Source organism: Diceros bicornis, chromosome 9 (genome assembly GCF_020826845.1).
Source record: "Diceros bicornis minor isolate mBicDic1 chromosome 9, mDicBic1.mat.cur, whole genome shotgun sequence".
Lineage (NCBI taxonomy): Eukaryota > Metazoa > Chordata > Mammalia > Perissodactyla > Rhinocerotidae > Diceros > Diceros bicornis.
This window is the reverse complement of record NC_080748.1, coordinates 32,647,986-32,792,164: the sequence shown is the minus strand read 5'-3', so window position 1 is coordinate 32,792,164 and position 144,179 is coordinate 32,647,986. Positions and strand designations below refer to the sequence as shown.

Below are 144,179 nucleotides of genomic sequence, written 5' to 3'. Positions count from 1 at the left end.
TGTTTCAGGCGTCACGATAAAATACACCAGTCACTTCCTGTAGGGCATATATTATTATGCTCATTTTTTATAGATGACAAAGCTCTGCTTCAGAAAGGTTAAATAAGTTCCCAAGGTAAGAAAACTAATAAATGCTAGTATCTATCTAGGAATCCAGATCTGTCTTTCTCCAGGGCCTATGCTCTTTTCAGTATATCATGTGGCCTCTCAAATTTGCAAACCATCAAGGTTTATATAGATATATGTACTTTCACACATACATATACACAAACAGAATAGGATTCTTTCCTCTTTAAAAATAGTCTTGGCATCCAAAAAACAATTGCATTGGAAAGACATGAGTACCAGTAGTGAACTTCTCACATTTTGGTATATACCTGCTTTGGCTTTAACCTTTACAAAATCTTAATTAGCATTGGGCCAACCTTGATGAATCATCCTTGCACTTAGCAAAGTAAATATGATTTGTGAAGAAGACAGTTTCCTATTTTCTGCACCTCTAAACAGTTGTGTCATTGGGTATAAAAGCTAACAGTAGATTTCATAAGCTATTTATTTCTATAATGAGAGAAGCCCTTATTATTCACTAGGAATAGACTGCATTTGGGGATACTATAATAGATGGCAGAAATAAGAATGGAAATTCTGAATACATTAGAACCACAGTATGTTGCCGACCAATTAAAATTGACAACCAAGTGAAGCAAATACACATGGATAAATACAGAAAATTCAAGTTGTTAGGGTGATTTTTTTCCCCCTTTTCTCTTTCCTAGTTGGTATTTTTCTTCCTTCTGAATATTCCAGTTCATTTTGTTAATCTTTTTCTGCTTGGCTTCTGAATTTTAATCAAGAGATATCTGAATGCCAACATCAGATATCAAATTTTAATTTGTAGTAGAATACTTTGGCATTTTGATGTATTTAGTGCCCTGATGTTGGGAAACTATCACTAACTAGAAATACTAGCTTTTGTAGACAATATATAATTTTCATAATCTTGAACCAAGATGAGAAAAATAGATACCGTGCTAAACGTTTCAGCCGTGTGTTCACCTCTCTGTATTAAATTAGTATTGGCAGCTGAGTAGGAGATTACAGGGTACAGCTGCTTTCACCTTCAGCAGTAAATGATGCTTGCTGAATTGCCTCCATGTGCCTGTGAAGCCCAAGAAGCTTAAAAATATAGGTTTGATGCTAATGATGAGAAAACACAGTCAATTAGCATCACTTAGGTTGGGGAAGAGTTAGGACTAAATACATTGCTAATGGAGCTTGTGAAATTTTTTTTCTGAAGTTCTTGATGAACATTTTGTGTCAGGCATGCCTGACTCTAGGAGATTAAGTTTAACAACATAAACAACAGATAACCACCACTTGCATGCTTACCGTGTATCATGCATTGTACTGGATGCTTACGTTATCTAGTTTCATTTTCATAATATCCCTAAGGAGTAGGCATTGTTATCATAATTATACACATGATAAAAAATGATACTCAGAAAAGTTAATTACTATACCCAGGGTCATATAATTAGAGCTGGTTCTGGAATCCCAAAACCCATACCAGTGCCCCTTCTGATTTCAGTGACCTACCTACGTCAGTTACACATTGTTCTTTCTCTTGTCAAAAGACACAATAACGTATTTGTTCATAAATGTATTATAATGTTTGAAAAAAGTGATGTTAGAGAACAGCTAGGTGTAATCCCAATACAAACAAAATTTCATGTAACACAAGTGCAGTTCTGGCCTGAAATTGATTTTTAACCCAGAGCTTTTTTGGGGAGATTGCATCTGTAGTGTGTAGGGGGGTTGGTGGGGGTGGAGAAATACATCTGTCTTAGCAACACTGAAAGAAAAGGAGGAAGTTAAATGCTTTGTGCTCTCAGACAAGATGAATAATCCTTAAGTACTTTTCTATTTAATAAATTGTGACAGAGTTACTCAATGTGGGCCTGGAAAAGGACATAATGATTGGGTTCCTTGTAAGTAATGCTTTTTAAAAATGGAGGTTGGATTTATATTATTGTAAAAACAAATAGGTTTGGGGGTGAGGGGAATGTTTCCGCATGGAATTAACTTGTAAAAAGTAGCAAACAGTGCCATCTACTGGGATTTAGTTTTTTCTTTGTTATAGTTTTTGCAGGTGATTGTAACTGGGCGTATGTTGAATTCATAAACACAACGTAAATAAGAAAAGATATAAACAAGAAAAAAATCTTTATTATCCGTCATGAAGATTTCAAGATATTTTAAAAAGGAGCTGTTTCTCTATGAATACATTCTAAGTCATTTTACTATTGATATTAAAAAATATTTAATATAACCAAAACAATTGCCTTCAAAGAAACCTATGTTGATATTTAAAAAAAGTCTTTCTAGAAAGTTAAATTACTCTACAGGGAAGTATCACCAAGTAAAAATTGAGAGAAACCCCCATAGCTTTGTGAAATAATCTATCTCCTCTACTCAGCTGACAATTCTCCTTTCCAACCTCAATCTGATCCACCTCAGAGGCTAACATATTTCCTTTTTTACGAAGAAGAGGAGGAAAAGAGAAACCCTTTTCCTAGGAAGGAGGCCATGGCCTACATATTGTGCACAACGCTCATTCTATGCTACTCACTTGATGGAAAAGAAGGGGCTGGACGTGTGGTCCCCAGCTCTTCCCTGGGAGGACTCAGCGTGCTGGGTCATCTGGCTTTTCTACCAGTTGGTGTACACTCAACCGTACACCAGATGGTTTGTGATCCACGCCGTGGCAACACCCGGCACAGTGTTGCTCAAACTGTGGACCTCAAACCACCTGCATCAGGATCATCTACGGAGCTTGTGAAAGACACAGGTTCCTGGCCTGAACCAAAGACATGCTGAGTCATAAACCTCTGGTCTGGCTCCCAGACATCTTCATTTAACAGACTATTCTTATGCACATTGGAGTTTATGAAACTTGGGATTCTTTACTCTCTAGCTTCTGTGGTGCCTAAGATCAAACTGCAGGTGGGTGGGCCTCCAATGATCCATTCCAGGCCTTTCCTGGGAGGACTGTTCTAGAGCAGTGTGTACCTGCACGTCAGCACCACCACCACCAGCACTTTTAAAAGTTGTGCGTTCTGGGGTCCCATCTCAGTGATTCCGATTTGCTGGGTAGCTCCCCAGGCCACACTGGTGTACAGCCAGTCTTGGTAAGCTGCAGTTCTAGGAAATTCCAGGACCACCCCTACAAAGTCAGTCCTCAGGAAAGTTATGAAGCAGACAGTATTTGTTGGCTGTCTCCCCACTGCCTTATGACTGCCCCCTCCTCCTTCTTGGCACCCTGTCTCTCCCTGGGGCCCCCTCCTCTCTTTTTTACTCCTTCAGATTCCTTTTATTTACCCCATTCTTGATGAGGCTTGTTGATGGCAATTAACCTCTCCCAGAACATTAGCTTTTAATGAACTTAGCTGCCCAAAGAGTGGCCTATAAATTCTGGAAACATAAAATATTATTTTGTCTTGTATTTTGTAATATAATATCAATAAATCATTTATTCTATATCCAACTATGTTTTCAGACATGGTGCTCCTCCTTTAGATAAAATGTCAGTTGCTTTGGCCTGGTAAAAGCATCCAAATTGTTATGGTGATGGGCGTGTGTGGTTCACAGAGCGCACTGTGAACAGTGTAGCAGTGTGGACAGAGGTTTGGTTATCCGGCCTTTTGTGGAAGTTGAGTCATTTGAGGTGTCACCTATCCTGGCAATGCTGGTACACACCATGAAGGCAGTGAGGCCTCCTAAGCGTCAGCAAACCAGACCTGTCTCTGACTTCCTCAGGGGACAACAGTGACACCACAGAAAGGGCCAAGAATACCCTCCTTTCTCTTATCTACAGCCAATTGAGCCATCAAACCCAGCTCAGGTCTAAGCCCTCTGTGAAGCCTTCTCCTAGGTCAGCCCTGTCTATAGTGATCTCTTCTTTCTCTAAAACCACAGCGCTTACAGTCTGACCCACTACATGACAATTAATTATAGACTTTAAATAGTTCTTAAGTTGTGTTGAAGAACCGTGTAAAGAAAGATGATTTGAAAGTGAAAATTTCCAATGATATGTAACATGAGTATTGTTATTATGATTATCTTTCCAACTCACTGGAAATATGTTAATTGCAGGCAGGGACCATATATTTATATCTTATATTTATTTGTATCTCACACAGAGAAAGTGCTCAATAAATAGTGGCTCATTTGATGCGACTTTTTCTCTCATACCTCTCCCCAAGAATGACATGAACAGCAATCTTTTAAAGTGCTCAAGGGCTCTTTTAATGCAGGCTTTGTTGACTGTTCTGCAGAGTGGTGATTACAAAGTCACAGAGTAGGATATGTCTTAGATGAAGAGACCCTCTGGACATCATTGTCTGGTTATAATCTGGTTCTTCAGGTTCAGCCCCTCCCAGACCAAGTCCTTCTTATTTGGTGATCTTAGAAGCCTACCTCCCCCCATTCTATGGGTTCTCTTAGTTCTATCAAGCTTTCATTGGTTCTCCACGCTTTTCCTTTTATACAGAACTACTCCTGAGGCAATTCCATTATTCTCTAAGCACAATTTTTGTCCTCTTGCCCAGAATCTTCCACAGCAACAAAACACATCCTCTTTTCACTCATTGTTGGTTTACCTTTTCCGGTGGGTCTCAACTGTAGCTACACATCAGAAACATCTGGATAACTTTGTAAAATGCTGATGCCCAAGCCTCTCAAGCAAGTCTGATTTAATTGGTTTGGAGTGGGGACAAGGATTCAGTGTTTTAAAAAAAATCTCTCAGGTACTTCTACTATGCAGCCAGAATGGAGAACATTCCACTTTTCTTGTGCTCAGTTAAGAGGTTCCTATTTTGCTTTTCTCCTCAAATTTAGGTCAAAATTCCTGGCTTATTGCTTAACTATTAAAAATTAATATATACAAGTATAGACATTTACAAAAAATAAGCAGACAGTAATATAGACTATCTAAATCCAAATATAATTTTATAAATACAAGGTAGAGGAGTGTTATATTCTGCCCTACTTCCATCACCTTATGGAGGTTACTAGAGTCTTAAGATATTTTAAGGGTTTCAAGGCTAGGGATTCTTCAAATGGGTTTAAGAACTACCTAGTTAATGTATAAATTATAAATTGGTATGAAATGAAAAGTTCTGATAAAACAAGACCTTGAGAATCTTCACCAATGTTCTCTCCTCCCAAACATTTCTCCCTATCTTCAATGCTGGAGAAATTAAGGAGTCAGGAGATGTAATTTGCTTTGAGAAGAGGATTGCCTTGAATGGAATTCAGAAACATGACTCCCACTCAAATGTGCTGCCCAGAAGATGATGTTGCCAGCTATTATATCTAACGCGATGTACTGCCCACTCAGTGCACCATTTCCAGGATTTTAGATGTTAATTACCATTGAGAACAATAGTGTGGGATATTTCTCAGCCCATCACTATGTTTCACATAGCACATAAGTATCTAGGGGATATGCGAATGGCTAATAAATGTGTGTGTAATAGGTTTCATGAAAATAAAATGATTCATAGTAGGACAAAATGCCCTCCTCCACCCATTTGAAATTGTTTTATTTAATTACATTTCACACTATTGGATCCCTAATATTTCTGTCAGTAACCAATGGAAATGATAATGGCATAAAGTCTACATGTCTAACATCTATTTTATCAGGAAAAATTATATGATCTGAAATACATAATTAGTTTATAAAATGTGTTTTTGAACACATTTAAAGAATCAGAGGTATTAGCTGCCAATTTCACTGAATAGGCATTTACGATTGTATAGGGAACTTTGAGGGTGATTGTAGAAGAATTTGTAACCAATTGAGGGGATGAGCCTTAGAAAAGTTGTATGAACTATTGACCTGAATTTTTTTATGACACCATGTTATCCTCCTCAAAACATATTCTGTGCTGTGAGCTGAGAACAGCCATTTCTGTTTCTGTTCTACCTTCCTTGCTTTTTTGTTTCTTTTTTGAGAATTTTAACAGATTTGCAAGGTTTAGGTTTTGTTACCTTTCTAAGTATTCAGAGATGTGTAATTGAAAAATCAAAAAGATTTGGCAAGTCAGAAAGCCAGAGTGACAGGCAGAATACATAGATGTGTGATTCTTGAGAGACCCCCAACCATGCTGCCTTCTTTTTAATTTGCAGACTCATTATGAAGGTTTATTTTCTTTGTTCTCTTTTTACCATTAACTAAGCCTGTCAGAGTTGACCCAGCAGCATTTAATAGCTCTTTAGAGATAAAGTGGAATCCAGTGACACAGTAGTATCGTATACTTTTAAGTATGAAATTTTGTTCCTTTAGAACTGTTATTAATATTGGGTAAATGTCCAGGTACCAGATTTTTTTCCCAACACAGAGTAAAGGACTTTCTTGTTAACTATCTTAAAAATTAACAGAGAACATCAATAGGATAGAAAATTGTCAAAACATGATGGTCCCCTGCTGCCATAACAAGCACAAGATAAAATCTAGAAAGTAGGTGGTGAAAAGAAGCCAACTTTGTGACAGTTATTGATAGAGTGACTTGAGGATTTTGAGCTACTACTGATCAATTGACAAAAGAAGAAAGAGAGGGTGAGGGGAAGAAATCTCTTTCTCCATTTTGCTCTACTAAAGAAGACTGTTTTTAAACCTTTGAATGAGAAACCAGAAGGTACTCCTCATTGGATGCCATAGTTTCCGTGGTTACAAAGTGGTTACAAAGTAAATTGTTTCTTCAGCCTACTATAAGATAATGGTAATTGACTTCTCCTCCTCTACAACTATTCAGAGGAAGTCCAAGGAAATGTATTGCAATGGGCAAAAACTTCTTGGCCTACATTAACAGATGATTAGGGGCCATGTGTTACACAGTTCCCGGGGCAGCATTCATATAGGAGGCCTACAAAAAAAAAACCTGTTTTTGTTCCTTAAGCTACAAACATAACTGTGCAAGAAATATCCATTTATTTTCTATAGCAACTTAACTTCTGACTCTGGACTTCCCGTCATTCCTGCTTGGAAGAAAATCTAACCTCTGCCTTTCTTGGAACCCTCCCCTGGCCCCAAAATGTGTCCTTGCTCTGGGATTTTGCACATCACCAAGTGAACACCAGAGGGGAGCCAGGTTTGAGCCAGCTCAAGAGGCTGCCTGTTGGAGTGAAAGGACCCCAGCAGAAAGAGACTGTGGGTCACCCCTAGAGAGCAGGAGCTGCTAGGGATGGTAAGAGGTCATTTGGAACATTTCCCACTAGAGAATGGTGCAGACTAGAGTTCCCTGACGGAAGGTATTTAAATAATCTGCAAGTACAGCCTAAAGGAGAGAGTCTAATTTGACAAAACTACAAACAACAAAAGCTAAGTAAATAGGCCTTTGGCCTTTGCTCTCAGTCATGGGAAAGGCTCCACCTTGGGGTGGAAGCCTCTAGGGTGGGAAGGGGTGGGAAGGGGAGGGAAGGAGAGGTCATGATGTTGGGAACTGGAGTTTAGAAGAAGACATCAGTTGAAGAGCCTGCACTTCCTACTCTTGTTACCCAAACAAAGCCAGGAGCCAGACCTCAGTTGAGAGAAGAGGAGAAGCTTTAGTGAAACAGGAAATTAAAGTTAGATCTATGCTTACCTAAAGACGAGACTGTAGCTAAGCTTGAAAATGGTAAGAAATGCTATAGGATCTTTCTGAGAGATGTTGCCAAGTGGTGGGGGGACACACCCACCAGAACATGGATGAAGACTGTTTTCCTGACTGTATCCTACTGAATTCACACCCGTTGTCTCTTTTCACATGCTTTGTCCCTTCCAGTATGGCAGCCCTCTGATGCTCCATGTCCTCCTCCCTCACCAGTCACAGCCACTACTTGAAGCTGTTCTGCACTAGGCTCTTCTGCCTCCCTGGATATTTCCTGAAGGCTGCATCTGACTCCTGCTCCATGACTGCCCTCCCTGGGGAAAATCCTTCTCTTCCTCCCACTGTTTTCAAACTCTGTAAACATTTTCTCTCTCATGCATTCTCTATAAACAGTGTAAATTCTTCTATGGGCTTAGTTTTATTTTTAGAAAGAAAAGCCAAAAATGATAGGGGCTACTCTACTTTTTACAGCTAAGGTAGTAGAGCACTGAGCTGTCTGTTGGCTTGAATATGGAAAAGAGGAAGGGAAAAAAATAGGTGAGGAAAAATATAAATTATATATCAAAATATTATCCAGCTCCACTTTGATTTTTGGTGGAATTTAGTAATCCTTGATCTGATTGAATTTTGCTATGGGATGCAAAAGACAAATGTACTTAATTAAGCTAATCATAGCATATTTCACACCTTGATGTGCTTGCTTCTTCCCCTATGCTTTATGTGGCCTATGTAAGAGAAGGAACAGAGCATGGTGGTTGAGAGCACCTGGGTCAGAATCCTGGCTAAGCCGTTATGTCACTATGTGACCATGCACAAGTTACTTTACCTCTCCGTGCCTCAGTTTGCCCATATGTGAAAGGGAATGATGATAATAACAGCATCTACCTCATAAGGAAGTTATGAGGATAGAGTTAATGTTTATAAAATGCTTATGAGAGTGTATGATACACAGTAAGTACAAGAGAAGTGTTTGCTGATGATAATTTGTTTGTTCTCTTACATTCTAGAGTCTTCATGAGGCAATAAATTTGCTACATATGTAGCATTCCTTAGCCAGACACAGCCTGTCTTGAGCTCCCAAACTAGGTCATTCTCTTAGGAGTTCCCTATACTATTTCTTCAGGGCACTTAGCATCTTTACAGTTTAACAATTAACCTCATAGTTATTTACCATCTGTTTTCCCTGCTCAGTTATAAGCTCCATGACTTCAGGACCCATGTCTATCTTTTTACACTGGGCTCCAGTACCTTCCACAGAGGGGCTGCTCCATAGGTATTTTTGTTAAATAAATGACTGAATCTGTTGAAGTGTTAGGTGTGGTGCGAGGTGTGGGCCAGAAGGTGTGGCAGAACAGGCCAGACCCCATCTAGCTGCTTTGTGTGAAGAGCTTGGATTTGGGGAGGGGTGAGGAGACCTAAACTAAGAGAACTCCTGAGATCCCTTACAACTCATGCCACTGCCCAGGGCTTTCTGATTCAGAGTCAGCCTGGTGTCATATCTGACTTGCTGGAGTCTTGGGGGTTATAGGACATATGATGGCAGGTTTTGTTCAGGCGTATGTTAAAGTAAAATTTACCAGGCTATTTCTTTTTACTGTCAAGAGGCGTGATAAAATGGCATCAACCCATTAGCTGCTTTTAGAGCTATAAGCAACAAAAACATCTGAACTCAGTTTTTGGCTTTAAGAAATTAAAAAAATTTAAATTGCTACTTCTTCAAATTTATTTGGTATATTTTAAGACTTAAAAAAGAAGTATAGGTTGTTTAGAGGCCTTGTGGCTTGCTCCAAAGTTAGCAGTTTCCAGTTTAAGTTGGACTAATGGATTGGTCAGCTGAGGGTTACTTGGGGGAGAGGAACTTAATGATTACAGAGAACTCTGTTACTTGGAGACTTCATGTTTTGAAAATCATTATGGTGGAATTACTATAAATAATAATGTTCACAGGATACTATGTGAAGAAGCATGTCGTAGTTATGATTTCATGTCCAAAACAAGCTAGGGGAGTTAGAACTAGCAGATAAACTAATGATGTAGGCTGTCAGAGATGTGTTTCCCTCCTCTCCCTCCGCTAAGCAGCCCTCTCAGCCCCACCCAGCCTCTGAATCTCAGTGTATCCTTTCCTGCATGCTGTAGTTCCAGTCCGCAACAGCTATGGTTTGAAATATCCACTCCTTTCTTTTCCTTTTCATCCAAATCCTGCCCATCATCCCAAAGATAGCTCATGTTGTTCATTCCTCTGAAAATTTGGGGAACATATTGGTACTTCATTATACTTAACCTTTCAACATGGCTGATGGTGCGTCTGCTTCATGTCTTATTGGCATAATTGGGTGTAAGATAAAGGAGAGGAAGGACTGTTGCACATTATGTTATGGTGCAGAGAGATGCAGTTAGTGGAGGTACAATTGTTGAATAAATGATCCAGAACCTTAGAACACTTAATTAAATCAAGTTACAGATTTGTGTCTGTGACAATTTGTGTCTAGCAAATATCTGGCATTTCTTGATTGTTCAATAAATATTAGCACTCCACTTGTATCTGAGATGTTAGATTTAGTTTTAAAATAAACCAACAAACCAAACAAACTACTTCCCAGGTATGTTTTGAGTTCAGCCTTATCTTTTACAATTTCTATATTTACTCATCTCATATGCTACCATATTGAGAGAATTATTATTTAGAATGATGACCCTGAGGTAAAAATATGAAATTATTAAGAAAGAAAAGTAAAAATGTGTTTGATGTACTGAATTTATTTAATCCAATTTCCATCCCACCTTTTGTTGTGCCTCCTGATCCTGGACAATAGAACGTTGCTGAACAAACATGGCAAAGCTGAACTTTGTAGGCTCACCATGGGTTTACTCTAATCGGCCGATCCCTTTTTTCGTAGCTTTATGGCTGTTCACACCATTTCATTCTCCTCAAACCTGCTAATTCTACACTGTCACCCTCAGCTGTTATCCTTACCCCCATCTAAACAAGAACTCCTTCGATTTCTCTCCTTCTCACTTTAAAGTTTTTTTTACCTTTAGTCATCCTCTTTATTTCCACCCTGTCTTAAGAGTGCTCTTTCTTCTCAAGACTACTCCCTTCCTCTCTGCCCTGGAGCCTGCCCCTACTGGCCTTCCAGGATCCACTCCATGAACTAGCTTCCACTCTCTCGTATCCTCAATGTCACCCTTTTCAAGAGCTCTACAAGCATGGTCGGATTTCCTGGGCCCTAGAAAATCCTTCTCTTAACTCTTCTTGCTACCCTTACATTATTGTTGTGTTTCTAGCCTTTCGTTTACTAGCCTGTTTCTCAAAAGTGCTATCAACCTCTGTTATCTCCATTTATCCACTTGTTTGGTTTGATGCATGGCATCCCTCCCCTCCTTACACCTGAGGCCTCAAATTCCAGCCCTAAGGAGTGAGCTTGTGCTTGGATTCTAGGATAAATCTAATCACAAGGAAGCAAGTATCACACCCTAGATTCAGTTTTGAATCTCTGTGTCAAGTGCTCCAACCTGGGACTAGATTCGGCCTATATCACTGCCACTGGAACTTACTATTGCTGGCCCCATCACACTGCTTTCCTCTCCTTTCATGTTTGGACAAATAGATATCAAACTGTTAATTTCATCATTGATAAAGCTGATTCAGAAATGTGTCTTTAGATGTTTGGCCAAACAGCCTTATTAAATTGAATTTTTTCCTGTAACAACAGCCCAGAATGCCCCCTCTCTGCACTTGGTTTGCAGGCTGGCTTATAGGAAAGAGAGTTAGAGGCTAAGGCTTCTTCCAAATTAACAAAAGGTAAATCACTCATCTATTGAGAAAATAGGAAGATCAGAGATACCCTGAAAATGTTCCTCCCATAATTTTCCTTTCCTGTGGAGTAGATTGGACATTCTCTTCCCTTTCTGGAAATGTGAGTCATGGGGAATAAATGTCCCCCACTGTCCATCCTCTGCCTCCCTGCTGGGGCTTCCCCTAACTCCTGCTCTGCCCTAGAAATCCTGTCTAATCTTGGCCACTGTGCTAGCCCTGTTGCTGCCAGAATACGCTCACTCCTTAACCCTACGTGCTGTGGTCTCTGCCTCAAAAATCAACCAATCTGGATTACTCAATCCAGTGACACCTTCTCAGTCCTCTTCTTCTCTGACTTCTCAGCTCTAAAATTTTGATTATTTCCCCTTTAGGGAAAAAGAGGCAAAGATCATGGAATCATGCACTATACTTTTGTACACTACGTTTCTTATGTAATTACCATTGGTTTTAATCAGAAGAGAGTTCCCTTAATAACCAAATCCCTCTACTCTAGGCTTTTCTAAAAGTCAACACTCGTATAGAAATGACTTTCTTCTGATATGTTGGAGGGATAGGAGCTTTGGAGTAAAAATAGATCAGAGGTTAGGTTTGAATCCCAATTCTGATGCTTATTAGTTATGTAACTTTAATTTCTCGCTGCTTCAGTAATTTCATTAATGAATTGAGAATTTTATGAGATAATTAATACTAATTTATTAACAGTGGTTAATATGTATTGAAGGCTTAATTCTAATCACTAAAGACTTTATATACATTATCTTATTTAACTCTACAACAACTCCACGAAGTAAATCATATGATTATTCCCATTCTGCAGGAAAAAAAATGAGACTTTTCTCATCACATTAGTTTATCAACACAGTTAATCCCAAATAAAATCACAATACAATTTTTCACACCAGTTGAAAATTTAATTCTAAAATTCATATATAAGAGTAAATGCAAAATGGTAGCCAAGACAATATTTAAAAATAAAAGAAGACGGATTTTCCCTGTGTGATATTAAAACATATTATAAATTATAGTAATTAAAACTGTGTGGAATTGGCAAAAAATAGACAAATACATCAATACAATTAAATAGATAATGCAGAGACTGTCCCAAGCATAGTTGGGAAATTAGTCCATGATACATGCAGCGTTTTGAAAAAAAAAAATTGAAACTTAATGAATGTAAGAAATTTGCCCAAAGTCACACCATCACTAAGTTATAGTTTGGAACTAATCTAGTAAAACATGTATTAGAACTTGGGTTTATATAACTCCAAAGTTAAAGCTCTTAACAACTATGTTTTTCTTCTTCCCCTGTACTTAGTGTATGCAGAGACCTACTACAGTGCCTTGTACAGAATATGAAGCCATTAGATAGTTAGCTATCATCATCGTCATCATTATGGTTGTCATCACTACTGGTAAACAAAAGATTACATTATAACTTGGCCAGCAGTCTTTGTGCAGTCTTTTTTCAAGTTGGTTTATTATCATGTATTTGCTTACAGGGATCAATCTCTCTTTTTCTCTGAACATTTTATTGTGTTATTCATCTGCTAGAAGAAAATATGGGCATGTTTCTTTATAAGCTAGGTACAGGGAAACTTTCCTATGACACAAAATACAGAAGCATTAAAGAAAAACATTGATAAATTTAACAACATAAAAAAACAACTTTTACATGGTAAAAATAAGTACTATAAACAAAGTAAAATGACAAATACAAACTGGGGAAAATATCTGCTACTCATATTACAAACAAAAAATTATTTGGCATCAAGACAGACACATTGACCAATGAAATAGAATACAGAGCCCAGAAATAAACACTCACATGGATGGTCAAATGATTTTTGATAAGGGTGCTAAGACCATTAAATGGGGAGAAGACAGTGTTTTCAACAAATTGTGTTGGAAAACTAGATATCCACGTGCTAAAGAATACAATTGGGCCCTTACCTTACATCACATACAAAAATTAACTCAAAATGGATCAAAGACCTAAATGTAAGAGCCAAAACAACAAATCTATTAGAAGAAAACATAAAGGAAAAGCTTTATGGTCTTGGATTTGGCTAGGATTTCTTGGATGTGACACCAAAAGCATAGGCAACAAAAGAAAAAATAGATAAATTGGATTTCATCAAAATTAAAAATTTCTGTGCATCAAAGAACACAATCAACAGAGTGAAAAAACAATTCATGGAGCAGGAGAAAATATTTGTAAATAATATAACTGATAGGGGATTAATATCTAGAATATGTAAAGAACTCCTACAACTCAACAACAAAAACAACCCAATTAAAAAATGAACAGTGGACTTGAATAATCATTTCTCCAAAGAAGATATACAAATGGCCAATAAGCACAAGAAAAGATATTTTACATCACTAACCATTAGGGAAATGCAGATCAAAACCAAAATGAGATACTACTTCATATCCATAAGAATGGCTATTATAAAAATAAAATGAAATAAAAACTGTTGGCAAAGATGTGGAGAAATTGGAACCCCTATGTATTGCTGGTGGGAATGTAAAACGGTGCGGCCGGTGTGGAAAAAGTAGGGCGGTTCTCAGAAAATTAAACATAGAATTACGATATGCTCCAGCAGTTCCGCTTCTAGATATATACTCAAAAGAATTGAAATTAGAGACTGAGATATTTGTACACCTATGTTCACAGCAGCATTACTCATAAGAGCCAGAAGGTGGCAACCCAAATGTCCATGGATGGATGAATGGATAAATAAAATGTGGTATATACATACAGTGGAATATTTTTCAGCTTAAAAAGGAAGGAAATTCTGACACATGCTACAACATGGATAAACATGAAATTTTACTAAGGGAAATAAGCCCAACATAAAAAGACAAATGTTATATGATTCTACTTATATGAGGTACCTAGGGTAGTCAAATTCATAGAGACAGAAAGTGGAGTGGTGGTTGCTAGAGACTGGGAGGAGGAGGAGTGGTCAGCTACTGTTTAATGGGTGTAGAGTTTCAGTTTGAGAAGATGAAAAAGTTCTGCAGATGGATGGGGTGAGAGTTGGACGTGATAGCACACTAATGTGGACGTACTTAATGCTACTGAACTGTACACTTAGAAATGGTTAAACTGGTAAATTTTGTGTTATATATATATATTTTACCACAATAAAGAACAATAAAAAGGATTATTATTGCTTGTGTAAAGGGTCGCTAAAAATTGATAAGAAAAGAACATCAACCCAATTTTTTAAATGGGCAAAACATATAAAAAGAATTCACAGAAAAAGAAATGCTTGTGGCCTTTAAACATACGAAAGACACTCAACTTCACTTATTGGAGAAATGCATATTAAGATACATTTATATAAATGTTCTCTTATGTATCATGTGGGCAAAAATCCAAAAGCTTGACAATGTACTCTGATGGCAAGGCTTTGCAGAACACTTGTTGGTGGGAATACAAGATGGTACAACACCATGGAGAGAATTTGGTAATATCTAGCAAAATTATTCACGCATGTATATATAATTCAGCCTGACAAGTCCACTTCTAAAAAACTATTCCAAAGATGCATTAGCTAAAATAGAAAATGACATTTGCACAAGGAGGTATTCATTATAGTAGTTTTTATAATAGCAAAAGATTAGAAGCAACTCAAATGTTCATTAGGAGTTGAATAAGCTATGGACATCTATTAGAATGGGAAGCTATGAGGCAGCTATATAAAAGGAATTAGGAAGACTATATGGAAATAAATCTGAAGTTATCTTATTGTTAACAATAATATTGTTGTTATTTTAAAACAATAAATATTCATGTTAATGTGAGTTAGGAACTAAGATTTTCAGCATAAGAAAAAAATACACCAATAAAATTGAAGGTGTTAAGTAAAATTCTATATAATCTTTGGGTTGAGAATACAGTATACTCATGATTTGTTTTTTTGTCCAAAAATATTGATGTCTCCTACTGCCATCCACTGAAAAGCCCTAGGAACAATGTCAACCCAGTTTCAATGAACACCCTTAGTGCTCAGCTTGTTATCTCTAAATGCCATTTCCTAGTAAAGAAATGAGCTCCATGGTAAAGTAGCAGGTCTCAGATCTGAGGCAGGGAATGTGGAAAATAAGTCTGAGACAACTTGTCGCTCCTGAAAGCAAATAAACTGTGAAAAACTTGGGGTTGTGCCAAAGGATATAGAAGCTAACCTAAAGAAGCCCACACTTGTCAAAGATGGGGCTATTTGAATGTTAATACTACTACTGCTACTAATACTGTCATTGATTAAAATATCAAATATATAAAAATCTATGACTACATTATAATGCTTTAAAAAGATAACTTGGATTATTACCTTTAGACGTTGCTAAGACATCACCTCATTATTCTGAAAATTGAAAATTAAAGTGAGAGAATCTAGCATCTCTCCTGCCTCTCTTGTATAAACCGTATTTCTGGTTAACCAACGAGTTGGTGCAGCAAATTTTTCTTTATGTAAGAATCACAGCAAATAAATAAGTTTCTCATCTCTAAAATGGGAACATTTATAATCTACTTCATAGTGTTACCGTGACTCACAGTAAAGGCTCAGTAAATGTTAGATTTTTTTTTTAATGTTTTGTTTATTACAGTAACATTGGTTTATAACATTGTATAAATTTCAGATGTACATCATTATACTTCTATTTCTGCATAGATTACATGATGTTCACCACCCAAATACTAATTACAACCCATCACCACACACATGTGCCGAATTATCCCTTTCGCCCTCCTCCCTCCCCCCTTCCCCTCTGGTAACCACCAGTCCAATCTCTGTCCCTATGTATTTGTGTATTGTTGTTATTATCTACTACTTAATGAAGGAAATCATACGGTATTTGAGCTTCTCCCTCTGGCTTATTTCACTTTGCATAATACCCTCAATGTCCATCCATGTTGTCACAAATGGCTGGATTTCATCGTTTCTTATGGCTGAGTAGTATTCCATTGTGTATATATACCACATCTTCTTTATCCATTCGTCCCTTGATGGGCACTTAGGTTGCTTCCAAGTCTTGGCTATTGTGAATAACGCCGCAGTGAACACAGGGGTGCATGTATCTTTACACATTGGTGTTTTCAAGTTCTTTGGATAAATACCCAAGAGTGGAATAGCTAGATCATATGGTAGTTCTATCCTTGATTTTTTGAGGCATCTCCATACTGTTTTCCATAGTGGCTGTACCAGTTTGCACTCCCACCAGCAGTATATGCGAGTTCCCTTCTCTCCACATCCTCTCCAACACTTGTTGTTTCCTGTCTTGTTAATTATAGCCATTCTGACGGGCGTGAGGTGATATCTCATTGTAGTTTTGATTTGCATTTCCCTGATAGTTAGTGATGTTGAACATCTTTTCATGTGCCTGTTGGCCATCTGTATATCTTCTTTGGAGAAATGTCTGTTCAGGTCTTTTGCCCATTTTTTAATTGGGTTGGTAGTTTTTTTGTTGTTGAGATGCATGAGTTCTTTATATATTTTGGAGATTAAGCCCTTATCAGAAGTATGGTTTGCAAATATCTTCTCCCAATTGTTAGGTTCTCTTTTCGTTTTGTTGATGGTTTTCTTTGCTGTACAGAAGGTTTTTAGTTTGATGTAGTCCCATTTGTTTATTTTTTCTGTTGTTTCTCTTGCCTGGTCAGACATGCTGCTTGAAAAGATGTTGCTAAGACCGATGTCGAAGAGCGTACTGCCTAGGTTTTCTTCTAGAAGTTTCATAGTTTCAGGTCTTACATTCAAGTCTTTAATCCACTTGGAGTTAATTTTTGCGTATGGTGTAAGGTAAGGGTCTACTTTCATTTTTTTGCATGTGGCTATCCAGTTTTCCCAACAACATTTGTTGAAGAGACTTTCTTTTCTCCATTGTATGTTCTTGGCTCCTTTGTCAAAGATTAGCTGTCCATAGATGTGTGGGTTTATTTCTGGGCTTTCCATTCTATTCCATTGATCTGTGTGTCTGTTTTTGTGCCGGTACCATGCTGTTTTGGTTACTATAGCTTTGTAGTATATTTTGAAATCAGGCAGTATGATACCTCCAGCTTTGTTCTTTTTTCTCAGGATTCCTTTAGCTATTCGGGGTCTTTTGTTGTTCCATATAAATTTTAGGATTCTTTGTTCTATTTCTGTGAAAAATGTTGTTGGAACTTTGATAGGGATTGCATTGAATCTATAGATTGCTTTAGGAAGTATGGACATCTTAACTGTGTTAATTCTTCCAATCCAAGAGCACAGAATATCTTTCCATTTCTTTGTGTCTTCTTCAATTTCTTTCAGCAATGTTTTATGGTTTTCTGTGTAGAGCTCTTTCACCTCTTTGGTTAAGTTTATTCCTAGGTATTTTATTCTTTTTGTTGCAATTGTAAGTGGGATGGTTTTCTTAATTTCTCTTTCTGCTACTTCGTTGTTAGTGTATAGAAATGCAACTGATTTTTGTAAGTTGATTTTGTATCCTGCAACTTTACCATATTCGTTTATTACTTCTAAAAGTTTTCTGGTGGATTCTTTAGGGTTTTCTATATATAAAATCATGTCATCTGCAAATAGTGAGAGTTTCACTTCTTCCTTTCCAATTTGGATCCCTTTTATTTCTTTCTCTTGCCTGATTGCTCTGGCTAGGACTTCCAGTACTATGTTCAATAGGAGTGGTGACAGTGGGCATCCTTGCCTGGTTCCTGTTCTTAGAGGGGTAGCTTTCAATTTTTCACCATTGAGGATGATATTAGCTGTGGGTTTCTCATATATGGCCTTTATTATGTTGAGGTACTTTCCTTCTATACCCATTTTATTCAGAGTTTTTATCATAAATGGATGCTGTATCTTGTCAAATGCTTTCTCTGCATCTATTGAGATGATCATGTGATTTTTATTCTTCATTTTATTAATGTGGTGTGTCACGTTGATTGATTGATTTGTGAATGTTAAACCATCCCTGCATACCTGGAATAAATCCCACTTGATGATGGTGTATAATCTTTTTAACGCTTTGTTGTATGTGATTTGCTAGTATTTTGTTGAGGACTTTTGCATCGATGTTCATCAGTGATATTGGCCTGTAATTTTCTTTTTTTTGTGTTGTCCTTGTCTGGTTTTGGTATCAGGGTAATGTCAGCTTCGTAGAATGAGTTAGGGAGCTTCCCACCCTCCTCAATTTTTTGGAAGGGTTTGAGAAGGATAGGTATTAAGTCTTCTTTGAATGTTTGGTAGAATTCACCAGGGAAGCCGTCTGGTCCTGGACTTTTATTTTTGGGGAGGTTTTTGATTACTGTTTCGATCTCCTTACTGGTGATTGGTCTATTGAAATTCTCTACTTCCTCTTGATCCAGTTTTGGAAGGTTGTATGATTCTAAGAATTTTTCCATTTCTTCCAGATTGTCGAATTCGTTGGCATATAGCTTTTCATAGTATTCCCTTATAATCTTTTGTATTTCTGAGGTGTCTGTTGTAATTTCTCCTCTTTCATTTCTGATTTTACTTATTTGTGCCTTCTCTCTTTTTTTCTTGGTGAGTCTAGCTAAAGGTTTGTCAATTTTGTTTATCTTTTTAAAGAACCAGCTCTTGGTTTTATTAATTTTTTCTATTGTTTTTTTGGTCTCTATTTCATTTATTTCTGCTCTGATTTTTATTATTTCCCTTCTTCTACTGATTTTAGGCTTTGTTTGTTCTTCATTTTCCAGTTCCTTTAGGTGCATTGTTAGATTGTTTATTTGAGATTTTTCTTGTTTGTTGAGATAGGCCTGTATTGCTATAAACTTCCCTCTTAGAACCGCTTTTGCTGTATCCCATAAATTCTGACATGTCATATTTTCATTTTCATTTGTCTCCAGGTATTTTTTGATTTCTTCTTTGATTTCTTCATTGACCCAGTTGTTGTTCAGTAGCATTTTGTTTAATCTCCACGTATTTGTGGCTTTTCTGATTTTCTTCCTATAGTTGTTCTCTAGTTTCATAGCATTGTGTTCAGAAAAGATGCTTGGTATTATTTCAATCTTCTTAAATTTATGGAGACTTGTTTTGTGGCCTAATATGTGATCAGTCCTGGAGAACGTTCCATGTGCATTTGAAAAGAACGTGTATTCTTCGGTTTTGGGATGGAATGCTCTGTATATATCTACTAGGTCCATCTGTTCCAGTGTGTCATTTAAAGCCAATGTTTCCTTATTGATTTTCTGTTTGGATGATCTATCTGTTGGTGTAAGTGGAGTGTTCAAGTCCCCTACTATTATTGTGTTACTGTCTATTTCTGTTTTTATGTCTGTTAATAATTGCTTTATATATTTAGGTGCACCTACATTGGGTGCGTAGATATTTACAAGTGTTATATCCTCTTGTTGGATTGTTCCCTTGATCATTAGGTAATGCCCTTCTTTGTCTCTTTTTACAGTTTTTGTTTTAAAGTCTATTTTGTCTGATATGAGTACTGCTACCCCAGCTTTCTTTTCATTGCGATTTGCGTGGAGTATCTTTTTCTGTCCCTTCACTTTCAGTTTGTGAGTGTCTTTAGGTCTGAAGTGTGTCTCTTGTATGCAGCATATATATGGATCTTGTTTTTTTATCCAATCATCCACCCTATGCCTTTTAATTGGAGCATTTAGTCCATTGACGTTTAAAGTAGCTATTGATAAGTATGTACTTACTGCCATTTTTTAACTTTTTTTCCTCAGTGTTTTAGTAGTCCTTCTCTGTTCCTTTCTCCTTTTGTACAGAATTGATGATCTCTTTAGTTTGACCTCTGTCTGAAAGCTCTACTCTTCAACTCCCCTCCTCCCTCATTTTATGTTTTTGATATCATATCTGACCTCTTTTTTGTGCATTTGTATCCATTACCCTCTTATCATGGAAATAGATAATTTTTCCTATTTGTGGTCTTCTCTTTTCCCCTTAAATCAGTCCCTTTAACATTTCTTGTAGCACTGGATTCTTGGTGACAAACTCCTTTAATTTTTGCGTGTCTGGGAAATTTTTGATCTCTCCTTCCACTTTGAATGATAACCTTGCTGGGTAGAGTATTCTTGGCTGTAAGTTTTTTCCTTTTAGCACTTTAAATATATCGTGCCATTCTCTTCTAGCCTGTAAGGTTTCTGCTGAGAAGTCAGCTGTTAGCCTTATGGGGTTTCCTTTGTATGTAACTTGACATTCTCTTGCGGCTTTTAGGATTCTCTCTTTATCTTTAATTCTGGACATTTTGATTATGATGTGTCTTGGTGTGGGCCTCTTTGGGTTTATCTTGTTTGGGGCTCTCTGTGCTTCCTGTACCTGGATGTCTGTTTCCTTCCTTAGGTTAGGGAAGTTTTCATCTATTATTTCTTGAAATAGATTCTCTGCCCCTTTGTCTCGCGCTTCTCCTTCCAGGACACCTATAACACGGATGTTAGTGTGCTTGATGTTGTCCCAGAAGTCCCTTAGATTGTCCTCACTCTTTGTAATTCTTTTCTCTTTTACCTGTTCAGCTTGGGTTATTTCTTCTAGTCTTTCGTCCAGCTCACAGATCCATTTTTCTGTATCCTCTACTCTGCTTTTGAGTCCCTCTAGTGAATTTTTCATTTCCAGTATTGTATTCTTCATTTCTGATTGGTTCTTTTTTATATCTTCCATTTCTTTGTTGACATTCTCACTGAGTTCATCTATTCTTCTCCCCAGATCAGTGAGCATCCTTAACACTCTTTGTTTGAACTCTCTGTCAGGTAGGTTGCTCATTTCTGTTTCACTTAGTTCCTTTTCTGGGGTTTTGTCTTGTTCCCTTACTTGGAATGTATTCCTTTGCCTCCTCATTTTGCCTCTGTCCCCGTGCTTGTGTCTACGTATCAGGTAGGTCAGCTACGTCGCCTGCTCTTGGATAGGTGATCTTATATAAGTGATGCCTTAGTAGGCCTGCAGTGTGCTTCCCTCAGTTCTCAATGTTCCAGGGGTGACCTCTATGTGGGCTACGTATGTCCTTCTGTTGTGGCCTCTTTGCTCTCCCTGTAGGCGCCCAGGGAGGCCGAGTTATGCACCTGGCCAGCTCTTGTAGTGCTCAGCTGCTTGTAGTTGTTGTGGGCCCTTCAGTCTCTTTATCAGGTCTGGGGAGCCCCAGCACAGTTGGCTGCAAGTTCTAATACCACATTTGTGTTGCAGTATTTCTTTTAAGTGAGTAGGCCCCCAGCATGGCAGGTTGTTAGGCTCAGGGCCTTACAATTGCTATAAACCTCCAGCCTTTAGGTCTCTTGTCAGCTCTCTGAGGATTGCAGCTGGGTGGGGCTGGCCTCAGGCATGGGAGCACCCAATTGTTTCAAGCTTTGGAAGGTGGGGCAAACCCCCTTTGTGGGTCTTTGAGAAGCACAAGTCTTCTGCAGCTGACAAGCCCTGCCGCCCACAGGTGCACACACACAGTCAACACAGTCCTGCTTCGTGTGCACGCCCCGACCTCCTGAAGTGGACCCAGTCTCTCCCTGGCGGGAGCCCCACACACTCCACCACCACCCTACACTCTCCACCCGCTCCTTGTGCACGCCCTGCCCCACTGAGGTCGGCTCAGTTGCCAGGCTGCAGAGAATCCAGTCACCAATCTATGCAGTCCCACAAGTTGCCTGAGGGCTTGTTTATGGGTGGGGCCAGTCTCTAGGGCGGGCTGCCTGCCCTGGCTGAGCCGGATTAAATTGATGCTCTAGCGGGTGGGCCAGACCCTGGGCTAGCAGGCCTCAGGGAGAACTCCAATGGCGTCTGTGTCAGCACAGCCACACCAGGACACAACAATGGCTGCCACCAATGTCCCAGTCTCTGGAGAGGTCCCACCTCCCACCAAGATGCACCCAGGGCCCACCAGGTGAGTCTCTTTTCACCAAAGCACTGTGCACCTTTCTTTCTGGTGACTTTAGGTTGCTTTCTGAAATGGGTGTGTTTGCATGTGGGCCCTTTAAGAACCGGTTTTAATTTCTTTGTAAACCAGCTTTTCTGGGGGTACTCCCCAATGTTTTAGTAGCAGGCAAAGTCAGATATTATGCCACTCGTCTCGATTGTGCTGGGTCCACAAAATGTCCACAGCGTGGGCGCTCCCTGGCTCAGGGTCCCGCTCCTCCAGGGAGGGCTGCGTACCTGTGGGCTGCTCCCCTGCGGCCGTGAGGCACTGCAGCTTGTGAAGGCAGCATTTTTCCTCTCCAGAAGGGAGTTTTTGCCTCTTCTATCTCAATTAGGATTGTCCGTTGTTGCAGGAGTTCCTCTTATCCAGTTTTCAGTTCTGTCTCAGGGGTAATTTTTCCATGAGTAGTTGTAAATTGGCTGTGTCCACAGGAGGAAGTGAGTTCAGAGTCTGCCTACTCTGCCATCTTGACTTCTCTTGTTTTTATAATTACTCTTTTTGAAGAGTATAATTTCTCTCTATCTTTTTTTTTTTTTGCTGAGGAAGATTGGCCCTGAGCTAACATCTGTGCCAATCTGCCTCTATTTTGGCTGCTGATGAGTGGTATAGATCCACGCCTGGGAACTAAACCCAGGCCACCGAAGCGGAGCCATCAGAACTTAAACCACTAGGCCATGGGGCCAGCCCCTAATTTCCCTTTTTGAAGATGTTATAGAGAGAATACACATGCTATTGAGAATATTCTTGAAATTTATTTTCCTACTTAGAACAATGTTTGATTTCAACTTACAATATTCACTACCCTAAATCAAATATCACATCCCATATGTCATTTCATAAGTCCAGGATGAGCCAGTAGGAAAAATTTATTAAATGACAGTAAATAATGGTTCCATGCTTGGGCAAGAAATTTAACCCTTTGTGTCCCAACATCATCTTTCAGGTTTGGGGAGCGAGTTCAATATGAGTGAGGGTATAATATGACTACCACAAAAGCCCTTGTAAACTTTCGTTGTATTAGTAGAAAACTGAGTCCCAAATATGGGATGAAATAGACCTCTTCTATAAGCAGCTGGTCAGACTCTACCTTAAGTATCATCTTCTGTTCTGCATCTTTCATAGGACAAAATTAAGGCAGAGTATATCCAGAGGGATGTGACTAGGATGGTGAAAGGACTTGAGCTTATGTCACATGAGTTGTTATGGAAGACCTGGGAATAGTTAGCCCAGAGGAAACAGTACTTGGACTGGATGTGGGCTAAATCTTCCCAGCTCTTTGAAACACAGCTCATAGTCACTTTTAAATTACATTTAATTACATTCATTTAGAAATGACTTTCTACTAATATAGCGAGGGATAGGAGCTTTGGAGTAAAAATAGATCAGAGGTTAGGTTTGAACCCTAATTCCAACACTTACATTGTTCATAATGTTTTGTAATCTACTTTTTCTCTTAACTCATGCAATGAATTCATGCTATTGGTAATATGCATATTTAATATTACCAATGTTAAATTAAAAGGTATATTTGGCCTTTCATTTTTTTATTCACTTGACTCCAGTGCCCACCATATTAAGTAGTGCTGCATTCTAAATTCAGATTCAAAGAATGCTTATAATTTCAAGGACTTTGGTATTCTTTGCACTTATTTCCCTAAATTGTGATGTATTAGCAATTACAGTAGCTAATATCACAGAATACACATTTTCCCTTTGGTATATGGAATATTAAACCACGTTACTATGGTTGGTTGTTTATTGGCTGCTCGGTGCTTTTCCATTTCGCTATGTAGATTATTTCTCAAATATCCCTGGTTAAAACAGCCATAATTGTACTAAACTGTATTTGAAATGAAAGCATCTGGGAAACATCCTAATGAAAGCTCAAAACTCCCTTTGTACAAGAAAATTAGTGCTCTCTAAGGCCTAATAAGCATGGTTAAGGATACCTCTGATGCCAAAACTCTGAAAAGTACTCAAAACCCCTCTGCCATCAGCTAATGGAATATCATAATTCTAGGGGAAAAAGGTAAAGAATATTTCAAAGTGATGAAAAGAGAGGCTATTTTCGGTGGTGTAAAGAATAAATATAATAGACATAGAAAGCTGGTTTCCTGAAAATGATTTTGCTACAGATGTAATTAGGAAAGATATAAAGTGTGTCATTGTGAAAAATTATAATAGAATTACAGTTAAACTCCATAATTATGCATAACCTACATAGAAACAATAAAAACAAAGTGAAATTGCCCCCAAATTATCCTAAATAGGCGTTAAATTTATGATTAATGTGCAATATTCTATTCAGAGAAATGTTATGATTTTCATTTTTAAGAAAGATTTTCCTTTCTATTTCCATATAGTCCCATTTATTTAGTTGTATTTTCATGAAGCTTATTACAGCTTCCTTTTTGAAAGGATGGAACATTTTACGTAATTTTTCAATATATAAAAATCTTTAAAAGCATGGTTCAAAGTATTTATAATTGAAGAACACAAAAGCATATTTCTTATGGCTTGTTAAGCATGTTTACTTTCATTAGAGCTCCCTAAAAGTATCATTTCATTTTCTAGAAAAGTATTTTTTTAAAAAAAAGTTCTACTCTTTATAAATATTTACACATTTTGGTTTAAAATCATAAAAGTAGATTTTGGAAGTAGTCATGGAACAACTAATTTTCATGTTCTTTTATAAATGAGAGATGAATTATTTGTTATTTGCTATCATCCTATGTCAGTCAAATAATCTCATACCAGACTGTCCATGATAAAGCCCAATATTTAAAAGCTTAAAATTATTTTAAACAAGGAGCTCTACATATAAGTTCTCTAAATTGTAAGCCAATATTTATTTTGATTCAGAAATCATGATACAGATTTCTTAGTACTTCTAAGCTGTGGCTTTGCAGAGAAACAGAGATATTTTAAATGTAGTTCAGCTTTATAGGGGCCATAACTATTGCACTTGGTTCTGAAGGCTGAGTTGGAGTGACTTCTGAACGTAGGAGAGAGACCTTTCAGGCAGAGGGAATAATATGTGAAAATATACGCATACAGAAGAGTTAGAATTTTATTTTGGGTGGAGGATAGGGTTTATTGTTGAACACAACAGGAAAAATTGAGGGTGGACAAGCAGATTGAGACAGATTTTTAAGTGTTTACTGTTTAGTCGTGAAATGGATTTTGTGTCCATGGAAAGTTTTTCTTTTCTTTCTTTTCAGAAGGGGCAGCACGTGCTCAGTTTTTACTCAAAGAAGATAACTCAAGCGATAGTATTAACAGAAAGATTAGAGCTAGGAGAGACTGAAGACAGAAATGTTGGGAGATATTAATAACAAGAATAATGGTTGATTATTTTATTCAGTAATTCATTCAACATACATCAGGGCACCTATTATGTATGCCAGGTATCTGCTAGCTGCCAGAGATGCAAAGGGGAATAAAATAGAAACTTTCAGAGTTTGATGAGTGGAAACAATCATGAGAACGTAATAATTGCTTCGCAGCCCACCTCAAATGTCACCTCTTCTTTTAGGCTCCCCCACCCCTGTTTGTAATTAATGGCTCCTTTTTTTGTTTCTGCAAGGCTTGGTTTATGCTTCTATCACAGGATTTTTTTTGTTGTATTTAAACCTATTATATATATGTTATCTCTCTTGCCAACTAACTTGATCTCATGGATGGAAAGAATCATGTCTTATTTATTTTTGCAGTTACCTAACAGAGAAGGTAGAACATGAAAATTGTTTCTTTGTCATCAGCTCACTGTTTTTGGCTCTAACTCATACTAGTCAGCATCTTTTTTAGACTATGTCACAAAATGAAAGGCAATATTCAAGTTTTGCTCCTATGCTGGGCCCCATTTCCATAAGTGTATGACATTTTGCAGCAGTTTTAAATTATTCATATATCAGCTTGAAGTTTTGAAGACTAGCAAAATTAATGTTTACAGGCATTTTGAGGTCAAGAGAAAAAAGGGTTATATTTTCTTTAGCCTAGGATAAAATCATTTTTACAACACCAACAATTGTTTTTGATAATTATTACTAATTTTATATTTTTAAATGTTGCTTAGTAAAATATCACAAAGATATTATAATATATTATTAGCAATAAATACTCTTACTGTAAATTTTTTGAAACCATGATGAGAGACGCTATGACTTTGATATTTTACAATATTCTGTCTTGTAGATCCATATTTCTTTGTAATTTCCTGAGTTAATTACTCCTGATCTGCAACAGACTGTGATTCTAATGTTCTTCAGCTGTAGGTGGGATAATGAATGATTAGAAGGGAGAATTGCTAATTTTAAACAATGGAAAAGCTGGGAAAGAATGGTTTGAAAGAACCAGGATGATTATATGAGGCTATAGGATGTGAGAATGTGCACACATGATTTATTCCTGTCTCAGTCTTTGTCATCTAGTGGGAATGAAAGCAACCAAAATGTTTTCCCCGAATATCACCCTTTTGTCTGGTTGTGTGAATCTTCTAATAAATCTGTCTAAAATCATGTGACCTCAATGCACTTGAAAAAATATCCTAAACTTTTAAATTGGGGTTTCAGAATCAAGATTTATTTAATAAATTTATTGTATGTAGCAACATGATAGTTACTAAGAACACTAATATTGAAAAAGATTAATTCAAAATAGTGATTGATTTATTATATTTGAAGGCTAACAGTGTACTTTTATTGTTGTACTAAATACATGGGATAAAGTTTGTGCCTTTTGGCTTGCTTTTTAAATTTAAAGCAAATGAATAATATCAAAATTACACTAAATGGGACAGTAGATTTCAAAGGGGCTAAGTTTCTTCCTTTTTTTCTGCTGCTGCTGCTGCTGCTGCTGGGAGTGGAATTGATCTGGAATGAGGAATAGGAGTAGAGTAATAATCATCTCTTGAAAACAGAGATTTCCCTGTGTGATTATTTTTGCAAGGTGCCTTAGTTTGGGATTCCCAGAATCAGACTCTGAGCAAGTGAGTTATTATTGAAGAGATTGGTAAGGAAAGCAAGACAGATAAGCAGAAAGAACCCAAACAAGGCTGCAATATCAGGCAAAGTCCTTTTGAGGGTAGCAAACGTCCCACAGAAAGTCTTAGATGAGAGCTGTCTGAGGCAAAAGCATGCCTCAGTCGGGAGAGAGGTGCTCAAAAGGATGAAAAAACATGTGAGAGGCTCTGACCGTGTCCACTACACAATGTTTCTGAGAGAGTTTATCTTTGTGAGGCATTTCAAAGTAAAGAAAAGATAGATTCTCTTGCATAAGGCAGTTATAAATGAAGAGATTGTTTTCAATGTTCAGGATCTACCTTTAGGCCAGTGGATTAAACCTTGGAGTTACAACAAAAATGAGAATTGGAGCCTGAAGATGGTACAACTGTGGATGTGCAGGGATAGAAAAAAGGTAAGCTCTGAATGAGGAAGCGGCATCTTTCTTTGATGGAAAGAAATGAAATAAAAATGAGAGAATTATTATTAGGAAACTGTGCATGGGTAAATTACATTGACAGATTAATTGAGACTGAAAGGCTTAGAAGGTGAGTAATCTAAATTAGTGAAAGATTAGAAAAAGAATGGACCCTTCTGAAAAATTGAGTGCTTTATGCAAATATGTATGAATCACAAATTAAAATAATATCAACATTATTTAACTGCCTAGCAAAGTCAGTGTTACATCTGAAGGATGGAAGTGTCCTCAAAGACGTCTCATTCTAAGGAATGACAGACACTTGAGAATGGCTGTACACAGGCTCTGTGGAACAGGTGGATGAAGAGAAAAGCATGTGATATTTTCAGCCAAGTAGATGTGCTGACATCTGGCTGGATCACTGTGCAGGAGTTAGTTAACACTAGTCATTGAAGACAAAACAACTCATGCATATTGCAGGGGTGCTATTTTTTTTTTTTTTTCCGTATCACATACACAAAGAAGCACATACACAGGAGAAGCAGTGCTGAAAGCACCTTAGGAAGCTGCTCCAATACAAGCACGGGGTTACCCATGTCTATTCTATCTAAAATAGCGTGATGGGGAGTAATAAGTAATAGTAGATGAGTTAGATGATATGTCTTGACTTAAACACTTTGGACAAAAAGTATCTGAAAATGTATCTTAGACTGGCAGTGTATTATCATTGCCTCTAAATTACCTTGTGCCATGTGACTGAGCAATACTGGCAAATCTCTCTAATATAACAATTTTATTTCAATTTTGACATGATTGTTATGCCAAGGAGCTTTTTGAGTAAGAAGACTTAAAACTATCTATCACATGAATGCTGATTTTGCTTTTGGAATACATCATCTCATTAATTAAGAGATTGAAGTTTCATTACTTCATGTCTGTCTTCACTGGATTATGTAAACAGCAACTCTGTTATCGCTGAATCATATGCTATTTTTATTTTTCTGAAGATCTAGATCCCACAGCCATCATTTAAATGGAACATTACAGAAGAGAAAAAGCAATTTGGAGCATCCCGTTCTTAGCTATGTATTGAATAAATCTATTCTGTTATTAGTATCTGTTTCAATTTATCTTTCCTGGTTTTGGTCATAGTTCGGTAACATTCAGGAGAAAGTGTTATATGGTAGCAAATGTGATATAGAAAACTCATTCCTTATACTGCCAAATTTATCAGAAAAGTAAAATAAAAAACTTTCCCTTATAAATATATTATAAATTAAAATAAGCAAATATAGCAGAGGTTATTTTTGACAGGCACATAATTTTTAGCTTCTGATCATTAGCTTTAGTAATCGTTGCTTAATGAAAAATAAAATATTTATAATATTGAAAATATGAACAACTAACAAATCAAATAGTTTTTAGTTGCAAATCCACAAGTTCTTCTGAATCTACTGACTCCGCCCACCAAAAAACAGTCCCAGATCTCCATAGTATTAATATAGGCCTCAATGATTTTTATGGATGAAGGATGGATTCCATGTACAATGCAGGATGATATAGGAACTTAGAGTTTTAATTGCAATTACCTATGTGAACTTTAAAGCGTTTTAAAGCAGTTTTTATAAGCAGGATCTCACTTTCCTTAGCCAAAATGTTTTACTGACACTACCCTCATGTAGTGTTATCTATGCATTTGAGTACTTCTTTTTATTTTTTTTTAATTTTTAATTTTATTTTTTTAAAATTTTTTGTTTATTGCAGTAACATTGGTTTATAACATTGTAAAAATTTCAGGTGTACATCATTGTACTTCTGTTTCTGCATAGATTACATCATGTTCACCTCCAAAATACTAATTACAACCCATCACCACACACATGTACCAAATTACCCCTTTCACCCTCCTCCCTCCCCCTTTCCCCTCTGGTAACCACCAATCCAGTCTCGGTCCCTATGTGTTTGTTTATTGTTGTTATTATCTACTACTTAATGAAGGAAATCATACGGTATTTGACCTTCTCCCTCTGACTTATTTCACTTTGCATTATACCCTCAATGTCCATCCACGTTGTCACAAATGGCTGGATTTCATCGTTTCTAATGGCTGAGTAGTATTCCATTGTGTATATATACCACATCTTCTTTATCCATTCGTCCCTTGATGGGCACTTAGGTTGCTTCCAAGTCTTGGCTATTGTGAATAACGCTGCAATGAACACAGGGGTGCATGTACCTTTACAAATTGGTGTTTTCAAGTTCTTTGGATAAATACCCAAGAGTGGAATAGCTGGATCATATGGTAGTTCTATCCTTGATATTTTGAGGCATCTCCATACTGTTTTCCATAGTGGCTGCACCAGTTTGCACTCCCACCAGCAGTGTATGAGAGTTCCCTTCTCTCCACATCCTCTCCAACACTTGTTGTTTCCTGTCTTGTTAATTATAGCCATTCTGACGAGCGTGAGGTGATATCTCATTGTAGTTTTGATTTGCATTTCCCTGATAGTGATGTTGAACATCTTTTCATGTGTCTGTTGGCCATCTGTATATCTTCTTTGGAGAAATGTCTGTTCAGGTCTTTTGCCCATTTTTTAATTGGGTTGGTAGTTTTTTTGTTGTTGAGATGCATGAGTTCTTTATATATTTTGGAGATTAAGCCCTTATCAGAAGTACAGTTTGCAAATATCTTCTCCCAATTGTTAAGTTGTCTTTTCGTTTTGTTGATGGTTTCCTTTGCTGTGCAGAAGCTTTTTAGTTTGATGTAGTCCCATTTGTTTATTTTTTCTATTGTTTCTCTTGCCCGGTCAGACGTGGTGTTTGAAAAGATGTTGCTAAGACCGATGTCGAAGAGCGTACTGCCTATGTTTTCTTCTAGAAGTTTCATAGTTTCAGGTCTTACATTCAAGTCTTTAATCCATTTGGAGTTAATTTTTGTGTATGGTGTAAGGTAAGGGTCTACTTTCATTTTTTTGCATGTGGCTATCCAGTTTTCCCAACACCATTTGTTGAAGAGACTTTCTTTTCCCCATTGTATGTTCTTGGCTCCTTTGTCAAAGATTAGCTGTCCATAGATGTATGGGTTTATTTCTGGGCTTTCGATTCTATTCCATTGGTCTGTGTGTCTGTTTTTGTGCCAGTACCATGCTGTTTTGGTTACCATAGCTTTGTAGGACATTTTGAAATCAGGGAGTGTGATACCTCCAGCTTTGTTCTTTTTTCTCAGGATTCCTTTAGCTATTCGGAGTCTTTTTTAAAAAGACAATTTTTTTAGAGCAGTTGTAGGTTTAAAACAAAATTGAGAATAAGGTACAGAGATTTCTCATATATCCCCTGTTTCCCCGCATGCATAGCCTCCCCCATTATTAATATCACTCACCAGAATGGTACATTTTTTTTTTTTTTACCAAGGATGAACTTACATTGACACATCATAATCACCCAGAGTCCATAGTTGACTTTAGGATTCACTTTTGGTGTTGTATATTCTGTGGATTTTGACAAATTTATAATGACATATATCCATCATTATAATATCATACAGAGTATTTTCACTGCCCTAAAAATCTTTTGTGCTCTGCCTATTTATCTCCCCTTTACCACCCCGAACCCTGGCAACCACTTATCTTTTTACTGTCTCTATAGTTTTACCTTTTCCAGAATGTCATATAGTTGGAATTATACAATATGTGGCCTTTTCAAATTGGCTTCCTTCACTTAGTAATATACATTTAAGTTTCCTCATGTCTTTTCATGGCTTGATAGCTCATTTCTTTTTAGTACTAAATAATATTCCATTGTCTGGATGTACCACAATTTATTTATCCATTCACCTACTGAAAGACTTCTTGGTAGCTTCCAAGTTTTGACAATTATGAATAAAGCTGCTATAAACATCTGTGTTTATGTGTGGACATCAGTTTTCAACTTCTTTGGATAAATACCAAAGAGTATGATTGCTGGATCATATGGTAAGAGTATGTTTAGTTTTGTAAGAAACGGCCCACATGTCTTCCTAAGTGGCTGCACCATTTTGCATCCCCACTAGCAATGAATGAAAGAATTCCTGTTGCTTCACATCCTCATCAGCATTTAGTGTTGTCAGTGTTCCAGATTTTGGCCACTGTAATTGGTGCATAGTGGTGTCTCATTGTTTTAATTCTCATTTCCCTGATGGCATATGATGTGAAGCATTTTTTCATATGCTTATTTGCCATTTGTTTATCTTCTCTGGTGAGGTGTCTATGAAGGTGAGGTGTCTATTAAAGTGTTTGCCCCATTTTTTAATTTGGTTGTTTTCTTATTGTTGAGTTTAAGAGTTCTTTGTAAGAGTTCTTCATATTCAAAATATGAATAACAGTCTTTTATCAGATGTGTCTTTTGTAAGTATTTTCTCCCAATCTGTGGCTTATCATTCTCTTGACAGTGTGTCTTACAGAGCAAAAGTTGTTAATTTTAATGAAGTCCAGTTTATCAATTATTTCTTTCATGGATTGTGCCTTGAATGTTGTATCAAAAAAGACATCAACAATACCTAAGGTCATCTGGGTTTTCTCCTATGTTATCTTCTAGGAGTTTTATGGTTTTGTGTTTTATATTTAGGTCTGGCATCAACTTTGAGTTAATTTTTGTAAAGGGTGTATGGTCTGTATCTAGATTCATTTTTTTGGCATATGGATGTCCAGTTGTTCCAGCACCATTTTTTGTAAGAACTATCTTTGCTCCATTGTATTGCTTTTGCTCCTCTGTCAAAAATCAGTTGACTATTTATGTGGGACTATTTCTGGGCTCTCTATTTTGTTCCATTGATCTATTATTTCACCAATACTACACTGTCTTGATTATTGTACCTTTATAGTAAGTTGAAGTCGTGTAGCATCAATTCTTCAACTTCGTTTTTCCTCTTCAATATTGTGTTGGATATTGTGGGTCTTTCGCCTCCCTGTATAAACTTTAGAATCAGTTCTCAATATCCATAAAATAACTTCCTGGGATTTTGATTGAGATTGCATTGAATTTATAGTTCAAGTTGGGAAGAACTGATATCTTTGCAATATTGAGTTTTCCTATCCATGAACATTGAATATCTCTCCATTTATTTAGTTCTTCTTTGATTTCTTTTGTCAGAGTTTTGTATTTTTCCTTATAAAAATCTTGCTTATATTTTATTATATTTATACCTAAGTATTTAATTTTTTGAGGTGCTAATGTAAATGGTATTGAGTTTTTAATTTCAAATTCCACTTGTGCATTGTTGGTATATAGAAAAGCAATTGACTTTTTTATATTAACCTTGTATCTTGTAACTGTGCTATAAATGCTTATTGGTTCCAAGAGGTTTTTTTGTTGATTCTTTTGGATTTTTTACCTAGATGATCATGCCATCTGCAACAGTTTTATGTCTTCTTTTTTTTTTAATTTTATTTTTTTTTAAATTTTTTGTTTATTGCAGTTATTTCTTCTTTCCTAATCTGTGTATATTTTATTTCCTTTTCTTGCCTTATTGCATCAGCAATGACTTCCAGTATGATGTTGAAAAGGAATGGTGAGAGGGGACATCCTTGCCTTGTACCTGATCCTAATGGGAAAGCTTTGAGTTTCTCACTATTAAGTATGATATTGTCTGTAGGTTTTATGCAGATATTAAGTTGAGAAAGTTCTCTTCTATTCCTAGATTACTGAGAGTTTTTATCATGAATGTGTGTTGGATTTTGTCAAATGATTTTTATGAATCTATTGACATGATCATGTGACTTTTTTTGTTGTTGTTGTTGATGTGATGGATTACATTAATTGATTTTCAGATGTTGAACCAGCATTGCATACCTGGGATAAATCTCCCTTGGTCATGGTATATAATTCTTTTTATACTTTTTTGGATTTGATTTACTAATATTTTCTTGAAGATTTTTGATCTCTGTTCATGAGAGATATTGGTCCATAGTTTTCTTTTCTTGTAATATCTTTGTCTGATTTTGGTATTAGGATAATGCTGGTCTCATAGAATGACCAAGTGATATTCCTTCTTTCATTTCTGATATTAGTAATTAGTGTCCTTTTTCTTTTTTTCTTAGTAAGCCTGGCTAGTGGTTTATCAATTTTATTGATCCTTCGAAGAATCAGCTTTTAATTTCATTAATTTTCTCTATTGATTTCATTTTTTCAATTTTATTGATTTCTGCTCTAATTCTTATTATTTCTTTTCTTCTTCTTACTTTGCATTTAATTTGCTCTTCTTTTTCCATACTCCTAACATGGAAACTGAGATGATTGATTTTAGATCTTTCTTCTTTTCTAACATATGCATTCAACGCTATACGTTTTCTTCTAGCAGTGCTTTCACTACATCCTACAAATTTTGATAACATGTGTTTTCATTTTCTTTTAGTTCAAAATGTTTTTTTAATTTCTCTTGAGATTTCTTCTTTGATCCACATGTTATTTGGAAGTGTGTTGTTTAATCTCTACCTATTTTGGGATTTTCCAGTTATTTTTTGTAATTGATTTCTAGTTTAATTCAATTGTGGTCTAAGAGCAGACATTTTATGATTTCTATTCTTTTAAATTTGTTACAGTGTGTTTTATGGCCCAGAATGTCATCTATTTTGGTGAATATTCCATGTGAGCTTGAGAAAAATGTGTATTTTTCTGTCGTTGGATGATGTTGTCTATAGATGTCAATTATATCCAGTTGATTGATGGTGTTGGTGAGTTCAACTATGTTCTTCCTGATTTTCTGCCTGCGGGATCTGTCCATTTCTGATAAAGAGATGTTAAAGTCTGCAACTATAAAAGTGGACTCCCCTATTTCTCCTTGGAAGTTCTATCAGTTTTTGCCTCACATAGTTTGATGCTTTGTTTTTGGGTGTGTACGTGTTAAGAATTGTTATGTCTTCTTGGAGAATTGACCCCTTTATCACTATGTAATGTCCTTCTTTATCTCTGATAACTTTTCTTACTTTGAAGTCTGCTCTATCTGAAATTAATATAGCTACTCCTGCTTTCTTTTGATTAGTGTTAGCATGGTATATTTTTCTCTGTCCCTTTACTTTTAATCTATATGTGTATTTATATTTAAAGTGGGTTTCTTGTAGACAACATATAATTGTCTTTTTTTTTTTTTTTGATCCACTCTGACAATCTCTATCTTTGGATTGGTACATTCAAATCATTGACATTCAAAGTGATTATTGATATAGTTGGATTAATATCTACCATATTTGTCATTATTTTTGATCTGTTTCCCTTGTTCTTTGTTCCTATTTTTGTCTTCCACTCTTTTTCTGCCTTTTCAGTGTTTTTTTCTTTTTCTGGGAAAGACTCGCCCTAAGCTAACATCTGTTGCCAAACTTCCACTCTTTTTGGGTTTTTTTCCTCCTTCTCAAAGCCCCAGTACATAGTTGTATATTCTAGTTGTAAGTGTCTTTTCTGATTTTAATCAAGTATTTTATATGATTCAATTTCCTCTCCTTGGAGAATATCAGTTATACTCCTTTTTACATTTTTTTTAGTGGTTGCCCTAGAGTTTGTACTATACATTTACAACTAATCCAGGTCCACTTTCGAGTAACACTATATCACTTCATAGGTAGTGTGTGTGTCTTATAATAACAAAATAATCTTAACTCCTTCCTCTCATCCCTGTATCACTGCTGTCATTCATTTCATACATAAGCATATACATATATACATAAGATACATACACAGCATACATAATCAAATACATTGTTGCTATTATTATTATTTTGAACAAACTATTATCTGTTAGATCAATTAAGAATAAGAAAAATAAAAGCTTTTATTTTACCTTTACTTATTCCTTCTTCCATGCTCTTCTTTCCTTACATTATGTAGAATGAAGTTTCTGACCGATATTATTTTCTTTCTCTCTAAGGAACTTCTTTTAATATTTCTTGCAAGGCAGGTCTACTGGCAACAAATTCTCTCAATTTGTCTGAGAAAGTCTTTATTTGTTCTTCATTTTTGAAGGATAATTTCATGGAGTATAGAATTCTAGGTTGGTGGGTTTTTTCTCTCAACACTTTAAATATTTCACTCCACTCTCTTCGTGGTTCCATGGTTTCTGAGAAGTCAGATGTAATTCTTCTCTGGAGGTAAATCTCACAATATTGTGGGGGCCCCCCATTACTGGGTTCCCCTGGAGTTTTTAACTCTCGGAGTTATTCACACTGAGCCTCCAGCAATTCATCAATTACAGTTCAGGTTTTTCTATCCTGGCACTGGTTCCCATGGTGATTTCTACTCTGGTCAGCAGTGACTCCCTGTATTCACCTGGCTGTCTCTCTAATCTTGGGGGCAGCAGTTTGCCCTGTGTTCTCACCCCTCTTAGGGATCCAAGGAAAGTTGTTGATTTTTCAGCCTATTCAGCTTTTTACTTGTTGTTAGGACTTCCAAGCTCCTTACATGCAGAACCCCCCTTTTTTTAACCATAAAATTTCTCTTTTTGGTTAAATTCATTTTATGCCTTGCAATCTATTAAAAGGATGGGTTAAATATAGAAATAAATTATTACTTATTTACAGTAAAATTGAGGTTTACCCTTGGAATAATTTCTTGCAGTGCCATGTAGCTAAAAGAATAGGGCTCTGGATTTCAATTCTGCCCCTGATAAGCTGTGTGATGAGATCTTAGGCAAGTTACCTAACCTGTCTAAGCCTCAGTTTCTCCATATGTAAATCAGGGATAATAACATATAACTTAAACCATTATTCTGAGAATTAAATGAAATAATATATAAAAATTGCCAAATAGGGCACAGCATAGTTGCTTGGTATATTACTGTTATTAGTGTTATTTCATATCTATAGTGTTTTGGAAAACAGTATGATTAATCAATTGACTGGAAGAACATGGCCTAACAGATAACATATAGATAATTTATATTGGCCATGGCCATGTCCATGGTGGCTGATTTGACTGGCTTTAATGTGTACTATCTGGTGTTTTCCATGGTTAAGATACGGCTTAAAAGTAGATATCAATTTCTTTCTGTTGGTCAACTATAATTTGCCCATAGATTGCACATGTTGTAAGTAATATTTTGATATATTAACTGTAGGTTTTTTTCTCCCTCTGCTTCCTTGCACTAGTTACCTTTTCCTGATCATTTAGGCAATAGAACCTAGCACGTCAGGACAGATACTGCCAAAATGTAAGAAGTCATTCATCAGCTTTGAGCTTCATATTAGGCTTATTAAAAACTCCAAACTAAAAACAATATTCTTGAAATCATAACTTTCTTTTGCAGAAGACTGGGCATTTTGAGAGATAAAAAAATTTTCTGAGGGGCCAGCCTAGTGGCATAGTGGTTAAGTTTGAGTGCTCTGCTTCAGTGGCCCTGGGTTCGTGGGTTCAGATCCCGGGTGCAGACCTACACACCATTTGGCAAGCCTTGCTGTGGCAGTGTCCCACATGCAAAATGGAGGAGGATTGGCATAGACGTTAGCTTAGGGCCAATCTTCCTCAAGCAAAAAGAGGAAGATTGACAACAGATGTTAGCTCAGGGCCAATCTTCCTCAAAAAAAAAATTTGCTGAGCTCCAAAGCACTGAGAGCCTTGAAAGACTCATTTTATACCAGAAATCAAAGAGTGAGGAAAAGTGCATGAATAGAATAATGGGCCCCAAGAGGTAAAATCTGGCCAGCATACAGAGAGAATTTAATAGGACCAGAAGAGACCTTGTGATTGGACAAGGAAGCTGACCCCATTGACCAGAGAAAACGACTGCAGACACATCATGGACAAAATATGATGCTCAAGACCAAGAAGAATGGAGTATACCTCTGTAAAGGCCAGTGAGGTCAGAGTATATCACTTGGACCAGAATCCTTCCTCTAATGACAAAACAATATAATCTCCTGGGAACTTAGACCATTTCTAAGAAGAAAATGTGGAGAAAGAGGAAGAAGATTCTGAACTGAGTGGTTGCACAAAAAAAAAAGACTGAGTTTTAAATCAAAAGTGTATGTGAGGGGCCAGCCCCGTGGCTTAGCAGTTGGGTGTGCGCACTCCACTACTGGCTACCCAGGTTCGGATCCCAGGCGCGCACTGACACACCGCTTCTCCAGCCATGCTGAGGCCGTGTCCCACATATAGCAACTAGAAGGATGTGCAGGGCCGGCCCCGTGGCTTAGCGGTTAAGTGCGCGCACTCCGCTGCTGGCGGCCCGGGTTCGGATCCCAGGCGTGCACTGAGGCACCGCTTCTCCGGCCATGCTGAGGACGTGTCCCACATACAGCAACTAGAAGGATGTGCAGCTATGACATACAACTATCTCCTGGAGCTTTGGGGGAAAAAATAAATAAATAAAAATTGAAAAAAAAAAAAAGAAGGATGTGCAACTGTGACATACAACTATCTACTGGGGCTTTGGGGTGGGGGGGAAAGGAAAAAAAAAAAAAGGAAAAACGTGTATGTGAGAAAGGCCATTAAGCACAAGAGTTCATATTCTAAGCTAGGCTCAGTTATAGAGACTTTTTAAAATTACTTTAATTTTCTAACTTTAGAGTTTGTGACCATGTTGAAATATCATATCCACTAACTATATGATCAGGCTTAAGGATATCTCGAGTTTTAGTTCTTGGTGAATCTGAAAGCTTCCATCATCTGAAATGTTTTTCAAGATTAGAAAGGGCTAGGAAGGAAAACAGTTTTCTCTTTCAAATAATTCTTTCAGCTGTTACAAAATTTAAAATAAGTACATGTATTATTATCTTAGATATTTTTAAAAACTACATTGAAAATTACTTTCTCAAATAGGGAACAAACCTATTTTCTCCATACCTTAATTTAAAAATGAACTTTCAAAAACATAACTCAAGGCGTTATAAACTTAAGGGTTTAGAAAACTAGAATTTTTGTTTTATGAGCTGTAAATGAAATTATGAAGTATAACTATAAGAAGAGCCTTTGAAATATGCAAATTACATTTAAAAATTTTTATATAATCAGCCTTTGGTTCAGCCTTGTCTTCAGCAGAGCATAGTGGGTTCACTCCATAATCTGCAGGTTTTAACATTTTCATTCACAGCTGTGTTTCTGAGTCATGGACCAAAGCTGATTGTGTTACAGCATAAGCCATTTAAGGTGTTAGCCATAATAAGCCATGCTAATTCATAATAAGACTATTAATGTAAGACATAACAAGATTATTAGTATCAGGTTTTATATCAGCTATAATCTTACTGAATCTCAGGCACATAGAAAGGTGAAGAGAAAATGGACTTCAGATATCATTTTGATGTTGTTGATTTGAAATCATGAAGTCCTAAAAGTGAATATTTGAAAACCATATCTTCAGTAATTAATATTTTGTTTCTGTTCCTAAAAATTTGACTCAGTGGAGCCATGAGAAGGAGTACTTTTATCTTAAAAAGGGGCAAGTTAAATTTTGATTTGTTGCCATGGACACAGCATTTGCCTTTCAATGAAAAAAAATACGTGTCAGTCTATTCTGGTTAAACACTCTTCTTTTAAGAGCTTGTATGTTTGCTTTACACGATGTTATAACTTTAATTTAGTCATAGAATAGTAATAAAGAATTTACAGACAGAAAAGTGAACAAAAAATGTATGCATGGCAACATTCCAAAAACATGTTATCTAATAACAAAGGAAAATGATTGCTACCTTCTGGATGAAAGAGAAAACTGAGAAAAATATCTGAAGCATATAACAACATTATTGTAAATGTCAATATTTATGGACTACTGTGAAGACGGTGGTAGAAAAACAAGTTCTAGTAGAAAGTTTGAGAGAGACAACCATTTAAATATCTTCATTTAAATCATTGTAAATTCAAGTGTTTTTTTCTTCTAGGTTTTTACTTCATATGATAGTGAAGGCAACATGTTTATAAAGAGGCATTCATGAGAACAATACATCTTATACATTCAAAATATTCATACAGAGTCTCCCACTATTCTTCTGTAAGCATTCCTATTGTCTATATTGCTATCAATTGTAGGGTTGGAAGGCACTTTAACAAAGAGATAACTGATTCAAAAAAAGAGAAAATGTATCTGTTATTAAGACCTCTGATAGTGAACACTGGTTGCTAAGAATCCAAAGGACTTTCTCAACATTCTGCCCCATAATTTTAGTTGGCATATTCTGTGCTCTGTTGCCCTATGGCCTTGTTAATCTTGCATTCCAATTTGTTTTCTTAGTTCAGCTGCAGTTTTTTCCAGTTGTTGAATGTTCCACTGCCATTGTCTTCTATTTGACTGAAGCTTGTTCACCTGACAATGCAAACGCTTAAGAATTGCACCAAATCTCTTATGTTGTACCTGTTAAAAGAAAAGTGCACGTCAACAGGGCTTGAGAAGGATAAATAGTAAATAGCCATAAAGGATATTTTGACTACTCTAAAGAGGAAAGCACTTGATTAGAAATTATTCACTGTAAATAATAATGATAACAAAAACAAACAGTAATTATAACTATTCAACAGTTATTACATGTTAGATACGTAAAAAGCTCTCAGCTTTTTACGTATAATTAAATTCTCATAACACCTTATGATGTGGATATTATTATCCCCATTTGTGTATAAAGAAACCAAAGATCAAAGAGTTTGAGTAATTCAACCAAGTTTCACAGCTAGCAAGTGATGGTGTTTGGGATTTGAACTCAAGTGAAACATCTGTGATGGAGCGCCTTCTATTTATCAAGCAGTTACCAATTAAGAGAAATGGTTTCATTTCTGGTATCCAGTCGTTCACTGAAATGTAGACCCATTGATCTAAAAGGTCTTGGAGGTCATATAGTCCATTTCTCTGCCAGTAAGTACATCAGTATTTATACTGAGCCAGACAATGCTACACTGGAAGGCAATGAAGTGCAAACATTTTGGTGTCTGGCCAAAAGAAAGTAAAAAAGTCAAAATTCTTGATATTACTGTTGGCTATACAAAGAACATCCAATCTTTTTTTTAACAGCTTTATTGAAATATAATTTACATACCATACAATCCATCCTTTAAAGTAGACAATTCAATGGTTTTTAATATATTCACAGAGTTGTGCAATCATCACCACAATCTAATTTAGAACATTTTCATTACCCCAAAAAAGAAACCTAGTACCCATTAGCAGTGACTCCCCATTCCCCCTTCCCCACCCTTAGAACTAGGCAACCACTAATCTACTTTCTCTTTTTATAGATTTGCCTATTCTGGGCATTTTATAAAATGGAGTCATACAATATGTGGGTCTTTTGTGACTGGCTTCTTTCACTTAGCATAATATTTTTAAGGGTCATCCATGTTTTAGCATGTATCAGTACTTCATTCCTTTTTATTGCTAAATAATATTCCATTGTATTATATACTACATTTTATTTATCCAATTCATCAGTGATGGATGTTTGAGTTGTTTCCACTTTTTGGTTATTATTAATAATGCCGCTATGAACATTCATGTACAAGTTTTTGTGTGGACATATATTTTCACTTCTCTCATATATATACCTAGGAGTGGAATTACTGGGTCATATAGTAACTCTATGTTTAACCATTTAAGGAACTGTCAGACTGTTTTCCAAAGTGACTGCACCATTTTTACATTCCCATGATCAATGTGTGAGGGTTCCAATTTCTTCACATCCTCGAAAATACTTACTATCTGTCTTTTTGATTATAGCCGTCCTAGTGGGTGTGAAGTGGTATCTCATTGTGATTAAACACCTGTTTTAAATGAACTGATAGGGCAGGCCCCGTGGCTTAGTGGTTAAGTGCACGAGCTCCGCCGCTGGCGGCCCGGGGTTCAGATCCCAGGCTCGCACTGACGCACTGCTTCTCCGGCCATGCTGAGGCCACGTCCCACATACATCAACTAGAAGGATGTGCAGCTATGACGTACAACTATCTACTGGGGCTTTGGGGGAAAATAAATAAATAAATAAATAAAAATCTTTAAATGAACTGATAAAATAACAGAAAAATAGGGTTGGGAAAGTTACCTATTCATTTTTTGTCTTCTTTATAAATTTTTAATTTTTTACTTATACATATAACATAAAATATACATATAACATAAAATTTACCATCTTCACCATTTTTAAGTCTACAGTTCAGTAGTATTAAGTACATTCACATTGTTATGCAACCATTGCCACCATCCATCTCCAGAACTCTCTTCATCTTGTAAAACTGAAACTCTGTAACCATTAAACAATAACTCCCTATTCCTCACTCCCCTCAGCCCCTGGCAACCACCATTCTACTTTCTGTCTCTATGAATTTGACTATCTTAGGTACCTCATATAAGTAGAACCATACAGTATTTATCTTTTTGTGACTGGCTTATTTCACTTAGCATAATTTCCTCAAAGTTCCACCATGTTATAGAATGTGTTAGGATTTCTTTCCTTTTTAAGACTGAATAATATTCCATTGTATGTATATACGACATTTTCTTGATCCATTCACCCACGGATGTACACTTGAATTGCTTCCACTTTTTGGCTATTGTGACTAATGCTGCTACAAACCTGGGTGTATCGCTTGGGACTCTGTTTTTAATTCTTTTGGGTATATACCCAGAAGCAGAATTGCCAGATCATATGGTAATTCTATTTTTAATTTTTTGAGGAATTGTCATACCGTTTTCCACTATGGTTGCACTAGTTTACATTGCCGCCAGCAATGTGTGAATATATCAGCAGAAGGGGTTTTGTGAAGAATGTAGCATAGAAATAGGCAAATGAAGGAGGCATGTGTTGGTAGTAGGTACTATCTATCTGACAAGCATAATCCTGTTATGGAGATTGGCTCCTTGAGTGCTCAGAGCCAGAGGTCAAGAACAGTCAAACTCAGATGAATGACTTGATTTCCATGCTCACTAACCAACCTTGTGATAATTTGGCTTCCAATGTAGTTTCCTTACAGGGAGAAGCAGCACTGATGACTGTTTATTTTTATAAATTAATAAATGGGCCTTTAAGTTTTAAACATCAGTTTCTTGTGAACTGCATTTCTCCACGTATACCTAACTCTGGGATACTATCAAGATTAAGTTTCTAGGCCCACAAGGCTAAAAGGCAGTTTTGGCCAAGAAGGGACTTTATAAAGGCAAAGTGTGAGCCTTCTTGAAGGCCAGCCATTTGTTCAGCCTCTACGGGTAACATTCTGACTTTGATATGTGTCTTAATATTCAAAGTTGAGTACCATTAAGCAGCTAAGAATGTAGTGGTTCTATAGAGAACATAGCTTTTTTGCCTCTAGGAAATGGATGGGTTACTATTCTTATTTAATTATTGTTGCTAGCTAGGCAGAAGTAAGAATAATAATAAAGTAGGGGCAGTGCCCACAAAGTGCAGTGACAAAAAGAGAGCAAGGCCATATATAATCTGAATTCGACCTCATCTCCTACTACTTTTATCTTCATTCTCTCCGCACTTTAGATACACTGTACTTGTATTCTGTGGGCCCAGGAATGTTCTCATCTTAAGACCTTTGCACTTGCTTTTTCTTTTGCCTGGAAAGCTCTTTCTCAGATATCTGCATGCCTACTTCCTTCACTTCTTTTAGGATTTTGCCAAAAGAGACCTTCTTAGTAAAGCTTTTTTTTTGGCCACAAGATCTAATATTTCACCTTCTCTCTCCCCACACCAAATACATTAAATATTTCTCTTCTCTGCTCCATTTTTTTTTGTCCTTAACCCTATCCTTATCTAACATGCTCTATATCTTACTTATATACCTTGTTTATGTCTCTCTCTCCAACTAGAATGCAAATTCCATGAGGACAGGGATTTTTATCCATTTATTTTGTTGACTACTCTATTCTCAGAGCCTAAAAGAGTAATTGGCACATAGTATGAGCTCAATAAAAGTGTTGAATGAATTAATGAATAAATACATGAAGAAAATGAGACAGCTTTTGTAAATCAAATGGCTGCTACCCTATTTTGAGAAGAACATTATGTAAAATATATTGCTAAATTCTGTATTGTTTAGAATTTCTCTATTTATGTAACTAACACTGACACAATGTTGTTGTTTTAACATGGAGAAAATGCTGCATTTAAAAGACTTGGAGCCCACTTCCTGCCATTTGAACATGTTATGTAACTTCTCTTTGTTTCAGATGTTTAATCTAAAAAGTATGGTTAAATATTTTTATGGAAGTATAAATACACAGATTTTTAAGTGTGCAGTTCAATGACTTTTGATAAATTTATACACCCATGTTGTGTGCATCAGTAATTCATTCTTTTTATTGCCAAATAGTATGCCATTATACGAATATATCACAATTTGTTTATCCATTCTGCTTTTGAGGAACATTTGTAATGTTTCTATTTTGAGGCTATTATGAATAAAGCTTCTATAAGCATTCATATTCAAGTTTTTTTAAGACATGTTTTTCATTTTTCTTGGGTAAACACGTAGGAAGGGAGTTGCTGAGACATAGGGTAGGTGTATGCTAACTTTTTAAGAAGCTGCCAAACCATTTTCCAAAGCAGTTGCACCATTTTATTATCTCAACAAAAATGCAAGAGATTTCCAGTTGCTCCACACCCTTGGTAACATTTGGTATTATCATTCATTGTAATTTTAACCATTCTATTGGGTCTGAAATGGTATCTTATTGTGGTTTTAATTTTCATTTCCTTGGTGGTTAAAGATGTTGAATGTCTTTTCATGTACTTAGTCGCCATCCTATGTCTTCTTTTGTGAAATTTCTGCTTACATCTTGTACTCATTTTAAAAAATATTTGTAGGAGTTCTTTCTATACAAGTCCTGGATATAAGTTATTTCTAAGCTAGATGTATTGCAAATATTTTTATTCCTTCTGTGATTTTGTCTTTTCATTTTCTTGATTCTATCTTTTTTGTGTGTGTGTAAGGAAGACCAGCCTTGAGCTAACATCCAATGCCAATCCTCCTCTCTTTGCTGAGGAGGACTGGCCCTGGGCTAACATCCATGCCCATCTTCCTCTACTTTATATGGGACGCTGCCACAGCATGGCTTAACAAGCGGTGCATCGGTGTGCACCCGGGATCTGAACCGGCAAACCCCGGGCTGCCGCAGCGGAGCACGCGCACTTAACTGCTTGTGTCACTGGGCCAGCCCCATGGTGTCTTTTGAAGAACAGAATTTCTGAGTTTGAAATCCAATGTGTCAATTTTTTTCCTTTATGGTTAGTATATTTTGTGTCCTAAGAAAGCTTTGTTTAGCTCAACATAATGAAGATTTCTCCTTTGGTTTCTTCTAGATGCTTTATAGTTTTAGCTTTTACATTTAGATATCTGATACATTTCAAATGAAGATTTGTATATGTTGTAAAATAGGCATAGAGGTTCATTGTTTCCATACAGATATCCAGTTGTTCCAGCACCATGTATTATAAGGCTTTTCTTTCTTCATTGAATTATCTTGAAACCTTTGTCAAATTGACAAAATGTGATTGATTTCTGAACTCTGTTCTGTTTCACTGATCCATTTATTAATTTTTTCACCAATGATACACTTTCTTGATGATTGCAGCTTCATAAATGTTAATATCAGGTAGGATAAGTACTACAACTTTTTTCAGTTTTTTTTTTTTTTGTGAGGAAGATCGGCCCTGAGCTAACATCTGCCAATCCTCCTCTTTTTGCTGAGGAAGACTGGCCCTGGGCTAACATCCATGCCCATCTTCCTCCACTTTATATGGGACACCGCCACAGCATGGCTTGCCAAGAAGTGCCGCGGTGCGCACCTGGGATCCGAACTGGCGAATCCCGGGCCACCGCAGCAGAGCGCACACACTTTACCACTTGCGCCAGCGGGCCGGCCCCTGTACTACAACTTTTTATTCTTCTTTCTCAGTATTGTTTTAGCTAACTAAATCCTTTGTATTGCATATAAATTTTAAAATCAGCTTGTCAATTTCCACAAAAGTTACCTACAGGAATTTAATGGAATGATGTTGAAACTATAGACTATATAGTTTCAACTATATTTTCTGGGAAAGTTAACACTTTAAAAATATGGAGTTTTACAGAGAATGAATATAACATATCACTCCATTTATTTAGTATTCTTTAATTTCTTAGTAATATTTTTATTGCATTAGTAAAAGTTTACACATTTTTTTCATCAAATTTATTAGCAAGTATTTTATGTTCTTTAGTGTTAACAAAAGAGTTTTGTTTTATTCATTTCACTTTCCAGTTGTTTATTGCTACTACCTAGAAACTACATAGATATACAATTGATTTCTGTATTTTGACCTTGTATCCAGTGACTTTACTGATTTATTAGTCTTTTTGTACATTCCTTAGGAGTTTTTACATAAGCAATTATGCTCTCTGTGAATAAAGACAGTTTTAGTTCTTTACAATCCTTATGTCTTACATTATTTTTTATTGCCTTATTGCACTGATTATGACCTCCAATATAATGTTACATAGAGGAGGTGGAAACAGACATCTTTGCCTTGTTCCCAATCTTAGGGGGAAAGCATTCAACATTTCACCAATAAATAAGATGTTGTTAGCTCTAAGTTTTTTATAGATGCCCTTTATCAGGTTGAGAAAGTTTCCTTCTATTCTTAATTTGCTGAGAGCTGTTATTAAGAATAGGTGTTGAATTTTTCTAATGCTGTTTCTGCAACTATTAAGTTGATTATATATTTTTTATCTCCTTCCTTTTGTTAATGTGGAATTACCTTGTTTGCTTTTTTTTCCTGAGGAAGAGTACCCCTGAGCTAACATCTGTTGCCAATCTTCCTCGTTTGTTATTGCTTGAGGAAGATTAGCCCTGAGCTAACATCTGTGCCAATCCCCCTCTACTTTATATGTGGGTCCCCACCACAGCATGGCTGACAAGTGGTGTAGGTTCCCTGCCCGGGACCCAAACCTGTGAACCTGGGCTGCCGAAGTGGAACAGGCCGAACTCAACCATTAGAGCATGGGGCCAGCCTCCCATCGTTTACAACCTTGCATTCCTGGGATAAACTCTGCTTGCTCATGAGGTATTAGCCTTTTTATATATAGCTGAATTCAATTTTAAAATATTTTGTTAGGGAATTTTGCATCTGTGTTCATGAGGGACATTGGTCTGTAATTTCTGGTAATGTTCCTGTTCATTTTTTTGTGTCAGGGCTATGCTGGCCTTCTAAAATGAGTTGGAAAGAGTTCTCTCTTCCATTTTCTGAAAGAGTTTTTATAGGCTGGGTATTATTTCTTCCTTAAATGTGTGATAGAATTCACCAGTGAAGCCATGTCAGTCTGAAGCTTTCCTTGTGGGGAGGGCTTTAATTATGAATTCAATTTCATTGATTCCTACCTCATATCATTTATAAAACTTAATTTGAAATGGATCATAGACCGAAACATAAAAGTAATTTCTTCTTGGAGTGACGTCAGCATCATGGCAGAGTGAGCTCTTCCCTTAGTCTCCTCCTAAAGATATGACAGAAGGGACATTCATAAACCAAAAGAGGACATTCACACAACACAATAGATATCTGAGAGATCCACGTAGCCGTACGTCTGAAGGTGGGGTGCTGGGCACCCCCAGGAAGCAATGGAAGGAGGTAAGTGGATCTCATCTCCCTCCTGAGTGGCAGTGAACTAGGGTGCTGGACCTCATGCTGCGGCCAGCGAGCAACATTGAGAGGAGAAGAGGGGAAAGACAGCCCTCTGCGGGAATGCTCTCACTCTTGGAGTTGCCTCCCAGCCCATGGGAATGCTCCACATGGAGGCAGCTAAGCAATCATAGGGGCATCCCCACCAAGCCTAGCAGCCCAGGTGGGCAGATGGCGAGTGCAGAGCAGGAACGTGTGGGAGCGTGCATGCGAAAGTGCTCCTCCCCCTCCAACTGGCGCACCAGCTCAGCTGGTGGGCCAGAGCAGGGGATCCCCGCCAGAGCACCTGTGACTACATGTGTAAAGCAGCGGCAGCCAGTGGGCAAACGCAGACAGGCCCTGTCAGCACAGTTTCCAATGGATAGGCACAACTGCCAGGGTTGTGACAGGCTCAGAAAACACAGCTCCTGCCCTGCCCTGTGCTGGCAGGTGGAATCTGCAAACAGATACTACCACTATGTGACAGCAAAAGTCCACCACATCAAATAGCTTTAAGAAGTATATTAACACTCCAGACCAGAAGGAAAATGGCAAGTACCCAGAAATCAATCCTGAAGTCACAGAAATTTACAATCTAAATGACAGAGAATTCAAAATAGTTATCATAAAGAAACTCAGTGAGTTGCACAAAAACTCAGAAAGACAGTTCAGTGAACTCAGGAATAAAATTAATGAACAGGGGGACTTGTTCACAAAAGAGACTGATACTTTAAAAAAAAGCAATCAGAAATGTTGGAGATGAAGAACGCAATGAATGAGATAAAGAAAAATCTGGAGTCCTTAAAAAACAGAGCTGTTATTATGGAGGACAGAATTAGTAATTTAGTGGACAGAAATATAGAAATGCTTCAGATGGAGGTGGAGAGAGAACTACGACTAAAAAGAAAAGAAATTCTCTGAGAAATATCTAACTCAATTAGGAAATGCAACATAAGGATTATAAGTATTCCAGAGGGAGAAGAAAGGGAGAAAGGAGCAGAGAGCTTGTTCAAAGAAATAATAGCTGAGAACTTCCCAACCTAGAAAAGAGCTGGAATTACAAGTAAATGAAGTTAATAGAACTCCTAATTACATCAATGTAAAAAAAACATTCTCCAAGGCATTTACTAGTAAAACTGGCAAAAGTCAATGACAAAGAAAAAATACTAAGGGAAGCATGGCAGAAGAAAATAACCCAAAAGGAACCCCTATCAGGCTTTCAGCGGATTTCTCAGTGAAAATCTTACAGGCTAGGAGAGTGGAAGGATATATTCAAAATTCTGAAAGACAAAAACTTTCAGCCAAGAATACTCTATCCAGTGAAACTATCCTTCAGATATGATGGAGAAGTAAAAACTTTCCCAGATAAACAAAAGCTGAGGGAGTTCATGACTATAAGACCCTCCCCTACAAGAAATCATCAAGAAGGCCCTCATACGTGAAAGAAAAAAAAAACAAAGGGTTTACAAAGTCTTGAGCAAGGAGATAAATAGACAAAATCAGAAAATTGCAGCTCTCTATCAGAACAGGTTAACAAATACTTAATCATAACATTTTAAAGGGAAGGAAAGCATCAAAAATAACTATAATCACTTAATTTTAACCACAAACTCACAACACAAAATGGAATAAGGTGTGACAACAATAACTTAGATGGGGACGAGGAAAGGGATGGAACCTGCTTAGACTAAGGAGGTGATCAGAAAATGGACTAGCTCATCTATGAGATCTTTTATACAAACCTCACAGTAACCACTAAACAAAAATCAGAACAGAGACACAAATGATAAATAAAGAGAAAACTGAGAAAACCATCATAGAGAATCACCAAAATGAATTGGCAGTCAGAAATGCACAGGATGAGAAACAAGGGAAATACAGAACAACTGGGAAACAAGTGATAAAATAGCAGTATTAAGCCCTCATATATCAATATCGCTCTAAATGTAAATGGAATTAACTCTCCAATCAAAAGATGCAGAGTGGCTGGATAGATTAAAAAACAAGCCACAAGAATATGCTGCCTCCAGGAAACACAGCTCAGCTCTGAAGACAAACATAGGCTCAGATTGAAGGGACGGAAGACAATACTCCAAGCTGATGGCAAACAAAAGAAAGCAAGTGTTGCCATACTTATATCAGACAAAGTAGACTTCAAGATAAAAATGGTAATGAGAGACAAAGAGGGGCAATATATAATGATAAAAGGGACACTCCACCAAGAAGACATATCACTTATAAATATATGTATACTGATGGCAGGAGCACAAAAGTACATAAAGCAACTATTAACAGACCTAACAGGAGCAATTAACAGCAACACAATAATGGTAGGGGACTTCAACACCCCACTTACATCAATGGATAAATCATCCAGACAGAAAGTCAACAAGGAAATAGTGGAATTAAATGAAAAACTAGACCAGATGGACTTAATAGATATATATAGAGCACTCCATCCAAAAACAGCAGAATACACATTCTTCTCAAGTGCACATGGAACATTCTCAAAGATAGACCATATGTTGGGAAACAAGGCAAGCCTCAATAAATTTAAGAAGATTGAAATAATATCAAGCTTCTTTTCAACTTCTTTTCTTATCAACTACAATAAAAAAGCTGGGAAACTGACAAATATGTGGAGACTAAACAACATGCTACAGAACAATCAATGGATCAATGAAGAAATTAAAGGAGAAATCAAAAAATATATGGAGACAAATGAAAATGAAAATACACCATTCCAGCTCATATGGGATGTAGCAAAAGCCGTCCTAGAAGGAAATTCATAGCAATACAGGCCCACCATAACAAACAAGAAAAATCTCAAATAAGTAACCTTAAACTATACCTAACAGAACTAGAAAAAGAAGAATAAACAAAGCCCAAAGTCAACAGAAGAGGGAAAATAATAAAAATTAGAGCAGAAATAAGTGAAATACAAACCAAAAACAAACAAAAAAATCAAAAACCCAGTAGAAAGGATAAATGAAACTAAGAGCTAGTTCTTTGAGAAGAGAAACAAAATTGACAAATTCTTAGTCAGACTCACCAAGAAAAAAAGAGAGAAGCCTCAAATAAATAAAATTAGAAATGAAAGAGGAGAAATTACAATGGATACCACAGAAATACAGAGGATTATAAGAGAATACTATGAAAAACTATATGCCAACAAATTGGACAGACTAGAAGAAATGGATAAATTCTTAGACTCATACAACCTCCCAAAATTGAATCAAGAAGAAATAGAGAATCTGCATAGACCAATCACAGGTAAAGAGATTGAAACAATAGTCAAAAACTTCCCAAAAAACGAAAGTCCAGGGCCAGATGGCTTCTCTGGAGAATTCTACTAAACATTCAAAGAAGATTTAATACCTGTCATTCTCAAACTATTCCAAAAAATTGAATAAGATGGAATGCTTCCTAACTCATTCTATGAGGCCAACATTACCCTGATCCCAAAACCAGACAAGGACAACACAAAGAAGGAAAATTACAGGCCAATATCACTGATGAACATAGATGCAAAAATCTTCAACAAAATATTGCCAACCCAAATATAGCAATATATTAAAAGGATCATACACTATGACCAAGTGGGTTTTATACCAGGGATATAGGTATGGTTCAACCTCCTCAAATCAATCAATGTGATATACCACATTAACAAAATGAGGAATAAAAACCACACAATCATCTCAATAGATGCAGAGAAAGCATTTGACAAGATCCGACATCCATTTATGATAAAAACTCTCAGTAAAGTGGGTATAGAGGGAAAGTACCTTAACATAATAAAGGCCATATATGATAAACCCACAGCAAACATCATACTCAACAGGAAAAAACCATAAGCCATCCCTCTGAGAACAGGAACAAGACAAGGGTGCCCACTCTCACCACTCTTATTCAACATAGTACTGGAGGTTTTGGCCAGAGCAATTAGGCAAGAAAAAGAAATAAAACATACCCAAATTGGCAAGGCAGAAGTGAAACTCTTGCTGTTTGCAGACAACATGATTTTACAAATAGAAAACCCTAAGGAATCTATCAGAAAACTATTAGAAATAATCAACAACTACAGCAAAGTTGCAGGGGACAAAATCAACTTACAGAAATCAGTTGCATTCCTATACCCTACTAAGGAACTAACAGAAAGAGAACTCAAGAATACAATCCCATTGACAATCGCAACAAAAAGAATAAATATCTAGGAACAAATTTAACCAAGGAGGTGAAAGACCTATACAATGAAAACTATAAGACATCATTGAAAGAAATCAATGATGACATAAAGAAATGGAATGATATTCCACGCACATGGATTGGAAGAATAAACAGTTAAAATGTCCATATTACCTAAAGCAATCTATAGATTCAATGCAATACCTAAAGCAATCTATAGATTCAATGCAATCCCAATCAGAATCCCAAGGACATTCTTCACAGAAATAGAACAAAGAATCCTAAAATTCATATGGGGCAACAGAAGACCCAGAATAGCTAAAGCAATCCTGAGAAAGAAGAACAAAGCTGGAGGCATCACAATCCCTGACTTCAAAATATACTACAAAAAATAGTAATCAAAACAGCATGGTACTGGTACAAAAACAGACACACAGATCAATGGAACTGAATTGAAAGTTCAGAAATAAAACTACACATCTACGGCAGCTAATCTTCGACAAAGGAGCCAAGAACATACAATGGAGAAAGGAAAGTCTCTTCAATAAATGGTGTTGGGAAAACTGGACAGCCATATGCAAAAGAAGGAAAGTAGACCATTATCTTACACGATACACAAAAATTAACTCAAAATGGATTAAAGACTTGAAGGTAAGACATGAAACCATAAAACTCCTAGAAGAAAATATAGGCAGTACACTCTTTGACATTGGGCTTAAAAGCATCTTTTCAAATACCATGCCTACTCAGGCAAGGGAAACAAAAGAAAAAATTAAAAAACGGGACTACATCAAACTAAAGAGCTGCTACAAGGCAAAGGAAACTAGGAACAAAACGAAAAGACAACCCATCAACTGAGAGAAAATATTTGCCAAATCATATATCCTGCAAAGGTTAATCTCCAAAATATACAAAGAACTCATACAACTCAACAACAAAAAAACAACCTGATCAAAATATGAGCAGAGGTGGGGCCAGCCTGGTGGCACAAGCGGTTAAATGCGCACGCTCTGCTTCGGCAGCCCGGGGTTCGCCGGTTCGGATCCCAGGCGCGCACTGACGCACTGCTTGTCAAGCCATGCCGTGGCAGCATCCCATATAAAGTAGAGGAAGATGGGCACGATGTTAGCTTAGGGCCAATTTTCCTTGGCAAAAAAAGAGGAGGATTGGCATCAGATGTTAGCTCAGGGCTGATCTTCCTCACAAAAAAAAAAAAAAAAAGGGCAGAGGAATTGAACAGACATTTTTCCAAAGAAGATATACAGATGATCAACAGGCACATGAAAAGATGTTCAACATGACTAATCATTAGGGAAATACAAATCAAAACTACACTAAGATATCACCTTACACCTGTTAGAATGGCTATAATTACCAAGACAAAATAACAAACGTTAGAGAGGATGTGGAGAAAAGGGGACCCTCGTACACTGCTGGTGGGAATGCAAAATGGTGCAGCCACTATGGAAACCAGTATGGAGATTTTTCAAAAAAATTAAAAATAGAAATACCACACAACCCAGCTATCCCACTACTGGGTATTTCTCCAAAGAAATTGAAATCAACAATTCAAAGAGATTTATGCATCCCTATGTTCACTGCAGCATTATTCACAAAAGCCAAGATGTGGAAGCAACCCAATCCCAATTGACTGATGAATGGATAAAGATGTGGTATACATATACAATGGAATACTATTCAGCCATAAAAAAAGACAATATCATCCCATTTGCAACAACATGGATGGACCTTGAGGGTATTATGTTACGTGAAATAAGCCAGACAGAGAAAGACAAACACCACATGATTTCATTCACATGTGGAAGACAAACACATGGACAAACAGAACAGATTAGTGGTTACCAGAGGGGAAGCAAGTTGGGAGGTGGGCATAAGGGGTAAAGGGGCACATATATATGATGACTGATAAATAATAATGAACATCTGAAATTGCACAATGTTATAAACTATTATGACCTCAATAAAAAACAGTAATTTCTTCTTGTGTTAGTTATAGTATGTGTGTTTTCAAGGAATTTGTCCATTTCATCTAAGTTGTCAAATTTATTGACATAAAATTGTTCATAATATGCCTGTATCAGCCTTTTAAGTCTATAGGACCTGAAGTAATATCCTCACTGTCCTCTCTTTTCTTGATCAGTATTGCTATGGTTTATCAATTTTATTAGTCTTTTCAACTTTTGGCTTTGTTGATTTTCTCTCCTCTTTTTCTGTTTTCTGCTATTTATTATTTCATTTCTTCCATTGCTTTTGGCTGAATTTGTTCTTGTTTTTCTAGTCTCTTATGGTGGAAGCTTAGATAATTGCTTTTAAATCTTTTTTCTTTTCTGATATAGGCCTTTAAAGGTACAAATTTTCCTCTAAATATGGCTTTAGCTACACCCACAATTTTTCTTATGTTGTGCTTTTATTATCATTCATTTTCAAATATTTTCTATTAATTCTTGTGATTTCTTCTTTCATTGGTTATTCAGAATTGTAATGCCCAATTTTGAAATGTTTATGTAGTTTCTAAATATCTTGCTGTTATTGATTTCTAATTGAATTCTGCTGTGATCAAAGAATATCAAATTCTTTGAAATTTATTATCCAGTATACTGTCTATCTTGGTTCTGTGTGTACTTGAAAATAAAGTTTAATCAATAGATGTTAGGTGGAGTATTTTATAAATATTAATTATATTAAGTTGCTAAATAAGTTGTTCAAATTATCTATATGCTTACTTATTTTCTGTATGTTCTATCAATTAGTCAAAAAAATTCTTAAGATCTCCAGTATGATTGTAGATTTCTTTTTTGTTCTGTCAGTTTTTGCTTGTGTATTTTGAAGCTCTGTGATTAGGTGAACACACATTTAGTATCATTATTCCTTATTGAGGAATTGAATGACCCTCTTTGTTAGTAGTCCATATCTTTAAATCTACTTGATGTTAATATAGGCACAACCAGCTTTCTTAAGATTGATATCTTCATACTTTATCTTTTTCCATCTTTTTACTTTCAACCTTTTTTACTTTTTACTTTGTGTCTTTATATTCAAAGTGCATCTCTTGTGAACAGGTATGTTAATAACTTGTTTTTTTACCCAATCTGATAATTTATCCCTTTTATTTGTAGTGTTTCATCCATTGACATTTAATGTAAGTATTCGTATGTTTTGGTTTAAGTCTACCATTGTAATATTTGTCTTCTATTAGTCGCTTTTGCCTTTTTCATTTCTCCCTCCTTTTCTGTCTTCTTTTGGGTTAACTGAATATTTTATTATTCCATTTGATTTCCTCATATATCTTTCTAGCTATACTTGTGTGTATTTTTTTAAAAAAAGTTGTTCTAGGAACTTCAATATGTGCCCTTAATTTATTACAATCTATCTTCAATTAAATATAAGAACCTTACAACAAAAGCCAGTTATTGAGATATGTTTTAATTCTATATATGTTATAAAACCAAAAATACATTATTGTTTTAATTTTATAGTATCAATTGACCTTTAAATAATTCAAGAAATGAAAAAGGCTCATTTATTTATCCATATATTTTCCATTTCCAGTGCTTTAAATTACTTCCTGTAATCATTTCAGCTTTAAGAACTTTCTTTAGTATTTCTTATAGTATGGGTCTACTAGAAACAAAATACATCAGCTTTTGTTTATTTGAAAATTTATTTCACCTTCATTTTTGAAAAATATTTTCATTAGATATAGAATTCATGTAGAGTCCTTGCTCAACATTTTTTTCTTCTTTCAGCATTTTAATGATGGCCTCCATTTTTACTGGCCTCCATTGTTTCTAATTTTTAAAAAAATCAATAATCAATTATAGCAAGGTTGCAGGAGACAAGGTAATGTACAAAAGTCAATCGTTTTCCTGTATACCAGGAATGAACAAGTAGAATTTGAAATGAAAAACACAATATCATTTATATTAGCACCCCCCCAAAATGAAATAGTTATAAATCTAACAAAATGTGTGTAAGATCTATATAAGGAAAACTACAACACTCTGATGAAAGATATCAAAGAATAACTATATAAATGGAGAGATATTCCATATTCATGGATAGAAAGCCTCAAAAATAACTCAATAGAAAGTTCTTCCCAACTTGATCTGTAGATTCAATACAATCCCAATCAAAATCCCAGCCAGTTATTTTGTAGATATTGACAAACTGATTCTAAAGTTTATATGAAGAGGCAAAAGACCCAGTGTAGCCAACACAATATTGAAGGAGAAGAACAAAATTGGAGGTCTGACACTATCTGACTTCAAGACTTACTATAAGGTTACAGTAATTAAGATAGTGTGGTACTGGCAAAAGAACAGACAGATCAATGGAACAGAATAGAGAGCCCAGAAATAGACCCACATAAATATAGTCAAGTGATCTTTGACAAAGGAGCAAAGGCAATACAGTGGAGCAAGGAGAGTCTCTTCAATAAGTGGGGCTGAAACAACTGTACATTCACATGCAAAAAAAAAATGAATCTAGACACAGCCCTTACACAGTTCACAAAAATTAACTCAAAATGGATCATAAGCCTAAATGTAAAACACAAAACTATAAAATTCTTAGAAGATAACATAGGAGAAAATCTAGATGACCTTAGGTATGATAGGACTTTTTAGATACAACACTGAAGGCACAATCCATGAAAAAAATAATTGATAAGCTGGACTTCATTAAAATTAAAAACTTCTGCTCTGTAAATAACACCATCAAGAGAATGATAAGATAAGCCACAGACCGGGAGAAAATTTTGCAAAAGACACATCTGATAAAGGACTGTTATTCAAAATATACAAAGAACTCTTAAAACTCAACAATAAAAAAACAAGCAATATGATTAAAAAATGGGTCAAAGACCTGAACACTTCACTAAAGAAGATACACAGATGGCAAATAAGTATATGAAAAGATGCTCCACATCATATGACATCAAGGAAGTGCAAATTAAAACAATGAGATACCACCACACACCTATTAGAATGGTCAGATCTGGAACACTGACAATATCAAATGCTGGTGAGGATGTGGAGCAATGGGATGTGCCTGTGTGTGTGTGTGTGTGTGTGTGTGTGTGTGTGTGTACACACACATGCATGCTTATTTCAGTGCACACATATATATGTAAGACTTGAAGGATATACACCAAACAGTGGTTGCTATTAGTGAGAGGTGAGCGTGATAAGAGAGAGAGCAATGCAATGGAAAGTGGTGGTCAAAGGAACTATAGCCTTCCTTCTAATATTTTAATCTTTTTCCAGGAGAATGTATTCCTATAGACATGAAAAACATTTTTAAAAAAGACTGGGAGAAGTAGAGTCCAACAGACCTGGATTCATATCCTACTCAGTCACTTATCATTAGCTATATAAGCTTATACAAGTTATTTAAAATTTCTGAAATTCTGCAAAATATGTTATTATGAGAATTTAAATGGGATACCTATGTAAAGTGTTTGAAAAATACTAGGCACTCTATAAACAAGAGATTTAATAATATTGAACATTTCTTGTACTTTTTATAAAATAGAATAGTTTGTTACCATGTTATCTAGCTATATGAATAATTCTTATCCTACCTTTAGGTCACTTTTTTTTTTAACCTTTGCTTTTCTGGATTTTTCTCACAGGACCAGCTTTCTAGTTGTATAATCATTTCTGTGGCTGACTTCAATAAATGAATGCATTAGTTAATTGTGTAAGCTGCATGTTGTACCAGGTTAAACATATTTTGTTCCTGACCCCTAGTAGTTCTGAAAGTGCTCTAAATTTTTCCCTAGCCTTTTAAATTTGGAGCTCAATTTGTACAAAATTTAGGCAAGAGTAACCATCAGTGAATCTCAAAATGCTTTACACAATGTCTGTTATCAAAAAATATTGCTTGCAGCACTCATCATTTGCTAAAAACTTAACTGCACTAGTCTCCCTTCCCTGAAAACTCTTACATTTGGCAAATAACACTTTTTTAACCTTGAACTGAAAAATCACTGATTGTTGCTTAACACTGTATTTGAAGCTCTGTGTTTGTATACTTTGTATTTTGCTTCCCCAATTTTTACATGACCTCATAGCTCATATTTTTTCTCTTTTTTCTTATCTTTAGTTTCCTTCTCCCAAAATATATATAAAGACAGACAATAAACAGAGAAAAAAGGCATTTTGGGATAAATATTTGGAAATACTTCATTCAGATATGGCCTAAAAATACCAAAAACATTTATTTGACAAAAATACATGTGAAATTCAAAAACTATTTTCATTTTTTTCTTAACCAAAAAAATGTTAAAAGCAACATTAATATCAAAACTAAAACATGCAAGACACAAAATGTTTGAAAGCATTAAAGATTAGAAGAAAAGAATGCTATAATCTAGGCAAAAGGCAACCATGAACTGTACCAAGGCCGTGGTTAAAGACATTCAGAAGGGGTAGAAAAAAAAGACTCAAAGAAGAAATAAATAATAAAAATCTTCTGGTATTTGAATTTATCCTCTTTATAAAATTAGTTGTTTTGGGATAGAGGTTACTCACATCAATGATCAATTCTCATCAAGCAACAAGAGAAGTTATAATTTATTATAGATAATGTCTAATTTCTTAGATTTTCACTTTTTTCAATCATAATATTGTGATAGAAGTGAGGACTAATTTTAAATGTATTAGAGGTAATAGAACCAAAATTTAAAAGCCCCAAAGAATCTTAACAGAGGTATCCATATTATGAAAGCTTAAAAACAATTTATTAAATTCAGGGCAAGAAGTTAAAGGATGAAGACTTTTTTTTTTAGTTTTTAATTTTATTTTTTTATTTAGGTAACATTGGTTTATAACATTATATAAATTTCAGGTGTACATCATTGTATTTTGATTTCTATGTAGACTACATCATGTTCACCACTCAAAGACTAATAACCAACCATCACTATACACATGTGCCCAGTCACCCCTTTCACCCTCTTCTCTCCCCTCTTCCCCTCTGGTAACCACCAATCTAATCTCTGTATATATTTGTTTGCTTGTTGTTGTTGTTTTCATTTTCTATTTATGAAGGAGATCATACGGTATTTTACCTTCTCCACCTGACTTATTTCACTTAGTATAATAACCTCAAGGTCCATCCACGTTGTCACAAATGGCAAGATTTCATCTTTTATTTTTATAGCTGAGTAGTATTCCATTGTGTATATATACCACATCTTTATCCATTCGTCCCTTGATGGGCACCTAGGGTGTTTCCAAGTCTTGGCTATTGTAAATGCTGCAATGAACATAGAGGTACATATATCTTTATGCATTCGTGTTTTCATGTTCTTTGGATAAATACCAGCTGTGGGATAGCTGGATCATAAGGTATTTCTATTCTTAATTTTTTGAGGAATCTCAATACTGTTTTTCCAGAGTGGCTGCACCAGTTTGCATTCCCACCAGCAGCGTATGGGAGTTCCCTTTTCTCCACATCCTCTCCAACACTTGTTATTTCTTGTCATGTTAATTATAGCCATTCTGACAGGCATGAGATGATATCTCATTGTCATTTTGATTTGCATTTCCCTAATAATTAGTGATGTTGAACATCTTTTCATGTGCCTGTTGGCCATCTGTATATCTTCTTTGGAAAAACATCTGTTCAGATCTTTTGCCCATTTTTAATTGAGTTGTTTGTTTCTTTTCTTGTTGAGATGTATGAGTTCTTTATATATTTTGGATATTAACCCCTTATCAGATGTATGATTTGCAAATATCTTCTCTCAATTGTTAGGTTGTCTTTTCATTTTGTTCATAGTTTCCTTTGCAATTAGAAGCTTTTTAGTTTGATGTAGTCCCATTTGTTTATTTTTTCTATTCTTTCCCTTGCCTGGTCAGACACGGTATTTGAAAATGTGCTGCTAAGACTGATGTTGAAGAGCATACTGCCTGTTTTCTTCTAGAAGTTTTATGGTTTCAGGTCTTACATTCAAGTCTTTAATCCATTTTGAGTTAATTTTTGTGTATAGTGTAAGATAATGGCCTACTTTCATTCTTTTGTCCAGTTTTCCCAAAACCATTTATTGAAGAGACTTTCCTTTCTCCACTGTATGTTCTTGGCTCCCTTGTTGAAAATTAGCTGTCCATAGATGTCTGGGTTTATTTCTGGGCTTTCAATTCAGTTCCATTGATCTGTGTGTCTGTTTTTGTGCCAGTATCATGCTGTTTTGATTACTATAGCTTGTAGTATATTTTGAAATCAGGCACTATGATACCTCCAGCTTTGTTCTTTTTTCTCAGGATTCCTTTTGGTATTTGGGGTCTTTTGTTGTTCCATATAAATTTTAGGATTCTTTGTTCTATTTCTGTGAAAAATGTTGTTGGAACTTTGATAGGAATTGCATTGAATCTGTAGATTGCCTTAGCAAGTCTGGAAATTTTAACTATGTTAATTCTTCCAATCCAAGAGCATGGAATATCTTTCCATTTCTTTGTGTCTTCTTCAATTTCTTTCAACAATGTTTTATAGTTTTCAGTGTACAGGTCTTTCACCTCTTTGGTTAAATTTATTCCTAGACATTTTATTCTTTTTGTTGCAATTGTAAATGGGATTGTGTTCTTGATTTCTCTTTCTGCTACTTCATTGTTAGTGTACAGAAACACAACTGATTTTTGTATGTTGATTTTGTATCCTGCAACTTTACTGTATTCATTTATTATTTCTAATAATATTTTGGTGGATTCTTTAGGATTTTCTATATATAAAATCATGTCATCTGCAAAAAAGGGACAGTTTCACTTCTTCCTTTCCAATTTGGATCCCTTTTATTTCTTTTTCTTGGCTGATTGCTCTGGCTAGTTTCCAATACTATGTTATATAAGAGTGATGAAAGTGGGCATCCTTGTCTGGTTCCTGTTATTAAAGGGATGCCTTTCAGTTTTTCTCTGTTGAGTGATTTTAGCTGTAGGTTTGTCATATATGGCCTTTATTATGTTGAGGTACTTTCCTTCTATACTCATTTTATTCAGAGTTTTTATCATAAATGGATGCTGTATCTTGTCAAATGCTTTCTCTGCATCTCTTGAGATGATCATGTGATTTTTATTCTTCATTTTGTTGATGTGGTGTATCACATTGAATTGAAGATGTTGAACCAGAATGATGAAAACATTAAAAAATGATGTCACAAGCTCAGTGACATTCCATCTAAATCTCACATTAGTGGCCACTTCCATCACCCTCTACTATTAAAAGTACCCATTTACTCTTCTGCTTCTGTCAACATGAAGTAGATATACTTCATATACTTATTCCTCCTGCTAAGTAGAACTAGAAACCCTGGACATTATATATAAAACAAAAATAAGAAGCTTCTGAAAGGTGGAGAGAAGAGGCAAACTGACTAGGGACCTCAGGACCCAAGGAACAATGTGGTTATGAGTTCCCTTGGGTTTTCATCTTGCCTCATATACCCAGAGTAGATACTAGAGAAGACAGCAACCTGGAAACGCCAATAAGAGTAGACAAAAAATAGTTCCAAAGAAAGCCTGATCTCTAGCCAAAGAACCAAGAAAAGGGGAGCCTAGCAAGATAGAAAACTTTTAGATAGTAACTACTCTACTAAAGTCAAACACCACAAAAAAACTATGATCCCCCCGCCCACCACGCAAAGGCTCAGTGGAAAGTCTAAACTTCTACCATTGCTAGGCTACAACAAGGGGCCCTAATCCTCCTGCTGGGGTTGTGTCAGAGAAGGCTAATTGGGGAGACAGGACTTTTCATCCCCATTGGGCAGTAAAAAGCACACCCTGTGTTGTCAGTGGAGCCCATTTTAGGAGCCTGGACATCTACCTTCATCTAGTGGTAACAAGGCATCCTTCCCCTTCTCACTGAGAGAATATTAGAGGAAGCTTACTGGAGGGTCAGGACTTGCACCATGATTCAGTACTAACAAGGCCACATCTACCTGGTATCAGTGTAGGCCACATGGGTAGCAGTAAGGAGGCACCCCTGCCCCTCCCAGTCAGGGGGTTATCAGCAGAGGCCCAGTGGGCAGCTAGAACTCCCACTCCTGGATAGCAGTAACAGGAAGCTCTGCCTCCCTCCATGAGTGTCAATGGAGACTGGGTGGAAAATCTGAATTTCCACCACCACCTGGAAGTAAAAATGATCCAGAGTCTTAAAACATAATACCCAACATATCCAGATTTCAGTAGAAAGTCACTTATCAAACTAAGAACCAGGAAGATCTCAAACTTAATAAGAAATAACAATCAATATGTGCCAACACACACACACACAAAAACACCACAGAAGTCAGAATTATCTGACAAGCATTTTAAAGCAGTTATCATAAAAATGCTTAAATGAGCAATTATGAACATGACTGAAATAAATGAAAAAATAGAATGTATCAGCAAAGAAATAAAAGATACAAAGAACCAAATGGAAAAGATATAAAAATAAAAATGAAAAATTTAATGAGTGGGCTCAATAGCAGAATGGAGGAGTCAGAGGAAAGAATCAGTAATGGCAGATAGAACACTAGACACTACTCAATCTGAAAACAGAGAGAAAATAGACTGAAAAAAAGAAATAAACAGAGCTTCAGGGAACTATGGGCCTATAACAAAAAAGATCTATCATTTGTGTCATCAGAGTCCTGGAAGGAGAGAAGAAAGAGGGCAGAGCTGAAAAAGTATTCAAAAAAATAAGAGTTGAAAATTTCCCAAATTGGCAAAAGACATAAACCTACAGAATCAAGAAACTGAGACTATTCCAAACAGGATAAATCCAAAGAAAGTCATGCCAAAACACAGTAAAACTTCTGAAAACTAAAGACATAGGAAATCCTGAAAGCAGCAAGAAATAAACACCTTACCTATATGCAGAAAAACAATTTCAGTGACTGGTTTGTCATCGGAAATCATGGATGCCAGAAAGAAACATTTTTCAACTTTAGAAAGAACTGTCAATTCAGAATTCTATATCCAGCAAAGATATCCTTCAGGAATGGAGAGGAAATCAAAGCATTCTCAGATGAAAAAAACTAAAAAGCTTTGTCATCAGTAGACCTATCCTAAAATAATTTAGAAGTTTTCAAAAGAGAAAGGAAATGATAAAAGGAGGAATCGTAGAATATCAGGAAGGAAGAAAGAATACAGTAGAGCAAAAATATGGGTAAATACAATAGACAAATGGCGAGGTCATAGCTGAAGGGTATGGGTTTTCTTTTCAAGGTGATGAAAATTTCTAAAATTGACTGTGGTGACAGTTACATATTGTCTATGAATGTAATAAAAACCATTGAATTATATACTTTAAATGGGTGAATTGTACAGTATGTGAATTATATCTCAATAAAGCTGTCTTAAAAAATCAGTGGTAGCCTGAGGAAAGGGGCACAAGAGAACTTTCTGGGCATGATGGGGAAGTTTTATATCATGGTCTAGGTGATGGTAACATGGGTGTATACACACATTAGTCAAAATTAATCAAGCTACACCTTTACAATTTGTGTACTTACTCTTATGACAATTATACCTCAGTAAAGTATATTAGCATAAAAAATTACTAGGTAATCTCAAATTCCATTCCAAAATGCTTTTTACCAATTTATACTCATACCAATAGTATATTAGAATTCTGGTGTTCCACATCTTACCAATTGTAATACTGATAAGCTGATTGCCTAAATATGGGACCTCATTATGGTTTTAATTATCAATCTGTTAATAGGGTTAGTTGTGTTTTTGGATATTCATATTTCAAAAAATAAGACTTTTCATACCATTTACTCAATGTTCTACTGGCTGGTTTGACTTTTTTTTTTTTTTTTTTTTTGGTGAGGAAGATTGGCCCTGAGCTAACATATGTTGTCAATCTTCCTCTTTTTGCTTGAGGAAGATTGTCACCGAGCTAACATCTGTGCCAGTTTTCCTCTATTTTTCATATGTGGGAGGCCACCACAGTGTGGCTTGATGAGCCACGTGTAGGTCTGCACCCAGGATCTGAACCCACAAACCCTGGGCTGCTGAAGCAGAGTGCATGAACTTAACCACTATACCACTGGGCCGGCCCCAACATTTTCTGATCTCTTAGTCATTTATGTATGTTACAAATATCTTCTCTCAAAATGAATCCTGTCTTCTCTATTGTTATGGTGCATTTCAATAATCTAGAAATTTATGATACAGTCAAAAGTAATATTTAATCATGCAGTAAGTGTGTGTGTGTGTCTTTTAAAAGAAATATTTCTCTGACAAATGGTTGTTTGTCCTCTATATTGTCTTCAATCCTCCTGGAAGTGTATGTATGTGTGTGTTATGAGGTACGAATCCAGTTTTATTTTAAAATTTTCTTTATTTTTCCATATGGCTAACCGGATTTTGTTTGTATCACATATAATGGGTTATTTATGGATTCTTTTTTCTGTTTCTTTAATGAATTTTTTTCTATTTCTATGCCACTTATAAAGTGTCTATTTATAGTTTTATAATAAATCTTGATATCTAGAAAGGCAGAAACCCCATATTTATTTCGATTACTAGTAAAATATAAAAGTAAATCGTGGTGTTAGAGAGAATGTTTTGTAAAGGTGAGGGTTTTTATCTTCAGCTTCCTCAGTTGCTTTTTTACTGTGTCAAATTAGTCACAAGCAAGTTAAAAACATGCATCTTTTTATTTTACAAATTAATTTCTTAAGTGTGAAAATTATTTATTTGCCCTTAACAACATATTCTTTTCCATTTTTGTTCTCCATTCATCTACACAATAATGACTATAGAAGTCTACCAGTGGTACTACAAATTTAGTCTCACCTTCAATTTTTGCATATTATTTTTTTTTTAATTTGACTCGATAATTGCAAATAGGAAGTCAGAGAGGGTTAGAATACTAATGAGTTCCATTGTTTTTTACTCTATTTTGAGGAGTCTTTGATGTCTATCTAGGAAGAGTCATCCTTTTTGACTTGATAGCCTCTGCTTTCTAGCCATTAAATGGGTGCCAAGCTGTTGGTGTAAGGCGACCTGGAAAAATTCTAGGCCAGATTTAAATAGGAGTGACTGCTGGCTTTGTGTTTATAAATTCACATATTTGAATATCTTTGAAGGAGGGAGTTATCTCTAATTATCTATTAATGATTTAGACTTATCTACTGCTTTTTTTAGTTCTTTGTTCTCTAGCTGCTTTGGGAATTGAGTAAACTATGGAAATTATGAATATAGTATAAGTTTAAGAAATGATCCCATAAACATTGAAATCCAGATAATTAAGACTTACCTCTATTTCTTTCCTTAATTTTTCGTGTGTCTTTTTTTCTTCCTCAAGAAAACAGGTTTTTTCAATGATAGACTCTTTTATAGTTATGATTTTATCCTTTAGCTTTGTAATGTCCTCCTGTATATTTATAAAATTTAAAATATACAAGTCAAACAATGAATGGTCAATATAAATCCAAGATTTTCAGTGTTTCTATAATTTAAGAAAACTAGCCATCACATTTAATTTTGAAAAATAGGATTAGACTATCACTTCCATATGTACAAAGAATAAAGAACTGTTATTCAAACAAACTTTAGATTTGAAAACTTAGAACTAAAACCAAATGAAAATAAGACATAAAGGAAAGTGGTAGTTATAGTGGTAACTGCCCAGCAACAGTGTAAAGGGTACTTTTAATTCTCTGGCAAGAAATGATAGATTTTTAAGTTTGTATCTCCCACTGTCTTCAAAGAATAGTAAAAGAAATAGAAGATGCTTAAGGTACAATTATTAATTCATATTGTTTGCATAGCAGCATTAAGTATACTAAATTGATTTGGTCTAGATACATTAGTCTAGAAGCCAGGGCATCAACATTTTTGTGAGTTAAACGTTCTGCAACAAATGGATTAACTGTTCACTGTGATTTTGTTTGTCTACATATTTTTATTACTCCACAGAGAATTTGGGGACATTTCCTTTATGCTTTTGCACATTTGGCATAGTTGTTACATATCTCATGTACTTATCCAAGTTTTTAAAAATAGTGAAAATAGTTTCTGAATCTAGTTAAAGCAGCTATGAGTATTTTATTACATTAATGATAAATTTATCACTTAATAAGTGTACTTGCAAAAAAGGAGTAACAGAAAACGTTTTGATAAGTGACATTTCAAACCTGTACTTGTTTCATCCGGTTTCCTTCTGGGTTTTGGAGATCTTGCATAAGTTCCTCTTTCATTGCCTTTAGTTTTTTAACAAGATCTCGTTTTTCCCGGAGTTCAGTCATAAATGACCATTTGCTTTCTATCTCCCCCAAACTATCTTTATGCACTTTTATTTTTGCATGATATTCATTATATCTTATCATGTGTTCCTCAAAGTCTTCTTGGGCTGCTTCTATGTCAAATTTAAGCTTTACATTTTCTGAGTGTAAGGATTTGATTTGAGTTTCCAGGTTTCCACAGTGAAGTTTGGTATTCTCTATGACAGCATCTTGCTGATAAATTTGCCTTTCTGTTTCTTTAGTTTCTGCAGAGACAGATGCTATTTGTTTTTCAAGTTCATGAAGTTCATTCTGTAATATATTTCAACATTATTATTAATTCATGATATTCAACATGAGAGAAAAGTCATTGTTTTGATCCATAGTGCATGTAGGAAAATCACTTAACATAAAAAATATATATTTATCAGATATAGAAAAATTGATGCATAATAGAAGGAAACAAGCAATAAAGCAACAGAATTATTTTATAATCTCAGAAGGAGCCCAAAGTTATATATTTCTTATTTTTTAAAGTTCATCTAATTCTAAATATTAAAATTTATCATTTGTCTTAACATTTTATATATAAAAGATACTTTACAATCATTTTAATAACATATTTATGAGCATTGGAAGTACACACTGAAGAAAGGCAATATGATAAAAATGATAAAGCCTTGGGTTAAAAAACCAAAAGATCTAGGTTCTAGGGCCCTTACTGCTATTTACTAGTTGGTATGATCATACACAGCAAACTTAATTACCCCATCCAAACCTCAATTTCTTCATTTGTAAAATGAGTATAAAGATGTCTGTCTTATCTCTCTGGGGCATTTGGCATTTCTAACCAGCACCTCCTTTTTAAAACCCAGTTTTCACACCACCACTCTTCTCTGGTTCTCCTCAGATATCTATGAGCATTCCTTCTCAATGTCTATGGTTCCTTCAAAGATAGGTCTTCCTCAGGGTGCAGTCGTCATTATTTCCTCCTTTCATTCTACATATACTCCTCGAGTAATCTTATCCATACTTACATCTTGAGCTATGTATATGCTGATGATGCACAGAACATAAGTGGCTGTTGAGTCCTACACCCAGCTGCCACTGGCCATCTGAAATTCATCATGTCCAAAAATCAGACTAATCCTCCCTGTCATCCCATCCTGTTCTTCCTTGTATCAGTTATCCATTGCCAGAACCACAAAACCTCAGTGACGTACAACAGTAAGTGTTTATTGCTCACATGACTGGGAGCAGCTGAGTTGGCTAGATGTTAACCTTGGTTGGATTTGCTCAAATGTCTGGGGGTTGGCTGGCTGGAAGATGACTGGCTGACTGGGCTGGCTGGGTGTCTTGGCTTTGCTTCACACGTATCTTAACCTCCAGTGGGCCAGGTCAGGGATGTCCCTCTCATGATGACAGTGGATGCAGAAGAATGGAAGCTCAATTACGTTAGAGCTTTTTCAAGCTTCTGTTTCAACAACATCTGCTAAAATCCTAGCTGGTCATATGATGAAAAGCACAGTCAAAGGGTAGAAGTATGCTTACTCACTAAGAAGGATATTGTAATGATACATGGCAAAGGGTGTAGATATACACAAGGATAAAGAATTGGGACAAAAAATGCAAATTACCACACCTCTATTTTCCCAAAGTAATTAACAGTACTACTTTGGGAGCCACCCTTAATTCCTCCCTTCTCTTTATTATCCATGTCTAACTATTCATCAAATTCTATAGATCCTCCCACCAAAAAAACTCTGCAGGCCAGCCTCCATCCCTTTTTTTTTTCTATCTAGTAGGTCATCCTCTTTAAATAAATTTATAATTTTGAGAGGGAGGCACTGCACTAAAAAGGCAGACCCCACCTATCCTTTTCCTGGCAGAGACAAGACAGGGAAGTACTGTGAAAAATACAACATGCTGATGAGTCTCAATTTTTGTCTCCAGGTCTGATATTTCAAATGCCCACTTGACATTTGTATTTACATATTTTAACAGACATCTCAACTACCCATGTTTAGAAAAGAAAATTTAATTTACATACCCAGCATATTCCTCCCCAGTCTTCCTGATTTCAACAAACTGTACCACTTTCCACCTGGATACTCAAAAACCTAGAAGCTATTCTTGATTCTTTCCTTTACTTTAGCCCCCACAACCTACTGACTAGCAAATCTTGATGGTTGGGGCTACGAAATAAAATCATAAATTCACTTCTGACCAATCTTTGTAGTGTGGCCTAGCTTCTACCTGGTCTCCCTGTTTCCATTCTTCCCCCTCTCCCCCAACTAGGCTCCATATATTAGGCAGAAGAATCTTCAAAAAGCACAAATCATATGATGTTACTTCCCTGCTCAAGATCCTCCAATGGTTTCCTACTGCACTAACAATAAAATTCAGATTCCTTACTGTGGCTTACAAGGCCTTATATGCCTTAGTTCCTATCTGCTGTGCCGTCCTTCTCATGTACTACTCTCCCCTCTTCCAGCCTCCTTTCTGTTTATTAAATATGCCTAGTTCCTTCCCACCTAAGGGCATTTGAAATTGTTCTCTCTACCTTAGAATTCTCCACCCATAGTTATTATCTGTTGGGGTCAAATTCAAATAATTAAAAATTCAGCTTTGTTATTACCTCAGAACAGTCTTCCCTGAATCAACATATAAATTAACCACCCCTCCTCCTCCTCAAGTTACTCTCTACACATTATCCTATTGTATTTCCTTTGTAACACATCAATCAATGGAATTACCTTCTTTTTGTTTATTTCTTTATTGCCTGCCTCCCTGACTAGAAAGTAAGCCTCATGGGTGCAGTAACCCTGTCTCTCCTCTTTACCACTATCTTGCTTAAAATAGTACCTGGTGCAAAGTAGGTGCTCAGTAAATATTTATTAAATGAGTGAATGAGTGATGCACAGGGACACATGCCCTGCCAGCTAGATCAGGCTATTGACCGTATTGATCAATATGGGGAGAAATGACATTTCCACTGATTTGGCCATCATCTCTTCTCTTTCCTGGACTAATGTAATACATTATTAACTTTTCTCCCAGACTTGAGTCAATTCCTCCTTCAATCAATTTCTACTCTTTCACTAGAATTATATTTCTTGTTGTTGTTACTGCTTTCCTCCCCTCCCCCCATCCCATTCCCCTCTTCTTTCTTCTTCCTGCTTCTTCCTTCTCCTCTTCCGCATCCCCCCTCCCTCTTCTTTTTTGTGAAAAATAGATTTATTGAGGTATAATTGATGTAAATAAACTGAACATATTTAAACTTTACAATTTGATGAGTTTTGACTTACTTTTATGCTCATGAGACCATCACAATTAAGATAAACATATCCATTACCCACAAAAGTTTCCTCCTGGTGCTTTGCACTCCATCCTTCCCTCCCCATCTCTCCATTCCCAGGCAACTATTCATCTGCTGTATGTCACTAAAGATTATTTGGTACTTTCAAGAATTTTATATAAATAGAATCTCACAATATACACTTGTTGTTGTTGTTGTTGTTGAGGAAGATTTGCCCTGACCTAACATCTGTGCCAATCTTCCTCTATTTTGTGTGTGGTGGCCACCACAGCATAGCTGATGAGTGGCATAGGTCTGTGCCTGGGATCCAAACCTGCGAACCCAGGCTGCTGAAGCAGAGCGTGCTGAACTCAACCACTACGCCATGGGGCCAGGCCCCCTCATATACTTTTTTAGTCTCACTTCTTTCAGTGTAATTATTTTGAGATTCATCCATGTTCTTGTACACATCAGTAGCTCTTCCTTTTCACTGCTTAGTAGTATTCCATTGTATAGATATACCACACTTTATTTATCCATTCATCTGATGGGTATTTATGTTGTTTCCAGTTTTCCAGTGAGCATACACTTTAATTTCTCTTGGATAAATAAATATCTAGAAGTTGAAAGACTGGGTTATATGGTAAATATATTTTAACCTTTTAAGAAACTGTAAACTGTTTTCCTAAGTGACTGTACCATTTTATATTCCAAATAATGGGGTCTGAGTGTTCCAGTTCTCCCATATCTACACCAAACTCGGTATAGTCAGTCTTTTTCAATTTAGTCATTCTAGTGAGTATAGAGTGATATCTCATTGTGATTTCAATTTGCATTTCCTTAATGATTAATGATATTGAATATCTTTTCATGTGCTTGTCTTTTGTAATATCTTCTTTCATGAAATGACTATTCAAATCGTTCACCCATTTTTTCATTGGGTTGTTTGCCTTTCTTGAGTTGTAAATATGAGTACATTGTCAGATGTGTTTTCAAATATTTTCTCTCTGTCTGTGACAACTCAAATGTCCATAGGGCCCCAGCAAGTATATCTTCCATTAATTTTCATAACTGTCTTTTGAACAGAAATTAAAAAACATTTTTTTAAATTTTTGCATCCTATTTAAGAAATCTTTGTGAAAACCAGTATCACTAAGCTTTTCTCCTAGATACTTTGTAGTTTTAATTCTTACATTTAGGCCTATGATCCATTTTGACTTAATTTTTCCGTGTGGTATGAGCTAAAATGTGAGGTTCACTTTTTTGGTATGTGGCTGTCCTCTACTATTTGTTGAAAGATTATCCTTTCTCTAATGAATTGTCTTGGCATCTGTTTTAGTCAGCTTGGGCTGCTATGAAAAAATACCATAGACTTAGTGGCTTAAACAACAGAAATTTATGTCTCACAGCTCTGAAGGCTGAAAGGGTATCAGCATGGTTGGTTTCTGGTGAGATCTCCTTCCTGGCTTGTGGACAGCTCTCTTCTCACTGTGTCCTCACATGGCAGAGAGAGCGAGCAAGCGTAGTGTCTCTTCTCTTTTTATATCATGAAGGCCTCACTCTCATGACCTCATCTAGGCCTAATTACTTCCCAAAGTCCCCATCTCCAAATACAAATTAAATTTTAATTTATGATTGTTTTTTTCAATATATAGAAATACAATTAATTTTCATATATTAATCTTATCTCCTTCAATCTTTCTAAACTCACTTATTAGTCCTAATAGTTTTTTTAAAATAGAATCCTTAAGATTTTCTAAAGATAATCATGCCATATGTAAATAAAAACAGTTTTACTTCCTCCTTTCCAATATGGATGCCTTTTATTTATTTTTCTTGCATGATTGCACTGGCTTAAACCACCAGTACCATAGAATGACCAGAAGTGGTAAGAGCACATATCCTCACCTTGTTCCTGATCTTAGGAGAGAAATATTCAGTCTTTTACCATTTGATATGAAGTTGGCTGTAGGATTAATGTAGGGATGTAGATGCCCTTTTGTAGATTGAGGAAGTTCTCTTCTATTCCTAATTTGCTGAGAATTTTTATCATGAATGGATGTTGGATTATGACAAGTGTTTTTATGCATCTAGAATTCTCTTTCTAACACATAAATTTAATCATTTTCTCCCTTGCTTAAAGCCTCTCAAAACCTTCCCATCACCTTTAGAATAAAGTTTAGATTTCTTAGCATGGTATATATCTCCCACCACTTCTCAAAACACACTCTATACTGTACTACCACCAAACTACATATAGTTCAATGAATGTATCAATGCTATTTCAGGCCTTTGTGAATTTTTCCAGTTTCTTTTTGTCTGGAGTATCATCCTTCTCATCCCCTAACCCTTAAGCCTGTCCCAGACACCATTCAAGTGAACTCTAGCTGTCCTTTAAAACTCAACTGAAACGTCACTTTTTTTGTGATCACTTCTTCACTGTTAAATCTGTGTTCATGCCTCTATTGTTGACACTACTACCCTGCATATAATTATTTGTTTACTTCTTTGTCTCCCTCTTCAATAGATGGGGAGCTACTTAAGAGTGATGACAATGTTTAGCAAGATGCTTATTAGAAAGTAGGCCCTCAATATAAGTGAAATAACATCACTTTGAAACTCTTTGAAGACTGAGAAGTTTTACAGAAAATTTCTTTTATTTTTTTATTTGATTTTATTTTTGTGAGGAAGATCAGCCCTGAGCTAACATCTATGCCAATTCTCCTCTTTTTGCTGAGGAAGACCGGCCCTGAGCTAACATCGATTGCCAATCCTCCTCCTTTTTTTTCCCTTTTTCTCCCCAAAGCCCCAGTAGATAGTTGTATGTCATAGCTGCACATCCTTCTTAGTTGCTTTATGTGGGACGCCGCATCAGCATGGCCGGACAAGAGGTGTGTCGGTGCACGCCCAGGATCTGAACCCCGGGCCACCAGTAGTGGAGCGCGCGCACTTAACTGCTAAGCCATGGGGCTGGCCCCCAGAAAATTTCTTTATTGAAATCTAAGACATTATTATTTTTGTATTATATTCTATTGTAAAAATGTATTCTTTCCTAAAAGTGACTAATGCAATGCAAATATTTATAAGAAATCCATATTACCATGATAACATAATTATCATATCTCTGATGATGTATTAATATCTAAACCCAATGTCAAAATCCAGGCCTATATTGTCCACCAGAGTCCCAGCAAGAATACCTTACATATATTTACAAGTATTAATTCATTTAATCCTCATGAAAACCTTATAAGTAGGTCCTATTATTATCTCCATTTTACAAATATGAAAACAGAAGCACAGAGAAATTAAACCATGGAGCTAGAAGTAGCAAATCTTGTCTTTCAAACTAGGCAGTTGGGCTCTAGAGCCTATTCTTTTCATTTCTATGATATATTTAATAAAAAAACCTTTACAAAGCACATAGTAAAGATACTATTTCCATTTTTGCTTCTTTAGCTATATTAACAGAGTATAGTTATATCTAATTATGCTGCGTGCAAAAACCAAGTATGGCTTCCAGATTCCCTGTAGTGGAATTATGAATATATTATGAAATATAAGGAACACAGAAATGTTCTTTATCTACTTGAAATGTTCACTGACAATAGTAATTCACAAGCCATAGCTTTAAAACACTGGCTTAAAAACTTAATCTTCCTTCAATTCAGCATTTTAGGAAAAACTACCAAATAGAAGTGAATTTAAAATAGTTCTGTGTGACATGTTGGGTTTTATATGCTCATACTACAGTTGCAATGACATTGTTGAATCTTTGTATACTGAGTGTGTAAAATGTTCCATGAAACTGGAGCGCTCATATAGACTTCACTTAGGGATAACAGAATAATTAAGAAGGAGTAAATATGAAAAATAAGAGTTGAAAATTGTATCCCCAAATTAAGTATCCTTAATAACTTCTCTGTTATTTAATATAGTTTTGAAGGAAGTAAAGACTCACTTAAAAGACTGTATGAAATAGGTTACCTGCAAATGGAACAGAACTTTTTTGTTTTTTTCTATTTCTGAGGTTTGTGACTGTTGTTGCTTTGCCACTTGCTCTACAGCATCGGTTAATGAAGATGTGTCTTGTTTAGCCACAGCTAGACAAAAGAATAAAGTACATAATAAAAATTTAAATGCAGACATTCTAAGAAAGTTATGCTTCTTTACTCAAAATCATGAAAAATTTGATATTTTCTCATAAGTAAACTACATTTAGGATTGGTAATCTTCCCTTTCTGACTATAAACAAAACCAAAATCAAAGGCAATAATAATAGACAATTCAAAATTGCCTATTGCAATGTTATACTTATTCCTTTATGAAACAATATTTTGATTGTCCTAATTTTTTTTATCCAGGCCAGTTGCACATATACTATAATTACAGTGCTTCCATAACAACTATATAGCAATTACAGTTGATGAATTTTCATTATAGGCCTTCATTTTCAGGTTGTTATGCCTTTTCTAAACACTGTATATGCTTCTTCCTGGCAAAATTTAACAGCTTCCCTCTATTCTAATTTGCTATCAATTTTAACACAATTATCCTATCATACTACTGTGTTCTTGCTTATCTTTTAATTATTTATTTCCTAAGAATCCTTCATTACCTTCTTCAGGAACCCCTTGACTCTTCCTTTCTTTGTTGCCTGACATTCTTGTGTGCCTGTTTTCCCCTTTTTGGTTCACCTTCTTTACTCCTACAAAATTACCAATGTTGACAATCTTTCACTTTTATTTTTTCCTTTCAAGTACTGGTGATCCTGAAAGTAAATTGTCAAATACCTCCTAGGGATGACAATGACATTTCATCATTAGTTCCAAGAATTAAGTACAATGGGTAAGTGAGAGATTTTTGGAGGAAAGTAGAACTGTATCTGAATCTTGGTTCTCCTGCTTTTCAACTGTTATGACCTTGAGCAAATTTCTTAACTTCTTTGATCATCAGTGTCCTCACCTGTAAAACCTCACAGGGCTGTTGTAATAATTAAAGTAATATATGTAACATGCTTAGCACAATACCTGACATATATAGTGAGTAGTTAATTATTATGGATTGGTAGCCAGTACTTCCCGTACTGTGATGAAATGGATTCTGAAACTATAACCAGAATCAGTGAGAAACAGTGCCAAGATGGATTAGCAATTCCTGCCATGGGTCTAGGATGTAAGGAATATAGCACTTCTGTCCAGCACTATTCTGGCCAGGGTAAGCGCTGCACAGGTTTAAAATCATATTTCAATCTTTTTTTGTTTGTTTGTTTTTGTGAAGAGATTAGCCCTGTGCTAACATCTGCCAATCCTCCTCTCTTTTTGCTGAGGAAGACTGGCCCTGGGCTAACATCGTGCCCATCTTCCTCTACTTTATATGGGATGCTGCCACAGCATGGCTTGCCAAGCAGTGCGTCCATGCGCGCCCAGGATCCAAACCGGCAAACCCTGGACCGCTGCAGCGGAGCGCTCGCACTTAACGGCTGCGCCACCAGGCCAACCCTCAATCTTTTCTATATCTAGGAGTAACTGACAAGATGAAGGGGTAGATATTTTTCTTCCTTGAAAGAAGGAGAGAAAGAGTTCCTTCCTCTACCAACACAGCAAATGAATGCTGAGTCGGCAGAGTTTAAGGCATTAACAGCTTTAGGGAAAAGGGTATCTGAATTTGCCTGTCCATTCCTACATAAAGGAAATCCTACAATTTTGCGTGATTAATAAAAAATTTACTGTTGTTAAATACTTCGGAAATTGTCATCTCCTATTTAACATTCGAACATACGGATTTTTTCTATTTAGATGACATCCTTTTTAAAAAAAATCTTAGTTGATTTTTATAGAACCTGTGAATCTTTCCAAGCATACTAAAGTCATGATAAACTTTGCAAGCCAAAAGAAGTGAAATATTATCATAACAGCAAGGCACGTGTAAAGAAGCTTCCACAAGGAAATCTGAAAAATCACTAAATATCTTTCCTAAAGGTTGGTTAAATTCAAAGTGTTGTATACTAGTTACATGTGTTTTCCAAAAACAATATTTTAAAGGATCGAAACTTTGATATATAAGCAAAAAGGAAAGAACAACAAAGTTGAATTGCTTCCTAAGTCAGAAGACTCAAATCTGTCCAGAAATGTTATCAAGCTAAAGAAATCAGGAGAGCTTAACTCAGCAGGGCCTCATAATCACCCCTGAGAATTGACGATTCTTTCCTGTTTCTTCACATCACTTCTTTCCTTCAATCTCACTTCAAACTTGCCTCTTTTATGATGTCTTCCCGGATACTGAGCCTATTCACACTGTTCATGCCATTAATCTATGTCCTTTCTGCTTAATATGCAGACTGCCCCAGATTAATGCTAATAAATTCAAATCTGATTTTCTCTCTAGCTCTTTTGTATGGGTTCCATGGTCACAGACTTCATCCTTAATTCTACCTACCTATTTTGAAAATGCATGCCCTCTACATTTATACTTCCAGTTAGTTCTCTCAATTGATTACAATGGTCAACATACAGTGCTTACTTTGTGCCAGACACTGTTCTAAGTGCTTTAGATAAAAAATAACAAAAACAAACATTATATAGTGATTATTCTGTGCCATGTGTAAGAACTTTATAAATATTAACTCATTTAATCCTATGGAGTAGATATTATTATAATTTTCATTTTACAGAGAAATGGAGTGAGCAGAGATAAAAAAATTTACCCAAAGTCAGATAGCTATTAGTGTCAAAGATTTGATTTGAATTCACGTCGTTTGGCTTCAAGGTTCATGTTCTTAACCAGTATGCTAGACTACCAAGATTATAATTTTTTAAAGGGGAGAGCCATGTCTTTACATACCACTCCAGAATTCCAGCTACTTTTGTATTCCTGTATTGCTAAAACACCACTTTAATCAACCCTCTCCTTTCCATTCCCACGACTACCCACATTTCTTCATAGGGGAACTGTTTCAGTAAAGTCCTCTGATGGAACTGCTGCAGTTCCTATAGACCTCCAGTTGGCACTATTGAAGAGGAGACTCAGTGAGTTCTTCATGCTCCTGGGAAGTTCCTTCCAGGTAAGTTACCTTTCCGGTGAGTCCTCCTGTTTCTCTTTCCCCCAAATCATAGTGTCATCTCCACAATCTGCCTAAGACACCGTAGGCACTATTCCCATTATACCCTACATCTCTGTTAACTTCAGCCTCCAGGAGAAGCCTAAGACTCCCAGGTCATTCCTCATCATGAAGACCCATCCTTATCAGGCTCGGTAAGTCCCCTAATTTAATATGTTACCAACTCCCCAGTTCTTTTATATCCTTCCATTGTGACCCCTGGAAGTCTTGATCCATCTTCAGCAAACTCCTCTCTATTTTCAACCTCTTCAGTGAACTTTCCCTTTACCTTTTTGTTCTAATTGAAATCCTCCAAAGATACCGCTTCCTCATTCTCAAGCTACTAAGTCTGGAGGTGAGCCACTTTTCCTGTTTTCCATTACTAGTGCCAAACTATTATCCTCTCTTCTCTGTAAAACCACTTAGTTTCTTGGAAGTTCATGCTATCAGACTATATAAGCTTTGCCCTTCTTTGTTGTTATTAATTGACTTCCAGATCTCCACTCCTCACTCCTAGATTATAGCATCTGACTCACTGTCTCTATTACTACTTTTCCTATATTTCTTTGGGATTTCAGCATCCACACAGATGGTACTCCTAATACCCTGACCTCTCAGTTCTTTGAGGTCTTCTCTCATCCTTCCTCCCCAGCCACCCACAGATCATAACTACACCTCATCCATAATCTCAGATTCAAACTCTTGTTTTTCATTTTCAGCTCATTCCTCCTAGTATTTTGACTATAAGAGCTGTTTGACCACATTGAGTCTTCTAGGTTTTCATGATCCCCCAGCCCCTCATGTATTCACTTCACTCCTTTCCCGGCTTAGATTCCTCTGCATTCATCCTTACTTTCATCTCTCCCTGTCTTACTTCTCTGGAAAAATCCCAACCAGTTGCTTTGTTTACACTCTAGTAGCTGAATATTCCTAAAGAAAAATGCACACCTGTGCTGTGGTCTCACTTTAAATTCAAGACTATTTATATCAAGAAGGCCCTTGATGCGACGCCCTTAGGATTCACCAAGTTTCATAGATGAGTATTTCACTCCTCCTTGTCTTCAAACCTCCCACATCTCTTTCTCCCTCCTCTTTCATTTGATAACCGAGCTTCTTATTTAACTGAGATAGGAGAAAAAAATCAGAAAGGATGGTAAATCACCCCATCTACCAGTCTTCCTGCACCTATACCTATATACTAGTCTATCTTTTCCTTGCAATGAATAAAATGTCCTTGCTTCTATCTAAAGCCAATCCTCTATTTTTGTACTCCTTTCTCCCCTACTCAAAGACATTACTCCTTTAAATGTTCCATCAACAGAATTTCCTTCTTTACTTGGTCAAACATTATCCCCCAACAGCCCATCATAAAATCAACAACAACAATAACCACCCTTGCTTGACACAATAATCCCCTGCAGCTATTGACTCATTTCTTTGCTCTCCTTTATAGCTAATATCCTTGCTATTTCCTCTTCTCTCATTCTTCTTGAACACATTAGAATTAATCGTTCCCACTCTACCTTTAAAGTTCTTATCAAAGTATCTATGACCTCCACATTGCCACACTCAATGGGCAAGTTCAGTCCTCATGTTCCTTGACCTATCCACATCATTCAACACATTTGATCATGCCCTCATTCTTGAAACACTTACTTCTTGGTTTCCTTTGCTAGTTCCTTCTCATCTTTCCCATTTATGTGAGAGTGTTCTAGTGCTCAGTCCTCAGGCCTCTTCTTTTCTCTATACTTATTCAGGTGATGTCATCCAGTTGTATGGCTTTCAAATCCACCTATAGGCTTTATCCTATATCTCTAACTTGAACATCCATCTGGAGCTCCAGAATCCAAATTGCCTACCTGATATCTTCACTTGGATTTTTATAGGCATTTCAACTTAATATGTTCCAAACTGAACTCTTGATTTTTCTATCCACTCTATCACCAACACTAAATCTGCTCCTGGATTATCTTCTCCATCTCAGTAAATTACAAGTTTTTCTTGTTCAGTCCAAAACCCTGGAGACATTAGCAGGGAAGTCTCTAGAAAGGTGTAGAGCCTAGGGCAATTCAACCAGACTTACCCAAGATAATCATAAATGAGAGCTCATTATTGATGTTTCACAGGCCCTTTGGAAAATCCTTTAAGACACTCTCCAAGTATGTAGCCCAGGACTGCTGCCTCAATTGTTTTACCCAAAGGGCAAGCCATTCATAATTTTGACTTTTCTTTCTCTTACATGCTCATGCAATTCTTTTAGTGAAACTTATCTGTTCCACCTTTAAATTATATTGGAATCCACTCACTCCTTACCACTTCCAAATACTACATTAGTAAAGAAGCCTTCCCTGACAACTCTCTCTAAAATGTGACCTCTCCTCCTTCATCCTCCATTTCCTTTCCTTGCTTCATTTTTCTTAATAGCATTTGTCACCACTGACACCTTATATACATTTGTTTCTTTTCTATCTCCTTTTACTAATGTAAGCACATGAGGGCAGAGACCTAAAACAGTGCCTGGCACATAACAGGTGCCTAATTGTAGTCTGTCTCCACTCCAATTCACCCTGTTCTGCTGACAGAATGGTGCTCCTAAAATACTGTTCCATTCATGTAAACATCATAGCCAATCTTTCAACTCCATCTTAGATGGCATCTTCTTTATGAAGTCTTTCTTGATCTTTCTGGGTAGATATGATCTCTCTCTCTCTTTAGGACAATTGTTTCTATATCTCTGATGGATATCATTATAGGTCCTAGAGTAAGACAGAGCTAATTTTGAATTCAGTTTGTATCACTTACTAGTTTATTAGGTAAATTCTTTCAAACTCAGTCCTCACATTCTTTATCTGTAAAATGAGAACAAGAGTAGTACCTGCCTCATTAGGATTTTTGTGAAGACTAAATGAAATAATGCATTTAAAGCATTTAGCAAATTTCTGCCACTCAACAAATTTTTATTCTTATTATTTCTATTCTTTTATATAATATTTCCCCATTAGACTATAAGCTCCAGGAAGGCAAATACAGTGTCTTACTTATTTTTGTATTCCCTACAGAATTTGCTGAAGAAAGCTAAACAATGAAGAAAGTTAAATTCATATAATAAAAAATAAAGTAACTGGTACTTCTTGATGTCTATTTCTGAAGCAACATAAATTGAAGAACTCTTAGGTGATATTTATTTAAACCAATTATTCATGAAAGGATATCCGCTTTAAAATTGGGAGAGTTTTAGTTTCTTCTGGATCTCTGTTGTAGAATGGACAAAAAATAAAAATGAAAACAAACTACTGCCATCTACTGATAACTCATTACAATTGCACAAATCAATGAAGAGTTTAGAGACTAGACAATATCAATTACTTTCATTCAAACCACATATGTGGGCACATATTTCAGACCTTTCTCAACTTATGATGGGGTTATGTCTGATAAACCCATTGTAAATTAAAAATGCAAGTTGAAAATGCATTTAATACACTAAGCTACTGAACATCATAGCTTAGCCTAACCTAACTTAAACATGATCAGAATGCTTACATTAGCCTGCAATTGGGCAAAATCATCTAACACAAAGCCTATTTTATACTAAAGTGTTGAATATCTCATGTAATTTACTGAATACTGTACTGAAAGTGAAAACCAGAATGTTTGTATGGGTACAGAATGGTTGTAAGTGTATTGGTTGTTTACCCTCGTGATTGCAGGGTTGACTGGCAGCTGCGGTTCGCTGCCTCTGCCGGGCATCACGAGAGAGTATAGTACAGCATATTGCTAGCCCAGAAAAGATCAAAGTTCAAAATCTGAAGTATGGTTTCTACTGAATGTGTATTGCTTTCACACCATTGTAAAGTAAAAAAATGCTAAGTTAAACCATGGTTAACTCGGGGACCATCTGTATATGCAAGGCATGGTGGGGAATATAAAGATGAATTAAGTGACTCCGATTCCAAAAAAAAAACCTTACAACACCTACAGTATTTGATAGTAAATGTCCAAACTTATATATAAAACACAATCATTTAGAAAAAATACTTTCAACTGAAAAAAAGCAACTTTATAGAAAACGATGCAATGGAAATACTATAATAAAATATCATTCTTCTATATTAACTATAGTCAACATTTGTTGAATATTTACAAGTGACTAGCACTGTTCTAAGCACTTTTACATGGTTTATCTTTATTATCTCAGAGCAATCCTACAAGCTAGATATTATTTTTACCTATATTTGGTAAATAAGTAAGACAAAGAAATTAGAAAATTCACCAAAGTTCACATATCCAACAAGTAGGAAGGATGGAATTTGAAGCAAGTGAATCCAAATTAACATTAGGCACTTAATATTACTAAAGCACTGTGATAAGCCTGATTTGTGCATTATCTCATTTGAATTCAAGAGGCAAGCCTCTGTATTCCACCCTTGGGAGGAGATTTTAAAGGGGACATGGTTCAAGCTTTTGGAAACTGATCATCTGGTATCTCCCTCACAGCTAATGAGCAAAATAAAGCAAGGCTGTCGAATTCCACTGAGGCTTTTGAGAGCTTTCGACTTAGAAGAATTAAGAGGCAGCAATCATATATGTGCACCCATGTCACATAAGCACCGTTTTTCATTCTGAATGGAAAAAGCTGCTGTGTGGATCTGCCAGGTAGTTAAAGTAGTTAAGGTTATAATTTCATCTTACCCTCTTTAAAACAGATATTTTATCAGAAAACAGGGAAAGAAAAATTATGTAGATACTTTTCATATAAAGGTGAAATTTTTGTTTTTGTTTTCTACGTGGGAGGGGGAGTTGAAAGCTGATGTTTCACTGAGGAAGCTAAAAAATTAACCTGGAGAAAGATGAGATAAAAGAGTTTCCTGGAATCAAGCAAATTTTAAATTATGGTTTATATCTGTCATAAACATGATGGAATCAGATCTGGGTGGTTCAATTCCAACAAATAAAATAAAGATAACAATGGGAAAAATGTGACATACTGCACAAATGAGAAAGAATCAATAATACATACTTCAGATGAAAAAAGACTGTACATCTTTTCAACCACATGTTTTCAATAGAAGTTATAACATGATCAGAGTCGTCTGAAAGGAATTAATTAGTTGAATCATTAAAAATTTATTGCAACAACATGGATGGACCTGGAGGGTATTATGTTAAGCGAAATAAGCCAGAAAGAGAAAGACAAACACTGCGTGACTTCACTCATAAGTGGAAGATAAACCAACACAGACAGAAAGAACTTTTTGGTGGTTACCAGGGGCAAGGGGGGGGTGGGGGGTGGGCACAAGGAATGAAGGGATGCATTTATATGGTGACTGACAAACAATAATGTACAATCAAAATTTCACAATAAAAAAAAGTTCACACACAAAATTTATTGCATACCTATTATATATCAGTGTCTTAGGATCTGCTAAGACTAAGGATTACTGTCTTCTCTGACTAAGCAGCGATATTAAAGTTTCAGGATGCTGAAAACAGAAAGAAACCAGAGGATTTGTACTGTTCCTTAACTTCCTATCAAAGACAATATAGGCAACATTCATATACTACCCACATTGCTTCTAGCTTTCTACCAAAGGTGGGATTTCTCTGAATGTAACAATAGTACTGGACTACCAAAATATCTCATTTTGGGGTGCAGACATACAAAGATTGGTTTGCAGCTCGAATCCAAGCTTTAAGGGATAGGCCTTAAATGATAGGCCTTTGGTGAAATCCATTCATAATCTGCCCACTTGTCTCATTCAGGACAGCAAAAGGCAAGGTCTTTTTTTACTCTATATACAAGTAAATATGATTTCTAAACCAAGAGGAGCTTGTTGTGGGTTGAATGGTAGTCCCCGCAAAAATACGTCCATGTACTAATCCCCAGAACCTATGAATGTGATCTTATTTGGAAAAATGGTCTTTGCTGATATAATTAAGAATCTCCAGATGAGATCATCCTGGATTGAGGGTGGGCCCTAAATCCAATGTCAGGTGAGAGACTGAATATGCAAAAAACAGTGCCCAGACCATATATAAATATAGAACTCGGACCCACAACCTGCAGCAACCAACCCAGGAAATCAACCCGTTATCTACAGTAGCCAACCCAGGAAGCGATCCTGCTATCTGTAAGTAAGACTTGTAGGACATCAGACGACTATCTCTAATAACAATTCAGGAAGCCAAAAAATAACTCCTGTAACAGTTGGCCCCAAATGGCCAGTGCTTGATTAATAACTGAAAGCATCCCTAATTTTTGTCCCCACTTCCAACTTGGGACCAACCAGAGAAAGCCAAACATGCATCCTTAACCAATCACATAGGATGCCCTGCTTGTAGTTAGCCCACCTACAGCTTCCCTATGCCAACAGCCTCTACTCAGGGCACACCTGAAGATTTCCCTTTTTTCCACTATAAAGCTTTCCCACTCCTCTGCCTGCCTTCGAGTCTCTGTCAAAACACAAGTGATGGTGGCTGACTCCCTTGCTATAGCAAGCTCTGAATAAATCGCCTTTGCTTGTTCTCATATAGTTGGCCTTTCCTTTTTTCCACACAGGTGTCTTTATATCAGAAAGGTAGAGGGAGACTTGAGATTCAGACATACATTAAGAGACCATAGGAGGATGGAGGCATGGAGCCCCAAGGCATGCAGCCTCAAGTGAAGGAACACATGGGGCCACCAGAAGCTGGGAGAGGCAAGGAAAATGAGACACTTTGAAGGGAGCATGGTCCTGACAACACCTTGATTTGAGACTTCTGCTTCCATAACTATGAGAGAATACATTCTTGTTGTTTTAAGCCATCGTTTGTGGTAATTTGTTATGGCAGCCTTAGGAAACTAACACAAACTTTTATCAAGGGAATTTGCATGTTATATGCCTTTTTCTGGAAGGACCAATAAACCTTAGCGTAAATGGCTTAAAAACTGTTCACAGTTTTTAAAAATTCCACTAGTTCTCATGAGAAGAAGAAAGATTTACATGGAGATGTAAAAATGGGCATTTCCCCAATGGTTCCCCTTAAAAGCCAGGCAATATCTTTCCCCTCAAAATGCTCTCAGTCTCTGTGAGGGAGATAGACACACAATCAAATAACTAAAATGTAGAGGTACAGTAGACGTTCTCTTAGTATATCTACACTTAACCTCTAAACTAACTCATTCTGTTTCCTTTGTAAATCGTAAGCTGCTCATTCCCCTATCATGCTGAATGCTCATGCTGAATGCTCATGGTTAGGAAGCTACTCTCTCATGAGTCTGCCCACTTCTCCTATCAGTTGAATTGTACAATCTGACAATGAGTTACTTGTGTTTGTTCTCAAACCTGTTTATGCCAGTTGTACTTGTTATTGTGCTTTCATAATTTAATTAAATATTATGTAAACCAATGAAATAGTGTGGAAATAAATTTTGTTGTTTCTTTAAAATCTGCTTAATATTTTGGAAAGACTCAATAAAGGTGAGTTGTTTGAATGTGTGAGATAACTATAAAAGATTATAAAGAAGAAATCTGCACTCAGCTTCACAAGTGCCTTTATTTTCCTCTTAAAGGAAAGAAATAGTGGGAAATCTGAGCTGATGGTTTAGAGGTATAATTTATGCAAGAGATACAATGCAGAACTCTAGTCAGCAGACCACGTGCCAGGAAAAGGCCTTGGACTTTCTCAATAGATTGGCAAATGAGCATAGAGTTGTTTTAGGTTAAAACAAAATGTTTAAAGTATTTATGCTATACTTTTTCATGACTCTCTGGTTTAACTGACTTCTTTTTTTGGGGGGGGAGGGGAAGATCAGCCCTGAGCTAACATCCATGCTAATCCTCCTCTTTTTGCCGAGGAAGACCGGCTCTGAGCTAACGTCTACTGCCAATCCTGCTCCTTTTTTTTTTTCTCCCCAAAGCCCCAGTAGATAGTTGTATGTCATAGTTGCACATCCTTCTAGTTGCTCTATGTGGGATGTGGCCTCAGCATGGCCGGACAAGCGGTGCGTCGGTGCGTGCCTGGGATCCGCCAGCAGCGGAGTGCGTGCACTTAACTGCTAAGCCAGAGGGCCGGCCCTAAACTGATTTCTTTTTAAAACAGCTTTACTTAGAGATAATTTATATACCATCGAGTTCATCCTTATAAAGTGTACAGTTCAATGTTTAATCGACTTTTTCAATTTATTGCTTGGCTATGGGTCCAGACCGCATCTATGAGAGGCCTTCTTTTGTATGAACAAAATGCTAAAGAAGCAATTAATTCTGCTTGGTCAGGGGATGGGAATTCAAGGAAGGTTATGTTTGAGCTTGAAAGATCTTGAACAAGTAGCATTTAAATAAGCATATACAGAGAAGTGTCTTCTAAGTAGAAAGACTAACTTACATAAAGGATGAAACCATGTGGCCCATCCAAGGAATAGCCTTTAGTTTGAGTGGCTTGAGAAGAGAGCAGTTGTTTTCTCAAACCTAATTATGCATCTGAATCATCTGTAGAGATTAAAACAAAACAAAACAGCAAAGCCAAACATGCCCAGACTTGACTCCCAGAGATTCTGACTCAAATGCATATCTGGAGTGGATCTGCAGTGGATATCTGGAATAGTGCTTGGATCTTTTTTTTTTTTTTTTTTAGTTCTACTTGTAGTTCTGATGTGCAGCCAGGACTGAGAACCACTGGACTGGGATGAATGGGGAGAGGTAAGAGAGTATTAGATGAGGCCAGATAGTCTAGGGCCAGATGGTAAAAGGAAGTGGTATGTAAATACAATGAAAAATTCTCTCTTCCCTGACAGCTTCCCTATGTTGAAATATTTCTTTTTTAATTTTTTGCTGCCACTACTATTGCATGAAAGAAAATGAATTCCCACCATTGTCTATAAAAACAGGGATAAATGTTTTAAACCAGCTTTATAACTAAAAGACCTCTATTTTGCTTAAGGTAATATTTAACATAAACTAAGCTCAGGGCAGAGAGTGTACCTTCTGATCAGGTGTACCATCTACCATGCAGGGCCCTTAACAAATGTCCAGCAAAAATAATAAAAATACAAATTTTGACGGAAACATCTGCCAGGGACACCGAACAATGGGTTCTTATTCTGGGTTGGTGATCCCATTATCTAATCAATCAGAATAGCAGCACATGCCCACCTCCAAGTGCTCTTCTGAACTCCCAGGTATCCCAGATTCTCTCTTTCAGGTAAAGGTTCTTCAGAACTTATCGGAGCAACAATCATTAAGGGACCTCTCCTTCCATCATAACCAGTTCCACAGGAAGCACCCTTTCTCCTACTCTTCCAAGGTTGAATACACTTTCCCTTTACTATAGCATCTGCCTTCCATACAGTAGTTGTTCAATATTTTTAAATAAATGAATGTTATACTCTTTGAGGGCAGATAAAGGATGCTAATTGGCACCTTCATCACAATGCTAAGGGTTAGTGCCTTCTAATTTTCTACCTGTGGCACACATTTTTAAAAGGGCGTACAGACGTCTGTCTGTCAATGCAAGTTAAGGAGCTGTAAAGAGTGTTGGTCCAGTCAGCAAGTAAGGTGGAATCAGCAAAAGGCAAAGGGAGGTTCAACCCACTTGTTTCTGGGAACAAACACAGTAACACCCCCGCCCCAAGGAGGCCCAGTACTTGAACCTTGGATGGGACAAACTGCCAAGTGCTAAGGTAATGAGGTCCTCAGGCCTGGGCTCTGGTGACTAAACCACGTGTCCTGACTACATCGCTGGGTCAGCGAATCGTCCCGAGCGACCGAAGAGTGCACTTGGGCAAAGGGCGTCCATTCGCAGAAGGGAGTGCGATTTCTCCCCGAGGTCGCGCCCCGCCCGGCGCCCCCTCATGAGGCCCGCCGTCCCCGCCGCCCCGGGCCCCGGCCTCCCACTCGCTGACCCGCCTGGCTCGGGCCAGAGGACCCTTCCGCGGCTCTGGTTCCTGTTCCTCTTGTTCCTCTTCCCTCCGCGGGGCCCCGGGGTGCGTGCTCGGCGGCCGCCTGACCCGGAACTGCTGCGTGCCCGCGGGCGCCGGCGGGATTCCCCGCGCTGGGGCGGGCGCATCCGCCCGGTGCATGCTCCGCCGCCCCGCCCGTCCCTCCGCACGCGCCCCTGCTCTCCGGAGTTCCCCGGCCGGGCCCCCGCCCTCCGCAGCCTGCGGGGCCCGAGCCGGCGGGCCGATGCCGGGGCGGGGTCCGTGCGTCCCGGGACAGGTGGGTGAGGTGGGGCGGGCCTCGCCGCGGCCCACAGAGCCGCGGGGACGGGGCTTTGGACTCCAGGTGACACGCTCGCGGCTGCCCGGTTTCGCTCGGGCTCGGAGGCGGCCGCAGACGGAGTGTGCCACCGAAAGTGAACGGCGACAGGGAGGACGGGGAAACTGCTGTGGTGCGTGTCTGTCGGTCAGACTGTCGCAAAGGGGCGACGCGTCGGTGGAGGGGCCGGGGGAGGCGGAGGTCACCGGACCGAGCACGGGACCCGGCGGTGACGTTTTGTGGAATTTCACAGAGCAGAAGAAAGGGTGGCGGTCACCGCCCCGCTTCTTTGAGTGTTTTTCAGAACTGGCGAAAGGAACTTCAGCGGGAGCCCTGTACGGTAGGGAGTGCAGGTTAGGCAAGGCGGCGGGAGAACACCCTCAAAGGCAAAAGGGTCACCAAAGGGGGTCAGCAGTGAGAGACCTGGGATGCGAGGGCAGGGGCTGGAGGTGAAAAATGTGCGTGGGGTGTGGGGTTGGGGGGCTGGGGTGGGGAATGAGTACGAAAGCAGGTAGGGAGCACGTCTGAGCCAAGTCACAGCCGTTTTTGCGATAATTGCCATACCTGGAGTACCGTGTAAATCCTAGCGGGGAATGTATCGGTCATCTCAGCTTTTATCTCCTTAAAAATGTGATTTTTTGGTGCAGCTCCGTTTAACCTATTGGATTTAAGGCCCTAGCATTTCACATGAAGGGATGTGACCTAACATGCCAGTCCTGTCAGGGTTAATGATATTATTACATAAGTTGACACCCTGTAATTAAAAAACGGGACTTTGTCTAAGTCAACAAGTAATTCCCTATTTAAACTTTGCTATATGAAAAACAAAACAAAAACAGGAACTGTGGTTTTGCTGGAAAGATGTACAAATACTTTCAGAAAATGAATTAAAAATTGCTTTGCTTTAATTGTCATGGTTCTCTCATGACAAATAGTGGACTAGCTTTTCTGGGAGGGGCCTAGATTTACTATTGTGGTTACTTTTTTAGATCAAAGCAATTCTTTTGTTGTTGTTGTGAGGAAGATCAGCCCTGAGCTAACATCCATGCCAATCCTCCTCCTTTTTTCTCCCCAAAGCCCCAGTAGATAGTTGTATGTCATAGTTGCACATCCTTCTAGTTGCTGTATGTGGGACGCGGCCTCAGCATGGCGGGAGAGGCGGTGCCTCAGTGCGCTCCCGGGATCCGAACCCCAGGCCACCAGGAGTGGAGCGCGCATACTTAACCACTAAGCCATGGGGCTGGCCCCCAAAGCAATTCTTTTTTTTTTTTCCCTAGCCACAAATTTGTGTTGTAACTACAAGAAGATTGATATAATTTTGCATTCTTACACCAGTTTTTCTTTACAGGTGATTTTTTTTTTTTTTTTTGCACAGAAGTCTTCTTTGAAGAACTTTGTACAGTTATTGAAGGATGGCAGAAGCCGTGTTGATTGATCTCTTTGGTTTGAAATTGAACTCTCAGAAAAACTATCATCAGGCACTACTGAAGACATTGAATGCTGTTCGATACTACCATGCTGCCAAGGCCAAGTTCCTTTGCATAATATGTTGCAGTAACATCAGCTGTGAAAAGGATGGTGACGATGATAATTGTGAATTAAAAACAAGCAGTGGATTATCAACTCTCTTGAGAGAATTTGAGACTGTTAGCAATCCCAGCATGGCTGCCTGTTTGTATACCATTAAACAAAAAATTGATGAAAAAAATCTGAGCAGCATTAAGGTAATTGTACCCGTATATCGGAAGACATTAATGAAGGCCTTTATTGATCAGCTCTTCACTGATGTTTACAATTTTGAGTTTGAAGATTTACAGGTGACTTTGAGGGGAGATCTTTTGAAACAGTCCACTGAAATAAACATGATCACAGCTCAAGAACTAGAAGCAATCCAGAATGAAATAGAAACATATTTGAGAAGTCTGCCAGCACTGAAAGGAGAATTAACCATTATCACATCTCCTTTGATCTCAGGTATGTTAAACACCATCTGTTGTTTTTACTGTGTATGTGAAAAACCAGTCTTTCCTTAGAGGTTGTTCATTTCTTTTTTTCTTTCTTTCTTTTGTAGACTGTTGTGGCCTTATGTGCTCATTAGCATCAGTTGCAACAAGGGCGTGTCATGGAGGGCCTTGTGGTGTCAGGGATGTCAAAGGATAGCCCCTTCAAAGCCACCCTACATAAATAAGTTGCTTTATGCATATTCAGCTTTAAGAGAAATCCCCCAGCCCTCCTTTAAAATGAGATTCATGACTCTAAGAATCTTCTATTTAGAAATTCTGAAAACTTAACTCCTTGGCACCTTCATGAAAGAGTGAAATTTAAAACAGTCAATCTTACTTCTTGGTTAAAGGATATTTACTGTGAGCTATATGTTATTTGGTATAACACAGACAAATGGACCGAAGGTACCCTTTGAGAGCAATAATCTCGTAGGAAAGGTAAACAAACACAAAACAGTATGTAATAACACATAGAGGTACAGAGTGCTGTAGAAATTAGATGCCAGATAAACAAATGCAGGTTGATGTGCTCAGGGAACGTCTTACTGAGAGACTGGGTTTGTGGGTCTTTATAGTCTTATGTATAGTATATTTGTAATTTTCGCTGCTTATCTTTAACAGAGATTTTCATACATGGATTTACTACAAGAACAGGTGGGATATCTTACATACCAACTCTTAGCTCATTCAATCTCTTCAGTAGTTCCAAACGGAGAGATCCCAAGGCTGTTGTTCGAGAAAATCTGCGGAGGTTGGGGAATGTGGCAGGATTTAATGCAGAGAAATTTTACCGAATAAAGGTAAAATTTTGTTTCATATTTTGGAAGATCTCAAGGATATTCTTGATTTTGCTAATGACTACATGGACTTTAATCAAGCTATTTAACTTGTGCATCTGGTGTTTTATCTAAAATTTTAGGATAATGCTTGTCATTTTTCTTAGATATATACACCATAGTGTAAAGATCAGTTCTATGATATATATATTTCACCTAGAGCTTGTCACATCTAAGAGTGTGGTTAATTCTCAGAGTATAGTATCACTGCCTTTTTTTGATTTAGAAGGAAGGTTCCTGAATGGTGGGAGAGAAAGGCCATTATTTTCTAAATCAATAAAGGAGGGACTAGGGTCACAATTGATGAGGTAATGCTTTGTTTCTTACAGAATCCTAGCTTTACGTGAGTCTAGGAAAAGTAAAAATATCATTGATTTTGTGATTCATTTAACTTTTTTCAATAAAGTAGTACTGTGTGGAAAGTGCTGCAGTTAGAGATTTGCCCATCTCTAGTGGGAGGTGTTCGTGATGAATGGACTGTATTGAATTTGAAATGTTAAAGTCTGCTTTCCTTTAAATAAAGTATGCAAATATTACAATACCAGAAGTTAAATAAGTAAATTTATTTTACCATATATAGAAGTGATATATTTAGTGAATGCTAGTAATCTTAAACTGGTTATCTAATTTTGTACAAAATGCGTACTTTCGGAAAATCTTATGGTATGAGAAATTCTACTTTCAAAACATTTTTATTGCACATTTTTGGTATTAGACTGATCATGCCAATGACGTGTGGATTATGGGAAGGAAGGAGCCTGAATCTTATGATGGAATCACCACAAATCAGAGAGGAGTCACAATAGCGGCTCTTGGTGCTGACTGTATACCAATAGTTTTTGCAGATCCTGTCAAAAAAGCATGTGGGGTTGCTCACTCTGGTAAGAGTACTTGATCATTTAGGATTTTACCAATTTTGTAGTACAGGAAAAGTTATAATTTCTTTCTGGTGGGCATTACAGACAAACAGTTAATTACCTCATATGGTGGTAAGTTTAAAGATAGGGGTAGAGCTAGTATACTTTTATTATAGGAGCAGATAAAAGGAGTACCTAAGTGAACTTATATGAATCAGAGTAGAATTCCCAAAGGAAGCAGTACCTAGGCTGATTCCTGAGGAATTTGTATGATTTGGCTAAGTGCCAGTGTTTCTCAGCAGGGTGCTATTAACATTTTGGGCAAGATAATCTTACATTGCAGACTAAGTTTGCATGGCTTTTGAAATTCTTAATGCCAGTAGCACCCACAGTTGTTGTAATAACCAAAAAAAAAAAAAGCTTTCATGCTTTTTAAAACACTCCCCAGTTTGTGGTACTGCCTCTGATTGAGAATCCTTAAAGTCTAGACAATAGGGAATAGGAAAGTTAGGCATGTTGCAGAAAGGTGTTCAGGAAGATGCAGCAGCATGTGTAAAGGTATGGAGGTAAGAAAAAGCAAGATATGTTTGGAAAACTGCATTTAGTTTAATGTGCTGTAGTCTAGTTTCTTTAACTATTCTCTAAAAATAAGAACAAAGAATTTTTAGATACTATGTTGTGTTAAAGTTATGGAATTTGTTTTCCAGGAAGCATTTTAAAATACTATTTAGATTATCCAGGGGTTATGATTCTATGTGAAATGAGGGATCATCTTTTGGATTTCCTTCTGTTTGTAAATCGATGACTACTTTGCCTTTTTATACTATAGATAAATAAGAAAGTAGTGTATTTTGCTTTTGACCTAGCTAAAGTAATGGAATTGGATGACTAGAAGTCAGGTTTACTATTTGACATTGTGAAAAGTTATTTAAAATTTGACTCTTGGTTCGTGGATATAAGGTGGGAATATTATTTGTTACTTCTTAGGTTTTGAAACATTAAGTTTTAAAATATCAAAGATTACAGCTGTCAAAATGCAACAATCTTGCAAAAGAACCAAGTTAGATGTCTCACACTTCCTGATTTCAAAACTTATTTTAAAGCTACAGTAATCAAAACAGTACGGTACTGGCATAAAGACAGATGTATAGACCAATGGAATAGAATAGAAAGTAAACCCTTGCATATATGGTCAAATGATTTTCAACAGGGTACCTAGACTATACTATGGGGAAAGGACAGTCTCTTTAACAAATGGTGCTGGCAAAACTGATATTTAACATGTAAAAGAATGATGTTGCACCCTTATCTTACATCATACATGAAAATTAACTCAAAATGGATCAAAGACCTAAATGTAAGAGCTAAAACCATAAAACTCGTAGAAGAAAACATTGTGATCTTGGATTAGGCAATATTTTCTTAGATATGACACCAAAAGCACAAGCAACAACAGTAAAAATAGATAAATTGGATTTCATCAAAATGAAAAACTTCTGTGCATCAAAGGACACAATCAACAAAGTGAAATGGCAACCCACAGAATGGGAGAAAATGTTTGCAATTCATATATCTGAGAAGGGGTTAATATCCAGAATATATGAAGAACTATAACTCAACAGCAACAACAAAAAACAACTCAATTAAAAAAAATAGGCAAAAGACTTCAGTAGATATTTCTCCGAAGACAATATGCAAATGGCCAACAAGCATGTAAAAAGATGCTCAATATCACTAATAATTAGGGAAATGCAAGCAAAATCACAGTGAAATATTACTTCACACCCATTAGGATGGCTAATATTTAAAAAAATAAGAAAGAAAACAGAAAATAAGTGTTGGTGAGGTTGTGGAGAAATCGGAACCCTCATGCACGATTGGTGGGAGTGTAAGATAGGGCATCTGCTATGGAAAACAATGTGGTGGTTCCTCAAGAAAGAATTACCATATTATCCAGTAATTCCACTTTTGAGTATATATCCAAAAGAATTGAAAGCAGTATCTTGCACACTTGTGCTCATAGCAGAATTATTCTCAAAAGCTAAGAGGTGGAAGCAACCCACCTCTTATATACATACAATGGAATTTATTCAGCCTTAAAAAGGAAGGAAATCCTGACACACGCTACAACATGGATGAACCTTGACAATATTATGCTAAGTGAAATAAGCCAATCACAAAAAGACAAATATTGTATGATTCCACTTATATGAGGTATCTAGAGGAGTCAAATTCATAGAAAAAGTAGAATAGTAGTTGCCAGGGGCTGGGGGAAGTTATTGTTTAATGGATATAGTTTCAGTTTTGTAAGATGAAAAAGTTTTGGAGATTGGTTACACAACAATGTGAATATACTTAACACTCCTGAAGTATACACTTAAAAATAGTTAAAATGGTAAATTTTACGTTATATCTTATTTCCTACAATTTTTAGAAATGTGAAAAACAAGTGAAGGAGAGAGAGAAGACTAAGAAGGTATAATCCCAGTGGAAATTAAAGGTATAGAACATTTTTAAAAGAAAGTGGAAGGGACCTCTAATTAAATGTCACTTCCATGTCAGGTGCTTCCTATAGTATACCTCAGTTAAAAACCAGTATTTTTATTAGTTAATTGATCATCTAGCTTAATTAATTTTGTGATTCATTTACTATTTCTGGACTTTGAAAAATGCATAAACTGACTCTGCCCATTTTCAACTTACATATAAATTAAGGTGAAATTTTGTTATGTTTTAACTTTCTTTCTCTCTTTTTTTTGCTATTGACCAGGTTGGAGAGGTACTTTGTTAGGTGTTGCCATGGCTACAGTGAATGCTATGATAGCAGAATACGGCTGTAGTTTAGAAGACATTATTGTTGTACTGGGACCTTCAATAGGACCTTGCTGTTTTACTCTTCCAAGGGAATCAGCAAAAGCATTTCATAATCTTGATCCCGGATGTGTACGGCTATTTGATTCGCCACATCCCTATGTTGACATTTGTAAAGCCACCAGGTATGTTTGATTTCATTCTGGAACTGTAAGTTTGGTTATTGCTTATTGCTTCTAAAATGATAGTTATTTTAGAGAACAATTAGTAATTCCAAGAAAAATTTAGGTGGCAGGTATTTAAGTAGCTGACATACACACCTACACAAAAACTCATTTTAAATATAAAATCTATTCTCATTTAAGTTTGAATAACAGAAATTTTCCAGTCTGGTATCTGTTATTGTTTTAAAAGTGAAGGAAGAAACAGTTGGCATATAGTTTTATGAGTTCTACTTAAACTTCATATAGAAAAAGTTGGCCATATACTTTCCTTCACAGCCATTCCTCAAATTCCCTAAATATAATAAACTATCAGGAAGCTGATATTTTAAAATTATTCTTATTCTTTAATTAACTAGAGGAATACATTTCTTAGCAAAAAATATTAGATAATATAAATACATAGTCACTTTCAATTTTTTATGGTTCCTTGCATTTTTGAATTTATGAAGTTTACTTGTCATTTCTACAAAGGAAAATTGATGTCTGATTTGAATTGTGTTTCTATTCTTGTCAGTAAAACCTTGCCTAGTTTCTGCCTCATTAGTATGTAAGTAGAAAGGATTGAAATTGATTCTTAAGTGTGACTTGTGGAATAAGTATCACTAATTTATAGTCATTTTTCATACCATAAAGTATTTATGGAGAGGCAAGTTTTCTGTGAAAAATCTGGTTAATAGGAGGAAAGAAGATGGGAAAGCCAGATGACTAAAAAGTATGCTGTGTCTGAGTCAAATGAATCTTGTCTATAAATACTCTGGTAACTTTAGAAGTTTTTTCTTAAATAAGTACTTGATTTTGATTAAACTCTGTACCCAGATCCTGTCTGCAGGACAATATGGAGGTTGTACAGTTCATATATGAACTTAAATGATAAATGGTGATGCAATCTACCATTTCCTCTCTAGTCCATGTTCTGTAATTGAATAATAATTTGCATTGTTCTAAGCAGATCTTTCCCAGAATTCTTTACCACCAATATCCATAATTTTTTTATATTGCTTTGGCTATTGGTAAAATAAACTCTTGCTATCTTTTGAAAAATCTTTATCCTAAGGATTCTTCTAGAACGGGGAGGAATTCTTCCACAGAATATTCAGGACCTGAACCAAGATCTCAACCTTTGTACATCCTGCCATCCTGACAAGTTTTTCTCCCATGTCCGAGATGGCCTTAATTTTGGTACACAGATTGGCTTCATATCAATTAGAGAATGAGGTACAGTAGTTTCTCTCTCTCCTTTATTCTCCTCCCCATCTCTCCCCTCCCCTCTCTCCTTCTTCCTCTTTCCACCTTTCCCTCCCCTCATTTTTAAAAATAATTAATTATATTTAACTTCTTTATTCCTATAGCAAGACTTATTTCTACTTTTAGTGGAGCAATAGTAGTAGAAAAGTTGATTTTCAGTGACATACTCTAATATAAAGCACAGCCACTCCTTTTCCTACTTAATAAAGAATAATCAGGCAGATATATATTAAAGGTATAAAAATAAAATAATTTATTCTTTAAAAAATCCTGGGGCCAGCCCCAGTGGCCCAGTGGTTAAGTTCAGCACATTCCGCTTTGGTGACCTGGTTCGGTTCCTGGGCGCAGACCTACACCACTTGTCTGTCAGTGGTCATGCTGTGGCGGTGGCTCACATATGAAAAAAACAGGAAGATTGGCAACAGGTGTTAACTCATGGCAAATCTTCCTCAGTGAAAAAAAAAAATCCTGCCTCTCTGTCTCTCTCTCTCTCTATATATATGCATGGCATTTATCTCTCCTATGTACTTGATATCTGTACATTTTCTGTCATAATATCTTTATCTTTTTTTTTTTTTTTTTTTTTTTTTTTTTTTTTTTTTTTTTTTTGGTGAGGAGATCAGCCCTGAGCTAACATCCGCCAATCCTCCTCCTTTTTTGCTGAGGAAGACGGCCCTGGGCTAACATCCATGCCCATCTTCCTCCACTTTATATGGGACGCCGCCACAGCATGGCTTACCAAGCAGTGCGTCGGTGCGCGCCCGGGATCCGAACCAGCGAACCCCGGGCCGCCGCAGCGGAGCGCGCGCACTTAACCGCTTGCGCCACCGGGCCGGCCCCTCTTTATCTTTTTTTGATTTTTGAGACTCTACATAAAGATTCTAAATTCTAGAATAAGAAGAAATCCTCATATACACAGACTGATTTCGTTTTCATCTAGATTTCCAACTGATTATCTACAGCAGGAGTTGGCGAATTTTCTTTAGAGGGCCAGACAGTAAATGTTGTAGGTTTTGTGGGACATACAGTCTCTGTCTCAACTATTTAACTCTGCTATTGTAGAGCAAAAGCAGACAGGAACAATATGGAAACAAGTGAGTATTGCTGTGTTTCAGTAAAACTTTATTTACAAAAAACAAGTGAAGGGCCAGGTTTGGCCCATAGGCTGTAGTTTGCTGACACCTGATTTACAGTCATAGAGCAAAATTAAGTGTAATTTCTTGAAATTAGTATTTATTAGAGATTTTTTAGAGTTTTTTTTAAGAATTATACAAAAATATTTCATGACGGTTATTTAACACTGACCTTTTAGCATATAAATCTAATTTTCCTTAAGGTTGCTTTGGACTGAATCAATATTTAGTCTTCACAGTGTCTTTAACTCTTTAATATACTTAGTGATTCTTACCTTGATATTCTAATAGCACTAGTAAGGTCTCATATATGATTTCTATATATTTTACAGATACTTGATGGGATTTTTGCATAACTGTTTTCTGCCTCCTTCCAAACTGACTGCAAGAGAGAAATTTAGCTGTTTGATTTACTTAAAACCAAAAGGATTACATGGATAATTCATCTTTAGGGTGTATTTTCACTATTATCCAAAGCCAAATGATTTTCATTTGATTCTAACAATAATTGACAAAAAAATCAGTGTGATGTAGCTTATATGTTATACAGATAAGGATTATTTTTAAAATTTGTTCTGTTTGTTATATAAACAGGAATAGATCTGTTCAGTTCAGTATTTATTTAGCAGCCTGTATTTGTCAACCATTGTGTGAAGCATAGGTGAAATCAAAACGAATTAAACTTTTTCCTTGTGCGTCTAACGCAGTGGAGGAGATAAACACTTGTAACACTTTAATTTTAATAGCAGAAGAGTACAGAAGAAGGAAGGATTAATTCTGTCTGGAAGGCAGGATAGAGAAGATATTACAGAGAAAATAACTATCATATGGGCCTGAAGGCTGTACAGGCTTTTGACAAGTGAAGAACAACCATAACAGGTGGCGGGAACACCAGGAACTAGGGCATGAAACTGGAAGTGTTTAAAATGCCCTAGAAGGAGAAGGGTGTGGTCAGGAGCTACAGGAAAAACAGGTTGGAAAAAGATTAGTTAGGGTCTCAAATGCCATGTTAAAAGAGTTAGGAGTTTATTTTCCAGGCAAAGAATAGGCATAAAAAGTTGGGGAGTGTTTTTATCTCCTTGGCATCATATTTAACAGGATGGATTTAAATTGTGGAAGACCAAAGCAGAGAGACTAGTTAAGAGTCAGTCAAAATACTTTAAAAAAGAAATAATGAAACCTGAATGCAGTGGAAATTAAAGTGGAGAAGAGAGTAGATGGATTAGAGAGACATTTCGGAGATGGCATCCACAGCTCCTGTTACTAGATAATGGAGATTGAGAGGTGAGGAGGAGTGAAGAAGTCATTGATGTTGCCTTCATTTCTACTTGGCTGACTACTAAGATTGGCAACAAAGGGACAAGGGAGAAGGGTAATGAGTTTGACATGAGACTGAAGGACATCCGGATGGAAATAGTTGGTCAGCAATTAGAAATATAGCCCTGGGACCTAGGACGGAGCTGGGAAAAAGACACAGATTTAGAAGGTGGTTTTGCAGAGATGATGCCTGAGTCTGTTGGAGTAGGCTAAAATCTAGGCGGCAATATAGGGTGAGCAAAAAGGAGGCCCAAGGATGAAACCTCTACACCTGCATTTGAAGAACAAGAAGCTGAACCAGTAAAAAAAGATGAATCATAGAAGTAAGAAAAAAAATAGAATACAGTAGACCCCCCCTTATCCAAGTTTTCAGTTACCCACAGTCAACCGTGGTCTGAAAATATTAAATGGAAAGTTCTGGAAATGAATGATTGGTTTTAAATTGCACCCTATTCTGAGTAGCGTGATGAAATCTCGCACCATCCTGCTTCCTCTGGACGTGAATCATCCCTTTGCTTAGCAGATCCACGCTGTATATCCTACCTGCCTGTTAGTGACTCAGCCGACTGGGTTATCAGATGGACTGTCACAGTAGTGGCTTGGGTGTAGGGTTCGGTACTATCGTTGATTTCAGGCATCCACTGGGGGTCTTGGAACATATTCCCCCATGGATAAGGGGAGACTACTATATATACGTTTTGAAGAAAGAAGCCAGCATCTCTGTGAAAGGTACTCAAAAAGAAATCTTCAGAGATAAAATGAGGACTGAGAAGAAATCAATAGATTAACCATATTGAAGCTATTCTAAGGCAGTGGTGACAGAGTCAGATTTCAGTTCACTGAGGAAGGGGATGCATAAGAATCCACTCTTCTTTGATAGAAAATAAAGCACTAGGGGCTGCATTTTGAAGGAAGAGGTATATGTATTTTTGGGATGAGTAGTTTTAAGTATATTTGCGGGCTGAGGAAAGGAGTCAAGCTGTTTTTCACTTGGGAGAAATGGTATATATATAGTACATATTTTTAATGTGAGTTGTCACATCACATCTTAAAAAGATTTCTTATGTCATGCATATTTCTTAAATGAACATGCAGTACGATAACAGAAAATTACATTTGTTTGGTATTTACAAAGGACTTGGATGTACATTATCTCATTTTATCTTTACAGCTACTCTGAAATGCATAGGTCAGGTGTTACTCCTTTTATTCAGATGAGAAAACAGCCTCATTGAGGTGGAGGTTAAAATCACATAATTTGTGATAACGTTAAGATTTGAACCCACATTTTGTGACTCCAAATCTCATTACAGATTTTACAATTAAAGCTATCTAAATTAAATTTTTATTTTCAACTTTTTGTTAATGTTTATTCATACAATCAGTCAAAATTTTGTTGCAGTACTAGGATAGGTTAAAAAAATACAGTTGTAGCCTTCAAGATGTTTAATATCCATGAAAGGTGACAGTCAGTAAACCAACAATTCCAATACTGTGGTATGTGTTGTAATGTTGTCACAACCTGGTACCTTGTTTAGTTTAATTCGTCTATGCAACATATAGCTCAGCATGAAATTTAAATAAAATACCTCATTTCTTCCAATTCAGAGAAGGCATGAAACACAAAACATAGATAGGGCAACAATTTCAAACTCATGCTTTAAATTCATTTGTTTAATTAATAAAGATTAAGGAATAATTTCACACATTGAGAAAGACTGATAGTTTTCCAGTTCTTCACTGTGCATTATTTTGTTTGAAGTTTGCAGATTTACATAGTATTAGACAGCCATATTTCACTTTTTGTACCAAAATATTCCAAAACCAAATAAAAATTATGTTTGGTTATGATTTTGGATTATCTGTGCCAAATCATATAATGAAAATTTGTGTCCTAGCTCTTTTACTGCGTGAAAAGTGTTGATCAGTAACTGAGAGACAGAATGGCTGGGTTGTTAAATAATCATATCTTATTGCTTCTACAAGATCTCTGTCACTCTTAAGCATTTGTATATAGGTTTCTGAGACTTTTGGGGCACAACCACAATGATGATTTTTAAAAAGCTTTGTTTTGTTTTCAATCTAAGCACTGCTGCTAACTGTACATAGGAAATATTGGTGGTTGTTTTATTAAGAAGAGCAATTAAGGAGCCAGCGCTGATGGTATAGTGGTTGAAGTTTAGTGCTCACCACTTCGGTGGCCCAGGTCCGCTTCCTGGTCGCAGACCCACACCACCCATCTGTCAGTTGCCATGCTGTGACAGCAGCTCATATAGAAGAACTAGAAGGACTTACAACTAGGATATACAACCATGCACTGGGGCTTTGGGGAGGGAAAAAAAAGAGAGCAATTAAGTTTGCAAATCAGTGAGAGTTCATGACATGATTCTTTTGGAGGTACTATGATTTTTTTGGAGGTACTAACTATCAACCTAAAATTGATCTAATTGTAATTTTAAATTACAAAGGAAATTACAAAAGAAATTACAAAAGAAATTACAAAATTACAAAACATCTGTAAGTAGATGTTTTGAAAAAAAAATTCAGAGAAGCTTATTCTGTGTCATGACAAAAACATAATAAGACCCATGGATTCAGAAGCTGCAAGATAAGATGACAGTGACATATGAGTTACATCATTTTATATCTCAAAGTGGGATTTGATATTTGTTTTCATGTGGTTGTCCTAAAGTTATACTTACAGTGTATCCATCCTACTTTTTATGTGAACTCTTAAAGAATGCCACCAATCTATGGAAGTCTAGCATTTTGAAGAAAGCACTGCTCAGTTACCTGTGTGTTTGTGTGTGTGCATACATGGATCTGTGTGTGTGTGTGTGTGTGTGTGTGTGTGCACTAAATGGCAAACAAGAAATATGTATGTGCTCTCTATGATGTAGAGCCTCTTTGCTTCAGCTAATGTCAGTTCACACAAGACACATTAGATGCAGTGGAATTCTAGATTGCTCTTCATGAAATTTTTGTAAATTGTGCAGTAAAGAATGGGAATTGTCTGTATGTTTACTGTATGTGTTTATGGGAGCTCTGGTCCAGAGCACGTACGTTTCCATTGTAGGCAGAGTTTTAAAACTTTACTTGTGATTTCAAAGATGAGGCAGCTGCTATAAGTAATGCATTGTTCTGTGCTAGGTCATTGCTTAATGAAGGAAAAAGAAATCTGCCAGTATCGATTTTTCCAGATTAACGTATTTAGTTTGGACTCACAATGATCACGCGTCAATTTTGTGGAGAACAACTTTTCATAGTCTCCTTAGATGTATTTTCTTTGTAGGGAAAGAAATGCTTACATCACATTTCCTGTGTCCCAGTGGCAAGTGCCTGAGGTGAACTATGTCCTTTCTGTATGTGGAGCAGGCTTTTTTGTTTTATTTAATTCTCAGAAATCTGGGGTGTCCACTTACTGTGTTTTATTAAATAATTAAAATTTCCAGCAGACTCCATAGCTCAAAATACCACATTCCTTTCTAACAAAAGACTACTCTCATTTCCTGAGAAACATTTGTAGAAAATAGATTTGCTCATACTCTCGTTTCTTGGGAAACATTTGTAGAAAATAGATTTGCTCATAGTGACAATTGAATTTTTAATATCCTCCATTTTCTTAATTCTTAGTTTTGCATCACACCCCACCTCAGTTTACATCTTACCAGCACTTCCTTATTCTTTTACTCTCCTTAAACACATATTTTAGAGTTGTATTTTCTTACACCCCCATCATCCTTGTTTCTATAATTGATGTTTCCTATTCATAAGGTAACTTCATTCTTTGAATTTTCTGGTTTTAAATATTCAGACTTGGCTGTACAATTGCTCGTTAGACATATCCTATGGGCCCCTCAAATGTGACATCCTCCAAACTTAACTCATCATTTCCCCTCCAAAACCTGCTCCCCTCTGGTGTTCTGTCCCAGACAATGAAATCTTTATTCTTGCAGTTGCCCGTCCAGAAACCCAAAAGGGTTTCTGAATGCCACCCTTTCTTCACCCCTTCCCTTCCCACACTACTGAGTTCGTAAATCTACCATCTGTTCCTGCGTCTCTATCTCAACTGCCACAGACACTCAGATCTTCATCTCTTGTCTACATCATTGGAGCACCCTTCTAACTAGGCCTTCATCATTGCATCCCTCCTCACACTGCCATTATTGATTGCTCTAAATTGCAAATCTAGTCATATTACATCCTTCAAAATTACTTTATGGCTTTTCCACTGATAGAGACCTTCTCACTAAAGTTTATAAGTGCTCATGATCTCACCTCTGCTTATCTCTTCAATTTCCACCACTCCCCACTCTACACCATATATTCTAGCCATTCTTTACTTTTTTCATTTCCTTGAATTTGCCATTAAGCTAGGTCAGACCACAGAGGTTGGTTTGCATTCAAAGACTGACTAGAACTCAAATTTGGTTCAAGGTTACTTTCACTTAGGCTTTCTACTAAATTAGCAAACAAGCTGTACCAAGAACACATACAACATAAACATCTAAGTGAATGGATACAGCACTCTAGTGTCTCCCTAGTGTCTGATGGAGATATAGCCAAACTTCAGTTGTCACCGTAGTACATACACAGTGAGAAGTATGCCATGCCGTATACAAACGCTCAGTAGTTTTTGTTCCATTGGGCAGGGTGAGGGGCCATGTTAATGTTCAAAGGTCTATGTTCTAGCATATAAGGAAAGTTTTCCTGTATCTAAAAACATGAACATGGGCCGGCCCCGTGGCTTAGTGGTTAAGTGCGCGCGCTCCGCTACTGGTGGCCCGGGTTCGGATCCCGGGCGCACACTGACGCACCGCTTCTCCGGCCATGCTGAGGCCACGTCCCACATACAGCAACTAGAAGGATGTGCAGCTATGACATACAACTATGTACTGGGGCTTTGGGGGGAAAAATAAATAAATCTTAAAAAAAAAATAAAATAAAAACATGAACAATTTGGTTTTTCTCTGTCATCGGGTCCCCAGCAGGTCTTACGGTGATCCTCTGCAGCCATGTTTTGTCTTTCCTCTTGCTTCGAACCTATTGCTGACTCTGCGCAGCAGTTCTCAACCTCACTTTTCTTGAATAATTCATAGCTATTCTTTAAGACTCAGACCAGGGGTCACCTCTTCCAGAACATTTTCCTTGGTGGTCTTCCTCATTAGCATCCTGTGCATTGTTTTTTATAGTATTTAGTGTACTAATTTTTAAATGTTGATCTTTTTACTTGTCTACTACTAAATATAAGCTCCCTCAGAGTAAGGAACATGTCTTACTCATCTTCATATTTTTAGTGTCTGGCAAAGACATCAACACGTTGTAATCATCTAATATCTGTAGAAGTTAAAAAGGGAGGTGGGGGGAAGGAATCTTGTAATGATCCAATGCAAAGTCTGGAAGGATAAAGATAATGAACCATTTTGGGGGTGTGTGTATGTTGTCATTTTTTACCAGGTACTTTTATATCTTCAGGATTTAGTTGAATTTATTTAAATAATAATGATACATTAAAGTCACTCTAAGGAAAGAACATTTGTAATGGAGATCTATTTTAAAGCATTCAACTATGTGTCTTTACCCATCCTTAGACTTTCCTGTTTCCAACTTGTATAGCAATACAAACTTTAAAATATTGCTTTAGGATACATGCCTCCTATGGGAATCGTGTATGTTAGAGACCAATTTTTATTTTGCCTGTTTATTTCTTTCCACTTCTGTAATAATATATTTTTAGTATTTATCTTATATCACGCAAAAGTCATGGTCCCTGTTCTAGTGAGACGTAGTCATTTACATGCCTTTAATGAAATGAATAAAAACCACGTAATCAAATCTCTGTGACAGTGACCTAGACAGTAAAGATCAAACAGGTAGGTCTTTCCCATGAAAATTCCAACTTTTCAATATTGAAAAGTAGTAAATATTTCATAGTAAAGTAGTAAAATAGAGTTTTTATATTTTTGACTCATTTCTAGAGCAGTAGTTCTCAACTTCGGCTGCATAATAGAATCACCTGGTAAGCGTTAAAAAACCCTGATGCCTAAGCCACACCCCAGACAAATTCAGTCAGAATCTGGGAGTAAAATCAAGCATCAGTGCATTTTAAAGCTTTCTGGATGATTCTAATGTGTATCTAATTTTGAGGACCACTGCTCATCAGGTATTTTTGTATCTTCAATGTTTAGGTGAATTTATTTAAATAATAATGACCTATTAAAGGCACTATAAAGAAGGAACGTTTGCAATGGAGATCTGTTTTAAGGCTTTCAGCCGTGTCTCTTTACCCATCATTAGACTTTTCTATTTCCAACTTGTGATAAGTTTTAGAACATTAACGAGTCCAATCTGATATAAATTTAAAGCTTCTCCGCTCCCCAGCTTGGACCAGACAAGCATTGAGGAATAAAGCTTGATTTATTCCCTATTTTTCCCTACCTTGCTTATCTTTTCCACCTACTGATGCCAGAGGTTTTTTTTTTTTTTTTTGGTGAGGAGATCAGCCCTGAGCTAACATCCGCCAATCCTCCTTTTTTTTTTTTGCTGAGGAAGACGGCCCTGGGCTAACATCGGTGCCCATCTTCCTCCACTTTATATGGGACGCCGCCACAGCATGGCTTACCAAGCAGTGCGTCGGTGCGCGCCTGGGATCCGAACCAGCGAACCCCGGGCCGCCGCAGCGGGAGCGCGCGCACCCAACCGCTTGCGCCACCGGGCCGGCCCCTGATGCCAGAGTTTTGATAGCAGCGAAGGATGAGAGAGAGATTGGGTTAGTGGGAGACTTCAACTTACCCTCCCTCCACACGCACACATCCAGACTCTTTAACTCCTGCTTTGATGGTACACTCTACACAGTTGCTCTCTGTTCTCCTGGGCAGAGTCTTTTAAACACAGTTGTAGTCTAGCTATGGTCCTTCAGCCCGCAGGCAACTTGGCATTTTTGCCCCTTTAATTTCTGGATGTGCAGACTACTCCTAAGGTAGCCTCTCTCTTTTCTCTGTATTCCAGGCAGCTCCAGCCACTAGCCAGCATCTTTTCTTTTTTCTTAAAATTATTTTATTGAAGTCATATTGGCTTATAACATTGTGTAAATTTCAGGTGTACATTATTATATATCAGTTTCTGTATAGATTGCATTGTGTTCATCACCAATAGTCTAGTTTTTTATCTGCGGCATCTTCTCTTTAGACTTTGACAGGGGAGCGTCAGGCACAGGTCAGAGTGCTCAAAGCCCTAAACATGGACACCACAGGTCAAGTTTAGTACAACTTCTTAAATGATCTGCTTTAGTTCCCTGCAGCACCTGGCTCTGCTGGGGGAGGGGGAGCGGAGGTTCTTTTGAGGAGTGAAGGGAAATGCCCAAGACTCTGACAATGCTCTTTAAAAAAAATTCTCACAACTTCCTGTCTTGAAGCCTTACTCTCTGCAGGTAGATGATAGTTTAGAGGACCCAGGAGTTGTTTGGGGGTCTACTTCTTAGGAGATTCTGCTTTTTGTGCCTTATTCCTCTCTAGAATGTGAGGCCACCGTTCTCAACTTTGGCGCTTCAACAAAGACTGCACAACGAGAAAAATCTCATGTTACATTCTGTTATAACTTCATGGGAAATCATATATCTAATTTTCCAACCTACTCTAGAAGAAATAAAAGAGGCTTATAGAGAGGGAATATATATCTGCTTTATCCTTTCTTCTCTTTCTTTTTATTCATATTCATATAAATTTTAATTCATAACCCTCTAAAGATCACATCTATTTAAAGCACATGAAAATTTGGCTTTGATAATACTCAATGATTAATTGCAGATTTTACTCCTCTCCTTATCTGAGAGTCTAAGCTGGCACCTCCTTCTCCGACTCTGCATTTCCCTTCCAAAAGCTGTGGGCTTGGTTGAAGACATAGTTGTAACAGTATATGCCCCAGATTTTATTTGCTAAAATTCTTATTCTATCCTTTACTTTTTAGATTGTAAGTTTTGAGCTACTCAGGCCTGCTTTTCTCTTTCAGTGCTAATAGGATACCCTTGCTTGGCCTTGAAACTGTAGGCTCTTCAAACTGCTGGTGAAGAAAATAAATCACATGATAAGGGAAAAATTTCCTTCTTCCCTTCTAGCTGCAAAAAAAAAACAAAACAAAAAGAAGATAATATTCTGGGTTATAAAACTGTCTTTGCAAAGGTTATTTCTAACAAAGAATCCTTTTAAAGACTCCCAGGCTTCAGGAACTGTTAGTATGCTCTGTGACAATAACCTTTAATATCTTTTAAAAATATCTAAATATCTACAGTTCTAACGGGTTATCTTACTAAATAATTTGTTGAGAGATATTCTAGATTTGTGATCATAGTAGCAATTTTGAATCATCACTTTAAAATTCCTACTGAAAACCAAACAGGCTAACAAGATAGCAAAAGAAAAAAACCTGGATATCATCTTCAACAAAAGTCAGTGACATGAAATTCCTCAAAATCCAAGAATATGGGTGGATGTGGCCAAATCGCCAACAGGAGCAGGACCTAAGCAAGAGGAGCAGCTATGTTGTAAGAGTTGCTGCAAGTAAAACAGGTCGTAAAATGAAACTGCAGAATTTCTAGAAAATAATGATAATGAAAAAAGCATAAAAATCCATGGGATTTTTTTTTTTAAAATACTGCTGAAGCAGTATTTTAAGGAACACACTACATTAAATACATTTATCAACAAAATGAAAGTGAATTAAATTTTCAACTCAAAAGAATATAAAAAAAGAAAGCAAACTAAAAGTAACCAGAAGGAATTGATAAAAATAAAGAGAGAAATTAATAAGATAGAAAAGAGAAAAACAAAAAACTATTAAAAAAAAAATAAGCTGGCTAAAGAAATCAACAAAAAAAAAAAGACAAGCTATTAGTCAACCAAACTGGAGAAAGTACAAGTTCACAAGATACAAAATGACACAGGGGAAATAATCTTTGAAACAGAGAAAATTAAAAAAAAGAGAGACTACTTTGTATAATTCTATGCAAATACACTTGAAGACTCCTAAAAGTTGTCAAAGTCTGCTCCTGGCCACTCCCCTCCCCCAATGATTCCTCCAGTCCTAATTGATTTCACCAAGGAATTCTACCAAACTTTCTAAGATCTGGTAAACCTTATGCTACTTAAACTGTTCCAGAGTACAGAAAAAGAAAGAAAACTTTCAAATTTTTTTGTGAGGTAATCGTATATCAATACTAAAACCTAATAAAGATTATTCCAAAAAGAAAATTACAGGCCAGTCTCACTTATGAATATCAATACAAAAATCTTAAATAAAATACTGAGTCAAATCTGAAGTATATTAAAAAAAAATACATCATAAGCTAGTGGGATTCATTCTGGAATGCTGGAAAGTTTAATGTTAGAAAATCCATTAGTATAATTCATTAATTCATCATACTAATAATTATAAGAAAAGTCTTATGACTATCTCCATAAATGTCTAAAAGTGGTGACAAAATTCAACATATATTCTTTTTTTTTTTGTGAGGAAGATCAGCCCTGAGCTAACATCTGTGCTAATCTTCCTCTTTTTGCTGAGGAAGACAGGCTCTGAGCTAACATCTATTGCCCATCCTCATCCTTTTTTTTTCCCCAAAGCTCCAGTAGATAGTTGTATGTCATAGTTGCACATCCTTCTAGTTGCTGTATGTGGGAAGCGGCCTCAGCATGGCCGGACAAGCGGTGCCTCAGGGCACGCCTGGGATCCGAACCCGGGCCACCAGTAGTGTAGTGCACGCACTTAACCACTAAGCCACCGGGCTGGCCCAATATATATTCTTTTTGTTGTTGTTGTTGTTGTTGTGAGGAAGACCAGCCATTAGCTAACATCTGTGGCCAATCCTCCTCTTTTTGCTGAGGAAGACCAGCCCTGGGCTAATATCTGTGCCCATCTTCCTCCACTTTATATGGGATGCCGCCACAGCATGGCTTGACAAGCAGTGTGAGTGTCTGCGCCCAGGATCCGAACCGTGCGCCGCTGCAGCAGAGTGTGGGCGCTTAACCACTATGCCACTGGGCTGGCCCCTAACGTATATTCTTGACAAAAAAAAAAAAGAAGAGAAGGAAGGAAGGAAGGAAGGAGAGAAGGAGGGAGGAAGGGAGGGAAGAAAGAAAGAAAACCTCAATAAGAGTCAATGGATAATTCCTGGGGCTGGCCCCATGGCTTAGCGGTTAAGTGTGCCTGCTCCGCGCTCCTCTACTGGCGGCCCGGGTTCGGATCCCGGGCGTGCACCGACGCACCGCTTCTCTGGCCATGTTAAGGCCGCATCCCACATACAGCAACTAGAGGGATGTGCAACTATGACATACAACTATCTACTAGGGCTTTGGGGGGAAAAAGGAGGAGGATTGGCAATAGATGTTAGCTCAGAGCCGGTCTTCCTCAGCAAAAAGAGGAGGATTGGCATGGATGTTAGCTCAGGGCTCATCTTCCTCAGAAAAAAAAAAAAAAAAAGTCAATGGATAATTCCTTAACGTGGTTTAATCATAGTGAGGCAACCAAACATTGTTGCTTCCCGGTGTTCTAGAATAGGAAGTACACAGAACCACCTTGAAAATAGTCCTTCCACAAATGTTGAATCTGAATCTAATCAAGCTCTAGAGCTATCAATTTGTAAGAAATATGGGGAAGGGAGGATTAAGCTAAGGGATACCACAAATTCAGAGTGGTAATAATGTGATCCACTTTTTGTACCTGGTCAGGAATTAAAAAAAGGATGGGAGGAGACTATTCTAGATTAAAATAGATTTATAAGACGTAACAATCCCATGAAATGAGTTGACCTACTTTGGATTCCAATGAGAAGAAACCAACCATAAAAACGTATTTTTGAGACAACTGGGGAGGTTTCAATATGGCCTAGGTATTAAATAATACAAGGAATTATTAGCTTTGATAGATGTTAATGACCTTGCAGTTATGTAAAAAATATGTATTTTGATCCATATTGAACAATATAGGAGTAAACTGATCTGTGAGTTGCTACCAAATGCTTCAATAATAATAAAGAAAAAAAAGGGATAATTATGCAAATGCAAAAATTTTAGTAATTGTTGAACCCCAGTGATGGTTATCTGGGGGTTCATTTTACTATTTTCTCTACTTTTCTGTATGTTTCAAATTTAGCAATAATTAAAAAAAATTTTAAACTTATTGCCCTGCTAGTAATATTTAAAGGAACAACATATCTGTTTTTGAAAAAGTATGTATACATGTCAGTTTTCTTTGTTAAATCAGAAGATGAACATTGTCAATTCCCTAATCTTGTACATGCATGGTGTGGAGAGGGGAGGGAAGAAAGCAAAAATCTCTGACTGTTGGATTTGTATTTAAACAAAGTATATGAGAGTCATATGCTATTTGTATTAACCCAGAGAACAGTTTATATAGAGGAGGTCCATAATTCACAAAATAGAGGACAATAAGGAGTTACACTTTTCTGCTAGAACTGCTAAATAACTACTTTAAAAGAAGGAGCTTACTTTTACATTTTCTATGATATTAGTTGGAATCTGGTTGGTATGATGATTCCTTTAATGAAAAACTACATGGAGCTTCCATCCTCTGGCATAAAAATAGAATAGAATAGAATAGAATAGAATAGAATAGAATAGAATAGAATAGAATAGAATAGAATAGAATGGCTTAAAAGCAGTTTATGGTAAAAGTCAGGGTTTTTCAGTGGGAATTAATGGGACTGACAAAAAAGTTCATGGGATCCCAGGTTGCCATATAGAAGTATACTTCTAAAATAAGCAAAGTAATGTTTCTCTTCTGCTCTGAAGTGATTAGACCATACTTGGAGTATTGTAGTACATTTTAGGAAGTAACCCGTTTTTAAACAAGTTTAGAGAAAAGCAATACTATTGGTGAGGGGCCCCAATCCCAGGTTATGAGAGGAATGCTCAAAGAGATTAGAAATGATTAGCTTGGAGAAAAGTCTCACTGGCAATAGGATAGCACACTGCAGATATCTGAAGTGCAAAATGCTGAAGTGATAGGAAAAAACACAACTCACTAGTGGAAATAATAGGAAGACTGATTTTGGTTTAGTATGAATGTTGGGAAACGCAATCTGCCATGGTCCTTAAGTATCCCAGCAAGGCCCCGAATGCTCTTTATCTAGGCCATTTATCAGAGATGTGTTTGTAGCAAGCAACCTTGAATGATAAGTTAAGATCCCACTTTGGAAAAGCAAGTGGGACTTGCTTACTACTTATTATAAAAGCAGTGGATTCCCCAAGCTCAATATTCTTAACCTAGGACAAAAAACTACTGTGTGCACAGGGTACACCTGGACCCCTCTATGGTGCCCCCATGGGACTTGGGGTAAGGGAAACTAACTCAAATATGATTTTCATCCTGCTTGCTAACTATGAGTAATGAAATCTTTTGTCTCTGACTCAGGCATCTCATGTCTTCTGCCAACATCCATGAAAGAGTGATAAGCTAACTTATTAGCTTATAAGTAGGGTAAATCAATAAATTCCAGACCCAACAAAGGAGAAGCACATTAGTTAGTTGGTTTCATATCTAGAGATATTCAAAAGTGGATGGATAAACCTCTTGGTGATGGTACTACAAAACACAGCAAAAAATAAAGCCCCAGACTAGTTTTCCTTGGAATTTCAATGTCATTCCAATTGCATAAATTAATTCTATAAAATAAATTCTATTATTCTTTCTAGGAAACACAGTAAATAGGTTTAGACTTCTCTGTAGAATACCAGAAGATTCTTATGGAGTTACCCCAAGACAAGGATTTTGCTGTGCCCCTCCAAGTTGAACCACTAGGAAATCCTTATATAAACATGGCCTCACTACACATTTAAATGACCCAACTTCCATCGACTGTTTCTATATATCCCTACTCTAATAAATCTTTATTTGCTTTCAAATGAAGGGAAACTCTAGATTATTATGCCAAAAATGTAATTCATTCCTGACTTCATGTTAAAGCTCTTAGCACCCTAGGGGTCAAGATTTGAATCCCTAATCTCTGCCTTGCCAGCCCTCTTTCTGCCATATTATAAGTTAAGTATCTCTGACTCGTCTTATTGGAAGTTCATGGACGTAAGTTTCACTAGCATTAATGAGACTTTAGTATCTAATGTGGTGGCAAGCACACTCAAAGTATTTTTCTCTCATTGCTGAAAGCCTCTGATAATGTTTATCAGAATACTTTGGAAATGTACATTAAAATCTAGTTTGGGATTCCGAATGAGTGGTGTGATTTAGATTTGGATCACGTGTGATGTCTGGCCTTCACTGAACGTAAACAAAGCTTTAACACTAGCATCATGGTCATAATCTCGTACCGTCTTCCTTTGTCTTTTCCTTTGCAAATGCTTTGTGCATCATGCACATTCATCCACTGGGTGGCGATATGTACTCGAGAATGTTTACTGTTTCTGGTTCCCTCAACGTAACTGAATTTGATTCTAAACTTTTTTATCTGGAAAATAGCTATTGTATCAAATCTTAAGAAACAGTATTGTCTGAATTCAAGCTCCTATCTAGAAGTGACAATGGAGATTTTAATAATATTAATACTTCCTACCATTTACTCTCAATCATATTCTCTCTTCTCCCAACATGTTCGCTCACCACACATTTGCAAAATAGATTATCCCTCATGCCGTTCTCATTCCTCGCTATTTTATAGTTTTTTGTACCTCACTCCTTAAACACACACATGCCCTTTCTAAATTCCCCTAAAGTATTTTCCAACTCCAATGCTCTTAGTAACCTACCTCTCATTTCTGTGGCTCTTGCCTGACAATGGACTTTTCCCCTTTTCTGTTTTGTTTCTTAAATGTCACACTTACTCCACGGTGAAATCAAGGGACATACCATTCCCTCTGGCTTTGTTCTACACCCTAGATAAGTAGAGCAGATTCTGGATATTCATATAGTCTTGGGAAGTCATATAGTTCCCTTTCACTTAAATTAATTCTGTCCAAAATTCAGAATGAGACCAATTAACTAGCTCTGTATAAGATTTATCTTCAATTAAGAGAGCTTCCAAGACATTAAATTGTATATCAAGTATGATTACAACATAAAAAAAACCCACAAAAATATATACATATTTAAAAAATTGAAAATAAAATAGTAATAATAGTACATAGATGGTGAAATTATGAAAGCTAGTTATGAAATCGTTTCCCCTTTCCACTTTTTTCTGTATTTTTTCCCATGTTTTCTTTAATGAACTACACTTTTTTCGAATGAAAAAATACATATAACTGTACCTAAATCATCTTTCATTTTTCTCCTTCCTAGATTGAAAAATTCCTTTTTCTTTCACATATCTTTCTGCTGTCTAATTTCTAATAAAAGGTACTTAATAATATTTTGACATTTCCTTGAATCTCCACGTGGTGCTGAGTGTGATGGGTGTTGGCTCATCTTTTTTTTTTAAAAAAATAAATTATTTTAGAATAGATTTAGATTTATAGATAATTGCAAATACTCTCTATATCCTAACCAGTTTTTTCCCTATTACTAACATCTTACATTAGTTTTGTACATTTGTTACAATTAATGAACCAATATTGATATATTATTATTAAAGTCCATACTTTATTCAGATTTCCTTTGCTTTCGCCTAATGTCCTTTTTCGGTTCCAGGATCCCATCCGGGATACCACATTACATTTAGTCATCATATCTCCTTAGGCTCCCCTTGGCTGTGACGGTTTCTCAGACTTTCCTTATTTTACACGACCTTCGTGGCTTTGAGGAGTACTGGTCAGGTATTTTGTAAAATGCTCCTCCATTGGGATTCTCTGATGTTTTTCTAAAGATTAGACTTGGGTTAAGGATTTTGGGGGAAGAAGACCACAGAGGTAAAGTCCTATCAAGAGTAAATACTATCCACTTGACTTAGCACTGCTCATCACCTGGCTGAGGTAGTATTTGCCAGATTTCTCCACTTCAAGTTCCTCTTTTATTCCCCCTTTCCATGCTTTACTCTTTGGTGGTATGTGCACAGTTATGGAGTGGGGAGTAGGGCAGTGTATCTATGTAAATTATTTGAAAGTCTTCTGTACAGGAGATTTGTCTACTCTCCTGAATTTATTATTTATTCAATAGTTTATTTATATCAGTATAGACTCATGGATATTTATTTTATAGTTTGGCTTATAATCCAATATTACTTTATTTTGTTGCTCAAATTGGCCATTTGAAGTTTTTCAGTTGGACTCCTGTGTCCCTTTGACATAACTCTATCATTATGAGAGGTTTTTTTTTTTTGGTACCCCCTTACTTTCTGGCACTACAAGTCCTCCATAATCATCTTGTACAGTCCCTGCCCCAGTCCTAGAATTGGCGCATGCTTTTTAACTCTTCATCTTAAAGATCAATATTAAAAAGTACTGGGTGTCTATTGCTTGCAAGACCTTGTGTTAGGAATACAATTTTTTAAAAAATCTCTTTTCAGCTAGATCTTGCATTTTAGCTGAGAAAGTTAGACAAAAATATAATATCATGATTTTATTTTTTTAGCCTAATATTCTCCTAAAAAGAAACAAAATTTTGCATAATAGTATTTGTTCACTCTTCAATTCCCCACTCATGAATATGGCCTGGATTTGAGGGAGGGGTCAAGTATGCTGTAGGACAGGGTCCTGGGGCTGGTTCAAACCAGGAGGAACGGGCTCTAGAAGGCCATTTTTAGAAATATGTAGCTGAAGAAGAGATATAACAACATAATCAGCAGGGAACCGAGGTCAGAACCAGAAAGAGTCCTCCAGCTGTGAGTTAAAATTCAACTGCCAGAGGTTTGCACGGCACCTCTGATAAACCTTATGTGTGACTCTCCAAGGAGTTTTGATCTTGGCTAATAACTTTCCAGAAAAACTATGTTTTTGTCTACATTTAAAAAATCGTAATATTATAACTTTAAGGGATTTTTACATTTCATCATTTGACTACCACATTTTTTTTCAGACAAGTAAACAGAACCCCCAATATAAAGTCAATAATGTTAGGGCTGGACATGACTTTAGAGAACACCTGCTTAGAGTTTCTACATGCACCAGTACTGAGATCCAGGGAGCTGGTGACTTTTTTCGAGTCACCCCACAGGTAGTAGTGTGGAACTAGATGCCTACTCTCTTGACCTTCACATCAGAACTCTTTTCACCCCAGAGCTTTGCCTCGTGTAATCATTGATTTATACATTCATCTCATTCATTCATTCAACAACAAATGTTTGAATAGCTGCCTCATGCCTGGCACTGTGCTAGGGTTAGCAAGTACAAATTTGGAGTATTTACACCACTTTGAGGAATTGAATCTAACATTGGGTAAACTGCCACCAGGTGGCATATGCCCTCAGATTGGAAAGGACATTTGTAGGTAATTTGTAGGTAACTATTCAGTCCTTCCTCTTAGATCTTTTCTCAAATTCAGATGGTGAGAACTGGTCTGAGTGTGCAATCCAGGCTTATCATTTTCTGTTAAGGTGCTACCAGTCTTCCAGCCTCCCAAGCAGAAGTCTTTGAGTTATTTTTGTGTTTCATTTCAAGTCACTGCTTGTTCAAACTGGCTCCTTCCCTCACCTTTAGCCCCTTCATAAAAACCTCCCATTTAGCAATGTCAGGAAAAAACACCTTGGGCTGGTCTGAGCCTGCTGCCAGTTCACTGCTGCTTCTGACCCTTTGCTCCTGCTGTTCTCTTCCCTGAAATTCTTTCTGTTTTAAACTTTTCATCATTGACTCACCAGTGTTCAGCAAACATTTGAGTGGTTATTATGGTCATGGTAATATATGAAATGCAAACTATGAACTCTCTGTACCAGAATCTGCTATGTCCCTTCCTACCCTTCTGAGAGTAGAGAAGATCTAGTTGTAAAATGGGTATATGAACAAATATATTGAAGGTGTTTACCAGGCATAGTGGGGACCATAGTACCAGCCTTGTAGGGGGAGTCAAGAAAGAAATTGATCCTTGGGTTAGGTCTGAAGGTAACGCAAATAGTTTAAATGGATACAGAGTCAACGATGGTTTTACGTAGTAAGACAAAAATGGCATGGTGTTTCAAAGTCTGACAATTTTAGCATGAGTAGAAGGTATGATGTATATAGGCAAATGGCCAAAGTTAATATTAAAAAGAAAGGCAGGGACCAGATTATGAGGGCCCTTTAATGACATGCGAAGAAGTTAGGACTTTATCCTTTAGGCATTGGAAGTCATTGCAATATTTACGCACAGATTTGCACTTTAGAAAGATCATCCCGGCATGGATTGGAAAGAGGTCAGGCTGGATACAAGGCTGGATACCAGTTAGGAAATGACCATAGAGCCTGGGTGGGGATGCTAAGGCCTGAACCAAGATAAAAACTGTGCTGAAGGAGAGGCAGGGATGGACCTAGAGAGTCAACAGAATTTGATGATGTGATGTTGTGATTTATAATACGAAAGATATATTTGGTCTTTTTTCCTGTTCCTGGCACAAAGCTCCCAAAACCCTATGAATTTCCTAAGTGATGAGAGCCATAAAGATGTCTTGTTATGTTAATGAGGTATCTTTTGGAAAGCACCTAAGGATGGGGGCTGGTTGTCAGGAGTGATTCCTTCGCTTCCTTCCCCTGGGAGGGAAGAGGGGCTGGAGGTTGAATCAATTGCCAGTGGCCAATGATTTAATCAATCATGCCTATGTAATGAAGCCTCCATACAACTCAAAAGGATGGGGTTCAGAGAGCTTCCGGATTGGTGAACATATGGAGATTTGGGGACAGAGGTACACTCAGAGAAAGTATGGAAGTTCCTTTTCCCCATACCTTGCCCTATGCATCTCTTCCATCTGGCTGTTTCTGAGTCATATTCTTTTATAATATAATATAATATGACTGGTAATCTAGTAATTAAATGTTTTTCTGAGTTCTGTGAGCTGCTGTAGCGAATTAATCGAACCCAAGGAGGGAGTTGTGGGAACCTCCGATTTATAGCTGATGGATCAGAAGCACAGGTGACAACCTGGACTTGAGATTGGCATATGAAGTGGTGGGGGTGAGGATGGGGGTGAGTATGGGGGTGAGAGTGGGGGAGGGAGGAAAAGAGCTGGCTTGTAGGACTGAATGCTTAACCTGGGGAATCGGATGCTAGCTCGGAGTAGGTGGTATCAGAATTGAGTTGAAGTGTAGGACACTCAGCTGATGTCTGAGAATTGCTTATTGGTGTGTGGGAAAACCCCTCTCCACACAAATTGGAATTGGTCCCAGAACCTTTAGATGAGGAATCAAATATGAGAGTAAGGAGAAAATGCTGGGTGATCACGAAGTTCCTGGCTCAGGTCACTGGTTGATGGTGATGTCATTAATTAGGATAGAGGATACAGGAGGCCAAACAGTTTTTAGGGGGTAGTGGTGGTGAATGTCTTAAGTTTACTTTGGGACATGTTATCTGATTGTTTGCACTAATCAACTTCATACATTATTAACATATAGGTTAGAATGAAAGATCTCGGCAAAGAAAAACTTCCTTATTATCATTTGTTAATCAATCAATATGTCAATCAAAAATACTTTAGTCCCTCTTTTATGACTCATAGAGGGGTTAACTGCGATGGGTATTGTGGACCATACATTCCAAATTTTCCAAGATAGTTTCACTTTCTTGCAGTATTATTCTTTTCAACAAATGCAATTCATTAAATATATAATTGATGTGATTTAATTTCATATCTTGTAAGACTTTTCTCATAAGTTCATAAATCATTAAAAGGTTTACGGTGTGAGTCCTGCAAGTAAGGAGTCTGTGGTCTAATCCAGAAGAAGAACTCAACACCCATGAAAGAACCATTTAGTGGTAAACTGCAATGTTGTGAAGGTTCTCGGGGCATCGAGAAAGTGGCTGTCATTTTGAGTAGGAGGAATTAGAGAGGGCTGCACTGAGGAGAAGCTGGAACTGCAGCAATGCTCTAAAGAATGAACAGTAGACATGGAGTTGACAATGACCTCAACGTGTTCAAGGGAGATTGAGGACCATGGCCTATCTTGATTAGTTTTTTGACTCAGCCACAGAGAGCAGCTGATTGATAGTATGATTCCTGTTCCTGCTCTCTTATATTCATCTCCTCTTTGGGATTCACTTTGTGGTAATTTTTCTAAGTTATAATGAAAATTTCTAGTTGTCTGGTTTCCAGTATTTGTTTTTTCATTCCCTTCCTGGATTTTTTCAATTTGCATCTCATTCTGAGTTCTAGCTTTTCTGACCTTAGTCCTAAACACTTTTGCTAAATTTTAGTGTTCCCTAATCACCTTAGTTTCTATTTTTGGTAACATTCTCATTTGCCTGTGAGATCCACATGCAGCCTTTTGAAGCAATGTAATTGAAATTCCCATTACAGTTAACTGTATAATAATAAGATATTCTTCTAGCATATTTTCAAGAGCTGTGGATGAAATACATACATGGTACTGAAAAATCTATAATGCAACAAAGAAATATAATAGTGCCTCCTGCACAATAGACATTCAATAAATCTTTCTAAATGAATGAATTTTACATAATCACCTATTAATAAGGAAGAATACTTCATTTTTGTTGCACACTTTGCACAAGCACTTTTTGCTGCCAGAACAAGAAATACAGTAGGAGGCTCAGGGGATAAACAGCTAGGCCATGATCTTCTGGGTATGATTTTATCTAGCTTCTCCTTCAGTCAAGTCAAGCTGAGTCCTGATGCTCTGATGTGTGGTGAGGGTCAAGGATGTGATGTGTCAATTTCCTTCTGTCCAGGGGACCCTAGCTCAGGGATTTCTATGAAGTGTATCAAAACACTAGTCCAAAGTGGTTGATGTCCTCTGCAGCTATTTGTTTACAAATAGGAGTTCTGAACGTTTTGAAAACAGTTTGTTCTTTAAAGTTGGTGAGCATTCCTTTTATAATTTGTTTACACTCTCTTTTGAACAAGCTACTACTGTCACTGATAGAACAAAATTAAAATTCAACTGCCTCACTTTGATGGTTGATTGTAAATTCCAGATGAGCAAAATCCAAATTAATGAGATTTTATTATCTATGTATATATGTGTGTATATAGGGTTACATGTATGTGAATTAAGAATGATAGCAATTTAGAACTGGAGGAGACATAAAAAAGAATTCTGTTTAAAGCCTACATTTTGCAGATGAAGAGATCTGTGACTGGTAAATTGTTCTTTTTCTTGTACCCAAGAGACTAGTTCTATATTTAAACACTACCAGAAATAGCCTCCTTTACAGATATATTTTGCTACGATTCCATGACTCCGCTGAGCATGTTACGTGTTATGTAATGCTCTTACTTCTATTAGCTGTGTCTTATCATCTCCTGTCAGTCTACAGGCACTTTGAAGGTAGAGATTTTGTTTTGTTTATCTTTGCATTCCCCACGGTACCTCCCCAGCCCATCCCCACATCTTGATATGGATTGAGCATCAAGCAGTCTTTGAGCAGGCATGATCCTGCACTGAAATCGAGGAAACAGGCCTTAAGGTGGTAGGTCTGCTGTGGGCTTTGCAAATTTTCTTCCCCTCCAGGACATCTGATAGTTTCCCTGGATAACCTTGTTTGCTTTTTGGAGTCCTGTTGTCTCCACTCTTCACCTGACAGTTCTGAAACTGCCCCTATGCTAAGGCCCTCCCATCCCATTGTTTCCCCACCCTAATACCAACAGCTGCATTGGACTGGACTGGATTTGCCATTCCCCGGTTTGGACACAGATTAGAATTGCTGCCACTGCCCAGCCCCCTCACTGTGCCCCTCAGCTCAACCTCCTTCATCCCAGCATGCTGAGTGGCAAATAACTCAGGCAGCCTGCTGTAATCCCACTCTGAGAGCTAAAGCTATTGTTATCTGGCAGTGTCACATAAAATAAATGGGTGTTGGACAATTTGAAAGAATGAATTTGGTCATTAATTATTCACTTGACAAATATTTATTGAGTACCTAAAATGCCATACTATACTTTGTCCTGGGTGCTGGAGATATGACAGGGAACAAGAACAAATCCCTGTCCTCATGGAGTTTACAGTCTAGTCAGGGAGGGACACCATAAACAAATAAATGAACAGATATATAATATAAAGCCACTGCTAAAAAGTCAGTGCTGTGAAGAAACATAAAGCAGAGAAAGGGAACAGAAAATGACAGAAGGGATGCTGTTTTAGAAAGGATAGTCAGGGAAGGCCTGGACATGGAGACATTTTGGAATCATCTTCATATAGATGTTATTTAAAGCCATAGGATGAGTGAGATCATCTAGAGAATAAGTGTAATTAGTGAAGAGATGTCTGAGGACTTAGCTCTTGGAATTCCAATATTAGGTAGGAAAGATGAAGAGGATTAAGGAAAGAAGGTCAAGAAGAAACAGCCACTGAGCTAGGACAAACAAGAGAGGGTAGTGTTCTGGAAGTCAAATTGAGAAAGTATTTCAAAAAGGAGGGCAATCAATTAAGACCAGGAATTGACCTTTGAATTTGGCAATGTAGAAGTTAATGGTGATCAAGGAAATAGCAGTTTCATTGAAATGGAAGAGACCCTAAAGTAGTCAGCTCAATAGAATGGGAGAAGAAGCAATGGAGAGATTGAACATGCACAGTGCATTTGCGGTACATTGCTAAAAAAGGAAGCAAAAACAGGCAGTACACAGAGAGAATGTGGACATAGAGGGGCTTCAATTTTTCTAAGATCAGAAAAATAGCAGCATTTTTGTGGGCAGAGAACAAAGATGCAGTAAAGAGGGAAAACTGGTGATGCAAGAAGGAGAGGGGTTATTGTATAGGCAAGAGGCAGTGAGATTCCTGTGCACCTGGACCACATTCCCCCCTCTCAAAACATAACTTCTGGCCAAAGATTGAGTCAGGACATTTCAAAGGGAGGCAAACAGACGGTCAAAGGTAAATTCAGCATTTTGGCAAGTGCGCATTTCATTTTTGCTCTATTTTGCTTTCTCATCATTAAATTAAGTTACTGTTCATATATAAGTAAGTTATACTGATAATAAGAATGTCGTTGTACGGAATTTTAGACAGAGAGCCTTCGGTGAAGTCAATGGTATCATCATGAAATATTTTCAGTTTCTAATCATAGAATGACTGAAATTTCCACTCTTCAATGTGAAACAGGCAAACAGCCGTTGATGATTAAGTAGCTAGGAACTAAAGCTTTTTGCAATTACTGATTGTAGCTTTTAGTTTTTCCCCCGCCCATTGTTAACTGTGCTGTTTAGGCAATATGCTATCTGACTTCCACTGGGTTCCTATAGACATCTCCTTGAAGCTTGGGTCACCATAGTAATGCATGTTTGAGCTGTTTTTCAGGAATTAGAGCCCCTTGTCCACTTCAGGCCAGTTGAGACTACCAACCCATCAACTGGGCCTGCACAGATGTCTGATAAGCAACTTTTTGACATCAAGAGGCTAAAAACTCCACCCTCAGGTCATGCCAATGCTGCCATTTTGTGAACATGCATCCTATGAAGAGGCATAAAGTCTGACTATGCTTGTGCAGATCATCCATTACCTCACCTCTCCTCACCTCCAATCATCTCTTTCCACATTTCAGACCACCTTGCCCCCTACCCCATAAATATCCCTAAGTCCCTATTTTTGGGAAGGCAGATTTGAGACTTGTTCTCCCGTTTTCCTCACTTGGCTGCCTTGTGATTAAACCCTCTCTCTGCTGCAATCTTGTTGTCTTGGTGTTTGGCTTTCTGGGCAGCGGGCAAAAATGGACCTGGTTCGGTAACAAATGTATGGTAAATAATCTGTCACATTATTGTAATTAGACCCATATCATTGAAACAATAGCAGCTTCCTTTCGGAAGCACTTCTGCTAATGGGGCTTTAGTTTTCTTGAGGAAAGTCTCAGAGAAAACCCAAAGGGAAGAAGTATGACTCTATGACCAGAAAATACAACTTTTCCTGTTTGGGTTTTTCTCTTTATAGTACCTCAGTTCTAAGTTCCCAGGTGTAAATTGGGGTAGAAACTGACCTAAAGTCCAATCTCCTTTTTACAAAAATGTATTCCACAGGATGAAAAATTTAGACAAGATAAATAAGAAACAAGATTTTTGGGACATCAGAGGTATGGTCATAAAGAGGGAGCACGCTCAGTGAGTATAAAACCTTAATTAAGACAGATATGATCAATCCCTGTTAATGTAAAACTAGAGACTTTTAGATCTAGGAAAATACATTAAACATCACCTGTTCCAACCACTTTATTTTACAGATGAATAAATTCAGTGACCAAGTGATTACATAACTTATACAAAGAGGCAGGGGTGATTAGTGGCTGTGTTGGGTGAGTTTGAAAATTAATAATGACGAGATTTTCACTTATTGAGGTATATAGGGTAACTATTCAGGTTCAAAACTGATTTGGCTTGAACTAAAAATCCTGACTTATGGCCTATCAAACATACATTGTACATCTGCTTAACCATTAAAGTAAAGAATGCAGTCTTAAGATAAGAATACATACTTCCCCTCCTACCCCCTATTGGTCACGCCTGGATTAGTTCCTTTCCTGACATCGTGGTCACTTGACCTGCTAATTTGCAATTGAATACCTCTTTGAAATTTTGATAAAAGTATATCCTGGGTGTGTTTAATGTATGTTCTTTGTTCTAAAAAGATATAAGACTGTATTGAAAACCATGCTTCTCTGGATCGCTTTCTAAGGCCTTCCCGGGTTATAATCCTCACTCTGGCTCAAGTAAACTCTTGTTTCTCTCATCTATAGAATGGTTATTGGTTATTTTGCATCAACAATAAAAAGAAAACTAAAATAGTAATAATAGTAATAATAATAATGGTAACATTTATTGAATGCTTCCATATGCCAGGCACTGTGCTGACGACTCTACAGTCATAACTTCATTTAAAATTTACAGCAAGTATATGAGATAGAAAGTAGCATATTTCTTAACCAACTGCTACTTAATTGATTTACCAAGTTTGCCACTTAATCTCCATTTCCTTCTCTGTAAAAAACTGATGGATGCCGGTACCATGTTGAATGCCTGAGGTTGGTAAATTTCTTTTAAAAATTTCTTTCCATTTATCTAATCTGCAGTCTGCAGACACAGACTAGTCTACACTGGTATCAGTATCACCTGGGAACTTGTTAAAAATGCAAATTATCAAACCACACCCAGACTAGAAGCCCTGCTCATTGCCTTCTCTCCCTCAACCCATATACATGGTCCCATGGAGAGTTTGCTATGCCCTGTTGCCTGGGGAAAAAATAATTTGGTCCTGGTTTACAGATGTTTCTGCCCAAAATGCTTGCACCGGGCATTCAAGGGTGGCCTGAATGACAATGGAAAAGGGAAATCTTCCCACTAGACAAAACTTTAAAGAGTACATCTGATGGTAAACTTTGCCTGGGGAAAAAAAATACCTTGTTTGAGGAAATTGCCCTCAGGTCCTTAATTTTAATCATTATACCACTGGAAATATCAGATACAAAGAGCACATTTACATTAGTAGATATTCTACTGAGTTCAATTAAACAATTGACTCTAGCTTAAAAGTACAGTCCACTTTGAGAACTAATATCTTAGCAAATTGTGCATATTGTTTAAGCAAACACCATCTGTATTAACCAGGTATACCCCAATAATGCTGTCTAGCAAACCACCCCAAACTCAGTGGTGTAGAGTAATAACTATTCCTGGCTTACACACATCTAAAGGTTGATTGAGGTTTGGCTGATCTGGCCTGGCTTTGGGGAGGCTTGGCACCGAGTGTCTCTCATCCTCCTTGGACTAGTGGCTACTCAAGACATGCTCTTCTCATGGTGAAAGGCAGGAGTTCAAGAGAGCAAGCCCAACTGTGCAGGCCTCTGCTCACGTTATGTCCACTAACATCCTATTAGCCAAAGCTAGGTATGTGGCCCAGCCTAAATTCAAGAGGTAAGGAAATACTCTTCTCATTGAGTAGCGGGATGAGGGTGAATATTTGCTGAACAATGATCTAATCTACCACACTATCTGAATTTAAAACTAATATTTTCTTTTTTTTTTTTGTGAGGAAGATCATCCCTGAGCTAACATCCATGCCAATCCTCCTCTTTTTGCTGAGGAAGACTGGCCCTGGGCTAACATCTGTGGCTATCTTCCTCCACTTTATGTGGGATGCCACCACAGCATGGCCTGACAAGCGATGCCTCGGTGCGCACCCGGGATCTGAACCCGGCTGCCAGCAGCGGAGCACACACACTTAACTGCAACGCCGCGGGTCTGGCCCCTAAAACTAATATTATCTTCTCTACAAAAATATTATTCAATATGTTGTTATCAAAGAGCTGCAGCAGTGTGAATACTTGATTCAATATAATTTAACAAATATTTATTGTCTTTTATTTGTTAGGTATGTGTTAGATATTCAAGGTATAGAGATGGATAAGATGCAGTCCCTGCCCTCAAGAAGCTCAGAGACAGAACTATAAGTAAATCAAAATATAATGTGATGCATGCCACAAAAGCATTTATATTTGTCTTAGGTTGGTGTTATTATTCCAATTTTATAAATAAGAAACTAAGACTCAGAAGGATTAAATGATTTGTCCAATATTATACAGCAGACAAAACTGAATCTAATCTCTTTTGGTGGTAGGGAGTTAAACCCTAAACTCTTCCTGTCATTCCACACAACCTTTCTCAGAAAGTGAGCCCAGAAGTGATCCAGTCCAATACCTCACTTGGTGCTGGAATCCTTGTATCCTTCAGGCAGCAAAAAGCCAACATCTTAGTGAATTGAGCCCCATGATAATAGATGTAGAACAGATTACATATGCTTTCCCCTGCTTTATAATTCTGCTGTTTTTGCTAATTGACCTAGATTGCCCATCAAACTAACCTTTATAATATTAAGCAGTAAGTCAGATTTGCACACCTGTCCTAGGATAATAGAGATCTGAGATGCTGGATACTTTGGTCAGTTTTAAATCTGAGTCACAGGCCATAGCCTTTTAGTGGATTGAATTTTTGTTAATATAAACTATTTTGATGATAAAGGGAAAAACTGAATGGACTATTGGGTCCTCTATTCCTGAGAAGTAAAAAGGATTATGGGCAGTAATATGGTGTCCTGAGGGCTGGAGTTTATGTGTAATTATGACTTTCAGCCTTGTTAGCCACTATGAAGCTATTACTATAAAGTTCTATACCAATGTTTTATTAGTGTGTCATAACAGTTCCAATAAGAAATGGCTCTTCATATTTCTTCAGAAGACTATACATGAGCTAATGTTTGCAGAACATTCACCGTAATCCTGTAAAGGCAAATTAGAGGTGCCATATTATTGTTCCCATGTTAAGAAAGAGAAGCTAGAGAGAGAAATAAAACATATACACTTCATTTGGGTAAAGTAACAAGTCACTGGAAGAGTCCAAGACAGGAGTCTAGTGTCTAGGCTTTTGGTTCTTGAATGTTGGGGAATGTTAAGGGTGCAGAAATAAACCCAACCACTAAGGCTTAATTTTCTGTGGCCTGTCAGAGAGAAATTTAATGAGGACGTTTAATGCTCAGGCAAGAACAGGATAATTATGAATATTAGAAAGGATTAAGAAGCTTGGTGAATCAGAACAATTTTTTTGAGCCATCATTTTACACTGGAGAATATTTGTATTCTGTTCATTTCTTACAGTTAGTTTCATGTTGGTTATTTGGGATCTGGATTTTGGTCCACTTCAGTTATGGTTAGGGCAATACTGAATGCCAATATTTTGTTATTTCAATTTTCCCTCTTCTTTCCCAATTCACAAGCTTGTCAGCACTAGAGGGACACCTTCTATGGATGCTCAGTATTGAAAGTCTGTCTCAGTATTGAGATTTCTTACATAAACAGAGGCCCAGTCAAAACTGCAGATGTTGCTTCCCTTTCTTGATGACTGAGCATTGGAGCTGAAATGGGCCTGATCCTTAGGTAGCCTTCACTATTGAATCTGTTGGAAAACACTTTCAATAGACCTCTCATGGAATCTGGAAAATAACGGCAAGAATAAAAATATATACATCACTCTTAACTTCAGGTCTATATACTCACAGAATATTTTATTTGCAGTGGCAAATATCCCTAGAGAGCTTTAGGAGCTATTCCCACTTGTGTGTGTTTGATATAGAAAGGGTCTCAGGTGTTTCTATCTCCAGAGAGGATATTTGTTTACACAAAAGGGAGGTGAGGCTACACAAAAGGGAGGTGAGGCGATGGCATGAGAATCATTTAGGCATTTAGAATGTCTTGTCTATAAACATATGTGAGCAGGCCACCGGCACAAAGAACTAGATCTATTAGGAATCAATATAATTTCTTTTTATTATTTTTCTTTTTTCTCTTATTTTTAAAGAGATAAGTCGATGGAAAAACTTATTGGCCCTCATCCTTTGGATCAGAAGATAAACCTTCTCTTGTTGTGGAATAAACTTCTTGGGAAAGGCTAAATTAAACATTTAGAACAATTTGAGATGGGAATGCTCAGCCTATCTCTATGCCAATAATGAATATTACCTCATGGTTGCGTTTGAAATTTTCCTCAGCCTGCTTGTAAGGGCTGAAATTTATCAATTCAAGCGTTTCCATGACACCAATTTGATATTTCTCCATCTGAATTTCACACAGTTTCTTCTAGCTAGAAGGTAATTTCTCTGGATCTTTATAAAAACGTTGAAATGGCAAAAGCTTCCAAGATCATTTCTATTTTTTTTCTTTCTTTTGGTAAAAACTAAACTGCTTAAATAGTCAATTGCTCAATTAAATGATTATATCCTTAATTATTCCCATGATTTGCAGGATTATAGTCATAAAAAAATTAAGTCCTACAGAAAACTCATGCAACTTACACTACCATCTTTTGGAAATTAGAGACTTTCTTTTTTAAAAATCCTGCCATTTTTCTCTCCCACAGAGATAGAATTACTTGTGTACCTTTTTTTTTTGTTTTAAGGCAGACTATTCAATTTCTTTCAGGTCCTTGATTCAATCATTACATCCCCTATTATAAGTATGACTCAGTTAAACCTATTATTATGACTTTTTTTAAATCTCTTTCTTCCCTTTCTTTTGGGAAATTGGGTTGGTGTGCTGTGCCTTTCTTTCCTGTGAGGGAGCGTTATTGTTCTTATGGTGAAGGTTCCTAATTTATTTGGACAACTTTAGATATAATTTAATTGTTTTATGGTGGTTGGACTTTTCTTTTCTTGGGATCAACACCGATTCTGTGCCTTTCCTTTTCTGTATTTTTTTCTACTCATGATTCGGATGGTATTGCTCTTCTGTCTTTAGGAGAATTCAAAAATTTTTCAGGTGTGATTCAAGATTTTTTTGTCCTGTAATAGGGAAAGCAGAAATGATTATTTGATGAAGTAGTAAATACAAATGAAAACTAGAAGTTGAGATGGATGATCTGATTTTTCGAGATCCTTTAGAATGCCAGTGTCAGGGCTGGAACCCGACTTCTTCCTGTCTGATTTCAGATTCTAGATTTGTTTATTGGCTTTGTTGTCTTTCTCCATTGACCAGTCTCTGAGGGAGAACAGTAGCTGAGAAACAAAAGGAACTAGTTTAGATCTTCCAGGACAGATTTGGCCCTGGGAACTCTATCTCTTTGCCCTAAGTTGTTGAAAGTCCATTAGCACTTTGAAGGAAAGGCATTAGAATTCTTTATCACTCATCCATTAATTAATTAATCAATATGTACTGTGGTAGACAGAGATAAATACAAATAACAGCTTCCATTTATTGAGCAAACTCTTTTCTAGGAACTTTTCATAGCCTCTTTCTAATCCTTACATGCGTGTCTTAAGAGAGGAATTGTTTTCCCCATTTTACAGATGTGTAAACTGAAATTTAGAGAGATGAAGTGACTTGCCCAAAGTTATACAACTGGTAAATAGCTGAATTGAGATTTTAACTAAATTCTGTATGGCTCCAAACTCATTCTCTTTCTATTATGTCACATATCTTGCTCATTAACTCCTCCTTCCATGAATAGGACTTGGTCTCTGCCTTTAAAAGATTTACATGTACACAAAAGATCACATACTGGATGATTCCATTTATATGAAATGTCCAGAATAGGCAAATTTCTAGAGACACAAAGTAAATTAATGGTTGCCTAGGGCTGGGGGTAAGGGGGTGAGGAGTGACTGTTAATGGGTATAGGATTTCTTTTTGGGATGATGAAACTGTTCTAAAATTGATTGTGGTGATGGTTGCACAACTCTGTGACGATACTACAAATCATTCAATTGCACACTTTAAATGCATGAATTATATGTGTTAATTATATCTCATTAAAGCTGTTATTATTTTTTTAAAGGTTAGTAGTGTAGTAAGGAAGACAGATCTATAAATGGCTAACATAATACCAGGCAACATGAAAACAGGTATGAACAATGTACCCTGGAAGCCCAGGGGAAGATGCAGTTGTTAAATCCAAGGGACCAGAAGTCGGCTTTATGAAGTAGATGCATTGGAGCAGAATCTTAGAGCAAGACTAGAATGTTGATAGACAGAGGAGAGTGGAGGCTGAGAAGACAGCAAGGGCAAAGTAACAGGGAGATGCAAGGACTGAGTTTTTCTGGGAGAATGGCAAATCATGGCAAGTCATCCAGTTGCAAGTTGGTGAAGGGTGAGTGGGGGATATAGAGGGAAATGAGGTTGGAAAGTGATCCGACTATATAGAATACTGTGCTAAGGAGTTAGGCGTTATTCTATATACTATGGAGAACCTTTATCACAGTGAGAGAGAGTATATTTTATTTTTAAAGCTTTTCCAGCTTCATTGAGGTATAATTAACAAATAAAATTGTATATGTTTAAAATGTGCGATGTGATGATTTGACATACATACACTTTGTGAAATGATTGCCACAATCAGGTTAGTTAACACATCCATCGCCTCATATACTTACCATTTTTTATTTGTGTGTGGTGAGAACACTTAAGGTCTACTCTCAGCAAATTTCAAGTACACACACAGTGCTATTAACTATAGTCACTAAGCTGTACATTAGATGCCCAGAGCTTATTCATCTAATAACTGAGGGCTTGTGCCCTTTGACCAGCATCTCCCATCTCCCCTACCTCCCAACCCCTGATAACCACCATTCTAGAGAGAGTATATTTTAAAACTGGATCTGAGTTTACATTTTTCTACATTAGAGTTCTACTTTCAGCAAACAAACACAATCACCATCCATAAAATTACATTAATGTTGCGAATTTGAATTTTTCTAATTTTGGTTTAATATGTATAGTATATAATTGTACATTCCTTTTGTTCTCCTAGTTATATAAGTATTTAAAGTATAAGGAATTTATATCTAGTTGTATGCTTTTATTAAAATAAAATAATATAGATTATTTAACAAAATTTCCCTTTAAAGGGAGTTCATAATCTACTTAAGTGAGAAATATTAGTCTAGGAGATAGAATAGTAACTAGTGTCTCTTCCAACTATGGATTTTATTTGATGATTTCAAACTTTCTTTAGAATAAGATTGCTTTAATCACTGCTATGGGTAGCACAGGGAATAATAGCCAACATCCAGCAACTTTGTCTCCTTGTCCACTCACTTAATCTAACATTTTGACAGTCTCATTTGATAGAAGCAAACTGGCTGACCATTTAACACTTCTGCTCTCTCCCCCTCAAAACAGAAAAAGAGTTTCACTGTATTTTAACTAACAGGCATTGGGAAGCAGTAATCTTTTTCTCTTTCTTTGTTTCGGAGAGACAATTGACATATCCTTGAATACAAGCTTGGAGTCCATTTTCTGGTGAAGAAGATACGGGAACTTTGAAAATGAAAAAAAAAAATACAAGTTTTTTCCCCGTCTCCTTCTATATTTCAAGTTTACAAAGTGGTGTGTGTCATGATGCCTTTCAAAATGATGCAAGAAGCAGAGTTAGTACATTTTATCAAATGAGACCTTGTTAGAGTTTGAAAATGTCTAGATAACTGTATCTTTACGATTCTTTAAAAGATTAAAAAAGTTCAAATGGTTTTGTTTCCTATTGTCAACATTTAAATGAAAAGGTCATTACAAATTCAATAAAGAAGGAGGTAAAAGGAATGGGAGGGAGAGGTATTTTATAATTACTTCAGTTTTTATAGGAAAAAAAATTATCAATACTCATTTCATTTGTTTCTCTTGTTTTTTTTTTTTTTTAGTAATTATTTATTTACTTTTTTCCCCCCCAAAGCCCCAGTAGATAGTTGTATGTCATAGCTGCACATCCTTCTAGTTGCTGTACGTGGGACGTGGCCTCAGCATGGCCGGAGAAGCGGTGCATCGGTGTGCGCCCGGATCTGAACCTGGGCTGCCAGCAGCAGAGCGTGCCCACTTAACCGCCAAGCCACGGGGGCGGCCTGTTTCTCTTGTTTTTATTGGTATATCTGACTCCCTTTTTGTTACTCTTTACCCCCACTTTGTCTGTCTCCCTTTCTCCTCTTTCTCCCTCTTCTCTGTTTACTATATTCTCCTTTATTGCCTCTTCCCAACACCCTTTTCTCCCTTTCCCCCTTAATGGACCATACTTGGGACTAAAGGGTAATTTATAGAACTAATGTTGTGTATTGAGTATGATTTAATATTATTTATTATTCACTTAAAATGTGATGAATTGAGCTTTTAATATTTTTTCTTTCTGAGAAAACAAAACAATTAAGTTACTTGTGTGTATAACCATTTATGAAAGTGATGGCATTGAGTGTGAGGGGTGATGGAATCAGCTGTGTGCAGGAATAATATCTGTATGCACTCACTGTAATCTTCTTTAAGAGAATTCTTTGAGATTATCAGTACCTGTACCAGGGGCTTTTCTTTTCTTTGCCCTCTCCTTACTCCCTATTGTGGTCCTGACATGTAGCGCTCATCTGCAGTTGAGATTACGTGAATTTAGTGAGTTTTAGTTTTAGTTTTGGATATATAAACTGATTCATTGTCTCTAACTCCAATTCTAAAAGCAAAATCAGTATGCATTACTTGGCCTAACTGCTCCTGTCGTTGGTGAAATAATCAGGAATTTATGGCAACGTGTGGGCACCGCTATCGGGGATTTCACAACGCTGCTGAGAAGCAGAAGCAGAGATTCCTCAATCTCTCAAAGTAAAAATAATCTTCCTTTTCCTTCTAGGACTCACAGTTTGACCCTTCTTTCTCCTTTTGATCATTTGAGACCTCAAATTGCCTTACCAACACATCCATAGTAAACTCTTGCCCTTTTAGGAAGTAGAATGATTATTTTCACTTATTGAGACTGAAGAACAGGAAGTGAAACATTCTTGTGGTCACTGAGCAAATCAACCTAGGAGCCAGGAATGGTCCTCAGCAGCACTATGGGATGCTTGACCACTTATTAGCTAAAGGAGGCAAAAGGAGCATATGTAATTATTATCCTTCCAGTGAATTCTCTGAGTGAAATTTTCTGATATCCTATGCCCATACTAGTCACACATTCACAACTACAAGCAGTAGGCTATACCTGAGACTTTTCCAGGAGCATTTATGCTGAAAGATGATGCCAGATTTTGTTATAAAAATATAATGAAAAGTATAGGGCCGGCCCGGTGGCGCAAGTGGCTAAGTGCGCACTCTCTGCTGTGGCGGCCCGGGTTCGCCAGTTCGGATCCTGGGTGCGCACCGACACACTGCATGTCAAGCTGTGCTGTGGCGGCATCCCATATAAAGTGGAGGAAGATGGGCACAGATGTTAGCCCAGGGCCAGTCTTCCTCAGCAAAAAAAAAAAAAAAAAAAGGAGGAGGATTGGCAGATGTTAGCTCAGGGCTGATCTTCCTCACAAAAAAGAAAAAAAAATTGGGGCCAGCCCCGTGGCTTAGCGGTTAAGTGCATGCACTCCGCTGCTGGCGGCCCAGGTTTGGATCCCGGGCGCCTGCCAATGCACCACTCCTCCGGCCATGCTGAGGCCACATCCCACATACAGCAACTAGAAGGATGAGCAGCTATGACATACAACTATCTACTGGGGCTTTGGGGGAAAAAATAAATAAATAAAATTAAAAAAAAAAAAAAAAGAAAAGTATACATAGTAGAACTGATTAGAAATAACTAATAATTTCATTAGTGGGTGACCTAAAAGAGATAAAAACATTGTGGGATTGTGTATAGGTTTGGAGGAATGTTCTTGAAATCTATGCGCTGGACATTTTTTGTTAAAAAGAAATTTATTTTGGAAAAGCTTATTTATGACAGTGGAAAAGTCAGAGTCCAGATAATCAGAGAACATATCAATAACGTTGTTGGATAAAAGTGAATATTGGTGTTACGGAGAAAGGATGTCAAGATAGCCGTCTCCCATGGAGCCATTCCCTACTTTCTGCTACAACATCAATAAAGAGCAGAATTGACAAAAATATACCAGCCCCTAACAAGATAGTCGAATTGTTAACAACATCTGGTGAGAAATATCTCTAAAAAAAAAAGATCTATGGCACTGAATTTTGGTTAATTGGTAATTGACACATTCTGTGCCACAAAAAAACAACACACCTACTATTCTAGAAGCAAAAATGTACTTTATTTCTTTCCCATTGTCAGGGCTTAGACTGGAAAATGGGATTGCTGTGGGAATACCAATTTTATGGTTTAGCCAGAATATCCCCCCACCACCTAACTTAAGTAAACTAGGTGGTTTTGGGGGCATTCAAATTTAGTGGAATTTAATCCTTTTAGGAAGAGAATATCAGTTACTAGTTGGAGTTTCTGGTCCTCACTGTAGTGTCCTTTCTTCAAAAGGCTTTGGCTTCATTTGTTTTGGTTTCTTTCTCTTCTTCCCTATATAAAGTGGCTCATCTCATCTGTTCTTGTTCTAAATTCTGAGACCGGGAACTCAGTTTGGGTGAGGCGCCCATCTTTGTTTCAATTTACTTAATTGAGGGAGAAGAGGTAATATGCGACACGTAGCAGAGGGGTTGAGAGTGAGCGAGTAATTACAAAGAAGCGGCGTGGACTCAGCAGATACTCAAAAATGTGTCTACTTCAGGATTGTAGTTTATGGTATTCCACTAATTAGAGACAGGGCATTGATGGTTTATAAAAAGAGTCTATCTAAATTTAAAAGAGTCACAATAATCGATGCCTCTAAGCACTGAAATTCAAGCTAGGTAAGAGCTGTGTGCCTAATATGGTCTGCAGTTGTAGACTAAAAATGAACCGAACACTAGCTAAGTAAGGAGTGAATGGTTGAAGTTCCAACTCCAATGGTGAGGCTGAGAATTTTCCAGAATTCATAAAGGCCATAACTCCTCAGATTTAGGAAATGCAATGGGTCCCATGCTAAAAAACATAGTAGAAAACGTTATAATAAGACTACAGAATACCAAAGATAAAGAGAAGATTTTTAAAAGCAACAAGAGAAAAAAAAATTAAAATACATAAATCAATTATAAAAGATAACTCTAAAATATAACTCTTAAAAAAGTGTATGTGTTTGGAAATTTAACTATGAATTCAATTTCTTTAAAACATATAGGGGTAATCTAGGCTAGCTAATTATTCTTATGTGAGCTTTGGTTATTTGTATCTTTCAAGGAATTTGTTCATTTCATCCAAGTTGTAGAATTTATTGGCATAAATTTGTTTCTAATTTTCCTTTTAATGACTGTAGGATCTTGAGCAATATACACTCTCTCATTCTCCATATTGGTAACGTGTTTTTTTAATCTCATCAGTCTAGCAGAAGTTTATTAATTTTATTGTTTTTTTCAAAGAACTAGTTTTTTGTTTCATTGATTTTTCTCTATTGCTTTTCTGTTTTCTATTTCGTTGATTTCTATTCTTATCTTTTTAAATTCCTTCTTAATGTTTATTTTGGGCTTAATTTTCTCTTCTCTTTCTAGTTTCTTGTGCAATCTTAAATCATTCATTCTAAGCCCTTCGACTTTCCTAATAGAAATGTATTATTCTACAAGCACTTAATACAAGTGTGTGATGCCCCTAAGCACTCTTTAGCAAGATCCACCAGATTTTGATATATTGTGTTTTCATTTTCATTCACCTCATTTTCTAATTTCACTCCTGATTTTTCCTTTGATCTATGGGTTATTTAGAAGTGTGTTGTTTTGTTTTCAAATATTTGGAGATTTTTTGAATATATTTTTATTACTAATTTTTTAATTTAATTCCTTTGGGGTCAGAGAACATACGTTATATTATTTCAGTCCTTTTAAATTTATTAAGACTTGTTTTTTGGTCCTTGGTATGGTCTAGTCTGACGTTGTGGGTTGAATTGTGTCCCCTAAAAAGATATGTTCAAATCCTAACCCCTAGTACCTTTGAATGTGACCTTATTTGGAAGCCGGGTCTTTGCAGATCTAATCAAGTTAAAATGAGGTCATACCAGATTAGAGTGGACCCTAATCCAGTGACTGTGAGAGAATAAATTTCTGTTGTTTTAAGTCACCTAGTTTGTGGTATTTTGTTATGGCAGCCCTAGGAAACTAATACATCTGATATATGTTCCATATACATTTGTAAAAAATGTGTATTCTTCTGATGTTGGATGGAAACTTCTCTACGTGTTAATTAGATCAGATATATTGATAGTACTGTTCAAGTCTTTCATACATTTAATGATTTTCTGTCTGCTTCTCTGTCAGTTATTGAGAGAGCAGTATTGAAATCTCTGACTCCCGCACTGGATTTGTCTACTTCTTTTTCCAGTATTATCAGTTTTTGCTTCATGTATTTTGAAGTTCTGTTAATAGGTTCAAACACATTTAGAATCATTATGTCCTCTTGATGAATTGCTTTCTTTATCATTATACAATGACCCTCTCTATCCCTGCTAATATTCTTTTCTTTGAAATCCACTTTGTCTGATATTAATACAATTACTCCAGATTTCTTTTAACTGGTGTTAACACAGACTTTTTTTTTTTTAATTTTTTTTTAAATTTATTTATTTATTTATTTTTTCCCCCAAAGCCCCAGTAGATAGTTGTATGTCACAGTCGCACATCCTTCCAGTTGCTGTATGTGGGACACGGCCCCAGCATGGCCAGAGAAGCGGTGCGTCGGTGCGTGCCCGGGATCCGAACCCCGGCCGCCAGCAGCAGAGCGCGAGCACTTAACCGCTAAGCCACCGGGCCCGCACCAGACTATCTTTTTTAATCCTTTCGCTTTTAACATGTTTTTTAAATATTTAAAGTGGGTTTCTTATAGACAGCATGTAGTTGTTTTTGATATCTTATCTAATCTGACAATCTCTGCTTTTTATTTGGTGTGGTTAGAACAATTACATTTGATATAATTAGTGATATTGTTGAGTTTAAACTTATAATTTTTCTGTTTTTTATTTGAGATCATAATAAATTCCAAACTTTAGAAAGCTGACAAAAACCACAAATATCAAGAAATTCAAAAATAAATAATTTTTAAAATTACATAACTGCCTAAGTATATCTTTTTAACCTCTATTTGATTCTTCATGTGACAGTGTCTTTTAATATATTTTCTATAGACATAATAGAAAGATAATCCTATCTCTCTTCTAGTGTGGTTAATAAAAATTGTTTTTATTATCGATAATTTTTAAAACAATTTCTTTCAGTTTCACAACTCATTATAGGAATGATCACATACATTTTAAGGATTGTTGTCAAATTGGGAAAACCTCAATCAAGTTTCTTTCACATATGATTTGTAAGATTTGGAGGAATTTTCCATTGACTAGCCTCTGGCTCCAAACATTTCATATCTTATTTCTTTGCCACCTATGCATTTCCAGTGCCAGGTGCAATGTTCATATCACTACATGTCCTCTGGCCACACATTGGCTCACAATTCTTGTCACAATTGGCATGGTAAGTGGTAGGAACATTCAGGAAGCCATTCCTATACTATGACAGCTAGCAATAACTTAAGTGTACTTGGAAGTGACAATGAACCACATAAATATATCCCACTAAACCCAAACAAAATGAATTCCCAACTCAGCATCCCCTTAGAAGATCTCAAAAACCATACGGTTACACCAAATGTTTCTAGGAACGTGTGATAGAGAGAAGCTGGAGTAGCAAGAGACAGCAGTCTTAACTGTTGAAGTTAAGGTATTTTACTTTTGCAAACTTGACAAACACTTGTGAATACATTATTAAGTCCCCACCAATAGTTTTGGAACAGGCCTGTGCAAGTGAGAGACCCTAAAGGTTAAGCTTTATTAGCTTCATGGTAAATCCACTTCAGAGATGATTTTGTAGGAGGAAATCTGAAATTTTTTAGTAGTCCCTAGAGGGAATATTTGGCATAAATTATTGATACTTATCTTTAGAACGTTGGGTAGTTAAAATCAATGGTTGTCAGCTAAGGGCTTAGTGCCAATTCTGGGTCAATAGGAAAAGTGACTGACTTCCTCTATTCTTTAGTGTTTTGCTCTAGACCTTGGTCCCTTCTCACCCAACACATTCTCCCTAGAACCTCATCCACTTCTGTTGACTCAACTGCTGCCTATATGTTAATGATTTCCAAAGCAAAATCTCTAGCCCAGTCCCTCTCCTGAGCTTCAGACATGTATATTTAACAGTTCAGTAATATTCCTACCTCAAGAATCTCTCCTCTTCCTCTTCAACCTGCCTTTACTGCCTATAACCAAGGCAGTGACCAAGGCAGAATCCTCAGAATTACCTATGGCTCCTCCTTTTTTGACTCCATCTCGCCAGCTGCTGAGTACAGTGCCAGGCACATTGTAGATGTGTACTAGACATTAGGTATTATATTATGTTTCAATATTATAATCATATCCATAACTACATCCCAAAGATCATTCTAAATATTTCTAATCCACCACACTCCAGTGCCCCATTCTCATATGAATTATTGCAATACCTTTAATTTATCTCTCTACTTTCTATCTCCTCTGCCTCCCCGCCATTTCATTCTCTACACTGTGACCTCAGTGAACATTTTGAAAATGGAACTCTGATCAAGGACACTCTTCTGCTGACCACTTTTCAAAGCCTTCATATTGTCCTGGGGGTAAAATTCAAACTCCTTTACCTTTCTTTCAAAGACCTAGACCAAGCCCAATCCTACCTCTAGTCTCATTTCACTCCCCTAAATGAGCTCTGTTCTAGACACATTGGATATCTTTAAGTTCCTCAAATTGCCATGTTCAATTCCCAGATCCTTTCACTCCTAAATTTCTTTTTTATTTTTTTACTGCTTTATTTAGATATAATTGATATACAAAAAACTGCAGATATTAAATGTAACAATTTGATGAGTTTGGACATATTCATACACATGTGATACTATCACCACAATCAAGGTAATAAACATATCCATCACCTCTAAAAGTTTCCTTGTGACCCTTTGCTTTTTTTGTTGTTGTTGTTGTGGTAAGAACACTTAACATTAGATCTGTCGTCTTAAAAAAGTTTTAAGTGCATAACACTGTATTTTTAACTATAGGTACTATGTTGTACAGCAGATCTCTTGAACTTATTCATTTTGTGTAACTGTCACTTTACACCCATTGAACAACAAATTCCCACTTCCCTCTCCTCGTCCCCTGGCAACTACTATTCTATTTTCTGCTTCTGTAAGTTTGACTATTTTGGATACCTCATATAAGTGGAATCATGCAGTATTTGTCCTTCTGTGACTGACTTATTTCATTTAGCATAATGGCTTCCAGGTCCATCCATATTGTTGCAAATGGTAGGATTTCCTTCTTTTTTAAGGTTGAATAATATTCCATTGTGTTTACATACCACATTTTCTTTATTCATTAGTCTGTTGGTGGACAGTTGGGTTGTTTCTATAACTTGGCTGTAGTGAATAATGCTGCAATGAAGATGAGAATGCAAGATCCTGATTTCAATTATTTTGGACATATACCCAAGAGTGAGATTGCTGGATCATATAGTAGTTCTATTTTTTATTTTATTTTTTTTTGTGAGGAAGATTAGCCCTGAGCTAACATCCGATGCCAATCCTCCTCTTTTTGCTCAGGAAGAGTGGCCCCGGGCTAACATCCGTGCCCATCTTCCTCTACTTTATATGGGACACCACCGCAGCATGGCTTGATAAGTGGTGCGTAGATTCGTGCCGAGGATTCAAAACTGCGAACCCCAGGCCACCGAAGTGGAGCACGCGAACTTAATCACTATGTCACCAAGCCGGCCCACTATTTTTAATTTTTTGAGGATCCTCTATACTGTTTTTCACAGTGGTTGAACCATTTTACACTCTCACCAACAGTATATAAGGGTTCCCATTTTTTCCACATCCTCACCAACGTGTTATCTTGTTTTTTTTTTATAATTGCATTTTAACAGGTGTGAGGTGTTATCTCACTGTGATTTTGATTTGCATTTCCCTGATGATTAGTGATGTTGAGCATCTTTTCATATACCTGCTGGCCATTTGTATGTCTTCGCTGGATAATGTCTATTCAAGTCTTTTGCCCATTTTTTAATTGGGTTACTCATTTGTTTGTTTATTTTTGCTATTGAGTTGTAGGAGTTCCTTATATATTTTGGAAATTAGCTCCTTATCAGATATATGGTTTGCAATTATTTTCTCCCATTCTGTAGGTTGCCTTCTCACTCTGTTGATTGTTTCTTTCGCTGTGCAGAAGGTTTTTACTTTGATATAGTCCCACTTGTTTATTTTTGCTTTTGTTGCCTATGCTTTTGGTATCATATCCATGAAATCATTGCCAAGGCCAAAGTCATGAAGCTTTTCTCTTATTTTTTTCTAGGAGTTTTACAGTTTCGGGTCTTACATTTAAGTCTTTAATATATTTTGAGTTGATTTTTGTGTTTGGCATAACATAGGGGTCCAATTTCATCCTTTTACATGTGGATATCCAGTTTTCTCAGCACCGTTTGTTCAAGAGACTATCCTTTCCCCATTGTGTATTCTTGGCACTTTTTCAAGAATCAGTTGACCATATATAGATGGATTTACTTCTGGGTTCTCTATTCTGTTCCTTTGGTCTATATGTCTATCTTTATGCCAGTATTATACTGTTTTAATTACTGTAGCTTTGTATTATATGTTGAAATCAGGATGCCTCCAGCTTTGTTTTTCTTTCTCAAGATCTCAAGATCAAAATAGGTTTGCCTATTCTGGGTGTTCTGCTGTTCCATATGAATTTTAGGGTTGTTTTTTCTATTTCTATAGGAAATGCCTTATGGATTTTGATGGGAATAGTATTGTATCCGTAGATTGCTTTGGGTAGCATGGACATTTTAACAGTATTAAGTCTTCCAATCCATGAACATGGGATGTCTTTCCATTTCTTTGTGTCTTCTTTAATTTCTTTCATCAATGTATTGTAGTTTTCAGTGTACAAGTGTTTCACCCCCTTTGGTTAAGTTTATTCCTAAGTATTTTATTCTTTTTGATGCTATTGCAAATGGGATCATTTTCTTAATTTCCTTTTCAGATAGTTCATTATTAGTATTAAGAAATGCAACTAGTTTTTATATGTTGATTTTTCTATCCTGCAACTTTACTGGATTCATCTATTAGTTACTTTAGTAGGTGTGAGATGATAGAAAATATGTATATTAGTCTCTTCCCCTAGTTCCTGGCACATGACTCCTAAAACACTTGTAATTTCCTAAGTGAGAAGAGCAGGAGGAGCATCTTTTGTTCTATTGAGATGACTCTGGGTAGGCTCCTGGATGGCTTCTGGATGGGGGCTGGTCACCAGAAAGACCAAGCCATGATTAGAAGTTTGGAATTTTCAGCTCCACAGCCCCATCCTCCAGAGAGGGGGAGAGGGGCTGGAAATGGAGTTGATAATTGATCATGCTTAGGTGAGGAAGCCTCCATAAAATCCCAATAGTAGTGGGTTTAGAGAGCTTCCAGGTTGGTGAGCACATCCACACCTTTAGGGTCATGCACCCCAACTCCACGGGGACAGAAGCTCCTGTACTCGGGACTCTCCCAGACCTTGCCCTATGTGTCTCTTCATCTGGCTGTCCATCTGTATTCTTTATCACACTCTTTGAGAAACTGGTAAACGTAGGTGTTTCCCTGAGTTCTGTGAGCCACTCTAGCAAAATAATCGAACTCAAAGAGGGTTGTTGGGACCTCTGATTTATAGCCAAGTTGGACAGAAGTACAGGTATTACCTGGGCTTGTGACTGGTGTCTGAAGTGAGAGTTGGGGGGGACAGTCATGTGGGACTTATCTGTGGGATCTGATGCTATCTGCAGGTAAATAATGTCAGAATTGAGTTAAATCGTAGGACACCTAGCTGGTGTTGGAGACTTGCTTATTGTTGTGGGGGGAAAGCCCCACACATTTGGTGACCAGAGTGTCAAAAGTGAAGTGTTTTGTGTGAGTAGTACAGGAGACACACAGGAAGGAAAGAGATCGTAAGGGAGAACTGAGTTTTTCCCTACGAAGGAAGCAAAAACTGAGTTTTTTGTTTGTAGTAGGTGAATCAATAAATAAACCGTGGTACATCCAGATGATTGAATATTATTCAGCACTACAAAGAAATGAGCTATCAAGCCATGCAAAGACATGGAGGAATTTTAAATGCATATTACTAAGTGAAAGAAGCCAATCTGAAAAGACTACATACTGTATGATTCCAAATATATGACATTCTGGAAAGGACAAAACTACAGACCATAAAATGATCAGTGGTTGCCAGGGTGGGGGAATGAATAAACAGAACACAGTTTTTTTTAAGGGCAGTGAAAATACTATGTATGATATTATAATGATGGATATATGTCATTATACATTTGTCCAAATCCATAGACTATACAACACCAAGAATAAGGTAAGAATAAACCCTAAGATAGACTATGGACCCTGGGTGATTATGATGTGTCAATGTGGGTTCATCCTTGGTAAAAACTGTACCACTCTGGTGAGTGAGGTTGATAATGGGGGAGGCTAGCATGTGTGGGGGCGGAGGACACATGGGAAATCTCTGTACCTTCCTCTCAATTTTGTTATAAAACTAAAACTGTTCTTAAAAAATAAAATCTTAAAAAAATAAATAACGGCTTCTCCACACTTATGCCCTGGAAATAGATTGACCAACATAGCACTATTCAGAGGCTTCCGGGGTAGCTGGGTGAGCACAGGCCTCTCTCAGAATTCAGGTGTGGACTACTTTATTGTAGAAGTGTTGATAGAGCCCCTTTCCTGCTTTCTGTTGTCCACCCTTTTTCTCATCAGTATCCCATTCTTGATGGCCAACATCTAATAGGATACTAATGGTAAAGGAACAATGTCTTTTGTATCCTAAGATGTCTGTCTTACTCCACCTTGTGTTACATTCCTTTTTGTGCTTGAATTATCAATCCAATTAGATTGTGAACTATGTCTTAACTTTTTATGTAACCTCTGCAGCTTTTATATGTGTTCTTAACAAGGAGTCTATAAATGATTGTTCAGCTGAATTGAATTTAGGCAACAGGGCAAAACAGACCCAACTAATCCACTCTAAAATATTGCAGTAATCTACCAGAGAAATGAAAAGAGAAAATGAACATAGAACCTCAGTATACTCTGGCATACACGAAAGCAATTCCTGAAATGTGGCAAATTGGCAGCACTGGCCAGTTGAAAATGTAGGTATGCCAGTTACAGAGTGAGAAGGTGAACAGTACTGCTGAGAATTAGGAGCAACAACATGGGCTGAGCTCCTACGTCCTGACTTAGCCTCAAGTGTCCTCAGTAGAATCTGACAGGCAGACCTCCCCGCCTCGCTGGAAATATTGCAAACCCAGGGAATTCAGCCCACTGTTAATGTTCGCCAGGACTCACGCACAGTATAAGTTAGGAAATACTGGAATTTACAAAGCAAGAATGTTTCAGTCTCTTTTGTAGGCATCTAAAAATGGAATTATCTGCCAATGGGAAAGAAAGAAGCAACCAGATTCCTCAAGAGGAGGGGAAAGGCTTTGATTACTCTTTTTTTCCTCACAGATTTTTCTATGGCTTGCAAAACTATGCTCATCAGTCCCTCGGTATCCCACAGTATCTGCCAGGTAGCCATTGATCTGTAAATCATCCACCTTCTCCCAGACTTACTGCATTTGGAGGGCCCCTAAGGGGCAGCATCCTGCTTGAAGCTGAAAATAATTGCTTATCTTTATAGAGACAGAGAGATGCCTGAGGGAGCGAATAATGGAAATAGAGACTAGCAGCAGTGAGGAAAGAGGAGAGTGGTTGAGGTGGGGAGGGGGAGAGTTTGCAGCTTATGAGCAAATTCACCAGCTTGCAAAGGAACCTTTTCCTCAAAAGTCCAATTGAAAGCATTCACAAGTCTGCACATCCAGGCCTGTTGGCTGGTCTTCGCAGCAACAGAGATCAGAGATGATGACAAGGCTATGTGAATCCTGGGTGAAGGAAAGACGTTCCCGTGGCGTGCCCAATGGGACCTTCTGCCTTCCAGATGACAGCATCATCTGTTTCAAAAAAAAAAAAAAAAAAAAGTTTGTGCTTCTGATCAAGACTGAAGCTGAGAAATTTTTCTGACAGGGGTGTAGCACACATGGCCTATTAGATTTGCATTCATTCTTTATTCAGTGAGACATAAAGTCATTACTCTACCAACAAATTGGAATATCTGGGATATTCTCCCTCTCTTTCTTAGTCTTTCATACATGCGCTCACCCTTCACGGGCATGCTTGCATACACACACCTTCACCTAATCACTTTAGAATCAGGTCTTAATTTTTTTACACTTATAGGTGGAATCAATCTCTCTCTTTCTTTTTCTCTCTCCATCTCTTTCTCTTTCTCCAACATTTCCTAGATAAAGTACTAACTTTCCCCCCAGATTTGGTGGTTTTAAATTCAGAGCCACCCTATTTATCCAAAGAACATGGAAACACCAATGCGTAAAGATACATGCACCCCTATGTTCATTGCAGCGTTATACACAATAGCCAAGACTTGGAAGCAACCTAAGTGCCCATTAAGGGACGAATGGATGAAGAAGATGTGGGAAATACACAATGGAATACTACTCAGCCATAAGAAACGATGAAATCCAGCCATTTGTGACAACATGGATGGACATTGAGGGTATTATGCTAAGCGAAATAAGTCAGAGGGAGAAAGTTAAATACCGTATGACCTCATTCATAAGTAGAAGATAAAAACAACAACAAACAAATACATAGAGACAGAGATGGGATTGGTGGTTACCAGAGGGGAGGAGGGGAGGGAGGAGGGCAAAAGGGATGATTAGGCACATGTGTGTGGTGATGGATTGTAATTAGTATTTGGGTGGTGAACATGATGTAATCAATGCAGAAATAGAAGTATAATGATGAACACTTGAAATTTATACAATGTTATAAACCAATGTTACCACAATAAAAAAAAATTAATTAATAAAATAAATAAAAAATAAATTCAGGGCCACCCAAATAGGACAAAGACTTTTTACTATTAAGGATATTTGAAAAAAATGTGCCACCAGTCCTAAAGGAAATACCAAAATGTCATTCCACACAATTTTTTGAGCAGGGATGAATTTCTGAAATATTATAATAATTATAATAATTTCCCCAAATGGCTAATTTGAAGGAGGCAAGAGGCATCTAGAAGTATAAAATTTGGTGTGTTTGATAAAAACAAAGACAGCCTCCTTACTTTATAATTACAGCTTGTGTTGTAGGTTTCTTCCTAATGTGGAGACGTTGCCAAGGCAATAGCTTGGCAATCTTCTACATGGCTGCTTTTCACATTAATCCACACGGGCTTCATGGACATTAATCTTTATAACATACCTATGCAGTCCACACAGGCAAAATAAAATTTTTAGTCTGGTTTTCGTGGTAGGGAAAGAACATTAGAAGACAAGCTTTTCTGGTCTTCTTTTTCCTTTCCAACACCATGTCAGTGACCAGACCATGGATTTTGAAAGGGCTTAGGACCTCAGCCCAGGACTGTGGGGAAAAGAGACCTAAAAGGAATGCATGCAACAAACCAGATCAAGGATATGGCTGATGGTCAGAGCTGGAAGTTCCGCTACTGAGACAAGGTGGAGGCCAGGAGGCAGAAACCCAAAAGGAACCAGAGTCAAAAGTCACGGTTAGCAAATCTCAGGGCCAAAGCACAAGACAGGAACCAAAGAAGCAATCAATGCCGAACAAGAATGTCCAGTGTCAGCATTCAGAAACTGCCCTCGTGACAGCTCTTGGAGCAACAGTGCTTCCTTACCCCAGACTTGGGGCAGCTCCTTTGGAAAGCATCCACCACAGCTGGGCTTTGGGGCTGTGATTAATCTTGGAGCCGCCAGTCTTACACTATGAGGAGACAGAATAGAGACAAGCTCTTCATACCTAAGATGTCTCTGGAGTCATAAAACTCACCAAAGTAGTATCATTGAGGCAGGGCCTGGACTATGGTGGGCGAGTGAGGTGCCTAGGGTGCCAAACGTAAGGAGGCATTCACTCTTGGGGTCATACAGATGCAGATCACTGAGGCTCAGAGAGGGGAAGGACTCCTCCCCATCCAAGGCCAGGCAGCACTGGACCTGACACCTGATGGTCTCTGTTTCCCTTTGACATTAGGCCATGAATCCATTCTGAATTAGTCTATGGAGCTCGTGGTGTTTCTTGAAACAAAATACATGATTAGTATTTAGCTACTCCCTGACATTTAATAATGTAGAATGGATGAAAATAAACTCCTAAATTAATGCAACAGAAAAATCTTGGCTAACACTATAGTAAAGACATTTTTTCTTATTCTTTTGTTGGCCAAAAAGTTCTAAACACGTTCCCAAGAGTATATTTGCTTCAAAAAGAACAGAGAGGAAGTTACTGAGAGACCTGAGCAAATGCTTGGTGAATGAACAGACAATGAATTAGAACTGATGACGGGGAGAATGGGACTCACATGAATTCTATGAACATATTCAATATTCTTTATTTTAGTTTCATCTGGTGGTTCAAGTAACAAGCTTGTTTTACTTTATATCTATTTTTTTATACCTTTTGACAGAAGATGTAAGAGGTATCTGTATTAAGTGCCCACAAGATTTCCTTTGACTTATCATTTAAATCACTCTGATCTCAACCAGGTAAGAGGTTAAGGAAAGAACAAGAACAACAGAAATAGTATAAAACTTTATCCAACCATTTAAAAAATGACTTATTGTTTAATTTTGATTTGGGTTGATGTTTGTTTGATGTTGTTGATGTTTGATGGGTTGATGATGAGAGCTCCCCAAAGTCCATATTCTGAATCTAAGTAGGGGTTTCTTCAATTTTCCATTCAAGAAGTGATTTTCTGCCTTTCTTTTTCCCCACTAGGCTCCACAGATCGGGCTGTATCCTCTCTGCTTCTGAGTCTGTCATCTGTCATCAGATTTATAGTTCCTGACAACGTGCTTCAATAATTCATAAGGAATGGGGCCCATTTTGTGTTCCCCCTTTTCTCAGTCGGCTCAGTGATGCAGATAGATTAAACACATGCGTTTTGTCAGTGAAATAAATCAAGAGGAATCAGAGACACCCTAGGAGGAGTAATACTGAACACAAAATGTTTTCCCATCAATACACAATTGCATAAAACCAGAAACAGACCAGGATCTGTCATGACCAGTGAATTTCGCTCACTCGCCTGGTGACTGTCCTCGAGTTAAGCCTGCTCTCCTGCCATCCTCCAAAATGTGGAGTTAATTTATACTGGCAGCTGAATGCACTGGCTTTCAAGTTTTAAGGAGGGGAAATCTAAGGACAAAATTAAATTCTAAATTCAAACACTAGCAATTTATAACCTGTGGCAATTGTTTGCTAATTATGTTAGTAAAATGTATAACTAGCAATTACCATGCATCGTTTCCATAACTGTCTTCAAAACAAGATGCCTTTTATTTCTGAGTTGCCTCTGACAACAGAGCAGGAAAGAGAAGGCCGTGCAGCCATAACTTCCAGTCCTCAGTGTCCAAGAGAGAGAGCCTCCTTGTTGCTTCATATTTCTTTAATATTAAATGTAACAAGTTCCACGTCAGGCTCAAATCCCCAGTCCGGCCTCACCCCAGGGGCAGCCCAGAGCCTGTCAGGTCTTACAGTATCCTGACTTTGTTGATTGATTCTGCTCACTGAAATTCAGCGACAGAGGAAGAAGGTGCCTCCTTCCTGCAGCCAGCTCCTCTCCCTGAGCAAACAAGACTGCAGCTCAAAGGCAACATAAACCACCACTTAAACAGCCAATTTCAATACTGGATTCCTCTCTAAAGCCAGTAACTAGACCCACACCAGAAGGTGGACACATCCCTCTAGATAAAGAATGTGTTTATTTAAGTTCACGCAGAAACCAAAGAAGAAAGAACAGGGTAGATGAGAAAGTCCTGTACTGGACCTTGCGTCTGAGCGGAGAGTTGTTT

The 144,179-nt window shown here is 37.1% G+C and overlaps 2 protein-coding genes across 9 annotated transcripts; one reads left to right on the top strand and one right to left on the bottom strand.

Moving 5' to 3' along the window:
- Positions 1 to 39,460: 39,460 nt before the first annotated feature.
- Positions 39,461 to 86,104, bottom strand: CCDC122 (coiled-coil domain containing 122). 4 transcript variants are annotated; one of them, XM_058548225.1, is made up of 7 exons: positions 86,026 to 86,104; positions 84,510 to 84,613; positions 73,665 to 73,754; positions 73,034 to 73,149; positions 65,662 to 66,060; positions 64,782 to 64,898; positions 39,461 to 40,051 (listed from the first exon to the last, which is right to left on the bottom strand). In XM_058548225.1, the coding sequence occupies exons 3-7, from the start codon at positions 73,708 to 73,710 to the stop codon at positions 39,902 to 39,904; spliced, it is 828 nt and encodes a 275-aa protein (XP_058404208.1). In that variant the 5' UTR covers positions 73,711 to 73,754; positions 84,510 to 84,613; positions 86,026 to 86,104; the 3' UTR covers positions 39,461 to 39,901. The 4 variants fall into 4 exon arrangements, with proteins under 4 accessions (XP_058404208.1, XP_058404209.1, XP_058404207.1 ...); XM_058548226.1 differs by lacking the exon at positions 84,510 to 84,613 and having other exon boundaries at positions 86,026 to 86,085; XM_058548224.1 differs by lacking the exon at positions 86,026 to 86,104 and having other exon boundaries at positions 84,510 to 85,958.
- A 161-nt stretch (positions 86,105 to 86,265) lies between these two features.
- On the top strand, positions 86,266 to 143,166 carry LACC1 (laccase domain containing 1). 5 transcript variants are annotated; one of them, XM_058548220.1, is made up of 7 exons: positions 86,266 to 86,338; positions 87,753 to 88,351; positions 89,002 to 89,180; positions 89,932 to 90,097; positions 92,844 to 93,069; positions 94,163 to 94,323; positions 95,819 to 99,246. In XM_058548220.1, exons 2-6 carry the CDS (start codon positions 87,790 to 87,792, stop codon positions 94,320 to 94,322), a joined length of 1,293 nt encoding a protein of 430 aa, XP_058404203.1. In that variant the 5' UTR covers positions 86,266 to 86,338; positions 87,753 to 87,789; the 3' UTR covers position 94,323; positions 95,819 to 99,246. The 5 variants fall into 5 exon arrangements, with proteins under 5 accessions (XP_058404203.1, XP_058404205.1, XP_058404206.1 ...); XM_058548222.1 differs by lacking the exons at positions 86,266 to 86,338; positions 95,819 to 99,246 and adding exons at positions 86,370 to 86,510; positions 143,104 to 143,166; XM_058548223.1 differs by lacking the exons at positions 86,266 to 86,338; positions 95,819 to 99,246 and adding exons at positions 86,370 to 86,510; positions 119,851 to 119,902.
- The last annotated feature ends 1,013 nt before the right edge of the window (positions 143,167 to 144,179 follow it).

Bases quoted from the DNA above. Each gene is read 5' to 3' on its own strand.
- CCDC122 (XM_058548225.1), bottom strand. From the start codon at position 73,710: ATGTCAGGCAACAAAGAAAGGAAGAGTCAAGGGGTTCCTGAAGAAG. The intron at 73,150-73,664 runs GTAATGAAGGAT...TCTTTTGTCTAG, and splicing joins TCAAGGGGTTCCTGAAGAAG to CTGTGGCTAAACAAGACACA. The intron at 40,052-64,781 runs GTAAGTCTTAAT...TTCTTTTAACAG, and splicing joins AATTAAGGAAAGAAATAGAG to GTACAACATAAGAGATTTGG.
- LACC1 (XM_058548222.1), top strand. From the start codon at position 87,790: ATGGCAGAAGCCGTGTTGATTGATCTCTTTGGTTTGAAATTGAACTCT. The intron at 88,352-89,001 runs GTATGTTAAACA...TATCTTTAACAG, and splicing joins CACATCTCCTTTGATCTCAG to AGATTTTCATACATGGATTT. The intron at 93,070-94,162 runs GTATGTTTGATT...CTTTATCCTAAG, and splicing joins GACATTTGTAAAGCCACCAG to GATTCTTCTAGAACGGGGAG.